The following is a 121,896-nucleotide window of genomic DNA, read 5'->3' as shown; positions in this document are numbered from 1 at the left end:
AGGGCCATATTCTGAGGCAACATTCTCCTCTGAGCGACATTTATACATAAGAAGGTTACTGAAGGTGTGTTTATGCAAAATATTTAAATAGGTGACATCTTGGAAATTACGTAAGGACGAACAACACCAACCTATAATCAATACCACATTTGATCAACAGAGGATTTAAATGAATGTACAGTGCATTTGGAAAGTATTCAGACCCCTTGACTATTTCCACAAAAATTCTCATCCATCTACACAGAATACCCCATAATGACAAAGTGAAAGCAGGTTTCATAGAAATATCTTATTTACATAAGTATTCAGACCCTTTGCTATGAGACGCAAAATTGAGCTCAGGTGCATCCTGTTTCCATTGATCATCATTGAGATGTTTCTACAACATGATTGGAGTCCACCTGTGGTAAATTATATTGATTGGACATGATTTGGAAAGGCACACACCTGTCTATATAAGGTCCAACAATTGACAGTGCATGTCAAAGCAAAAACCCAAGACATGAGGTTGAAGGAATTGTCCGTGGAGCCCAGAGACAGGATTGTGTCAAGGCACAGATCTGGGGAAGAGTACCAAAACATTTCTGCAGCATTGAAGATCCTCAAGAACACAGTGGCCTCCATCATTCTTAAATGGAAGAATTTTGGAACAATCAAGACTCTTCCTAGAGCTGACCGCCTGGCCAAACTGAGCAATCGGGGGAGAAGGGCCTTGGTCAGGGAGGTGACCAAGAACCCGTTGGTCTCTCTGACAGAGCTCCATAGTTCCTCTGTGGAGATGGAAGAACCTTCCAGAAAGACAACCATCTCTGCAGCACTCCACCAATCAGGCCTTTATGGTAGAGTGCCAAGCGCCACGTCTGGAGGAAACCTGGCACAATCAATTCGGTGAAGCATGGTGGTGGGAGCATCATGCTGTGGGGATGTTTTTCAGTAGCAAGGACTGTGAGACTATTCAGGATCGAGGGAAAGATGAACAGAGCAAAGTACAGAGAGATCCTTGATGAAAACCTGCTCCAGAGTACTCAGGACCTCAGACTCGGGCAAAGGTTCACCTTCCAACAGGACAATGACCCTAAGCACACAGCCAAAACATCGCAGGAGTGGCTTTGGGAGAAGTCTCTGAATGTCCTTAAGTTGCCCAGCCACTGCTCGGACAGAACCCGATCTAACTCTCTCTAGAGAGACCTGAAAATAGCTGTGCCGATACACTTTCCATTCAACCTGACAGAGCTTGAGAGGATCTGCAGAGAAGAATGGGAGAAACTCCCCAAATACAGGTGTGCCAAGCTTGTAGCGTCATACCGAAGAAGACTCGAGGCTGTAACAGTTGCCAAAGGTGCTTAAAAAGTACCTAGTAAAGGGTCTGAATACTTGTGAAATAGTTGGGGAAGTTCCTGAATGTCATGTTTCATAGGAATGAGTGTTGGTGGTAGGAAAGTCCCTAAACTTCACTGCTTTTCACAACCTTATCATTTTAACTGAAGCATTTTGATATCTATGCTGCCTCTCGACCTGTGGTCTCAGCATAGATATATTCATCATGGGTCCCACCCACTCCAAATAGCCCAATTAACCTCTGTGTAGTCTAGCACTATGATAACATTCATGCCATATCCTACAGAGAAAAATGTATAGACGAATAGACAGAAAATGGATCCACCATCCATATAGGTCAGCGGAATCTGCAAGAATGTTCTCTATTGTGATAAAAAAAATAATTAATGAGTGCCTTTGATATTTTAAGTAGAAATGTTAAAAGCTTGTTATATTCATTGAAGTGCCCTTTAATATATACCACATGGAGAATTCAATAAATCATTTTTTTGTATATGAACAAAGGCTTTTGACATGCCCTTCCATGCACCCTCGGTGACATACAGGAAGATTTGAATCCCTTTACCCCCAACTTTTCTCCCAAAAGTCCACCGTCATTGTAGATCCCTAGTTATGTTGTTGCTTTGAACAGTCATTTCTGAAGATGTTTATTTATTTCATGTGATTAGTGATTCATTTTAAGGTCAACCCTGTTATATTAACTGAACTCTCTTTTTAATATGGTGAAACTATTCGTTTTTAAATATTTTTTTAAAAAGAAACATTTGACATCTAACAGTCAAAATATAGTGTAAAAGAAGGTGAGCTGGTTCTACTCTTTTTTAAAACAATTTTCTGGTGTTTTGTGTTGGAAAATCCATTGAGTCCAGCATAACAACTGTTATCCATCAACTATGTTACAGGCTAGACATTTTTTTAAAGCTTGCATTCAATTGCCCATCCCTGTTGCACACAACAATCTTCCATTTGTTTCCCTTATCACAAGATTTATGGGTGATTTAAGATGAAATCGTCAACCCTTTTACTTTATTTGGCACATAAATATGCACTTTCTACAGTCATTTTTTAAATGTAACCTCATGAGATGGGACAACGTGTTTTTAAAATTAAGTTGAACATGTGCTCTTTATGACAGAATGTTGAAATAAATTGAATAACAAGACAGGCCTACATGATTTGACCTCGTTCTTTTTTGAGTTCCCAGTTGTCATTAAAGCACCATTAGAGACACGTTCATCGTGCTTTCAAGACAACTTGGAACTCAGGAAAAAACGAGGTCAAATAATGACGTCAGTGATCTTCAGGTCGGAGCGCTAGAAAAAAAGCCCCAGTTACTCGGAATACTCCGGAATACCAAATCTGAGCTCGTTTTTTTCAGAGTTCCTAGTTGTCTTGAACGCTTTGAATTCGGGAAGTCTGAGATTTCCGAATTTCCAGTTATTTTGAACGCGGCATCAGGCCAATGCGGTTTCTGCATTATGTGCATTTACATGACACTTCAACATTCTATGATAGCCATTTTAGCTCCCCATTAATATTACATGGGAATATACAAAAAAAGACTATAAAACGGAATGTATAGAATGAGCATTACGATGCATAAACATGATACTTCAACGTTCTATTGCAGCCATGTTGGTTTACCATTAACATTACATGGAGAATATTTAAACAATGCTATGCAATTGAATGTCTAGAATTAGAACAATATTCACAATTCTAAAAGTTTGCCTAACTATTTTAGGGTGCGTTCGTAAATTCACTCTGGCTATCTACTCCGATTTCAGAGTAATCTCGTCTGAGTGTGTCAGAGCGCAGAATAACTGATGAATTTACGAACGGACAATCTGACAACGCTCTGAATTTACGACCAGAGGGCACTCTGAGTGTACTCTGGCACTCCAGATTGAATTTACGAACGCACCCTTAATATATGGCTCTGGTTTTAGGCGGCATATTGTGACATCACAACCAATCCCCCACTCAGAATGCGTGCGAATGCTTAGTGGAAATAACCGACACACCGAACATGAGTGTTACTTTTTTTCTGGTGCCATTTAGCGAACACCAGAGACATACCTGTACGCCCCACACGGGGAGGGGTTTTGAATGTTTTGTGTGACTGTCAAGTCGACTCTAATTTGAAATCGAGAAAATAAGACGTCGGACTGAAGATCAAACCTATAGCTTACCGACTCCGGTCTGTTTTGCGGTCTAGTCCTATTATATATTTTTATTGAGAAGCAATCAGTCAAGGAATATTAAGTCTGTTCTGGTGTGGCGTGGTGCTGAGGATTTTATATCCACCTCGTCTTTTTAGAAGAATGGCGAGAGACGCTAAACATTGCCCTGTATCACCAATGAAAAACAGTTTGTTGGTGTCAGCAGGGATACTTCTGATAATTCAAGGTAAGAACCATGAACATTGACCCTATTTTCTGTAATCTCCAATCCTTTTATTACCTTTACGTTTTCTTAATGTGTTTCAATGGGTCACGTTCATTCAAATGTTCGGTATCGGCAACCGAACTGTGGCATAGATCCATTCACAGTCCCATATGAAACGCATGCACATTGTGTGGCTCATCAACACGGTCATACATGATTTCAGAGGTGGCGGTATTGGATTTCGCAAGACTTGTTATGGAAGTTGACTTATACAACATACCGTCTGGTTCCTCCCGAGTTTCGGTACGCCATGTTATGCATGCAAGGTGTGGCCTCCTGGGGTATTTATTACTCAGAGCGCGCAGACTGCAGCGCAGGTGTGATTGTTCCGAATCACCTTAATCCAGTCGTGGTCTGTTTCGACACCGTCTCGGTTGATTTTGTTTTGTTTTGTTTGTTGGTATCCGCAGATCAAGTTTCATTCAGCCAATAGTGATCTAGCTGATATTTTACAAGAACTGAAATGAAGTCAGACAAAGCAACAGGGTGTTGCTGTAGACTACAAGACATTGTCAGCAAAGACACTTGGTTATGAGCTTTTTGTGTGGTTTGACTGACTGGTCCGTTGTGACAAGGAAAAAAACGAGAATGGACTCTACCTACATGTGTATTTATCCTACTGTTTTTACCAACCAAATGTCAATCTATTGTAGCCTCAACTGTAAAATGAAGATGGCTAATGTAGCCTACATAGCATATGAACTAGTTATTTTAGCCTTATAAACAATTCAGTTGTCATGTCTCCAAGAACTTACCTGCATTCAGCACAATTTGAAGAATGCATTGACTGCAAGCCTCATCACTGCCAAAACCTGAGCATGGATATGAAAAATAAGGTTTCTCCTAAGGTTGGACTGGTGTTTGACCAGAGAGAGTATAGATGTGTTGAGCCTGTTAGTGTTTAGGGCTACTAGATTTGAGGAATTGATTGATTTTGATGGTTGATCGCACATGTTGCACAGTGTTCCATAGGCCTATGTAAATTGTGTTTACTGTACATTTACTGTAGCCTGATGCTTTTAATCATATTAAGAGTTTCTGGGTAGAGGTTTATAGTTCAGATTTTGAGCTGGTTGTCATGGATACTCCTGAGTGGCAGCATTAATTTGGGGCATTGAGATGGCCATCTTGTCTGGTGGCTTTGCTAGTATACTGTTTGATACATCTTGAATTCGGGCCTGGGGTGTGGGGGGAAAAAAAATCAGTTTTGTGTACTGCAATGTTTTAGTAAGCGTAAAGAAAATTCCAGTTTTCCAGGAATCCATCTTGCAATTTATATGTCCATACAAATCCTCATTGCAAACAGGTATTGTAAAGCCTGCAGTATAATTTAAGCAAAAATACTGTCTCCTTGCTTGGATACATTTCTGAATGTTTATGATTTCAGAGCTCAATCAACATTCGAAGCACCCTGAATAAACTGAACATAACAAACTTCTATCCCCCCCACTCCCCCATCCAATACCTCCACCCAGAGTAAAAAAATCCCAGCCCTTTCACAGTATGCCCATTCTCTCTTTCTAGCCTATTTTCAGACTTTGCTCCAGCTCCTGTCCTGGCCCTTTGTTGGAGCAGCTTTAGTCATTGGTCCGATATCCCCCCTTCCCCTCCCTCTCCAACCGGAGTTCTGGGCCCCATTGTTTATAGACGTGTGGTGTGTCAGAGGAGGGAGGGAGGGAGGGAGGGGGGGAGGGGGGGGACTCAAACAGAAAATGTTTAGGCAAAAGTTCCTGCATGTCCTCAACTCACCCAAACCATGCCTCTCGCTGAAGGAGAGGTATCAACTATAATTTCCTAATTTCCTCAGTCTTATATGTAGAGGTTTTCAGGCCTGGTCAAATAAAATGACCTACTCTCTGTTATAACAACAATTCCAAAAGAAAATGATACATTTTATTTTTATGACCGGTCAACCGTCTCAAGGATTACTGTGGAATAACCCAGATAATCTTACAGGCAAATGGAATAGAACGGCACCTTCACAAATGTATAAAGACATGCAGAGGAGTAATCCATGCAACTAGAAACATAAATGAATAGCGCAATGGTGGAGTAATGACATGGGTTCACCAGAAATAAACGCCCTCTCCTCCACCAAGTAACTTCTAAATCGTTTGCAACAAGTTGTTTAGGTCAACCCCTCCTGCTGATGCAACCGAGATGGCGGCAGATAACCTACAGTTTTTTTTCCATTTTCTTTTCCTTTTTTTCCTAGTCTTTCAAACCCCTCCACCCACCTGCAGTTTGAGATGAAACGGAGGCTAAAGAGATGGATTTCTGAGTGGGCTAGGAGAACTCTCGCCCTTCCATGTGCCCTCTGTCTAAATCAGAATGTCTGACTTGGCTCCCTGCGACTCCCCTGCGTTTAGCATGTCATTACCATTTGCATACTGCACACTAACATCTCTCTCCACCAGTGTCGGGGTGGAAATGTACTCACAGCACCTCTCAATGTAAAACAGACACAGAATATAATAGTTTTTTCCCCGCCGGTCCAGTGCAAGCTTTATTAATTACTTTTATATCCCTCAGTAATTCTAGGGTTGATTGAAAATTGTGCCTGACAGCTGCAGCACAATGCTTGCCCTCGCCACTTCAGTGTGCTCTCCTTCAAGCACTTCATCACGTCATGTAGTCTCTGCAGACCTGGCGACCGTTCTGTCTGGCTGTTAAAAGGCATGGCAAACACGTGGTCAATTGTCTTTATCGTAGATGTCGTAACCCGTCTCTGGTCTGGCTCAAACAGGAGCTGAGCACCGTCACTTTTTCCATCACTTTTGTATCCGTTCACTTTTTGTGGAGTCTATAGGCAAAATTAGAACCGGAAGACTAAACAGAAATGGATAGAGTTGTTTCCCGTAAAAAGATCTTATTACCACTTCATCTTCTGATTTTAATTTGTGCAGCTCCCTTAACCCTAGGCATCAAAGCAGAAATGGAATGAAATGATATGCATGGAAAAACAGAAAACATTGAGGCCAAGATGCATTTTCATGACTGTTGTCTTGGGTAGCAAACAAAAAGATAAACATTTAGCTTCCATTTTCCAGTGGGTTTGGCAAATGAAATGGACAGGCATGTCTAGGCCTGACAGTCTTAACCCCAGAGTCTATTTTCAGTGCAGAGGCTTTTGCAAATGTGATGATGAGACCCTAATACCTTGAGAAGTTTCTATTGGTCTTTTACTTTCAGGGGGAGTGACTTATAGGCACCCAGTTGTCACACTGGGTGAGTGATTGCTGCAGAGGTTGCTAATAAGATGCATTCTCTTTCAAGTATGCTCCGTTACATTTTTTTTTTGCATGCCATTTCCAGCAGGCCCAATCCGATGATCCTGGCGTATAAAATCCAGGCCTACACAAATGTTTAAACAGTTAAGAATGTTTGACTGGTGAGCGCGAGTGCAGAAGGGATGTGAGCACATGCTAAGGAGACTTACTTTTCGCAGCATCGCACATTCTTACACATTGACAGGGGGTTGTCGGAATCATCCAGCACACGGCACTGAACACCGTTGATGAGACACGGGGGCATGATCTGATCCAACTAGAATACAGAACGACTGGAATAACTCAAAACAGCCTCCCAGTAAGCGTGACCACGTCCCGGATTGTGTGGGAAAAGTCCCGCATTTCAGCCCATTTTTTCCGTGTCTCGCGATCAAACAATCATCTCCCATATTTTATCAACAAATTCAAAAACCGCAAAATGTAGAGAAAAAAAGTACAGTTGTCCCATATTTCAGTCAGACATTCCAACCTGTCTCTTGCAGTCACGTTGCACTTATGAGAAAGTGATGCTCCTCATCCAACCTGACAGAGCTTGAGAGGATCTGCAGAGAAGAATGTGAGAAACTCCTCAAATACGGGTGTACCAAGCTTGTAGTATCATACCCAAGAAGACTCGAGGCTGGAATCGCTGCCAAAGGTGCTTCAACAAAGTACCGAGTAAAGGGTCTGAATACATGTAAATGTGATTTTTCAGTTCTTTGTTTTTAAGACATTTGCTTAAATGACTAAAAAGCTGTTTTTGCTTTTGTCATTATGGGGTGTTCTGTGTAGATTGATGAGGGGGAAAAAAACTATTAAATCCATTTTAGAAGAAGGATGTAACGTAACAAAATGTGGAAAAAGTCATGGGGTCTGAATACTTTCTGAACGCACTGTATATATTGTATCATAAGGATGTTGTACTGGTGATTAACATTTCTCCAATCGTTGTTGAGATCTGATGTTGTGCGCAGCGCAAGATGACATTGGTTGATGAAATACCTATCACATTTCTCAAATCCTTTCAGGCTAAACTTTGAGAGGACAGTTAGGCCTCACTACTTACACAAAGCGTGCATCTGACAAAGAGCTACAAAAGTAAGTAAATAGCCGTATTCAGGGGAGGACCATCCTCCTCAGTGAACTTCATAAAAATGGTAAAACATTTTCAGAAGTTATCCTTCTTAGATATAACTATACTAAATATATTCACGTCACCAAGTAATTGATTAAAACACACTGTTTTGCAATGAAAGTCGTCTGTAGCCTCGACAGTACTCCCTGGGGTAGCATATGGTGTAGCTGGAGGACAGCCAGTTTCCGTCCTCCTCTGGGTACATTGACTTCAATACAAAACCTAGGAGGCTCATGGTTTTTACCCCCTTCCATACACTTACACAGTAATTAAGATGACTTCCAGGGGATGTTCTCCAACGGTTCAGAGCTAGCTATATTTTGTGGTATTTGATTAACTTAATTAGCTAGTGAATGCAGCTAGCTAGTTTAAACACCTGGCTCTAACAGAGAGGGGTGCTATGTTAGCTAGCTGGCTAAGGCTATCCAACACTGGAACTCTTCCATGTTTTGGTAAGCATTTGGTTTTATAAATGTATTGCCACCGGGGCCTGCCGGTGTAACTGCTTGCTGTACACTGTACTGCATGATTGTAACAGGTTTACTGACATGTTAGTTCCAGTAGCTATGCTGACTAGGAAGTTAGCTAATGGTGAAAACGATGTAGACTGTGCGTAGTGGTTATGGTATGAAGGTTTGGCTTGGAAAGGTTTTCTCACCTGGTCACAGACAGCTGTTGTGTTGTGCACTGAAGTCCACAATCAAAGGAAAAAGGTGAGAGGAGGACAGATGCGAGAAGGAATTATACAACGAGCAAAGTGATCATGCTGTTTGTATGTGGCTGCTATGAAAGTAAACTGCGTGTGCGGGTGATAGGGGTGTATTCATTCTGCTAATTCTGTTGAAAAAGTTTCTTACACGGAAACAAAACTGGGATAAAAATAACTGAATTTGTCCAATAGAAACTCATTTGGACTAATGATTACACCTTAGATCAGCTAGATGCAGGCAAGAGTGTGCAAGGTGGTATTGAATGTGTCCCTGTCTGTCACCTTGATTACTAAAAAATGTCTCTCAATCTCTGCACCTACATTGTACACTTTAATTCGTAGGCTAGGTTGTAGCAACCTGATGATGGGTATAGGGAATATTTTAGTATCATGTAGTAGCCTAAACCTATCTTATATTACATTGAACTGGGCGAATGTAATATGAATGACAGTCATCCAATATACTGTAATAGAAATAAGGACATGCTCATTACAAAAAATCCTCCTCCCTAATCTTAAACGGCACCAACCGCCACTGGCCGTATTAGACTGAAAGCTATAAGGTACTTTTTGTCAAACTTGTGAGGCTCTCCAGTCTCCATGCTCATTAGTTGTTCATTCAACATAAACGGTGCTACTTCACCCAACCCCGTTTTTAGAAGTCTCCCTTGCTAACCGTTTTACATTCACTGACGCCAACCAATGTTTCCTTGTCCACATATTCCCGGATGTTCATAAAACAGCCACGCCGCGTGGTCTCTCGTTTTCTGCATCGCCAAATTTAGGACGAGGAAAACAGATAGACTAGGTGCGGCTGGGGCGCTGTTAGCTAGTTTAGTGCAGCGCACTGCGGAGGTGTAGTAGTACTGCCAGAGCGCACCGGAGTGTGTAAGATCAGAGATGAATTAATGTCTTGGAAGATCACATAATGATTCATTAGTATTCTACAGAGACACATATAATAGCAGAGTATAATGTTACTGTTACACCAAAAACAACTGAAAATCTCAGAAATGAGGTGATTGTTAGCTGAATAGTCCAACAACAACAAATCGAATTAGGTCAAAAGTCAACAGCATGCTACTGTAGGCTACTAGGTAGAATGTGCTTTGATTTTAAACAAAATGCAGGAAGGCTATATAGTTTAACACCATCTGCTCTAATTTACTCATGAAACAGTAATTCAATTGCAAGAAGATCTAAATATACTGAAACAACATATGGGTGGGTTTGGGAGGGCATAGGCCCACCCACTTGGGAGCCAGGCTCAGCCAATCAGAATTTCCTCACAAAAGGGCGTTTATTACAGACAGAAGTACTCTTCAGTTTCATCAGCTGTCTGGATGTGGAGGTCCTGGGCTGACGTGGTCTGCGATTGTTAGGCCAGTTGAACGTACTGCCAAATTCTCTAAAACAACGTTATGGTAGAGAATTGAACATTAGATTCTCTGGCAGCAGCTCTGGTGGACTTTCCTGCAGTCAACATGCCAATTGCACACTCGACTTCAGACACCTGTGGCATTGTGTTGTGTGACAAAACTGCACATTTTTATTGTCCCCAGCACAAAGTGCACCTGTGTAATGATCATCTTGCTTAATCAGCTTCTTGATATGCCACACCTGTCTGGTGAATGACTTACCTTGGCAAAGGAGAAATGCTCACTAACAGGAATGTAAACAAATGTGTGAACATTTTTGAGAAATAAGCTTTTTGTGTTTATGGAACATTTCTGGGATCTTTTTAGTTCAGCTCATGAAACATGGGACCAACACTTTACATATTGCGTTTTTATATTTTTGTTCAGTGTACAGATGGCAACAAAAAAAATAAGAATGTAGGCTACACTGTCTTGAAAAAAAATCATCCTCTTGTCCCGCATTTAGTTTATTTATTATTTTTATGAGTTCACCTTACATGGATTTGGAATTGAGTCTCCGCCTGTAACACACCGCATTGAACTTGACAAGTTTGTGGGAATTGTCAACCTCTCGCTATTCCTGGAACTTTTTTCTAGTGTCTGGGTTTATTGCGCTGTGACACTGCTGCTCCCTGTTGAGTGTCAAAATGTTTCTGGTTTTCCCGGAATGAGCCATCCGGAGAGTGTCAGAGGGAGCTGGACGCCGCCTCCTCGGGAGTGTATCCACTGGAGCGTCTGGAGGAAGACACTGCTCTGAGGCTCATGACAGCACTGTAGGGGGAAAACGGTTAAGGCGTTTAGTGTGTACCATTTCTCTGACAGAGAGTCGATGGCAGCGACCTTCAACAGGTTGGTTGTTTTCACCCTTTGTTATGCAACACATACCCAGAATTCTGCACTGGCGGTGGGTTAACACCGACCACAGCAAGCCAAGGTGACTGCATGCTATGTAAGGCATGGCAGTGACGCCGTCTTTGGCACGCCTGCTTCCAGACAGTGCATTATGACTCCGTATCCGTGCCCCTCTCCCCCCCCCCCCGCCAGCTTGTTTGTTGGGTGAATTCCTCCGTTCAGGTTTGTGTCTGTCTGTGACTCATGGATGATGCAGGCTGGACACTGCCTAAGGGAAGACATGGCAGGCCTCCCACCTCCATCAGTCGCTATCGCTCAGTCGGTGTGTGTCACATGGGGTGATGCTCATTACACCCCCTCTGGTGAGGTCACCGCTGGAGGTCATCTGCCTTTCTGGCAGAATTTGAAGAATTTCCAGATAAGCTTCGCAGCGAGGTTCACAAGTTCATTGGAATTGCCATTTTCTGTTTGTTAGTCTTTTGTGTGTGTGTGTGTGTGTGCACTAGTTTCTGTGCACAGTGAATATATTGTTTGTCTGGAAAGCACCGTAGCAAGGGTTTTGAATCCAATACAGGTTATCCTTACCACTTCGCTCACGCATTCCATTGCCTTATTTGGGCAGTGGAGCGAGACAGCACAATTACCGTGGGCCGCGGGGTTGTTTTAACATAATCGCTCTCTCAGCCTCTCTCTCAGCCTCTCTCTCAGCCTCTCTCTCAGCCTCTCTCTCAGCCTCTCTCTCAGCCTCTCTCTCAGCCTCTCTCTCAGCCTCTCTCTCAGCCTCTCTCTCAGCCTCTCTCTCAGCCTCTCTCTCAGCCTCTCTCTCAGCCTCTCTCTCAGCCTCTCTCTCAGCCTCTCTCTCAGCCTCTCTCTCCTCGCCGCTGTCTTTCTCCACTCTCGCATTTATGCTCGTCATCCCTCCCTTCCTCTTTTGTCTCTCTCTATCTCAAGATCTCTCTTGTGCTCAATCTTTTCTCGTTCACGTCTCCCACTCCTCTGTTCAAAGTGCGATCAGATAAGCAGTGCCAAGCGAAAGGTAATGGGGGACGGCGTTAACTTGTGCCTTTTCAGGCACGCGACAGATTCCTTGGCCCTGCACAAAGGTGACGAATAAATGTTTCATTGAATATTTTCCCAGGAATCTACCCTCCCGGCAGGCATAATGTGCCTCTATAGCAGGACTAGGTATATATTGATTGGTTTATTGTTGATATTCAGCAAGCGCCACACAGTTCCCTGAGTGTTGTCTGCTCAGTGCTGAGAAATACTGTCTGAAATGACCATGTCATAGAAAATAATTTCGTCCTCTTTTCCTGTAAAAGGCTTACCAGTGTGATTACTTGTGAAAGCTAAATTGGCTTTCTGCCCTCGGTCTTTCTCCAACTCCCATTCTGTCTCTCTCTCCCTCGCACATTAAAGCCAGTCCTCTAAGATTAATCCCCGGCACCCTCACTAGCTCTCTCTGTCTCTCTTTTATCTGTTCTCTCTTTCATATGCTCCCCCTGAAATCCCTCCATCTCTCGCTGACTCGGCGGCAGAGAGGGTCAGGCATGGTCATGTTTATTTTAGTGCTTATCTGTAACGGTGACCCTCAGACCGAGCCACCATATATTACGGTCTCTCGTCGCTTCCCACCACCCCCCTCTCTCTCTCTCCTCCTCTCACCACATCCAATCTTTCTCCCTTTGTGCTGCTCTGCCTCTCCAGCCACCATTTCCTTATCCCGCCCTGCTCTCTCTCTCTCTCATCTCTTCAAGCCATTCCTCTGCACACCCTGCGTCTAGGCGACTACACACAGCAGAGCGGTTTAGTTTGCCTGTCTCCCTTCCCTTTCCCCCTCTGCTCAATTTAATGTACCGTCTTGTCACGATAAATGTGCCCTCATTTTGCCAAACGATGTACATAATATTGTACTATCAAAGATAAGACGCCTCTCCCCCCTCGTATCACGTTCTCCAATTTCCCAGTTCTCTGTTATAGGAGCAGACAAAGATAATCTATCATTCTGACTGAGTTGTTGAACCCAGATATCATAGCACAAAAAGGCTGGAAGAAGTGCTTATTTTAACTCTCTTCCCCTGAGGACTGTCCTACCCCCCCCGTCGCCCCCCCCCCCCCGTCGCCCCCCCGCCCCACCATCCCTGATGTTCCAGCTGTCTCTCTCTACACTGTCCTCGCTGTTCCCTCTCAATGCTCTGTTTGTGTGTGTGTGTGTTCAGGGAGAGGGGGTTTACTGAGAAAAGGCACCCCAGAACGTCCAAAAATGAGTACAGTTAATATTGTTTGTTCATTCGCTGTTCTTGCCAGTCTGTGTTTGCTAGTCTAATTTTAATTTCCTCTTACAATTTAGCATTTGTTTTTAAACATGGATTTTCAATAGCGCGGGTCTTCTCAGCGCTGTGCCGCGTAGCTGGGACGACGTGCCTCCCCATTCCTAATGAATGAAGATGAGCAGAATATCATTTCTTATGCCGGAAAACATATGCCAGCTCAAACATTATCTCTGCGCCATAAATCAGATTAAATGTAGCACAGACTAATTGCAGTGTCGCTTTTGACGATTGATTAACACGGTGTGTCAGAGCTTCTCAGAACCCCTACTGCCTGACTCCGACTGCAGACTTTTAGTATGAGCAGGACGATGGGTATTGTACAGCACAGGGTGTGTCTGCACTAAGAGGACAGTAAAAGATGACCCGGCGGATCGAGACAGACCTGTCCTGCAGGCATGACTTTCTTCCTGGTGCCCTTTTGCTGTCCAGCCTTTGGAAGGAGCCAGACAGATTCCCTCTGGGTTGGAGCTTAATTGCCACCTAAACTGAGTGTCATGCCCCTATGATGTACAGATGGCTTTCCAGCCCACGAAGTCCTGCGCCGTGCCTGCGGGCCGACTCTGTGACAGGTCATCCGCTGTCCTATTCATCATGTAGTCCTAGTCTATCTGGGAAAATGGAGCCCTGGCTTCTCCAGACAGAAATAGACTTTGAATGTTCTCCCTCCCACCATTCTCGCTGTGACAGAGTATTGAGAGCGAGAGGGAGGCCCTTTGAAGCCTGTGCGTCTAACCTGTACGAGACAAGCTTTCCATAAGTCATTTGGATCAGTGTTCACGGTAACACTGTTCTGGGATCTGTTCTCACTGCCCAAACTGGCCCCTGGGATTCATTGATAAAAAAAAAAACTGGCTCCAGATCAACCTTTTGAGTGGCTCTTTTTCATATTTTATCCTGCCAAACAGCACTCCAGAGAGGAGCTTCCTGTTTTTTTGCCTCTCATGAATGGGGTTGAATAGATACTTTGCTAGGATTTTGTTCCCATTAGACCATCGCTGTTTGTATGTTGCCCAGCCTGTTGATGTGGGCATTAGACCTTTTTCTTCCATTATGGTGTGAAGGACAAGCTTCGCTCCAAAGAGATTCTGTTTCAAATGATAGTCCTTGTGGCAAAGAACATCTGTGTTCTATATCTAGAATCTACTGTAGCGACAGCCACTCAATCTGGACCTGGTTTAGAGAAACCATGTTTTGTAAAGCGGTACCGCCAATCGGCGAGGGAGAGAGCATCCACGGTACTTCACTCTCTCTTTTCATGAGGATAAATAACAGTCCTCAACGTCTTAAGAGCAACGTAGCACTAGTTCATTATCTCCGAAGGCCAGCGTAACTGGGGAGAAGTACATGTTATTCACGTGGGAGGGAAAAAAACATTATATTTAAGCCGCCCTGTTGATACATAGAGATAACCATTACCGATGAGAGATAATGATACTGGTGCGCCGTCAAAGTCGAGGCAGACTACGCAATCCAAAGGGAATTCCCAGACATGCGCAGTCGTCCAACAATTGCGTTGTATTATTTCTTTGCGTCTTGTAAAAGCCCCTGGGCTTTGTGACCTCTTCCACCCAACTGCTAATTATCTAATTATATACCCAGGATAAGAATTGCTACCAGATTAGAAGGTCTTTCCCAGCGACAGACAATGGAGGACGAACAGACCAAGCCCCCCCCGTGCTAAATCAAGATAGCGTTTATGGCTTAAAGTGATACTTCGGGATTTTGGCAAAGGCCCTTCATCTACGTCCCCAGAGTTGGATGAACTTGTGGATACCATTTCTATGTCTCTCTGTCCAGTATATGAACGTAGTTTTGCGAGCCAATGCTAACTAGCGTTAGCGCAATGACTGGCAGTCTACAGGTATCTATTAGCATGTACTGGACACCGACATAACAAATGGTATCCATGAGTTCATCTGACTCTGGGGAAGTAGATAAAGGGCCTCGTTGCCAAAATCCCAAAGTATCCCTTTAATGGAGCTACTGCGCTGACAGGATTGAGCTGTGGGGTCGAATCAGACCCCCATCCATGTGTAGTAAAGAGGAGACGGTGAAACCATACCAGATGGAGGTTAACGGAGGTCAGATAGGATAAGGTCACGGTGGCGGGGCGCCAGTATCTCCCTCGGACAGAAGACAGTGGATGGACGATGACAGGAGAAACCTGAGGTGAATGTGATGCCCGAGGACTCTGAGGGGGTTTGTGCCTTGGAGTTGTCGATGAAGAAACCGGATGAGTGAAGCAGCAATGTAAAAGAGACGTATATCCTTTTTTTTATCTCCCAGCTTTGCTATTTTCCGTCTCGCTGCACATTCTGCCTGTGGAGAGCATTGGTGCGTGCTGCCGAGGACCTCCCCTGAACTAAAAACCACCCCGTGGGCCCCCAAGGGCCTTTTTCCTTCCCTGGTTTCCCCTTTATTTGGGCCTCGCGTTGCAGCCGAGCTGTGTTTATGATTGCTTGGTGGGCATGGGCGCTGCGCGTGCCAGTATTTTTGGGAGCTGGAAGCGGGGGGAGTGAGAGGGGGGAGCTGAATCTTCTCCCCGGTGATTTCCCCCAACCCCCCTAGGCGCCACCCTGTTGGCTACAACCCAACTTTATTCTTTCCTAATTTCAGACGCAATGCTTTTAGCCCCCCCCCCCCATCACGTCCCCTCGGCGTGTGCTTACACTCGTTTGCAGCCCAAGAGTTTGTCAGCGATTCATTAATTCATCATCATCACCACAAGGCCCGGCGCTCAGGGGCCGAGGGACTGCTTTACCCTCTCCCTGTTCTCACACTCTTGTCTCCTGCTCTCTTCCAGAGACAGGCTAAAAGTGCTGCAGGGAGAGAGGAAGAGGGGAGAGAGATGGGGAAGAGAGGGCTGTGACGCCAGCCGCCATTAGAGCTATTGTATTCCCCGATTTTTAAACACACATTTAAATAGACACTGCCTTGGGAGGGAGCAGAAGAAAAAAGGAGGGGGACGGTGCCTGCACGTCATGCCCACAGGAACCGGCATAGATTATTAATGCACTGTGGAAATGTGGCCCTTCTGTACCCCCGTCTCCATGTCGAAACGCTCCCCTTCCGCTTTCTCTCTCCCCCACTTCCCCTGTTCTTTCTCTCTATCTACCTCCCCTCTCAGGCCACCTCTCCACTTCCCTTGATTCAGTTCACCTCTTCAACCCAGCCCTCCATCGCTAATATTTCCATTTTTGTCTCCCTCTTTAGTGCTCCCTGGCAGAGACTGCCTGATTTATTTTCCTGTTTCAAACCATCCCCCTCTTTAGCAGACATGCTCTCAATCTCTCTCTCTTTTTCTCTGTCTGTCCACTGTCTTTCCTTGTCCAATCTCTGCAAATTGGTTAGACTGGTGCAGTACATTCAGGTTGAAGTGCCCTACTTTCCCACTCCGCCACCCCTCCCTATGTTTATTTATTCAGATATGAAGGGAAGGAGAGCAAATGAGAGTAAGGGAGGGAGGTAGGAAAGGTGGGGGTGTCAAGGGAGGGGAGCCAGGGAAACGCAATGAGCTCTCCCTCCGAGCAACCAACATGAAAGTGAGCATTTCTGGCATTCCGTTCTCCGTTAGTGTGGTCAGCCTCCAGATAGAAGGGGTTAAAGATGACCGATCTCCAATCTAAAGCCAACGGAATTCAACAGTTTCTCAATGAGTGAAGCTTCAGTGAGTAGAGCTCGGCGGAGGCGGTGTACGTTTTGCATTTGGTAGTAGTGAACGAGAGATCCCAATCGCCATCGGACTATGAATGGGACCAGTCACACTACCCAGGGCCACCGTCTCGGCGGTAGTATAGTATCGCTCAGTGGACACTTTCCTTCCTTCCAGAACAAATGTGGGCTAATGTGTCATCGTATCGCTGGGAATCTCCAGTGACACCTCTGCCATTGACCCCGACAGACACACTCGCACACAGACTGCCCCTCTCGATCTTTGTCACTCCCGTAGTCTGCCAGATAAGCTGTGCCGCGGCGCAGCCTCCCATCGGCTAAGGCAGCGGATGCTGGAGAGGGTCCAGGCCCTGGCACTGTTGGAATAAGCAATGTGACGGCTCCATTAGCCGTGATGGCTACAGGACTTCATTAGGCAGTACCTACACTCTGGGGACACTGTAGGGGGGGAACCGCACCGGATTGAACAGGACAGGCTGACGCTGACGAGCACCTAATTAGCGATCACACCGGGAGCCCGAGCGGAGGCTTTTGTTTCGCCACTGCAGGAAGAGGTGTCCATAACGGGCTGACCCGGAATCCGAACTAAGGCGCTGGTCATACTGTGTTGTAGGTTTGGATCAGATGATGCTCGGCTGACCTCGGGAAAACTGTGCTCTAGAGGAAACAGTTGCGCAATCTGCCGCCGCTCATCCACTGGGATAATGACCCAGGTGTTGATGAATAGGGAGATGGAGAAAGCGAGAGATCTGACAGGAAGAAATCAGAGGAGAGGAAATCGAGAAAGAAGAGGTGGAGGGAACCCGCGTGAAGAGCCAGAATGGGGTGAATGCTAACGGCAGGAAAGCGAGACACTGCCGCAGCAGACAAAAGAGAGTAGTTAGAGAAGGTAGAGATAATGGAGGAGATGATCTGTCACTGAGACTGAGTGCAGAAGGCAGAGAGGGGTGGGGTTGCCTCATTATAAGTAATGGAATCGAGAAACGAGGAAGGGGGCTGGGGGGGGGGGGGGGGTGCTAAGCTGACAGGGAAGGTGTCTACTGTTCTCCGTAATGAGCTGAAGTGATGAAGGTCTGTGCTTCGTGAGCGCACACCAGAGAGGGAAGAAACTGGGGTGATGATGATTAGGGAGGCCTGGCGTGGGAGATTCCCGCAGAAGCCTGTGGGGAGAGTCGGAGGCTGTCTCACATCGTCTGAACTCTGCGTCAGTCAATCTGCACAAATCTACTGATCTGACGCTGAACGGATGGACTCGAACACACCCGGTGAATCGACATCAGTAAATCCAAATGATGTGAGGATTCTTGCACAGCTCTCATTGGTTAGAATTGTATTGAACTGTTTCTGTGCATAGCTAGCCATCTATCTAGCTGACAGTGAAATGGATCGACTCGACACTGTGCATTTCTATCCGTGAGTCAGGTGATGCAAGGGCTCTGTCCAGCTGCCCTCACGAGACAAATTCAATTAGGGTAGAGCAAATGGACAGTGAGGAAATGCCCATTGTTGTTCTTGCCGAGGTGGGTAGACTGACTGCTCGTGCCGAGGTGGGTAGACTGACTGCTCGTGCCGAGGTGGGTAGACTGACTGCTCGTGCCGAGGTGGGTAGACTGACTGCTCGTGCCGAGGTGGGTAGACTGACTGCTCGTGCCGAGGTGGGTGGACTGACTGCTCGTGCCGAGGTGGGTAGACTGACTGCTCGTGCCGAGGTGGGTAGACCTCTGGAAGTGGGCTACTAAATAAACCTCCCCACCAGATAAAATCAGAACATAACAAAACCCCATTTTTTTGCATCATGGCCATTTCCTCTGGTGAAGACCTCACGCGGCGTGGAGCCATTTGCTCAACTCTCAGACCTTGGACAGGCTAGTATGTCAGAACACACAGAAAATAGGCCAGCCCGGTTTGCTGCTCAGTTTGTTTTAGCTCGCTTGTTTTTGTGCCCTAGTTGTCTTTTATGTATGTGAGAAATCAGTCCCACGGTCATAGTGGTGAACGTACTGCTACATAAAAATGGGTCAAGTGCCATTGACTCTGTAAGCTGATACCTACACAGGGCACATTTACCCAAAGAGGTGGGTGACTGTGGAGAGCACCTCTTCACTGGTATTTTTATATTAGGATGTTAAAATCAGACACAGTAAAGTCCATGGTAGATCACAGTGAAGGTGTACACTCACCAGACAGTTTATTAGGTACACCATCTAGTACTGGGTCGGGCCCACCTTTGCCTCCAGAATAGCCTGAGTTCTTCGGGGCGTGGATTCTAAAAGTCGAAAATGTTCCACTGGGATGTTGGACCATGCCGACACGATGGCATCACGCAGTTGCTGCAGATTGGACGGCGGTGCGCCACATCCACCTGCGTCTACCGTTGACACCAGGCAGGATGGGTCCATGGACTCATGCTGCTTACGCCAAATCCTGACTCTGCCATCAGAATGACTGAGCTGGAACCGGGATTCGTCGGACCAGCTGATGTTTTTCCACTCCTTAATGGTCCAGTGTTGGTGATGACGTGCCCACTGGAGCCGCTGCTTCTCGTTTTTAGCTGATATGAGTGGAACCCAGTGTGGTCGTCTGCTGCAGTAGCCCATCTGTGACAAGGATCGAGTTGTGCATTCTGGGATGCCGTTCTGCACACCACTGTGTTGCTGTACCGTTATTTGTCAGTTTGTGGCCTGTTAGCTTGCACGATTCTTGCCATTCTCCTTTGACCTCTCTCATCAACAAGCTGTTTTCGTCCACAGGACTGCCGCTGACTGTATGTTTTTTGTTAGTCGCACCATCTTCGGTAAACCCTAGACACTGTCGTGAGTGCAAAGCCCATGAGGGCAGCCGTTTCTGAGATACTGGATCCGTTGCGCCTGGCATCGATGATCATTCCATGCTCCGTCACTTAGGTCACTGGTTTTGCCCATTCTAACGGTCAATCGAACAGTAACTGAATGCCTTGATGCCTGTCTTCCTGCTTTATACAGAGCATTCGGAAAGTATTCAGACCCCTTGATTTTTTCCCCCACATTTTGTTACGTTACAGCCTTATTCCAAAATGGATTACATAAAACAAAATCTTCATCAATCTACACACAATAAACCATAAAGACAAACCAAAAACTATTTTTAGAAATGTTTGCAAATGTGTTTAAAATAAAAAAACAACTTATGTAAATAAGGTTTCAGACCCTTCGCTATGAGATTTGAAATTGAGCTCAGGTGAATCCTGTGAAGCAAGGTGTCAGCATCATGCTGGGGGGTTGTTTTTCAGTGGCAGGGACTGTGAGACTTGTCAGGATCGAGAGAAAGATGAACAGAGCAAAGTACAGAGAGATCCTTGATGAAAACCTGCTCCAGAGCGCTCAGGGGTGAAGGTTTTACCTTCCAACAGGACAACGACCCTAAGTACACAGCCAAGACAATGCAGGAGTGGCTTCGGGACAAGTCTCTGAATGTCCTTGAGTGGCCTAGCCGGAGTCGAACATCTCTGGAGAGACCTGAAAATAGCAGTGCAGTGACACTCTCCAGCCGACCTGACCGAGCTTGAGAGGATCTGCAGAGAAGAGTGGGAGAAACTCCCCAAGTAAAGGTGTGCCAAGCTTGTAGCGTCATAACCAAGGTAATCGCTGCCAAAGGTGCTTCAAGAAAGTACTGAGTAAAGGGTCTGAATACATGTAAATTAGATTTTTCAGTTCTTTCTTTTTAATACATTTGCAAAAATGTATAAAAACCTCTTTGCTTTTTCATTATGGGGTATTGTGTGTAGATTGAAGGGGGAAAAAACGATTTAATCCATTTTAGAACAAGGCTGTAACAAGAAAATGTGGGAAAAGTCAAGGGGTCTGAATACTTTCCGAATGCACTGTATAGCAAGCCACAGCCATATGTCTCACTGTCTGGAGGAGCGATCCATTTCCGTGAACTGGGGGGTGTACCTAATGAACTGTCATGTGAGTGTACCATGTCAATCAATCAGTCAATGTATTTGTAAAGGCCTTTTTACATCAGCAGATGTCACAAAGAGCTATACAGAAACGCAGCCCTAAAACCCCAAAACAGCAAGCAATGCAGGTGTAGAACCTTCTAGTTCTGTTTGTGCGAGCGCCTGTCACTTTTATGATCTCTTTGCTGGCCTTATCCGTGCTGTGACAGAGGCTTGTAAAGGTGTTAAAAGAAATTCAGATAGATGGATATTCTACAGACTTGGCGTGGTATTTTCTGTTTGTCTTTGAGGGGAGACTGATGTGGTGTAGAGAGAGGGGAAACATGAAAGCGAGTGACTGAGAGGAAGGACAGCCGGTGAATGACAGATGCAGTGGGTGGGAGTGTGTAGAGGAGGAGTGAAGAGTCTCTTGAAGACAGGCTTAGAAAGTGATAAGGTTTCCTGGGGAGAAGCCTGTTTTGAAATTTGAATGCTCTTGAAGAAGCGTACCTACCTGCCCTCTATTGAAACGTATGGTCTTGCACTTTCGGAGTCGTTCTTCGCCATCCGTACACTATAGTTTCACTGGTCGGCATATCGACACTTGACAACTGCCATACCTCAGATTCTGTACTCGCTCCTGATCATCTGTATGTAACATATGCCAGTGAACGTGTATTTTCTTGATTGCTGTCATGGATGGAATAACAGCTTTACAAGTATGTTAAATTACTATGCAATTATCTGTCCTTGTACAGGCCTACAGGACTATGGTCTGTTCCAACTCTACCCCCCAAACCCCCTTATCTCTCCCTATCCTTCCCCCTTTCCTGCCCCTCCCTATCCCCGGTCCACTCTTGGCAGTCTGTCTGCTCTGTGATGAGCGGGGCTGTCACCAGATGTGTCTGAGAAAGAACAGATGTTGCTCAGCTTCACAGCTGCTTCGTTTCGTCCACAGTGACTCCATCACATCTCCTTGACGACCAATAGCCCAGCATGCGTTCCTGGAAATCACGAGCTGGGTTGGGATCGAATTTCAGTCTGTTTACGACTTATTTACGGTTGGCTTGAGTGAGTCGTGAAAATATTGATATTGTTACCGAGAGAGCGGGAGAGAGGGGAGGGATTTGGACAGTTTCTCGTCCAGACTAATCTCAGCCAAGGACATTTTGATATGTTTTGATTGAAGGGCACTGGTACAATATTGTGTGTGTGTGTGTGTGATAGTTTTAGGATTACTAACCAGATGGAACTGCGAGGAAAGTTAAGACATTTGATGTGGCCAGAGAGTCTCCAGAAACCAAAACTGAATTTATAGAATCGGACAAGGTTGACGGCCCACCTCATTTCGGTGCAAAGTGTGAGCAGCTAGACTGTGACATTCAGGGACCTTGACCTTGTGACCTTGCCAATCATATCTTTCCTTTATTCAAGAAGAGGTGACTGGAACTTTATGACCGGCCTATCACATGTCAGTTTTATCAGGGTAGAGGTGAAAAGGGTGCTAGACTTAAAGAGTATCTTTTAGCCCTAGGACCTGCTGTTATTTAATTAGATTTCTCCTGTTATGTTTCCTCCTCACCCATCTGACAGATTGTGCCTGTGATCCTGGAAATCCAGGGATCAGAGCAGAGTCAGATATGTATGTAATCAACGGGAGAGAGCAGCCCGGCCCCAGCCTAGAAGCCAGAGATGAGAGATTTGGGTATTTTTTAATCGGTGTGAATCCCTCAATAGGGTGATTAAAAAAAAATGTTTTGAAGCGGCAAGACCCCTAATTTGAGGACTGAAGTCACAAAGCCGGCATGATTTCACCACCTGTGTGTTTGTGAGAACTCCTGACACACAGCCGAGATACCAGGTTGTCTCTAATGCAGCTCCAATCCTGAACCGCTGTGTTGCCCTTACGGCAACGTCCTTGACGGGGTTATAAATATCTAACGTCCACAAATCTATACCTTTGGCATGTTGATGAAAACACTGTGCACGCATGTTAGGTTTGCTGAGTTGACAGCAATGGTGTGCACAGGGCTTCCCGAGTGTCGCAGCGGTCTAAGGCACTGCATAGCAATGCTAGAGACGTCACTACAGACCCGGGTTCGATCCCGGGCTGTGTCGCAGCCGGCTGCGACTGGGAGACCCACGAGGCGGCGCACAATTGATCCAACTTCATCCGGGTTAGGGGAGGGTTTGGTTGGCTGGGGGTGTCCTTGTCAACTCGCGCTCCAGCAACTCCTTGTGGCGAGCCGGGCGCCTGCGCGCTGACTTCGGTCGCCAGCTGGACGGTGTTTCCTCCGACACATTGGTGCGGCTGGCATCCGGGTTAAGCGAGCAGTGTGTCAAGAAGCAGTGCAGCTTGGCGGGGTCGACGCATGGCTCTCGAACTTCGCCTCTCCCGTTGCAGCGATGGGAGAAGACTATAACTACCAATTTGGATATCACGAAATTGGGGTGAAAAAGGGGTTAAAAGTACAAAACGGAGATGGTGTGCACAGTGCGACCTCTGACTGCTGTCTGGAGTTGAAACGGAGGCTGTTTCAATTGAATAGTGTACTCACTGCATGTTGCATCACATTCAGAGGCCTTACTATCTTAATGCATTAGTCTCCTGGTATTCAGCTAGCTAACTGATGGCATCATCTGGGGCTGTTTACATTGCTCACATTTCGTTATCCATTTCAAGCTAATCAGGTGAAGTATCTTCCTTAGGGCTAGCCCAGTGCCTGGGGCGAATCACCTGCTATTTGAATCATCATTGTTTCCGAGCCGTCGGGTCCCATGCAATGCTCTCTCTAAGCTACGTGTGTGGGCGGGCAGTTGCCCGAGACTGTTCTATTGCGCGCGGCTCAGCCCATACACAGACCTGTGTGGTATAACCAATCAGAGCTGCAGTAGGCCTATATGCAAATAGATCATTACCATATGTGGATCTGTGCCGTTTACTTTGAACTGGACTGTGTTTACAGCTGTGGTCGTGAGTCCAGATCAAATAGAATTAGCTGCATGAAGCCACGTGTGCACATTTTGTTCATATCCTTTACTAGTTAGTGAGTTATTAGCCCAGTTATAGATCATTTGTAGTCAGCAATAGGGGACCTCTTTGAAAAGCAAGTCAGGTAAAGAGGTTGGTTTTTTTTGTCTAAAAGGGGCAGCGTTGTATTTTGAGACCGGCTTGAATAAGCCAAGTAGCCAATAGACATAGGGCAGCATAATGTGTCTGATTCTATGTAATAATGGTATGGGAATAATAATGGATTTTATTTTGTAAAGTGGTTTCTTGCATCAAACAACACAACAAAATGTTCAGTCACCTCCTTGTCTGAAGGACAAGTGGATCAACAGGTTCATGTCAAGCCCTGCATGTTTTCTTTATTCAGTCTCATGGAATGTAGGCCCACATTGAACACCACACATTGGCTGCTACTGTAGGTTGAATGATAGAACAGCTGTTTCCATGTTAAAATGATATGGGATGCATTTTCTCCATTGTTTTTGGTGGTAGGCCGCTCAGGTAGGCCTACTTGGCCACTGTTACAACTGTAGTTCTGTTGCACAGAATACAGAATTCTCACAATGTTGAAGTTTGCACTCAGCAGACCTGAAATTTGCTCAGTGCGGGGGGGGGGGGGGGGGGGGGTCGAGGAAACATTGGTCCCACGTGTTAAAAAAAATAAAAATAAAATCAATTCCGCAATATCTGAGCTGTACTCAACCTGCTTACTTAAAAGATAAAGCAACTGATGTTTGCTAACCTCTGCGGTGCGGTCGCTCACTCGGGCAAGAGAATACACCTAACCCCATGTCTCCCAGTGGAGTACTACGGTCTACAAAGCCTACCAGATAATAAAGAGCGTTGTACAAAATCCATAACCAGGCAATTGAGAGGGTGAGTAAGCAACAACCCGCACTCTGTTAATCAACCTTTTCTTTAAAACTGTAACAATGAAATAAACCCAGTCTGAGCAGGACCAATTATTCCTCCAAGGACCTTCGTCAATGTATTTGCCTGAACCTTTCCCAGGATCTTTTCATCTGTGCTCAGGAGAGTGATTGGTCTATAATGGAAACTTGGATTAAGCTGCCTCTTCTCATTCTAGTGGATAAGTCTCTTGCCCTTAATGTAATTCTGCGTTTCCCCTCCTGGGTGTTTTTTCTTACCGTGATGATTGACTATAAATGTAGACACTGCTGCCTGTGGCTCGGTGACAGTAGTGTGCTCTTTAGAAACTCACCCTGTTCAGTGTTAGAACCCAACCCTCCCCTACCAGGTGCTGTTCCTCGCGCTCGCAGAGCTAGTTTTATTATACGAGTAACCCTTAGATTCAGGAATAAATATCATGCATGACGTTAATCCCTAGCCAAATGGGTCTTTGCTTCGCCACATGACGGATCTACACTGAGTGTGCACAACATTAGGAACACCTGCTCTTTCCATGACAGAATGACCACTGTGATTCCAGCTGAAAGATATGATCCCTTATTGATGTCACCTGTTAAATCCACTTCAGTCAGTGTAGATGAAGGGGAGTAGACGGGTTAAAGAAGGATTTTTAAGCCTTGAGACAATTGAGACATGAATGGTGTATGTGTGCCATTCAGAGGGTGAATGGGCAAGACAAAATATTTAAGTGGCTTTGAATGGGGTATGGTAATAGGTGCCAGGTCACCGGTTTGAGTGTGTCAAGAACTGCAACGCTGCTGGGTTTTTCACAGTTTCCGGTGTGTATCAAGAATGGTCCACCACCCAGAGGACATCCAGTCAACTTGACACAACTGTGGGAAGCGTTGGAGTCAACATGGGTCAGCATCCCTGTGGAATGCTTTCGACACCTTGTAGAGTCCAAGACCAGATAAATTGAGGCTGTTCTGAGGGCAAAGGGGGGGTGCAACTCCATGTTAGGAAGGTGTTCCTAATGTGTCGTACACTCAGTGTATGTTACACGACAGCCCGTAGAGACAAACTGTCATAGTAAATAATGTACAGCCCAAGCGGGATTCTGGGAAGTGTCGTTTTTGGATGGATTGTGGAACTTTAAGCCCATAGTCTAGGATTTCTGGCAAAAGAACTGAAGTGGGCGCCCTGTAATTGTGGCGGTGTGGCTTTTCTTTATGGCTTTGACATGCGGTAATGGGGGAGGCTGGGTTTACCCCACTACGGAAAAGAGGCATTGTCCAAATTGTCCACAAAGGACTTCCTTCCAATTTCTCCAGCTCCTACATATCTTTTCCCTTTCATATTTGTTCCAAGGAAGGTGTGACGTCTATTCTTTCAACAGACCTCCTCTATCAAAGATATTTACATGGGCGGGGGAGGGGGGGGGGTCTGGCTTGTAGTTGGCTGCTCTTAATAGGGACGATTGTTGACGTGCGTCAAAACAGCTTGTCAAAGTCACTGGGTTGCAACGGTGTGCACCTGGACTCCATTCGTCTTAAGTGCTGTTCTCCCGTCAGCTGACGTTCACTCTGCGCTGCCTGTTCCATTGAGTCATTAACTTCCAGTGCTGTGTGCCGACAGACAAGCGACCGACTCTAATGGCTCTCAAATGAATATTGCGGCCCTCGTGACAGAAGCAGTGGAGTCCATGGCAACAAGGCATCGACTAGGCTTCGAAACAATGGGGGGGGGAAACGCAGCGTACTCCCCGATCCAACTCCACCACCCTTTTCCTCATCTCATTCCTCCCACATCCTCTTCCTCTCTACCCCTGGTCAGGTGCAGTATAGATGTTGCTTGTCAATAATTTAATAAGCGGGAGAACTCGCTCTTAACCAGGCGGATGAATTATTAACTAGTCGGAATGCTGCGGGGCTGTGTTCGGGCTTTTGTGAAGAGGAATTATTAAATAATTGTATATAGAAGTATGAAGACGAGCATGTACATACTGTGGCAGGCACAGCCTCATTCATGCATGTTTTAGAAGCATGCGTCTGTAGCCAAATGAATAGCTTCTTTTATTTTCTGTATGTATAGATGGGCTGTGTGGATAACTGTGTTTGGGGGTATGTTAGCAGGTTTGTGAGTGCTGAGGCACACATACATTTATCATAGAAGGGCTGGGCAGTAGAGCTGTAGCCGTGGGGCTGGAGAGCCCTTCCACAGATGTGATGCATGGCTACAGAACCACTCTGGGTCCTATGGGAGGAGGGTTCACTCGGAGTGAATCACATTGTATGTTATGCAGATCTTGCAATCGCCAGTCCTCTATACACACACACACACACACCAGTTCTTGTTCCTTTCGTTTTACACAGATACACAATACATTTTATCTCTCTCTCTCACACACTCTTTTTAATGTTCTCACATTCTCTTTTTATATACAGTGCATTTGGAAAGTATTCAGACCCCTTGACATTTTGTTACGTTACAGCCTTATTCTAAAATGTATTAAATTGTCCCCCCCCCTCATCAATCTGCACACAATACCCCATAATGACAAAGCAAAAACAGGTTTTTAGAAATTCTTGAAAATGTATGAACAAAACAGAAATCACATTTACGTAAGTATTCAGACCCTTTACTCAGTATTTTGTTGAAGAACCTTTGGCAGCGATTACAGCCCCGAGTCTTATTGGTTATGACGCTACAAGCTTGGCACACCTGTATTTGTCGAGTTTCTCCCATTCTTCTCTGCAGATCATCTCAAGCTCTGTCAGGTTGGATGGGGAGCGTCGCTGCACAGCTATTTTCATGTCTCTCCAGAGATGTTCGATCGGGTTTAAGTCCGGGCTTTGGATGGGCCACTCAAGGACATTCAGAGACATGTCCTGAAGCCATTCCTGCGTTGTCTTGGCTGTGTGCCTTGGGTTGTTGTCCTGTTGGAAGGTGGACCTTTGCACCAGGCTGAGGTCCTGAACGCTCTGGAGCAGGTTTTCATCAAGGATCTCTCTGTACTTTGCTTTGTTCATCTTTCCCTCGATCCTACCTACCAGTCCCTGCTGCTGAAAAACATCCCCATGATACTGCCACCACCATGGTTCGCTGTAGGGATGGCGCCAGGTTTCCTCCAGACGTGACTCTTGGCATTCAGGCCAAAGAGTTCAATCTTGGTTTCATCAGACCAGATAATCTTGTTTCTCATGGTCTGAGAGTCCTTTAGATGCCTTTTGGCAAACTCCAAGCGGGCTGTCATGTGCCTTTTTTTACTGAGGAGTGTCTCCTGTCTGGCCACTCTACCATAAAAGCCTGATTGGTGGAGTGCTGCAGAGGTGGTTGTCTTTCTGGAAGGTTCTCCCACCTCCCCAGAGGAACTCTGGAGCTTGGTCAGTGACCATCGGGTTCTTGATCACCTCCCTGACCAAGGCCCTTCTCCCCCGATTGCTCAGTTTGGCCCGGCTGCCAGCTCTAGGAAGAATCTCGGTGGTTCCAAACTTCTTCCATTTAAGAATGATGGAGGACACTGTTCTTGGGTACCTTCAATACTGCAGACAGTTTTTGGTATCCTTCCCCAGATCTGTGCCTCGACACAATACTGTTTCGGAGCTCTACGAACAATTCTTTCGACCTCATGGCTTGGTTTTTGCTCTGACATGCACTGTCAGCTGTGGGACCTTGTATAGACAGGTGTGTGCCTTTCCAAGTCATGTCCAATCAATTGGATTTACCACAGGTGGACTCCAAGTTTTAGAAACATCTCAAGGATGATCAATGGAGACAGGATGCACCTGAGCTGAATTTTGTGTCTCATGGCAAAAGGGTCTGAATAAATATCGAAATAAAATATATATATATATTTTTAATGTTGAATACGTTTGCAAAAATGTCTAAACCTGTTTTCACTTTGTCGTTATGGGGTATTGTTTGTAGAATGATGATCCATTATCCATTTTAGGATAAGGCTGTAACGTAAGAAAATGTGGAAAAAGTCAAGGGGTCTGAATACTTTCCCAATGCACCGTAGCGTGTGCGCACACACTCCACATATTACCATCCTCCCTGTACAAAGTCAGCACAGAGGGGTAGGAGAACAGCACAAAGAGAGAGGGAAAAAAGTGAGTCGGAGACTACAAGCTTAAGAGAGAGTGAATGACGTGATAGGACATTGGCTGTAAAGAGAGCCGACTTGAGACCATGGGAGTGAAAAGTGGAAAGGAAGTAGATGGAGAGGCGCACTGACACGGAGCAAAATGGTAGAGATGAGAAAGATAGGGACAAAAGGATTGGGGAGTACAGAGAAGATGGAAGGGAGCACTACTTTGACCTTGAGATGAAGAGCGGGGGGAGAGGGGGCGAGGAAAAGAGTGCAGTGGAGAGCGAAAGAGCTAGCCGGCAGTCGGTGACAGCCAGAGTTGAGAGGATCAGTCTGCTTAGTGTCTGTCAGATCGACAGAAGAGTGAGGGGAAACAGCTGGAGGCACTCTGAGTGTGTGTGTGTGTCCTTTTGTGAGGTATGTGTGTTTGTGTCCATCTGTGTGTCTCTCTCTGTGTGCCATTTTGTGAGGTGTGTGTGTGTGTGTGTGTGTCTTTCTCTGCATGATGTGTGTTTACTGAGTTTGCTCTGCCTGTATTACAGTTTGCCTTATGTGTGTGTTTGTATAAGTGAGGGGGATGGGGAGAGTGAGAAGGGAAGGACAGAGGGAGAGAGAGGTATGACCCTAGCTGCCAGAGCCTAATCCTCTAGTATGGCCATTTGGCTGTGATCAGTGTACCTGCAGAGCTAATGGATTCAGATGTGGGAGGGAGGAGGGGGACGAATGGGCCGGCACACCGGAGGTCTGCTTTAATATGGCAGCGATGTCATCACTGCGCCAACGCTCATAGCAGGGGTCACATAAAGAGTGGCGGGTGGGAAAAGTGCCTTTGCTTTCGACTCATTTCGCGTTGGACACATTCTGGGCTGAAGTACACAGCAGCACTCGATTCTCTTTCCTGCTTTCTCTTTCTTCATCTATTTTGGTGTAAAAGAAAGAACTGAGTCCCCACATACAATTCTTCCAGCTCCCTCTGTAGTTTCTCTGTTCCTGTGCTGTGTTCCTGTCCTCCACCCTCCTCTCGTTCTGCCTCTGCGGGCCTTGGCTCTCTCTCCTTCTGTTTCCCCCTCTTTCTGTGTGTGTGTGTGTGTCTGTCTCTCTCTACCCTCCCCATCTTCCTCTCTCCTTCTCTCTCGCTTTCTTTCCCTCCCTCGTTCTCTCTCTTAATTTTGGCTGCCTCACAACTCGGCCAGCACCTGTACCTGTTCTTCTGTCTCCAATCCAGCCTGAAATGAGACGGTGCTTGTGCCCCCTCCCCCTCCCCCTCCCCCTCCCCTCCCCCTCCTATCCCGTTACTTGCCACTTTTACATCATTCAGGCAGAAATATCGGTAATTACACCTTTGCGCTTGACTAGCCGCTGCAGTGGATAGCAGCCGTTTTTACGTGCTGCGGACCAATCCTGCTTTGTTGGGAAGGACCCGGAAGTAAGCATTTCACTGTTAGTCTACACCTGTTGTTTACGAAGCGTGTGACGAGTAAAATTGGATTTGATTTTGCTAGTTCGGGAGTGTTTATCAAGGGTGCTCCACGTACAGGACCGATCCCACTTTTTAAACGACCCAGACTCCAGGTCATAAAGCTTCCTGTAACATTTATCCCATATCGACCGCTTTTTCTCTTCCCACATTCACTGTGGCCAAAACTGCTGTTGATGAAGTTGGGGGGGGGAAATCTAAAACACTGTACGTACGAGGTCAGCGTTTTGGCCAACCAGGCAGCAGGGGAAAAGTATATGCATTGAAATCTGTAATTGCCCCAGTGTGGTTAACGCCACTGATTTTATGGCTGAGGTGTTAATTATGTTCTCTCCCGTTCACTGCTGCTAACAAGCCGGAAGATGCAAATGACGTTGGCTCTGCGTGTGAGCCCTGTGACAATAGGCTATTGCTCACTCCCGTTTGCTTAGTGATGCTAATGATCCCTAATGATTCCTGACTAATGCAGGAATGATGAAGGAATCTTTTTGATTAAGAATGTCTACATGAAAGGAGTTGCCTTGATGAGTGTCACAGGACTATTATAGAATAAAAAAATGTTTTCCCATGCTATTATGGTTAATGTGCAGTACTGCCCAGTAAGAAACGGGCATAATTATGTGGGTTTTCCTCTGCTGTTCTCCAACATATGTCAATGTCAGCCCGTATTGAGCTGATGCACAGCTCTCCTTTGTGATACTGTCGAGCTGATTTCTCGACGGTGCGCTCACTCGGATCTAATACCTGTTTGCTGTTGATGCTGGAAGTCATTGTTTTTCAAAGGAACTCCTCCTTCAGTGCTTGCCAGCTCAAAGCTCACACTGAAGTGCTTTGAACGAAAGACGTAAGAGATCTTAATCTGTCGCCTTTTATTCATGTCAATTTAGCCTACAGTAGGCACGGGTTCAAGGCTGTGCTCCTCGGATCTTTCATGCACTGCGGAGCATGGATAAAGGCATACTCGACGAGATGACGTCGCAACAAACCGCACCGCAGATATTGAGATGAGAGAGATACAAGACTTTGCTCTCACACAGTCACACGGTGTGTCCGCGCATGCGCACGGGGGCGCTTCACGCTGCTACGGGACCAAAACGGCGGAGAAGTTGCGCCTCGCGCTTCAACGCTCTTAGTTGTTGCGGAAATTGACCAGCTTTGTGTTTACTTCCTGCATGCAGCGTCACCTCAATGTACCTTTTTAAGTTTCACAATAGTCATATCTCGTTTATCTAAAACGCTGGCATACAAGGAAATCAGTTTACTGGAAATCATAGACAGCCATTAACAAGATGTGAGGGGTGACTCGGAGCCTTCCATTTCGATACTTGTAAATAATAGGCTCCGTCTGTAGTGATAAGTGGTTCTTTCTCTTTCAGCATTATGGCCCGTTTGGTAGTTATACCTGCGCCCGAGAGAGCTTTACCCACTGAATAATGTCCTGAAACTAGATGGTCTATTTTGATCCCAGTGATTTTAATATGTGGTTTTGGGGAGGAGGGGTTGTGAGAACGGCTGATTGCTGCTTTTGACAGCCCCGGCCCCATTGTCTCCCTGCGGGGGAGAATTCTGGTTCAATGGCAGAGCACTTCTCAATCACTACACTCAGCATTAGTATGAGTCGTAGGGATTATAGAGGGGGTTCTGTACGCATGAGCCACAGGCAGAAACTGAGAGGCTGATATGTGTTTCTCTCTCCATCCACAGCTGCTTCGTGTCAGCGGGTGAGGGTGGATCCAGAGGTGGAGGCGTACCCCACCGAGTCGGTCGACCTGCGCTGTCAGTTTGTCGATGAAGGAAACACCAAGCTCACACAGGTAGCCAGATAACACACGATGAGAGAGCCTGCTGTGCATGTCGGCCTTGACGCAGGGAACGATAAATATTGCCCTCTGATTTCTTTGAAAAGGAAGGACAGTACTGTAAAGATGTTCTCTAGAGTTTTAATGCAGCAACCGTTGTGGTTGAACGTTGCTGCATTGAAATTCTGCCAGTGTGGGTGTTCTTTATGCTATTTCATGAAATTGACTGAACATGTGCATAGACTGTATGTGCATAGACTGTATGTGCATAGACTGCCATCCTGCAACCCTCTAATTCCTTGTCATTCTTGGACGCAGGTGTCGTGGATATGGGAGCCCACGGAAGGCCAGAGGGACAACATTGCCGTCTTTCACCCCATATACGGCGAGAGTTTCCCCGACTCGCCCTTCAACGGGCGTGTCCGCTTCATCCAAGGCACCTTGACAAACCCCTCCATTACCATCACCAGCCTCAAGATGGCCGACGCCGGGCGTTACACCTGCGAGTACGCCACTTACCCCAGCGGCAATGAGCAAGGCACCACCAATCTGGTCATACTTGGTGAGCAGCTGGTGTTTTTGTTTTCTTTCAGTCTGCGCCCTAATTGCTCTCGGCGAAGAGAGGGCTCCGGTGCTATGACTAATAGTGTCCTCAAATGAATGCGGTGTCACGAAAAGCATCACTTCCAATGTGCCCACCTTGTTAAGCCTCCACATCGATCGCCTCCCTTTTCACCCTCGCCAGCTGAATCTCTGCTGCCTTTCTCTTGCACTGTTGTCTTTTCTTAGACTCTAGGAGGGACCACACTTCCTGTATATGCACAACAACAAACTCACTCATGCATTCACTTACCGTCTCTCTTTCAGCGAAACCCAAGAATTCTGCATCTCCCGTTATCGTCCAGGCCAGCACAAGCGGCAAACCAGTGGTCGTGGCCCAGTGTGAGGCGGCCGACGGCAAGCCAGCAGCCACCATCAAGTGGATGGGAGAAGTCGGTGGCACCGATAACACCACCTCCAAAAAAGGTCTGGACGGCACGGTGACGGTGAGGAGCGTGTACCTACTGGTGCCCACGCCCGAGGACAACGGCAAGGAGGTCACCTGCATGATCAGCCAGCGCACTCAGGACAAGCCGCAGACCTTCCCCATGAAGCTGTCCGTCGAGTGTAAGTGTTTCGAACCCAGACCACAAGATTGTTAACCCTCTGAACCGAAGCCTAGGCATTACTCAAATAACAAATGTTTGAATAACTGTCTTACTCAACAAAGTGGGAGGGAAAAAGCCCAGAATATTTGCATTAGGTCTCAGATCTCAGACAAGGTTGGGTTACTCATCGCACAAGCCTGGTTCACACCTCCGTTTCCGAAGCATTTTGGGACTTCCCTGTGTTTGTTTTTACCTGGCGTGAGTCATCGGTCCCTAGTCATATCTCTGCAATCCTCCGGCGGTAGTTTTCAGTTTCAGTGATGCTTTATAGGTCAACTCTCGCTGTGAAAACCTCTCCGTTGAAGCTTCTCCCGCTCCTGCACCCCAGTAGGCAATCAGTGTTCACTTGGTCGCTCCAATTCACAGTAACACCTCTCTCTACTCTCTCCTTCTCTCTACTCTCTCTGTTCCTTTCCCCCTTCTTTCTCAGATCCCCCGACTGTGTCCATAGTGGGCTATGATAACAACTGGTACATTGGCCGGACCGACGCTGTCCTGACCTGCCAGGCCACTGGCAACCCTGTCCCCACCAACGTCACTTGGACAGCGTGAGTTAATCTTCCCGTAGCTGGCCCCTGTTCTTTGGAGTACCCGCCCCCCCCAATTGCAGTCCCAGGCTTTTAGATTGGAGTATCCATGACTGTCCCAGACTTTAGGAGTATCCCTACCCGTTTTGGTCTTAATTTACCCTGAGATGGGAGAACGACTTTAGACAGCGTCTCCCCGATCTATCCCAGACAACAGAAGGAGTCAGTCATCCAAAAACAATCAATTAGCAATTCCAATCTGATCTGCTAGAGCACCAATATTGCCCGTCCTCTGGGTCCCAGCAGCTTGCCTTCATCTCTTAATGGGGGACACAAGTATCTCTGCATTGGTTATACGGGAAAGAAAAACATATTTAATTTGTTTTTCTCTTGTTGATTATCCACATGGTCTTAATTTCGTCTGGCGGTGATAGACAGGCGGCGGTTAGACTGTTACAGCCTGCTCCTCCAGTTGAGGTCTTGAATATGGAACCAGATAGGAACTCGTCACCAGGCTGTGCTTCTTCCAAGTCGTTTATCTCTGTCCTCCCTCCTTCTCTCACCCCTGCTCCCCCTCTCTCCCCCACCCCACACACACACACACACAGCATGTCCGGTCGGATGCCTGACACGGTACAGATCGCCGACAACAAGCTGATCGTGCGGAAGGTGGACGAGGCAGTGAACACCACTTTTGTCTGCGAGGTGAAGAACCGGCTGGGAGTGAGCAAGCACCAGGTCACCACGGCGGTCATCGGTGAGTCAAGCCCACTGAGCACGTGACAACCGCCTGCGTACTCTTACTTAGTCTTATGTACACACACTGATGCACACGTTCCAGCTCACGAGCGAACACAGGTGCAGACATTTTGTGGACACACACACACACACACACACACACACACACACAGGGATCAGAGCTATACAGTGGTCTTTTCCATCCTCTACACTGTCAGAGAGACCAACGTCCTCTCACAGCTAACTCTGTCGTCTGCTGGGCAGGTAAAAGGGGGTGAAGGTTTGGCTTTTAGGGGTTCTTGGAAGGGTTCTTCTATTCATGCGGGAAACCAGTTGGTGTGAGCCAGTTTGCCGGGTTTTCTTTTCTCCCCACTAACATCCTTAGTGTAGGTCTGGATTCCCCCCCCCCCCCCCCCCCCCCCTTCAAAATAAGAGTCCGCTCTTCCTCTGCATGCACTTTCAACAGATTTTTCCTGTATTCGGATATGCTGCGGTTTCTCCTCTCTTGCTTTCACACATTGATCCAATGAACACAAAACAGCCTTACATTGGCTAGCCTTGACTTGGGCGTCAGTTATGGTTTGCAAGATGTCCGTTATGCTTTGTTACGTTTGGATTCTGCCTGGTCAAAACGGGTGCTGCCTTTGGATCAGTGGAGCCAGTGCAGTTAGCACTTGTTCTCACCAAAGACAATGTGAAAGCTACATTTAGAATCCGGGGGAATCCTTTCAGAGATTTTGAATTGTCTCCCTTTGTTCTCAAAGGTGCTTTGTAGGCGCTGAAACATGTGGGAGGTGGGGAAGAAGTAAGCTCTGGCTAGCAGCGTTGCCTTGTGACCACTGTATTAGGGCTGGCTGGCACTCCCACCAGCATCACATCTTTGCAAGTACTTGAGAGAATCTGGTCCAACCTCCAGTTTCATCCCAAGCGATGGTGCCAGACATTTTTTTCTTCTTCTAAATGAAACCAATTGTAGTACAAACACAATCAGCTCCCTTAATTTTCACTCCTGAAACCATTTTAAAAGCCCTCTCTGTTCCCTTTAACTTCAGATGAAAACGCCAAGCTCTATTTGTCTGGGGTGTCTTTCGTAACACCCCTTTGATGTTGTGATTGTAACGAGGGTTGACGGAGGTGCCGAGCACAAAGTAGAAGATGAAGTTTGTCCTCTACGTTTTAAAGAGGAGTGCTCGGTCACGTGACCTACGCCCTCTGTGTAAAATACAGAACTGAGTCCTGCTGACAGGAGAGGAAAATGCGCCGCTCTCTCGCTCGACACTTGCTCAGCGGGCACGTGCCAGAGATGGCGTGTTAGTGTCGACAAGGTGCCAGCTGGATCTGTCCCCGTAGAGAGAGCGGCAGAGAGGGGAAAAATAATAACAGAAAATTCCATAGAACTCTTAGATGACTCCTGCTAGACTTTCAAAGGCCTGGCGGGGGTTCGCGACCCCTGGTCTCTAGTCCCCCCCCCCCCCCCCCCCCCCCCCCCCCCCTTTTGTGGGCTGTCCAGCTGGCTCTACATTTTCACTGTACACTGGAACACTTCTGAAGGGACCAGCGTGTACACACACACACACACACACACACACACACACACACACACACACACTACTTCCTCTACTGCCTCAGGCAAGCCATCCTCTGGACATACACACACTTTCCTCCACAGGGAAAGAATAATACACTAATCTAGCAGAGAGGAAATGCTGGCACTGAAATGGCTGCTGACATAAACCCGGTGCTAGTAACCTAATGTATTGTAGCCATAGTTCTGGTTTTGGGCTGGAATGGCTGCAGGTCACTGGAAGTTCCTATTTAATTGATTGTTACATCTTGATTAATCCATCTCCATTGAGCAGATAAAATCCATCTCCATTTATCAGATTATTGTTTCCCACCTTAGGCCATGTTAAGGGGGTGTAGTGAGAACTGCCAGATCGTGAGGTTTCATCTCTGTGAGGGAGATAAGGAGAGAGGCAGGCACCTGGCCATGGTGGTTTATCAGAGACTGTCCCGTGGTGCCCAGAGAGAGGCTAAGCCTGCCCAATGGAGAGCCTGTCGGGAAGATACAAATAAACAAGTTAGAGAATATCTACCATGGTGCTAGTCCAATGTGACCCAGTAACCTTGCCCGTGGCCCGAAGAGGCGTGTTACAAAGAACTAACCCCAAAGAACTAGCAAAATTGACAAACATTGGACATTAGCACCACCAGACAGGGTTAGCTTGCAGATCTTAAAAGGACAGTGTGAGATTTTGGTGATTTGAGGAAAAGCCCTTTTTCTACCTACCCAGAGTCAGATGAACTCATGGATGCCATTTTTATGTCTCTAATTAGCATTAGCGCAGTAACTAGAAGTCTACCAGAACATGCTCATTAAGTTCATATGACTCTGAGTAAGTAGAAAAATGGCTTACTTGCCAAAATGTCATACTATCCCTTTAAGCTCTGCATACTAACCCAGTCTGGTGGAGTGCTGATGTCCAAGGTTGGTCAATTAAACCCTGTATTTAGGGAGTTTCTCCCATTCTTCTCTGCAGATCTCCTCAAGCTCTGTCAGGTTGGATGGGGAGTGTCGCTACACAGCTATTTTCATGTCTTTCCAGAGATGTTCGATCGGGTTCAAGGCCACTCAAGGACATTCAGAGACTTGTCCCGAAACCACTTCCTGTATTGTCTTGGCTGTGTACTTAGGTTCATTGTCCTGTTGGGCCGTGAACCTTCACCCCAGTCTGAGGTCCTGAGCACTCTGGAGCAGGTTTTCATCAAGGATCTCTCTGTACTTCGCTCTGTTCATCTTTCCCTTGATCCTGACTAGTCTCCCAGTCCCTTCCACTGAAAAACATCCCCACAGCATGATGCTGTCACCACCATGCTTCACCGTAGGGATGGTGCCAGGTTTCCTCCAGATGTGACGCTTGGCATTCAGGCCAAGGAGTTCAATCTTGGTTTCATCAGACCAGAGAATCTTGTTTCTCATGGTCAGTGTCCTTTAGGTGCCTTTTGCAAACTCCAAGCGGGCTGTCATGTGCCTTTTTACTGAGGAGTAGCTTCCGTCTGGCCACTCTACCATAAAGGCCTGATTGGTAGAGTGCTGTAGAGGTGGTTGTCTTTCTGGAAGGTTCTCCCATCTCCACAGAGGAACTCTGAAAACTCTGTCAGAGACCATCGAGTTCTTGGTCACCTCCCTGGCCAAAGCTCTTCTCCCCCAATTGCTCAGTTTGGCCAGGCAGCCAGCTCTAGGAAGAGTCTAGGTGGTTCCAAACTTCTTCCATTTAAGAATGATGGAGGCCACTGTGTTCTTGGGGACCTTCAATGCTGCAGAAATGTTGTGGTACCCTTCCCCAGATCTGTGCCTCGACACAATCCTGTCTCGAAGCTCTACGGACAATTCCTTCGACCTCATGGCTTGGTTTTTGCTTTGACATGCACTCTCAACTGTGGGACCCTATAGACGTGTGTGCCTTTCCAAATCATGTCCAATCAATGGAATTTACCACAGGTGGACTCCAATTAAGTCGTAGAAACATCTCAAGGATGATCAATGGAAACAGGTCGCACCTGAGCTCAATTTCGAGTCTCATAGCGAAGGGTCTGACTACTTATGTAAAAAAGGTGTTTCTGTTTTTTATTTATTTATAAATTTGCCAACATTTCTAAAAGGCTGTTTGTCATTATGGGGTATTCTGTGTAGATTGATGATGAAAAAACATTTCATTTAATCCATTTTAGAATAAAACTGTAACGTATCAAAATATGGAAAAGGTCAAGGGGTCTGAATACTTTCTGAATGCACCGTATATCTCCTAAATATTTCTGATAGAAATGTGAGGTTCATTACTTACTAGTCAGGAAGACTTTGTTTGACTTTCATTCAAATGTCAGCAACCACCTTGTGCTTCCTTCACTGAACTTGGGACACATTTTCAATTTTACTCTGGTGGTCAGGTTCTCCACCAACACTACCTGCAGTAGCAGCCAGACTTTCTCAGGAGAGACCCCCCCCCAATTTCAAACCCGCTCTGCCTCAGCCGTTTGACGTCAAAGAGCGACAGAATGATATGCCTGATTTGTCATTCCACTGCCAGGCGTCTAACAGACCCAAGCAAAGGGCAATGATTGCCTTGCCTGTGAGCGGCTGCATTTCAATTTGAATGATAAAGTCTAAGCCCAAACGCTTTGCCGTTGCATTAACCGCTCACACCCTGCCATTTTGTGCCTGGCGCTTTGTCATTTCCCTCATTTTCTCAGGCTTGTAAATGCAACTGCCCTCTGGCCTGACCCAGCAGAAACAGGCTGCACTATCTGCATAGCCTCAGGCAGGAGCATACCTCTGTAATCCTCCAGGGTCATGAAGCACCTTTCAATTAGCCAGAGGGTTAGCTCTATGGCACATCAGATGACTATCTGTCTCAATAATCCCCCATCATTAATCAATGGGTAGTCAATGCAAGACGGTGTGCCCTAAATCCTTCAGGACTAGTACTGAGGATTGCTTTTCCCCCTCTACCCTAGCTTTTGGGCCTCCTCACTCTGTTCTGGAAGAAGGAAGCTGGAACCACACACTACTTTTTCTCTCTCTCTTTCCTGTTCTGTCCCTTCAGCTTCCCCTCATGAATGACTCATGGAAACACAGAATAATTCATTTTGACGCAGATTGCAGCATTGCTATTCACCGTGTGTCGGTTTGTTGATCTCTATCAACAGCCAAGGTCTGGATTCAATCATCGCAGCAGGATTTGTCTAACTTAAAATTGGTCTCGAAATACATGTGTCTGTGTATAATGCAGTCTTGGTACCGTAGTTGCAGAACTGATTGAGAGTCCGAGTCCTTTATCTAAGAATAGAAATTCATGTTATGAATTTATTGAGTCTTAAGACAAACGGGTGCTGACATGTGTAAATTGTGTGCCTCGTGTACTGTAGCATTGGCGTCTAAATAATGTGCCCGTAAGCTCAACCATCAGATGTGTTTAGACGGTAACCCAATAATATTTGTTGATGGACCCTCTCAAAGTTTCTATTATCCAGTATGCAGAGTATAGCCATTAACCTGCTGTTTATCCTTTGCAGCTATGAAATGCGGTGTGTTTACATCTAGCCACATACCGCCAGACACCAACACTGGAAATCAATACCCGATCCAGTTTCACCCATCTGCTTTCCAGGATGCATTTTTATTTTACGATCACGCCAGGCAGTCGTTTCTTTTCATTAACTCCTAGCTTACGTTGTTGTGGTGGCGTGTCAGACTGGGAGGGGCGCCCTCGGCGCTATGCTAGTCCACCCCCGCCTTGTTGTGTGCTGTCGAGGCCACTTAAGAGTGCTTGCCGACTGTGTGAATACGGTGTTCCAGCTGCGTAGAGACTGCAGCTGGGAAGAAGGCGTTGGTGAATGAGGAAGCAGATTGACTTAAGGGTGGGGATGTCACCGGGGTGAGGTGGGGGATGCCTCCTAGCGTTTCTCACCTCTGTAGGGGGACGAGCGAGCACCGCAATTAAATTCTGTGTGTGTGAGGGAGAGCTCTGCGCATTAGTTTAAGCACATCTGCCCGGCGTTCTCCAAAATAAATTGTTTAGAAACTTTCGCGTCTCCAGAGAGAGAGAGAGAGGGGGATTAAATGGGCTGTAGAGAACTGAGGAAAACTGAGGAGTAAAGAAAAACGTGTTTGTGATCGTTTTGGTCTGCTTCCAAAACGGAAAGAGAGGGAGGGAATTGGGGTGAATTGAAGAAACGCCCCGGTCGCTTCAGACTAGACTACTTGGAATTGAAATGATTGAGATTTGTCATGGAAACAGCTGGAGCTATTCAGGGGAGGGGGAGACTGGGGACGGAAGATTTGAGGTGAACGTGCATGCAGAGGTTGAGAAGGTGCTCTTACCCCCATTGATAAAGTTCACACTGTACAGCACTGGCAGCCCGACTCCGTACATTCCCTCTCGGCACGTTAAGTGCCTTGAGTGCGTCAACCTTTTAAATATTATTGGATATTTACAGTTCTATACATATGGGTACTTTACCTGTACTTTACCTACAGCAAGAACCTGAAATCGTACTCCTCATTATTTTCAACATCCATTCCAGATCCATTTTATTTTCCCTGCCTTTTTCCTGTTCTGAGAATCTCTTCCTGTTCGCTAAGTTGTGATTCGCTGAAACAGGGAAAGATGGTTCAGGTCGGCTGTTGTGCTCCTTCCCCCTAATCTCTATGAGTGACAGTAATATAGGCGGTGATATAAGCTCGCTGTGATCATTTTGACGTTTATTACCCCTTGCTGGTTGATTTAGTCCTGACTCCCAACTACCCCTATCCTGTTTCTCCCTGTACTGTGGCTTTGATGTTTTCACCTCCCTATGCCCAGATTTAGATATGGACATCAGGGCCTTGCATCTCCCTAGCCTTCTGTCTTGGCAGGACATTCCAAGCTGCCCTGTATGGGGTCTGGTTTTTGGAATGGATTAAACTGCAGGCGGGTTTCTGCCTCTTATAGCCTCGTGTGACTCTGAGTTTATTTCCTCCATTGGACTGGTTTACAGTGGGGGAGCGCTCATAGCCCGGGGTTAAACTAACTGACCCATTAGGTGGGGGTGGGCAGAGCAGAGCAGTATGTCGACGTGTTCCATTTTTCAATTCCATCATGCATGACCACAGTGTGCTAGTCATTACCACTTCTGTAGTCCCCTTTCACTTCCCTTTTCCTGTCTCTTTCCCTGTCTCTCGTCTCTGCGTTGTTGTGCCCGATGTACGCCTCGGTCAAAATCTCAGACCCGGGATTCGTCACATCGTGGGTCACAAAATGTGTTCCTCATTTTTGTTTCTCCACCGAAACAAGAGTGGACCGGCTCAAACTTGGCTCACACCAACCGTACTAGGACCGTAGAAATGGGCAACGGGGGGCTGCAAAAAAAAAACAAATGCAACTAAAGGGGAGGAATCAATCCCAGTTAAATCGCTACAACACTGATCGAGACACCACCACCTCACTGACCGCATCTCACCAGGAGAGCACCAGAACAACAACACTACTCGTATGGAAAGAGGCCCATTTAAAAACCGACCAACCTCCTCTTTCCTACCCCCCCCCCCATTTATTTTGTCTCTCCCTCTACCTTTTCCTCCTCTCCTCCCCCCTTTTCAGAGGCCATAGTGGACCCGTCCAACGCGGGCATGGTGGCGGGGGCTATCATCGGCAGCCTGCTGGCCCTGCTGCTGGTCAGCTCGCTGATTGCTGTCCTGGTGACCCGCAGTCGCCGGCAACGGCGCGGTTACCCCGGCAATGGAGAGCCTGGCGCCTACGGGAACAAAGCCCGCCTCTTCGGCGGAGCTGGCAACAAGAACGAAGGCACGGGGGCCAACATCAACGGGCCCATCTATACGTACCGCGAGAGCGACCCCGGAGCGCTGGCGGAGAATGTCAACGACTTCCACGGCCCGCCAGGCTCCACTCCCACCGCCCACGACATCCTGCTGAGCAGCGAGATGGACGAGGCGGAGCGCAGGAAATTTGACGCCCTCGGCGACAGCCTGGAGGAGGAAGAGGAGCGCTACGACAGCTTTAGCGTGGGCATGGTTCCAGCCTATCACATCCACCGGCACAACGAGGAGATGGGAGGGGTCAGCATGTACCTCGACGACGACATGGAGTCACAGCGGGATGGGTCGGTCATCTCCCGGACTGCCATCTACGTCTAGAGAGGGGCAGTCAACCAACAGGGTCCAGGAGGGAGAGCTGAGGACAGGGTGGAGAGTCCACCAACAACCACCTCTCTGGAACGATACCACCAACAACCACCCCTCGCATACTAAATAGACATGCTACGCCTATGGTAATTTTACCCCAAAAAATCACTACAGAAACAAAACAAGACGTTGAAACTGAACTGTAACTGAGGAACAAGCAGAATGATAACTTGAGTGCGCTGGTCAATGACTAGACATCTCGATAAGTCAGTCAGTCCACCAAAATAAATTGTAACAATGTAACTCATCTTCAATGCTGCTTACTGCTCCATTTCAGCTTAGCAAGTGAAACGTGAAGAATGACCATGTGACTGCATTAGTAGCCAACTAATCCACAGGACTGCAAACACTAAGACTTTATCTCGGTAAGGAAACGTACTGTTCAATGTCGCCTACATGGTAAAACTTTTAGACGCGCTCATAGATGGTCGCACTCGTTCCATAACCACGGCTACTGCTTGAAGACGTCCTCCAGCGGACCGCGGTGTGGAGGACAAGGAACAAAGCTGTAACTTGTTGTCTTAATGTGCATTATCACAGGCGTTCCATAGCACAGTGTTACGTAAATGGTCTTTGTATTGTCAAGATGTTTGGGCCTTCAGGCCTTGTTGAACCACAGTTGGTGTTAATGACTCAGGCAGTTTCCATCTTCCATTTCCTTCTCTCTTTCTTTTTTCTTCATTATTTTCTTTTACATATGGGAGGCCAGCGACGTGGTAGACCGAGCTGGGGTGTGCATGAGAGAAATGGTGCGACCAGATCGGTTTGTTTTTCCAACTGTCTGTTGGCTCTTCATGTTGGTGGAACGTCACTGCTAAGCGAAGGGCAGCGGGTCAGCTGGCACCATCCCAGGGTATTGGGCCCCGTGCCAGGCTGTACTAGCCTTCCACGCTGAGGGACCAACCAGCTCCTGTAATGATCAGCGCCACGTCTAGTCTGCCTAGCGATAGTACAAGACAGACCGACAGATCGACATGCACACCCAGCTCTAACTGAACCTCCTGCTCTGCCTGTCAGTTTGACCAATTAAAAAAAGGAAGCGGACTCCATTTCCCCGGCAAGTCAATAAATGCACCGTCTATTTAATAGTAAAGAAATGTTTCGCCGCTGATGCTCGAGGGACTGGAGGCGGAATATTTCCCTCTTTTTTTTTTTTTTTTACCAGAACAAGCTGTTCCTAGCCCACATGTTTAATTCAGGAGTAGAAGAAGCATAAAAGTGTTGCGCATTATCTCATGTAGAGGTATAGAGCGAGAGAGGCTGATTTCCGGCTGGTATTGAGCGCTTTTGCGATTTTTAATGCAGTTAAGCCCAAGCATTAATAAGACAAGCCGCACATACGGCTGAAATTGCGAAGTTTTGCTCCCGAACACAGTAGGAGTTATGAAGTGTTATGAGGTCGACCGTTTGCCTTGTTGTCGACCGTCAACGATCGATAATCTACTTCAAAATACAGTATTATCATTATTTTAGCAGTGCGAAATGTTTAGTTGAGTTGTTTTTTGCTGTATGTTAATGGAAAAATCTCTGCCGGGCCTTCTAAGTGGGCAGTAACACACAAAATACGCCTGTGACTGTGTGTGGGGATATGTCTGACCATGTGCGAGGCCCATTAGTTCTAAGCCTGGCCGGCATATGTGTTTTCGAGTTCTGAGTTGACCGAAATTGACTCGCTGCCAGACTTGGAACGAGGTTAAGGGGCTAACCCCACCCGCAGTATGTTCCACTGTCGGATTGGCGCCGTTCACTTTTTAAAGTAGCAGCCGAGTGTGTGTGCTGACTAGTGTGTGTGTATTGTGCAAGGGTGTGTGTAGCGTGATTGTACAGATTCGAGTTGTGTATATCCCACATGCTGATTCACCGTGCAATAGCCCAATGTTATGCAGGAGTTGTTTTGCATAATGTCATACATATGGATGGCTAAGCCTATCTCTGAGTCATTCATCTGTCATTTCATGCACAGTAACCTCACTGATGAAGGGGTTGGGGGACGGTGATAGGAAACTGCTTAGCACGGGGACCCGCATGGACATGAATATTACACTGGCGGAGCCGGAATGAAGCCGGACTGGCTCAAAGGGCCTTTGGAGTGGTCTCCTGTGCCACCCCGGCCAGATGGAAACTTGATTGGGTACTAGTGTCTGGGCCGTTGCTCTGTAAATATTGTGACCCACTCACTCTCCTTTGCTTTTTCTTATCACAGATAGAGGTCGACTGATTATGATTTTTCAACGGCGATACCGATTTATTGGAGGACCAGAAAATAGCCAATCCTGATTTAATCTGCAGTTTTTTTAAAATGTAATGTATTTTTTTATTTTTGTAAATAATTTTTATTATTATTTTTAAAATATATATATATATTTTAAAAAAAATAATAAAAAATATAATTTTTAAAATTATATATATATATATATATATATATATATATATATATATATATATTATAAATTATACATATATATTATTATATGTATAATATATATATATATATTATAAATTATACATATATATTATTATATGTATAATATATATATATATATATATATATATATTATAAATTATACATATATATTATTATATGTATATATATATATATAATACTGACAATTACAACAATACTGAATGAACAATGAACACTTATTTTTCCTTAGATTATATTGATGTATTATATTATTTAGTCTCAAATAAATAATGAAACATGTTCAATTTGGTTTAAATAATGCAAAACACAGTGATGGAGAAGAAAGTAGAAGTGCAATATGTTCCATGTAAAAAAGCTAACGTTTAAGTTCCTTGCTCGGAACATGAAAACATATGAAAGCTGGTGGTTCAATATTCCTTGTTAAGAAGTTTTAGGTTGTAGTTATTATAGAAATGATGATGCGTTGACTATTTCTCTCTATACCATTTGTATTTCGTATACCTTTGACAATTGGATGTTCCTATAGGCACTTTAGTATTGCCAGCCTAATCTCGGGAGTTGATAGGCTTGAAGTCATAAACAGCGCTGTGACTCAAGCATTGCTAAAAGCTGCTGGCAAATGCAGTAAAGTGCTGTTTGAATGAATGCTTACGAGCCTGCTGCCTACCGCCCCTCAGTCAGACTGCTCTATCAAATATTAAATCATAGACTCAATTATAATATAATAAACACAGAAAAACGAGCATTTGGTCATTAATATGGTCAGATCTGGAAACGATCTTTCGGAAAATAAAAATTTTCTTTCAGTGAAATACAGAACCGTTCTGTATTTTATTGAACGGGTGGCAACCCAAAGTCTAAATATTGCTGTTACTTTGCATAACCTTCAATGTTATGTCATAATTATGTAAAATTCTGGTAAATTAGTTCACAGTTCACAACGAGCCAGGCGTCCCAAACTGCTGCATATACCCTGACTCTGCTTGCACTGAACGCAAGAGAAGTGACACAATTTCCCTAGTTAATATTGCCTGCTAACATGAATTTATTTTAACTAAATATGCAGGTTTAAAAATATATACTTCTGTCTATTGATTTTAAGAAAGGCATTTATGTTTATGGTTAGGTACATTTTTCGCAAATGTGCTTTTGTTAAATCATCCCCCGTTTGGTGAAATATAAGTAGGCTGTGATACGATAATAAATTAACAGGCACCGCATTGATTATATGCAACGCAGGACAAGCTAGTTAACCTAGTAATATCATCAACCATGTGTAGTTATCTAGTGATTATGTGAAGATTGATTGTTTTTTTTATAAGAGAAGTTTAATGCTAGCTAGCAACTTACCTTGGCTCCTTGCAGCCACAAGGTCCTTTTGACGCTGCACTCGCATAACAGATGGTCAGCCTGCCACGCAGTCTCCTCGTGGATTGCAATGTAATCGGCCATAAAAGGACGCCGATTACCGATTTGTTATGAAAACTTGAAATCTGCCATGCCGATTAATCGGTCGACCTCTAATCACAGATTCCTATCACATTATCAGATCATCACCACTGTGTTCAAATGAACTGTTTTCCTTATGATGTTTTGTGCGAATGGGTATCCATTTCTTTTAGAAGTAAGAAAATAAGTGTTCTTATGTGAGGTGTTGGTTGTGTATATCTTGATGGAAGATATACATTTAATGAAGTGTGTTTATCTTCAATACTCCCTTAAGAGATGTTATTTATACGTGCAGTGTGGGTAATGGTAAGTATCACAGACTACTCTCATGGGAAATGGTTGGAAGATAACCAATGAGTACAAATGACCTTAATGTAATTACATGTGTGTCAAGGCATGTATCTTGTAGCCTGCTGTTATGTAGAGGTGTATATTATCTAGGGCCTTGATCTCCAATCTGCTCTGACCATCTTTTCCACACAAACGCTCTCTCGCTCCCTTCCACGGATAAACTTTCACGAGAGCATATAATCACACACCCATGCAGATCTGTTTCACCCATAGAATTCTCTCTCACACAAACTAGATTTCCCTGACCCGACACACACTTTGAGTTCGATGCGAGATTGTTCCTGGTTGGGCTCCTGTGACTCCATCACTCTCCATCTTGTTATTAAGATGAACAGAGAGGCCACGTCTTTCTCTACAGAGGCTTAAAACATTTGATTCTCCATTCCCCTGTTTTTAGAAGTAAACAAGCACCAATTTCACTCTGTGCGAAGTGGTGCTACAGCTTCTAAGGACCATGTCAGAATAAAAAGCGATGTCTCTAGCATGCAATTACCAGCCCTGTCTAAGGGCGGTGATGGCGGTGGTTTTAAAAAGCATAAATGGGTCACGGCATCCTACAATTCTTGTCCGACTCTAATCTCAAGACCGCCAAACAAAGCCTTAAATTCACAGTTTCGCCACATGCATTATTCCCCGTGTCCCTTGTGTACAAAGTATAAATAAATCCAGCATACTTGCAACATGCATTACTAATTGATGTGGTTACCTTAGTGCATCTTTTCTGCCCAGCTGCTGGTATAACAAGATATTCATATTTTCTGGTCAATTCTACAGTTTTGTTGTTGTTGTGTACAATATTGACAGGACGGTGACCTGGAGAATATGAATAATATTAAAATGCTCCTATATTCCAAGATGTTTGTGTCTCTCACTATAAGCTGCTAGAATAACAATGTCTTCTGTATCACCGTCTGACTGTGTGGGTGTTTTCATTTGGAACCTTTCGTTCCGGTTCGTCCTGTCAACATTATTTTTGTATTCTGGTGTTTATTAAAGTATGATGGATTTCTAAATATGATTTGAGTCTGTTATGTGTGACGTTCAGCCAGCGCAATGATCCGTCTGCGAATTTGATATGTAACATGTATATCGACAATGTTTTCGCTTCGGCCCTTGCGGTTGATTAGGTCGAGCTTATAATAAAACTGAAATTATTCTCATTATTACACAGAGAACGGTCTGTTCGGTTACATTTATCACATGCTTCGACAACAATCCCATCTAGACAAGTGTAGTTACCCAAAGTGCTAGAGAAACTATAGGGTTATTGATGTGAAACAATGAGATGTAATAAGCGGAGAGTAACTGTCATGCAAAGAATACTGACGACAACGAGCAGTATCTTAAAGTAGATGCATTCATGGTTCACTGAGTGTGTTGTTCACAACATGTGGGCTGGATGATGTATGTTGACTGCAGATCCCCCAAAAATGTATGTACTTAAATAAGGTGGCTAATTCAGCCAAACCTGTGGTACTACATTGCCCCGCCAAATTCTTGACTGCAGTCGAGACATTTATGGTCCTCCTGAGTCCACTTTAGGTCCTCGTCTGTTGCCTTGACTACACCTCTTTGCAGCACTCTGTCAATCCCTCTTCATTCAGGCCTTTTATCCTTGTTGACCTAATGCAGGTGATTGTGACACGAATGGCTTAGTTTTAGTTCAGGGAACGGTACTGAAAAGAATAACCTTTTTTTTAATAAAGATTTGTTTTTAGAGTCATATTTTACAAAAGTCTATCTACCTCAAGTCTGCTGGCATGTAAATCTTAGTAACGGCTTTGAAAGGTGGGATTGTGACAAGCAACAAACAATTACTGTACCTCAGACAATCTTTGGTTGTCACCAATTGTTTTTGGCGGGGCATACAGGCAGAATGTTAAATAATGCAGCAGGGCACATTAACGACGGAAGTAGACCCACATGTCATAGTAATGGGATGTCGTTTTTCTGCCTCAATGCGAAATCATGTCATTAGCTGACACTCCATTTTTTATTATTATTATTATTTTTTTGGTGCATATTATTCTATTAGTTCCCCTTTTGTCTTTTAACAGTGACTGTTGGACTTTTTTTCCTCACGAGACCTATGTGTGTGAGAATGTGAATTGTTATGGATTTTGTAGGCCGCCACATCTATGCATATAATTTTTCTTTATTTAAAACGTTTCTTTATCCCCACGTATGAATGGAAGACAGGCATGTCAAAATTCCATGACAAATTAGAAAATAATTTTTTAGAAATGAGAGCGATTTAATAAATAAAATTGAAACTGAAATGTAAAATAAACTGCCTAACACATTCTTCCGTAGTATTATTTGTGGAATGTCATTGTACTAGGTAGCCCATCAAATTGCACTGGAAGGCAGAATGCTTGAAATGATTTTCCTCGACTCGTCAATAAGTGTCTCGCCCACATGACCTAGTAGCTCGTTATTTACCTTGGGGCTTGTGATCTTAACCAGAGGGTGTCCGGGCAGGGCTAGCAGAAACGCCTGATAGCCTACTATGTTCGGGCCTGCCGCTTGCTTGCCCTGCCCACAGTATATTGACAAGGCCACTAATGGCTCTGGCTGTCCAGTATTAATAGACCGGCAGAACTGTGGACAGCCACAGGGGGTCTTCCATTGAGCCCTTTGTGGACCGCCCTGGGGCCTGACACCCCTCTCTCACCTTTCCCGCGCCACTCGGGCTGAATGGATTGACACAGATTGACAGATAAATGGCCTACAGCGTCTTTTCTCCAGGCCAGTCTCGGTGGGATGGACAGATAGTCAGCCAGGGAGCAAATCCTGTCCAGTTCATCACCTCCTGAATGTTCTCTCAGTTTCTCGTCAAACTCACATTTGTATCTGTGTGAACAGTTTTGCTGTCAGTTGTCACAGCACCTGCGAGTTCAAATCAAATGTTATTTGTCGCATGCTTTGTAAACAACCAGTGTGGACTAACAGTGCAATGCTTATTTATGAGTCCTTTTCCAACAATGCAGAGTTAAAGGTGGAAATGACATGTAAATAGTGAGGAATAAATACACAGTGAATAACGAATAGCAATAAGGAGTAAAAATAACGGGGTTATTTGCATATTTCCAAAGCAACGTCCAGTAAGTAGCAAGTAGGGTTAAGTGCCTTGCTCAGTCACCTAGTCAGCTTGGGGATTTGAACCAGAGACCTCTCGGTTACTCGCCCAACGCTCTTAACCACTAGGCTACCTACCGCCCTATACAGGGAGTACCAGTACCGAGTCCATGTGCAGCAGCTGCCAGGGAAAACCTACAGCAATGTGTGACACAATGTGTGAAGATCACACTCAATGTTATTTATTAGAACGCAGGTTTCTTAAGAAAAGCCTCGTGACTTAGTCAGCTGTGCCTTTTCACACTCGCGGGTGTGTCGTCGTACGTGTGAACCCGAGCACGAGGGAGAACTCGGCGAGCGCACCTCGCTACAGCAGCTTTTGATAAGGCTATGGTAGCAACAGGAGTCAACGTGTTTCCAGCTGATCTAGAATCAGCATCTACCTGCCACCCATAACGTGGTCACCAGTTGGTATGTTATGCGAGTTAAAGTAGCTAATCCTAACTGATCCCAGGACAGTGGGTAATGGATAGCGCCGGCTCGCTAACTGCAACGACAAGGTTCAGAATGTATAACCAGGAAGTGACACTGAGCCAAGGAGAGGAGGTTGAACGTGGGCACTTGGAGACCGGACATGTCATCTTCGGTTTGGCTCTCTGCACAGGTGACAAAAGCAGAGGGAGAGATACCAGACGGCTGCTCTCTCTTTCTCTTCTCTCTCTGGCTTGTGAAGATAACACTGACACCTCTTGAACACACCACTGCACCATCGCTTCTCTGGTCCCCATCGTTCCCTGTGAAATGATGGTCAGAGTCCACCAGTTCTCGAAGCCTTTTTATGTAGGCTGCGAAGTGATAGGCATGCTCAGTCCTGCCCCACTTCTCTAGAGGCCTTTAAATCCACTATCATTTTATATACTTTTCTCCCCCATCAAGAACATCTTTCATTTAAAATTTAAATGATATTTTTTAAAGGGTCAATCTGTGATTGCTGCATCCATTTTTTACTTATTAAATTAATGATATATACCCAGTGATTCTTGAAGAATATAACTTCTACATGCCTTGTGAGCTTAGTTCAACTGTCGTAACCCAAAATACACTACATGACCAAAAGTATGTGGAAACCTGCTCATTCCAAAATCATGGGCAATAATATGAAATTGGTCCCCCCTTTACTGTTATAAGAGCCTCCACTCTTCTGGGAAGGTTTTCCACTAGATGTTGGAACATTGCTGCAGGGACTTGCTTCCATTCAGCCACGAGCATTAGTGAGGTCGGGTGATTAGGTCTGGCTCACAGTCGGCGCTCCAATTCATCCCAAAGGTGTTCTATGGGGTTGTGGTCAGGGCTCTGTGCAGGCCAGTCAAGTTCTTCCACACCAATCTCGACAAACCATTTCTGTATGGACCTCGCTTTGTGCACAGGGGCGTTGAAATAGAAAAAGGCCTTCCCCAAACTGTTGCCACAAAGTTGGAAGCACAGAATCGTCTAGAATGTCTTTGTATGCTGTAGTGTTAAGATTTCCCTTCACAGGAACTAAGGGGTCTAGCCCGAACCATGAAAAACAGCCCCAGATCGTTATTCCTCCTTCACCAAACTACAGTTGGCACTATGCATTCGGGCAGGTAGCGTTCTCCTGGCATCCGCCAAACCCAGATTTGTCCGTCGGACTGCCAGATAACGCGTTTCCACTGCTCTAGAGTTGAATGGCGGCGAGCATTGGCGATGGTGATCTTAGGCTTGTGTGCGGCTGCTCGGCCATGGAAACCCATTTCGTGAAGCTCCCTATGAACAGTTCTTATGCTGATGTTGCTTCCAGAGACAGTTTGGAACTCTGTTGCAACCGAGGACAGACTATTTTTACACGCTTTATCTCTCGGCGGTTCTGTGAGCTTGTGTGGCCTATCATTTTGCGGCTGAGCCGTTGTTGCTCCTAGACGTTACCACTTCACAAGAACAGCACTTACAGTTGCCTGAGGACAGCTCTAGCAGGGCAAAAAGTGGGCGAACTGACTTGTTGGAAAGGTGGCGTCCTATGACGGTGCCGCGTTGAGTAAGGCCATTCCTCTGCCAAGGTTTGTCTATGGCGATTTGCATGGCTGTATGCTCGATTTTTTTATACACCTGCTGTGCCGCTGAAATGGCCCACTCCAATAATTTGAAGCTTTGTATATATAGTTAATTTGTAAACAAGTGGTTATATTTATCCAACCACATCCCTCAGCTGTTTACCAAAACAGTGGTGGGGTGCGTGCTTAGTTATTGTTTGACTTGCGGAGCTTCCCTTTAAATCCACAGCCATGATGCTTTCTCCCCCATCCAGAACACGATCTTTAGTGTACCGTTCAACGTATATTCTGTCCCCCAGTTAGCTTGAATTATTTATTCACCAAGATATTTTTGTTATCTACAGAGTTTAGTATGACACCCCAGAGGCACTGGTTACTGGCCCTGCGCTGTAGCCACTAGGCTACCTACCGCTTAGTAGCATAGCGCTCTATTCCCTCCACTTAAGTAAACAATAACCCTGTTTCCATGGCGTCCCGTAGATCCAGGCATGGTTAATTGGCGTTGTAAGAAGGGTCGGTAATGGAGAAGATTGGTGACTCGTTCTTAGGAGAGCTATTCAACAGGGCCTCTGGTTCTCCAGCATTCTACTGCTGCTTTATGAGTGTTGGGAAGGAGGAAGTGGGTTTTCTAGCGCCTAAGAATAGATCTGCGAAACGGAAATGATTTTAATGTGAAGTGGAGGGTGTGCGCGTGATTGTGTGTGTTATGTGCGTGGCTCCGGGCATTCTGCAGATCATTCAATGTTTAATCCAGCGCTTTCCCCCGCCAGCACGATTCCCAACAGGCAGCTCCCACTCTAGAGTTGCGCTACTTCCTCTAGATCCTAACCAAAGAGAAGAAAGAGAGGGGAAAATGACGCACTTCTGTACGTTCTGGGCTGATATCCCGGGGTTGTGTTTTCTTCTAATCATCATCTTTGCAGAGGGAATCAAAGATGAGATGAGTGTGTGTGTGTGGAGTGGGATGGGTGATTGATGTGTGTAGATGTGTTTGCGTAGATCTGTGTGTAGATGTGTTTGCGTAGATCTGTGTGTAGATGTGTTTGCATAGATCTGTGTGTAGATGTGTTTGTGTGTGTGGCTGGATGATTGGGTGTGTGTGGCTGGATCATTGCGTGTGTGTGTGGCTGGATGATTGCGTGTGTGTGTGGCTGGATGATTGCGTGTGTGTGTGGCTGGATGATTGCGTGTGTGTGTGGCTGGATGATTGCGTGTGTGTGTGTGGCTGGATGATTGCGTGTGTGTGTGGCTGGATGATTGCGTGTGTGTGTGTGGCTGGATGATTGCGTGTGTGTGTGTGGCTGGATGATTGCGTGTGTGTGTGTGGCTGGATGATTGCGTGTGTGTGTGTGGCTGGATGATTGCGTGTGTGTGTGTGTGGCTGGATGATTGCGTGCGTGTGGCTGGATGATTGCGTGCGTGTGGCTGGATGATTGGGTGCGTGTGGCTGGATGATTGGGTGCGTGTGGCTGGATGATTGGGTGCGTGTGGCTGGATGATTGGGTGCGTGTGGCTGGATGATTGGGTGCGTGTGGCTGGATGATTGGGTGCGTGTGGCTGGATGATTGGGTGCGTGTGGCTGGATGATTGGGTGCGTGTGGCTGGATGATTGGGTGCGTGTGGCTGGATGATTGGGTGCGTGTGGCTGGATGATTGGGTGCGTGTGGCTGGATGATTGGGTGCGTGTGGCTGGATGATTGGGTGCGTGTGGCTGGATGATTGGGTGCGTGTGGCTGGATGATTGGGTGCGTGTGGCTGGATGATTGGGTGCGTGTGGCTGGATGATTGGGTGCGTGTGGCTGGATGATTGGGTGCGTGTGGCTGGATGATTGGGTGCGTGTGGCTGGATGATTGGGTGCGTGTGGCTGGATGATTGGGTGCGTGTGGCTGGATGATTGCGTGCGTGTGGCTGGATGATTGCGTGCGTGTGGCTGGATGATTGCGTGCGCGTGCGTGTGGCTGGATGATTGCGTGTGTGCGTATAGTGTGTGTGTTTGTCTCATTGGATTTACTCTGTTGAACATAATGTTTCTACAGTATGTGGGAATGCCTGTTATCATTTTTTGTGGGAATACCTTTACATTTTTTTTTGTGTGTGTGAAAGCCTTTGCATTTGTTTGTTGAAAATCAATATCATCTTCTACAGAATTTGAGGATTAGTTTGAACAAAAGCAGCTTGGTTTGTTTATCCTATACCTTTCCATCTGAGAGAGAGCGAGAAGGAGAGTGGGAGAGAAGCCTTTTCATTTCTCAAATATTTACCCATCTATTCAGTGCATGATGAATAGCCACTCAACCCCTCAGTCCACTCTCCTCTTTCATATCGCTCTCATCTCATTTCTTTCCTCATCTTTTCACCTGTCTTTCATATCGCTCTTTTCATTCGCTCCCTTCATCATCACCTCTCTCCCGTCACCTTACTCTGTGTATCAGTCACAGACTCACACAACTCGTCTATGTGCAGCTCACCATATTGCCTCATGTCTTGTATTTCCCTCTCTCATTTTCTCCAACTATCCATCCGTCTACCTCCTTGAACACGCTCACTCACTTTCTCATTTTGAAGACCGGGGCATTGTCATGTCCGTCTATCCCCTCTCCATCTCTCTTCCAGCCGACAGATCATATCTCATTGTCAGGATCTTACTGAGAACATCTTCACCCGGGATATCAGTTTCATTTGTCTTTCATCCCCTCCGTCTTCGTCTCGCCGACCGGCTTAGCCCGGGCGAACGTGAGGGTGATATAATGGAGTCTCATATCCGCTTTCACATCACTCAATCCATCTCCACTATCTTTATTTGGTTAACACACACACACACACGTACAGTATACACACACATTCTCTCTTTCTCTTCCTCTTTCCATTTCCTTTTCTTTCTGTCTTTTCTAGCTCTCTGTCTCACGCACACATACACCCACACTGTCCCTCCCTCTCACACGGCAGGCTCACTAACAGAATCCAGTTTATCATTGCTACGGTTCTTGGGGGCTCTTCCCTCAGGACACATGGAGACATCTTGCCACTACCTTTCACCATCTTTACCGTCTTAATAAACCAGTCCATCCTATGACTCCCATCCCTCCATCTCTCTCTCTATTCTTCCCTCCCTGCTGTTGACCCAGCTGTCACTCCTTCATTCTATCACCCGTCTGGGACGCCGTCCATCCATCTATCCATTTGCATTAGCCTGACGAGTAGAGACGGCGGGCGAGCGTGGCTCACCTACTCGGCCTGATTACACTCGAAAGCCTGAGTGGGCGGTCCGGCCCCGCGGTCTCAAAGCACTGACTCCTGGGTAATGGGCACCCATGCGGAGCCGCGTGCCTAGGCGAATATCCATTTGAAGAATTGTTGGCCTTTCGTGTCTCGGTTTCATTGTCGATTCCTATTGGTGTATAATGGCTTTGTCTTGTTTTAGGTAAAGAGACGCCCATTTAATTTCTCTCTTACATCTTTCTCTCTGTCTCTCGGTCTTCCCTTCGCGCTCTCTCGCTCTCCCTCTCCCCCCCCCCCCCCCCCCCAAACAGATCTACATCTCATGACTGTCTGCACTGAGAGCAGACTGTCTCCTTCCTACCCTCTAACACAGTGACTAATAGGAAAGTCTAACCATGCCTCTATCCACAATTCATGACCTGTTGTCCCCATGACTGGGTGGCAGCACGGGTAAAAACACATTTTAATGTCATTTCTACCCTTTCCATTGTACCCGCCTCGTACCCTCGTTATTATGCCCTAAGGCCTATTAGCTACTACACTGGCGTCAGTGTTGTGATATATGCGGTGGCTTCTGTCTGTCTTGGGATGCCATCTGTACGGCCTGGCTCTCTGGCTGCCTGACTCCCCCTGGGTCGCCAGTCTCGACACTCGCCTGGCAGCGCAAGCGTCTCGCAGTTTGTCACCCATAAAGAGGAGGGAGGGAGAAAGACCTTCAGGGCAGAGGGAAATTAAACGGAGTGACGAGTGCAACGGGGATCTTTATCTCTCTGTTAATGCTATACAATAGCCTACACAATGCTTTATTTCAATTTGAGGCCCAATCTATTCAGTCTAATTCAATGTGATAGGAGTGTGATCGGGATCTGGTTAATGTTATACTCCATGCGCTGTCTATAGATACAATAGCCTTGTGGGGTACAATACTGTACACACAATGGCTTTAATTAAATTCATATGTGCACCAGGTTCCTGCAAGGCGGGTATGATAAGAGTGTCATTGAACAGGCCTATCTATACCCGTGCTAGGGAGACTGAACATCTACTCCCTGGCACTAATAGAAACCGGGGGGGGAGTACAGCCCATGTGTCGGTCGTGTCAAATCCATTGCATTGGAACACTGGAACATCCTCAAGTGATCCAGACCTACTAGAGTTAACAACATTGAGCGCACCACAGAAACAAATGGAGGCAATCAGGCCGATTCCGTTATGCACAGCATGCAGCTACCAAGAAGCGTGTGACTTGGCTCCCAGGCCCATCCACTGGCAATTACAAGTGTGGACAATGTGTTCATTGTGACAATACGACCAATAATAAAGAATACAAAAAATAAAGCTTAATTAACTGTTGCACCACAAATTATTCAAAAAATGTATTAAATAAAACATTTTCCTCATCAATCTACACACAGTGCCCCATAATGACAGAGCAAAAACAGGTTTTTGGAAATGTTTGCAAATGTATTAAAAATGATAAACATACCTTATTTACATAAGTATTCAGACCCTTATCTATAAGACTTGAAATTGACCTCCAGTCCATCCTGTCTCCATTGATCATCCTGGATGTTTCTACAACTTGATTGGAGTCCACCTGTGGTAAATTAAATTGATTGGACATGATTTGGAAAGGCACACACCTGTCTAATGTCCCACAGTGGACAGTGCATGTCAGAGCAAAGACCAAGCCATGAGGTCGAAGGAATTGTCCGTAGAACTCCGAGACAGGATTATGTCGAGGCACCGATATGGGGAAGGGTACCAAAAAATGTCTGCAGCATTGAAGGTCCCCAAAAACACAGTGGCCTCCATAATTCTTAAATGGAAGAAGTTTAGAACCACCAAGACTGTTCCTAGAGCTGGCCGCCCAGCCAAACTGAGAAATCGGGGGAGAAAGGCCTTGGTCAGCGAGGTGACCAAGAACCCGATGGTCACTCTGACCTAGCTCCAGAGTTCCTCTGTGGAGATGGGTGAGCTTTCCAGAAGGACAACCATCTCTGCAGCACTCCACCAATCAGGCCTTTTATGGTAGAGTGCCCAGACGGAAGCCACTCCTCAGTAAAAGGCACAAGTCAACCCTTGGAGTTTACCAAAAGGCACCTAAAGACTCTCAGACCATGAGAAACAGATTATCTGGTCTGATGAAACTAAGATTGAACTCTTTGGCCTGAATGCCAAGCGTCACGTCTAGAGGAAAACTGGCACCATCCTTACGGTGAAGCATGGTGGTGGCAGCATCATGCTGTGGAGATGTTTTTCAGCGGCAGGGACTTGGAGACTATTCAGGATTAAGGGAAAGATGAACGGAGCAAAGTACAGAGAGATCTTTGATGAAAATCTGCTCCAGAGCGTTCAGGGCCTCAGAATGGGCGAAGGTTTACCTTCCAACAGGACAATGTCTCTCAGCACACAGCCAAATACAATGCAAGAGTGGCTCCAGGACAAGTCTCTGACTGTCGTTGAGTGACCCAGCCAGAGCTGAACATCTCTGGAGAGACCTGAAAATAGCTGTGCGGTGACACTCGCCAGCCAACATGAGCGAGCTTGAGAGGATCTGCAGAGAAGAATGGGAGAAACTCCCCAAGTAAAAGTGTGCCAAGATTGTAGCATCATACCCAAGATGACTCAAGGCTGTAATCACTGCCAAAGGTGCTTCAACAAAGTACTGAGTAAAGAGTCTGAATTCTTACGTAAATGTGATATTTAAGTAGTTTTTTAAAATACATATTTGCAATTATTTTTAAAACCCCTATTTTTGTTTTTTCATTATATGGGGTATTGTGTGTGTGGATTGATAAAGGGGAAAAAAACTATTTAATCCATTTTAGAATAAGGCTGTAATGTAGAAAAAGGCAAGGGGTCTGAATACTTTCCAAATGCACTGTACATGCTCAAATGAATCTGAGCGGGCTGCTTGTATTGGCCAAACCAAACGAGCATCGAAACTTCACATCGCGGAACATAAGGCTGCTATTCAAAATAAAACATGGACTATGCTTTTGCGCCACTGTATCGACGCCAACCATGGCTCACCTTCCTCCCTGCTCTTTGCAGCCATAGAACACATCCACATTTCACCAAGAGGACATGACATCATACATTAACTAACACCGAGGCATTCTGACAACACATCTTACACATCGTGGATCCAACGGGGCTAAACGAGGATGTTGTTGCCTCCTATAATGTTGTTGCCCTGATTTTTTTGGGGTGTCTCTGGATTTACAGGCCTATGTATATTTTGACACGCGCTATTTCTCTTATTATTTGATGCTGTAATTTGCCATTTAACTTGAAAAAGGATTCTTTTTTACGTTGTTGTGTCTCAATGAGCCACTAGGCTATAAATAGGAGCAAAGTGCAAAGGTCAGGTCACTCTGAGGAATACGTCAGCTTGACGTCAACATCAGTCACCTGTTCGCATCCTGTACAATTTGATTTATTTTTGCATAATTTCATCCATCTCCAACTCCTTTTTACCTCGAATTATTCCTTTTGTAAGTTTTTCTTGGTAAAAGTAACACTTCCTGTAGCATAGAAAATAACTCCTCAAAAGTGACTATTGTTAAAAGAAAACTCTACGGGATCGGCGTCCCTATACCGGGGTGGTTGTTGCTAATGTGACTAGAATGACGTAAGTAACATCCAACTTTCCAGGACATAGACATGTCTTATATGTGCAGAAAGCTTAAATGATTGTTCATCTAACTGCACTGTTCTATTTACAGTAGCTATTACAGTGAAAAAATACCATTCTATTGTTTGAGGAGAGTGCACAACAACTAAACTTTTATCATGGCACTTGGTTTGATACATTCACTGCTGAAGGTAAATAATGTACTTACATTCAGTAATCTTGCTCTGATTTGTCATCTTGAGGGTCCCAGAGATAAAATGTAGTTTTGTTTGATAAAATACATTTTGATATTCAAATGTAGGAACTGGTTTCTAAAGTTTGAACCTCTGCTGTTTCTGGCCCCACACCCACCACACCTGGCCATCTAGATGTATGAAGGTTAGTGTCTTTTCTGTGGGGAAGCTAATTTTCCATCATGTATGACATTCCTGGGAGTAAACACGTTTTATTATCCATATCATTTTTGTGTGTTCTCTATAGTTCTCTAAATGTATCAATTGACCAATTTGGTACATTTGGGCAGGCTTGATCAAAAAATTGTGACGTATTGCAATGCTTCACTTGAAAATGTCCACATACGCTGCTGCTAACTAGTGGCCAAAATCTAAATTGTGGCTAAACTCCAATATTATATAGTTGCCTTTCTCTTGCATTTCAAGATTTTTGAAAACGCATGTTTTTTTTGTTTACCAAATCTAATGTGTTATTCTCCTACATTTTAATTTCAAATTTCCACAAACTTCTAAGTGTTTCCTTTCAAATGGTATCAATAATATCTATATCCTGGCTTCAGGTCCTGAGCTACAGGCAGTTAGATTTGGGTATGTCATTTTAGGTGAAAATGGAAAAAAAGCGTATGTTCCTTATTCACTGTGGATATTTTTTTAAGTACTGTAAAAAATAATTAAGATCAGGACTACTGTGCATGATAATCCTCTAGGACACGTGTCAAACTCATTTCATTGAGGTTCTACTGTCTGTGGGTTTTTGTTTTTTCCTTTCAATTTAGACCTAGACAACCAGGTGAAGAGTCTTGTACTTGAATTAATGTCGCTAATTAGTAAAAGGGAGGAGCGAAAACTCCGCAGAAACTCAGCCCTCTGTGGAATGAGTTTGACACATGCCCTATGTCTAAATACTAAAGAAATCAGGCCTTGTGTTGAAGTGACAAAATTAAACAGTATGTATGACTAACTGTATGACATGTTCATATTTATTCAAAGGACTGTAGTTAAATTGTTTTGGAAGCACCTTAACATTTAAATTTTCTCACATTGGGGGTCTGACTGACTGAATTCGGCATAGTCTGCAAGCCCATTTGAAGCAACACCTGTTACTCAATGGGCATGTCAGTGGGTTACCAATGGCTTACCACACATTTTCATAAGTCCCCACAAACTGCCATATGGGTCTCTGTATCCTACATCTCCTGGGTTTAAAGTGTAGTCCCCATTTTTTGTTTTAAAGGAATTACACTATTGACCTTTTTATGTGGCTGTGTTTCGTAGTGCGCTTTTCTGTCCGGATCATGTCTTGGGCCAAGAAGATTCCCCTTCATGTCCTTGGCGCCGTGCACATAACGACATGGAGATAATTACTGAGGTGCCCCATGGGATTGTCATCGCTGTGTGTTTGTTATGGGGGGGCAGTTTTGAAGCAGCGTCCACACTAATGCCTAGCGCTCTGTATATAGCTTGTGTGACCTTTTTAAACACCACCATTTCTGTGTATTTAACACGAGTCCTCTGTGCGTTGGGATATGTACGCACTTGAACTTGTGTCGTGTGCTCCGAGCGTCTTCAGTTTGTTTCGCCCACAAAGGCGTTTCCATGCGCTGTGTCTGAGCACGCCTCAGCGTGCGTCGGCTCTGCCGTGCTGATGGTCATTTGCGGTGTTGTGCGTTCAGTGTTTGCGGCGTGTCGTGCACATTGAAGCTCCTACGTGTATTAAACGGGGCGCCATGTGTGTTGGTTTGGACTCTCCGTGTGTGTGTGTTCAGGCACTTTCACCAAATTCAGCGTGCCGCATATGGTTACAGGCCCAGAATCCGTAAAGCCTGTTTCAGTGTTCTCTCTCTCTCTCTCCTGTTTCAGTGTTCTCTCTCTCTCACTCACAGACACACTCACAGACACGCTATAAATAATTCAACAACCTGCTGCTTGCCGTGAAATGGCAAAACGCCCAAGCGTGCTAATGCCTTGTGTTGATGTGCGGTACTGTGTTCACTGGGAGGGTTGAGGAGTCTGTCGGTTCCAGCTCGCTTTGTTCTGTCTACATGTACGTGTCTGTTGCTGCTTGTACTCTTAGCAACGTGTGCTTGCGCGCTGCTGTGCGAACGACAGCAGCACGCAGTGTGAATGGTAAAGGAAATGCACTTCATATTGTGTGTGTGTGTTACTTAAGCAATAAGGCCCGAGGGGGTGTGGTATATGGCCAATATACCACGGCTAAGGGCTGTTCTTCTGGGTACAGCCATTAGCCATGGTAATATTGGACATATACTACAAACCCAGAGGTGCCTTATTGCTATTTTAAACGGGTTACCGACATAATTAGAGCTGTAAAAATAAGTGTTTTGTCATACCTGTGGTATACGGTCTGATATACCACGGCTGTCAGCCAATCAGCATTCAGAGCTCGAACCACCCAGTTTAAAATAACAATTGAACAATGAGAATTCAAGATGGACTAGTTTTCTTTTTCGTGCCGGCTATGTGTGTGTGTGTACTGCATGTGAGCATTATGTGTGCTCTCTGTCTGCCTGCTGTGTGTGGAATAGGCAGTGCAGCCCCTTGCTGTGCGTGGTATCTACTGTACATTCTGTATCCAGGCCTGAATCTGTCCGTGTGTGCCCATTGTTCTGCATGCCTCTCACACACCTTGGCAATTTCAGCATATTCCATGTTAATATTCAGTGGGGGGAGAATGGCGGGAGAAGTGTGTGTCACGGGGTGGGAGGATGGGGGTGAAACCAGTCCCCAAGTGTGCCACGACAGTTCTCATATACACACACATTTACATGCTGTATGCACACACACAGATCCACACATATTCCACACATGCCAGATGGAAAGAGATGCATACATCTGAGGAGAGACCGAGAGAGGAGGGAGATGTCCGAAGCACCCTGGCAGCTGAGGAGGACAGATGGAGGGAGATAGAGGAGGGTTACAGAGTGCTTGGTGTGACCTGAGGGGCCGGTGTGGGCTTCAGCTCACGTTTCCCCAGTTGACGAGTTGTCACCCCACTCTCTCCTCGGCCTGACTCCCAACACATTTCTCTCCCCCTCCTGACTCCCCTACCTCCCCACCCCCCTCTGTGCTCCTGACTGAGTAGTCCTGCTCCCTCCTGTAGTCACTGTCTTGCTGTGGAAACGTGCTGCTTCTCTGGGGAGGCTTTCTACCCTCTGCCCAAGGGCTGTGGAGTGTGAGGGAGAAAAGGAATGTTCCATATCTGTTGAAGGGCTGTGGAGCTGCAGTGTTGTGCCCTACCTGTTGAATACGCCTTTTGGTCATTCAGGTTGTGTATGTATTCGCCTGTGTGGGTGTGTAAACTGTAGATATCGATTTGTCTTTGTGTGTGTTCCATCTACCCTTTGCACTGTTGAGCAGCGGTGCAGACACGGTGTGTGTGTGTGTGCTTGTGTGTGTGTAGCCGCATCGCTCTCTCACTCACTGTGTGTGTGTGTTCCATCTCGCCTCCGTCAAAAGGTTCCTGGCGTCTGATCCTCTCACCCCTCTCCTCCTGTCATTGGCTCCCCCTGAAAGGCTCCAGTCTCCTCCCCGGGCGTTAGTGCTAGCGCTAGCTTAGCTAGGCTGTCTGAGCACCGAGGCTACCGCTAACATGGCCTTGAATATAAATCACTGTTTGCTTGATGTTGGATGCCTTATCATTGCATTCCTTCTAAGTCCAGTTTTCACATGACTGCTTGACACTACCTCGCATTCCTCCAACAATTAAATGAACTGTTTTCTTTGGCACATTTTGCCACAAGGTAGAAAAAATTAATCGTTTTGATTATGTGGAGAGGACCATTGTATTCAAGATGGCCTTGTTTGTGTTCGTTGTAACAGCGTTAGCGCACATTGTATTACCATTCAGCTGGGATGAGAGAGATAGTCGGAGGATTCTTTCATGACTTGGCCCTGGTTATGAGACGGCGCAGAAATTGCATGCAGAGATTATTCTAGAAAGAATGTATTACTCGTGATGCAGTACTTAGGCCAGCTTTTATTTCACAAACTGTAAAAGAGGGCTATGAAAAGCCTTTGATCATTTGATGTGGGTTAAAACCCATTCAAACGTACCAGTTATGAACTATATATGCAATTCACGCGATGCAAATGCCATCTGTTGTATTCGATTTAAGTACCATGCACTTATATTTGAAACATTACGGTCATTTTCATATTTGAAATATTATGGGCATTTTTGGTAATAGCCCCACTTTTTTAGCACTGTCAGAATAGCAGCTACAGTAATGTATTACACACAACCAGCTGAACTAGTTGGTTCAAGGGTATTACACAGTATATTAGGAAATGTGAGCTTTGATGTGCCTGAGTCTTCTGATGTATGATATTCACTGGAAATATGCTTTTGATGCCACTCTATTGATTTTCTGTTGTCTTGATTTTTGGGGCTACGGCCCAGTGGCAGGCATTGCGTGCTTGTTACCAAGGTGCTACCTTGCTGTTAGTGAGCCCTGAGGCTGTGCATCTGAGTATATGTGCATTTGAGTATACGTGTGTGTGTGTGCTCGTGTCACCCCACGTTAGCACGCCACGTGCCTCCTTTACCCACAGGTAACCAGGTTTGACATGCTTCAGAATCCACGCTTTGGAATGGCAGGCTTGCTCTAACCTGCCAAGATGTCAGGGGGAAGAGTTTTGCAGCCCCCTTCTACATTTAAAAAAAAATTGCGTTGTGTGTTTTCCCATATGCAAAGACAGGAGAGGATTGTGATTTCTCAATTTTTAGCACACAGGGGTTGGCAGTTGAAACAGGTTGTACCCTAAGGGGGGTATTTCCAGTGACTTGTGTCTAAACACACAGGATGTCTTCCTTTTCCTCTTTCGAAACCCCGCTGCTGTTTTAGCAATGTCTTTGTCTGCAGGCTTGAACGCCCCGTCTTCCTACCTTGGTGGGACAGCAATCGCGTATGAAGCTATTCATTAGTCGCAGTGACACTGGGCAGCCCAGTTTATTATGCTAATGACCCTGTTGATTAAGCAGTGTGTGTAGCGGCCAGACCTGGGAAGAAAATAATTTGTGTTTTGTAGTTTATTTGAATATGCCAAGTTCAAATACTCTGTAGCCGATTATAGTTTTGATAGTTTCAACTAAAAGGCAACTATTTTCTTTGATATTCAAATACAGGTCTCAGAAAAACAATATATGAAGGTATTTGAATACCTATTTGAAAACAAAATTAATATTTATTTGATGGCTGACAAATATTTGATGAAGAACCAAAAACTACAACAGTTAGTTTAATTAGTCTAAATATATCAACAATAGCACTCGGTTTGGAGGGCTTTCAGATATGAATTTTAACATAGCCTATAGCAGTGGTCGCCAACCTTTTCTGAGGGAAGAGTCCAAAAGCAAGCCGAGATCTACCGCTCAGATATATATTTTTAATATGACTTTAAAAAAAAACATAAACCTACTGTATGCAACATTAACCGATTTAAAAACAGTTCTGTAGCAGTAAGCTATAGGCCCAATAAATGATCACTGCATATTGGCTCTGCTTGAAGTGCACTGCCAATGTTGTTCCACTCAGACCATTTGTAGGTATATGATCACACAGGTAATAGATCATTTGTCGTATTACTTGTGAGGCACAGCTGAGGGAGCATAATAATGAGCTTTTTATTTTATTTTTACTGATGGCCTGCAACTGATGGTCAGTCTGAAGGACGGGAGAGAGCAGCGGTGAGGCTGCCTCACCCGTCCCCTCTCCTCCCTCCATTCTGCTGAGAAAAGGGGACAGTCTTCCAGCTGATGGCGAAACTCAAGTCGCACTGCGTTATTTCTGCCTCATCAACCAATTCATGTTGTTACTCCTATGACCAGAGAAAGTGAAATATTCCTTGATATTAAAAAAAGACAAGTTGCTAATAATACCAACGTAAGCTTATCGGAACACATTGATATACTCGTTAATTGCAGCTGCAGTGCTGGTTGTAGCGTAAGTGGAAGTAGGGAGAACGTGCATTTTATGGCTTGTAAAAGTGTTGGAACAGTGTTGACAGTGCTGAATAACAACATAACCATGAATTTATAGAAAAACAGCAGCTCTTTGCTGTATTAATTGAGTCTCTCTCTAGTCATGGTTTTAAAAACGGTGAAATCTCAAAGTAGCAACTTTGCTGTGCGCTCTAGGCTTCTTTTTGTAGCCTATGGCTCGAGGAAACTGTGCCGACACGGTGGTCTGAGCTCTCTGATTGACCAGCGGTAGGCCTATAGGTGCACTTGATTTGCTCTCTGGGCCTGCCTGGTAGGCGCAGTTCTACCTTCAGACACATGAAATGGTTAAAAATGGGAACACTTTGCTTTCCTGGCACTAGGGCTGCTGAATCAAGTGCACCGCCAACGGCACTAAACCAACAACAACGAAAAACAGAAACGCAAGGCTTTATTGTTGTTTTTTTACAGAAATGTTCGATGATTGACTATGAATGCCGCAGTCGACCGGTTGGTGACAACTGGCTCATAGCCTGTAAGTAAATGCATTGAATCACCTCAACATTAGAGTAGACCACTTTTGCAGCTTCAAAATGACTAACTAATATATTTTCATAATGAGTGAGACATAAGGTAATACAGTAACATTTGATATCAAGCTCTAATAGGGTTGCCAACTTTCTCACTACCAAATAAGGGACAAAAGGTGTACAGTGCCACGGCGGTGTGGGTATGGTGTTGTGTGAATTAATATACAATGTATATCATATTCTTAGTCAATTGGAAAGGCAAAACATTTTTATATTCCATTTACTCTATAGCTTTACTAAAACTGTATCATTATGTCAACTTATCTGAATAATATTCAAAAGAAATGATCAAAGAAATCCCAATTTGGATCTTTACAGCAAAGAAAAAAACACATTTGAAATGGAAAAGAGGGGCACGAGTCACTCACCAAGTCTACTTGTTCCATGGATATTTTTTGCTGCTCTTGACTGATTCAAGCAGTCCTTTCTCCGTTTGCATAGCCAGAGAGAAGTACTTACATGACAAGTCACAGTTCACAGATATTTGAAGTTCATTTTTGATCAGCTCTGCCTCTGTGCTGCATCTGTTTCTTGAGTCTGACCATTTAATGGTCATCCGAGAGAAAAGCCTCTCCACAAAGGCATTTGAGCCTGGCACACTGAGGACAAATGAGACAATCCTGAACATGTTGATCAAGTTGGCTTTCCCTAGGTTTTGGAAAACTGCCACCCACTTCTCACTGGTGGATTTTGTGGTATCCTGTCTGGCTTTCTGTATTTCCTCCCGGCTAGCACAAAACTCTCCATAGAGTTGGTTCATAATGACTACTGTCTCTTAAAAATAAATAAAAGACTGTCATTTTGAGGGCAACCACCACCTGCTCCAGGTCAGTGAAGGAGAGCTCCTCATAGAGGCTGATCGGTTTCAGTTTCACCATTACATTTTCTGGTGAGAAATCAAACCACTTGTCAATGTATGTAATGACAGTGTCATAGAACTTCACAAAGTCCTGTTGCTGCTTGGACCTTTGTGCTGACAATTGTTTGTCCATCAGCTGCTTGGTCTGGTATCCAAAAAGGCTGTTCTGTTTCCGCTGAAGAATCTTCATTTTGAAGTGTTGGACTTCCCCGTAAACATCTGTGATGCAGAGCGTTGTGTCCTCCAGCTTTTTTACGAGTTGGTCAAAAACACACCCCGCGTTGTGGAAAAAGCACAGATAAATCTCAGCAGCTTCCGTTTTTTCTTCATACTCAAAAATACTCTTCAGTGCCACAGGACAAGTCTCCCCAAGGGACCTGAAGTACGAAGTAAGAGCTGGCTAGCTTTGCAGGAGACGATCGACAGCTGGATGAAGAGAGAGCCACCGTGTGCAAACATGTTGCAGAATTCAATGTCAACAAAGGCAAATAAAATGCAGGCAGTTCCTCTCTTCGGGAAGCACATACTGAGAAGTGGCTGTAGATCATTAAAACAATTGTCTCAATATCCACTGACCGCTGATCGCAGGCGTGCTTCCAGGCATTATGAGCTATGTGAGCTGGGCAATTAGCTTTCAGAATGCGATTGTTGGCACTGCTCAATAACTGGTAAACTGAGAGGTGTTTTACAAAGTTGACATTGGCATCATCTGCTGCATAGGGCTGTGATGTGTCCAATATCCAGTTCATGCTTTTCCAGACAGTTCATTGGAGCTTGATGTATGCCATTTACAGTTTCTTCATTGTCTTCATAAAAGTCAAGTAACTTGCGCTGCACTCCATCAGACAGAGAGAAATATCTCACGCACGCTGGAAACAACACGTTTCTAGTGCTGTTGTAGCCGAGTCCGTGTTTAAACGTAAGAGACGAGGCTTCACTTGCAGCCATTTTGTTGTTTTCCGCAGTAGACGTCACGAAGAATGCACCGATATTGCTAGCACCTTTAGCTAGCGTGGCCGCCTTGTGCATTTGTAACCGATGTGAAATGGCTAGCTAGTTAGCGGTGGTGCGCGCTAATAGCCTTTCAAACGGTGACGTCACTTGCTCTGAGACCTTGAAGTAGTGGTTCCCCTTGCTCTGCGAGGCCGCGGCCTTTGTGGAGCGATGGGTAACGATGCTTCGTGGGTGACTGTTGTTGATGTGTGCAGAGGGTCCCTGGTTCGCGCCCGGGTCGGGGCGAGGGGACGGACTAAAGTTATACTGTTACACATTTCTGTGGATGCATGCTGAGTTTGGTCATTCTCCCCTCCATGGCCTATTGAGAATTCCCGACGGCATAAAGTACAGAAAGTTTTCGTTGAGTCACCACTGACGGGCTTAGCCCACGTCTTTTTTTTGCTTCCCATTCTTTGTTATAGCTGCAGTCTTTTCTTTTTTTGCAGTTTTTTTCCATATTTCCTTGATATGCCAAACCGACCGAACAACAACAGAAATTCCTTTGCAGGAATTGGCACGTTTACGCTATACTGTGATTGGATGAATATACAGGACACGGGAGGTCCCGTATGGGACAAACCAATTTTAGCCCAATATAAGGGACATCCCGGCTAATACGGGACAGTTGGCAACCCTAAGCTCTAATGTGTAGTAACTTTGATTACTACAATAGTAACAGTGAATACATTTACATGCACACTAATAACTAGACATTAAACGGATTATGGCAGTAGACCGATGATGCAATAGTCATGCTAACACTTTACTCTGTGTATCTAAATTGGTGTAAGGTCAAAATCAAAGTAAGCATACTCCGATTAAAACACCTGGTTTTTCTGAGCAACCAAATTATTAGGACATGTAAAACAGTTTAAGCGACGTTCCAGCAATGTATTTGATCTGCGCATGTGCAAGCACCAGCCGAGCGAGCCTCCCTCTTTTTAGCGCGAGTGAAGTGAGTTCGGAACCACTGAATGTATGCGAAGTAGTTTTCACCTACAAACTTTGTCAGAACTCAGAATCAAATATGCTTCTCAAAAATAACATGGTCGCTGTGGTTGAACGTTTCTTTTGTTGGATTGGTGATTTTGTGCATTTATCAGAGTGCCATCAACTAGCCTGATTTGTCCATGTAAACAGGATTATTTGGGAAATCGTGCTTCTTGCAAAGCATGTAAACGTTTTAATCGAACTATATTAATCTGACTAGCCACTGGGGTTATTACGTCACTGGAATAAGGAACAGTCACTATTCCTCTTGTATACAGTACTTCAAAACGCTCTCAGCTCATTGATGTGCAAATAAAATGCAATTACCAAAGTATTTTGTAACACCAGGCTAATAAAATGTTGCTCCAAACGTAATTAAAGTTTTATTAGAGGCACAAGAACAATTGAATGTTAAGTGTTACTGCGAATTCTAACAGTAGCAAAATATGGTTAAGTATTAAACTAAATATCCAAAAACTGTCTTCTTGAATAAACTACAGACAAGGTAGGTGGGAAATCATGTTAGTTTGTATTTTGAGTAACTATCCCTTTTTAAAGATGGTTCAGTGTATGTTTGAAACAAGAACTCTTACCCTCAGATGGACAAAGAGTTTCACAAGTTGTTTTTGCTAAGCATCCAACTTGCTGTTTGCAAATGGATATTGAATTTCTCGGCAGTATTTTTACGTATCATTAAATGAATTGCAGTTTTCAACATTTTCAGTGGCATACAGTAGTGGAGCATCACAACTTATTTACTTATCGGTACAACATATCATTGATTTGACTGATTATGTACACCTGGGGCAATGGACATTCAGAAGAATGGCTATTTACAGAGTTTTCAGAGTCATATTTTATCTACACAATACATTTCTGTCAGATTGGAATAGTATAGGAGATTGTGTCCTGTCCATTCTATCTTCAACATGCAGGTCCAGATACAGCCCTGCCAAGACAGAAAATCCAATCGTTTCTGGAAAAGTTGTCACTTCCTGAGATCTGCATTCAAATAGTTTGACAAAAATATGAATTTTTGGGATCTGTATGTAAATAGTACTAGTCACCTTGAAAGTAGCTATTTGCCCCCCATAAAAAAAGTATTACTTTCCACAAAGCATAGTTAAAACTATAGCTGTCCCAGGCAAGTGCTTTGTGACAGATACAGAGTGCTTGAGTGCATAGCTGAGTGTGGCCATGATTTCATGTGGCCTAAAAGTGTTTGTTGACAGAGTCGTGTGTATGTATGTGTTTGCGGGATACTAGTGGTCTTGTGTGATATCGAGAGCAGCCACTAAGTATCTGTCAGGGCCCATAGACATCCATGCGTTCCTTCCACTAGTGTGACTATCTCCGACTAGAGTTCATCAAACGGCTTCCATTTTACCACACCAGTGTTTGTTTGCTTCAGTCGGGGGCTCGTTTTCCTTCACACCAGCCTAGTCACCACAGTAATTAGGCCCAATCATTAGTAACCATTAGCATCAAACACTGCTCATAAACCAAGCGTCAACCCTCTGATTAATAAGAGCTGTGACCTTTGACTCCAAGACTCAATTCGTAATCCCTCTGATTACGAAGAATGTACTACATACAATAGTAGGCATTTTACATGGCACAATACATCAACGGTTCAACGCTCCCCGGAGGTTTTGATGGAACATTCTTTGAATGTTGTGGACATTTGTGTCTGAATCGATTTAGTTCGCATCTCTCTGAACCGTGTGGCCAGCAGCTGTTAGTCAGCCTTTAGATGTGTTATAGAACACAGTCGTGTTGTTCCAAGCTAGTGATTAGAATCCTCGTCTTAAAGCGGTTTGATCGGGGCTAATGAGCCGCTACTGTTTACTCTCTGAGGCACTCAGTGTCTTTACCGAGTCTTTCTACTCCGCTGCTTAGTTTGCAGCCCAACATAATGCCTGCTGCGGAACCCACTTAAAGACGTTAATGCGTCTGGCTGCCGCCTGGGCTTGTGTACCTGTATATTATGTGTGTGTTTTGATTAGTATGTCTATATAGAGAGGTATGTGTGTTTTTGTCTTGATCGGCAGATGTTCTATCTGTCTGTGTTTTGTTCGAATGAGTAACAGCGTTGGGGTGCCTTTCTCTGGGGACGTGATTAACAGGGTTTTTGTTGAGTGCGCGTGCGTGTGTGTGTTGTACCTTACGGTGACATCTGCGCTCTGTCATTCATTAACACTGCTCCTGAACATCAGTGTTCAGTTATAAAAAAGCCTCCAGCAACCCGAGGTTAGACGATCTTATATAAAGACACAAGAGAAAATTGAGTTTTTGCTATTAGTTAAGGCCTCAGATATGGATTCCGATTCATTGGTATGCAGTCGTTGTCGTAGGTGGCTAATTACCACAAAAAGAAAAATGTAATCTGCAATTAAACCGATTTCAGAAGCACTTATTCCACACAAGAGAATAGGTGTGGCTTTCACAGAATGTATTGATGTAATGAAAGCGAAATGCTCTATCAAAACACTTGGATGGAATTAATTGGGTGAGTTCCTTCTATTCAGTAGTACCTTCCAAAACATAAGCCGTGGAGTATTAATTTTGATATTGTGAACCGCCATTCAGATTGCTGTATGCTTGCTGGTAATCAGCAATAGCCTAGTAGTTAACACAGCCTTTGTCGCAAACAATGTGGGGTACCATTTAATATAAAGGTCTATATTGTTTAGAATGCATTGGCATTTACAGTTCTATATACATTTGATACACAATATTCTATAATTCAATGATGACTCACTTCCTCTGTATATAAAACAGTCTGTGTTGTCATGGGAATGGCTTTGTTGTACAGGTACTGTACATTCCCTCAGTCGTATATAGATAGATATGTACAGATCATGACTGTTTCTCCTGTATATCCTACGACTGTTGGTCTTTTCCCAGCTGCGTGATAACAGCTTCTCACTGCTATCATAACAACAGAGTTGATGTTCACCCCTAGGTTCAACCCTTTCATTGAATCCAATTATAGGAAATTACAGGTAGAGAAGAATGCAGTTCATTCCAATGTGAAATTCAGAGGTTGGTGTTTTTCAGTCTCTTAGCGATTCATTTTTTAGATGGTTTCGCAGAAGTCATGAATATAGAATATTTTTCATTTTCCTTTTCTCTGTTTTTTCTTTCTCCTGTTCTTCCGCTCATCTTTCTCTCTCTCTCCTCCTCTACCTCTCTCTGTCCATTAAACACACTCCAGCCGTGGCCTCGCAGGGCCTGTCCTTTTAGTTCCGCCGGGGCTAGCCATCCCAGGGACCTTTACCGTCGTTAGCGTAGCAAAACCTCATGGCTCGCTACACTATTAGTCTGTTAGCCACTAACCGCTATCTCAGACCGATGCACTCAAGGGAGCTCATTTCTCTCTCTCCATAAAACCATGTCACCCTCTCTTTCTCTCTTTCTGGTCTTTCTCTCTCCCTTTCATTCCTACTCTCCCCTCCTAACCATAGCCCGGGAAACGCAAATTAGATGCTGAAAGACACAGAAATGGGGTTTAAGTGCACTCCAGACTTCTCCCTTGATCTGTCCGTTCTCTGAAAAACTCCATTGTGGAAAAACAAGAGGAGTTTTACAGGAGCGGAACGGAGAGGTGTGAGGTGATGGATGAGTGTGTAGGGGCGGGGGGGGGGGGGGAGAGTGGAGGATGATGAAACGTCTGGTTCTCGACAGGCATACCAGGCAGGCTAAGACAAATCAGCTGTTAGTCCTGCAGGGATTGTGTGTAAAGGGGGGTTTGTGTTTGTGTGTGTGTGTGTGTGTGTTCACAGTATGTGAGTGGAATTATAGTGAGTGGCGGTGTTTCTGTTGAGAGGTTACAAAGTTCAATGCTAGCATCTCCAGCTGCAACAAATCACTCACAGATAAACAAGCTGTGATGTTGTTTTGCGGGAAGAAAGAGGTGGCCATTTTTATTACCATTAGTGAAAGTACCTGCATACCTGGGGTGTCTAAACACGACGTAGAATCCACGGCATGCAGTCAAAACAATTCCTCAGAGACGGACTCTCTCTAAGAAGATAAAGTGAACGGAGAAAAGGCCTGACACACTGACAGTGTGTATCGGGGTTTAAGACTATTAAACCGTTTTAGCCCGGCATATGTTTCCTGTGCCGCTGCAACTGCCAATGTTTAGATCAGAAACTGGTATGGCACGTAGCAGCAGGAAGAGGAGGAGGGGACTTGGTGGAAATATGTGTTTCTGCTGTCCTTGTGCGTGGGTCTGACTGTGTTTCTGCCAGGTTTCTGTGTCCCTTTTGTGTCTGTTTGTATGCGAGAGGAAGGTCACTCAGTGGAGGGGAGGGGAGGGGGGGGGGGGGCCTTGGGCTGAGAGGAAGGGTAAGAGGCCTGTCTACCCAGGGCTAGAGGGCCAGCAGTGGCTGGATGAGAGTGTGTGGGCTGTGATTCGCTGTGGCACTGGATGGCAGGAAGCATACTGCTGCCTGCGGAGGAGGGAGGGATGGAGGGAGTAGAGGAGATCAGTGTCACAGTGAGGGGCGCGCACACACACACACACAGAGAGAGAGAAGGACAGACAGAAGGATATAGCGACACAATCTGACACACAAACATGCAGTGTCACTGACTGACCTCAGCTTAATCTCCAGACAGTTAAAATGCACAGGGGCCAACAGGGGAGGGATCGCAGTAAATTAGCTTTGGCTCTGCTTGATGCTACTAGGCACAAGCAGCAGTGGCCACTAAGACATGCTAGTGTAAGTGCCTGTTGGTCTGGAGACACCCAGCTCAGTGGAGCGTAAACCTTCTGCTTCATGCCCTTCTGAGCTACACTCTCACACACACACACAACACACACACACACACACACACTGCTCTCTTAACCTGACAAACCCTCCGTGGACCCGCAAACACCCAGGCCTCATTACCTATGCGGAAGGTTACCATGTAAAAGGTGGCAGCCGCGGCCCCCGAAGCCCAGCCCTGGTCCACTTGACCCAGATAAGTGACAGTCGCTGGGTACGTGATCTGTCTTAAGGCAAAGATCAGGGGACGTGGGCCACGCTGGAGCCGAAAATGAAGTGGCTGTTGCTGTCTCGCGCCTATTTGACCTAGTTTGATCCCTGGGAATGGAATGGTTGGAGGCGTTTGCAATGGCGATAAACTCATTTCAGTTTTATTTTTGTGCGAAACATTTTTTTTCTGGTCCAGTCATGCTATTTTAGGAAGCGAACTCGGAGAGTGTTTTTAATCCACTAAGTGGCAGAACGATGGAGGGAAACCAAAACGCATGGGGAGAGTTGACCGGCACGGAAAAAAGAGAGGATCTCTGGCAATTGATAGGATTTAAAAGTGTAGCTATTAAGACTAAGAGGGACATAACACGCTGAGACACTCAAAGCGCACAGATGCACACGTACACATGCAGGGAAGGGCGGGTGTGTTTCTGAGTGTTACCACGAGGCGTCGTGATCCAATGACTATTGGTGCTGCAGGTCTCCGTGTGTGTGTTTGCGTGTGCCTTGCGTTGTATTGCTCGCTGGTTTAGCGATGGGGAAAGATAAGATGTCGGCTCATTGGACGCTAAAGAGTCCAGGAGAGCAACACTCCCGCGAGCCTGTTCTCCAATCACAGATGGCCCCGCAAAGTAAGTGTGTGTGTGTGTGTGTGTGTGTGTAAGAAGGTGTGAGGGCTTGGGTTGGTGGAGCAGGCGGGAAGCCGAGAACACGCTAGGTCACTAAGGTGGTCGAGGAGAGAGAAAGAGGGAGGGATGGAGGGGTAAAGAAAACACGTGGAGGTGGGAGGGGAGGCTGATGTCAAGCGTAATCCAGTTTTGGCCTCTAAGCACAAGGCAGTATTTGACTTCATGTTACGTTGAAGTCTTCTCTCTTTCCCTCTCCATTCTGTATCTTTTCTTTCACTCCTTCGCTCCCCCTCTAGCTCCAGCACTTACTGTACAAGACCTATTTTGAAAAAGGAGAGGAAGAAATCTTTTTTCTTAGTGGTTCGTTTTTGAACTATAAGGTAATTAGGTAGAATTTGAAAAATGTTCAGCCCAAAAGGGGGGGGGGGGGGGGGGGGTGGTGGTGGTGTGTGTGTGTGTGTGTGTGTACTTCTGTGTCTGACCAAGTGTGTGACTAAAAGAGAACATTTCAGAGCTTGTTTGCCAGTGAAGGGAAAGTGAGCAATGGAGTGTGAGAGAGAGAGATGGAGACAGACAGAGCGAGAGAGAGAGATGGAGACAGACAGAGCGAGAGATAGAGATGTCCCAGTTGGGAGTTTTGCGGAGGAGTGTAGCAGCAGAATGACAATGACAATGAGAGCCAGACTGACTGTGAGGGGTTGTTTCGCTAGTTGTTCCTCCCTGTGACTTAAACCGTATCCCAGAGAGACGCTGGACCTTTTACAGTCTGCCTCTATTGGCCCCACTTCAGAGCCTTCGCACCCATGTCGCTCTCCTCCGCCCTCCCTCCTAGCACCATCCTTCCCTCCCATCTCTCTCTCTCTCTCCATCCTCACACATCTTATGTATATACAGTGCTTTCAAAAAGTATTCAGACCCCTTGACTTTTTCCACATTTTGTTACGTTACAGCCTTATTCTGAAATGGATTACATTTAATTTCTTCCTCATCAATCTACACACACTACCCCATGATGACAAAGCAAAAACAATTTTTTAGAATTCTTTGAAAATGTGTCAAAAACTATCACATTTACATAAGTATTCAGACCCTTTACTCAGTACTTTATTGAAGCATCTTTGGTAGCGATTACAACCTTGGGTCTTCTTGGGCATGACGCTACAAGCTTGGCACACCTGTATTTGGGAAGTTTCTCCCATTCTTCTCTGCAGATCCTCTCAAACTCTGTCAGGTTGGATGGGGAACGTCGCTGCACAGCTATTTTCAGGTCTCTCCAGAGATTTTTGACCGGGTTCAAGTCCGGGCTCTGGCTGGGCCACTCAAGGACATTTAGAGACTTGTCCCGAAGCCACTCCTGCGTTGTTTTGGCTCTATGCTTAGGGTCATTGTCCTGTTGTAATGTGATCCTTTGCCCCAGTCTCTGGAGCTCTGTCAGAGTGACCATCGGGTTGTTGGTCACCTCCCTGACCATGGCCCTTCTCCCCCGATTGCTCAGTTTGCCCGGGCGGCCACTGTGTGGACCTTCAATGCTGCAGGCATTTTTTTTGTACCCTTCCCCAGATCTGTGCCTCGACACAATCCTGTCTTGAAGCTCTACAGACAATTCCTTCGACTTCATGGCTTGGTTTTTGCTCTGACATGCACTGTCAACTCTGGGACCTTATATAGACAGGTGTGTGCCTTTCCAAATCATGTCCAATCAATTGAATTTACCACATGTGACTTCAATCAAGTTGTAGAAACATCTCAAGGATGATCAACGGAAACAGGATTCACCAGAGCTCAATATCAAGTCTCATAGCAAAGGGTCTGAATACTTATGTAAATAAGGTATTTCTGTTTTTTTATATTTAATACATTTGCAAATATTTATAAAAAATCTGTTTTCGCTTTGTCATTATGGGGTATTGTGTGTAGATTGAGAAATACATTTTGAATCCATTTTAGAATAAGGCTGTAACGTAAAAAAAATGTGGGTTCGGGATAGTCTCATTCTTTCAATCTGGGCTGACAGGATGGTTTTACACACTGAATGGTATTGGTAAGTGACTCAACTGGGAGAGATATGGTGTAGAATATGTTAGGATGACTGGGTAGGAGTGGGGGAGGGGGGGGGGGGTCTTAGTGTGTGTTTGAGTGTGCTAAGGGGTTTGTCTATTCACATCACATCTGTTATGTGAGCTAATCAGTCTCCGATGACATCCTCTCCACTCCACCACGCCCCATTCTTGTATCCACCCTGACAAAATCTGATCTCAATCCTTTTTCTCCCCCCCTCTTCTTACCTCACCCTGTCTTGGCCCTCGTTCTCTGCCAAACCCGTGGGTATCGGGTGGGTGGGCACCCCCTATCGTTACCTTCCTTTTCTCAGCCAATACAATCGTCTGTTTCTTTACCTCCTTCCCTCCCGTCCTTCAAACAGGGTTATATTCATCAGGCACCAAACATAAGAAAACAGACTGAAACAGGGTTATATTCATCAGGCACCAAACATAAGAAAACAGACTGAAACAGGGTTATATTCATCAGGCACCAAACATAAGAAAACAGACTGAAACAGGGATGGGTGTATCTGGACTTGAACAATAACAGCTTGTTTTTCTTTTTCCATCAATAATTGTTTTAAGACCAGTTAATTTCCTCCATGTTAGGCTGCTTGTTTTTGATGCAGTAACTAACATGACTCATTATTTATTGGAAATACAGTTTATTATTATCGGAGAACATTAATGGTAAACGCTGCTAATGTAAACGCTGATATCCAGCAGATCAGCAGCTAGCGTACCCACAGAGGGATGCCAATAGGTTGGAGGGGCGGGGGGGCTTCTGTCTGTATAGATTTCTGTGTTTGCGTGTGTGTCCGCGGATCCAGCTTTGAGAGCGAGAGCGAGAGAGCAATTCAGGACAGAGCCCTGGCCACCGCCCCATATCTCCCTCCTTCCCTTATACATTTCGTGTTTACGCGATAGCAAATGATTGACGCTGACCGGTCTCTTTTCGGGTGTGAATGTGTGTCTCTGAACGTGTCCCCAGCGTAGACGCAGCAGACTCCCCTACACCTACACAGCTAACAGATGCGCGGACGTCTGCACCGCTCCCAGTGGAATCACCCGTAGTCGGAATCTCTGATATGGGCGCAAGCCGGAGTGAGAATCCACAAAGTAATTTATGCACTCACTCACTCACTCTCGGCAGCGAGATGTTAGTTTGGCAACAGCACACCACCATGTGGCTGAAAAGAGGAAGTCGACCGTCACTATCTTCCAATGTGATATTGAGGATAATAATGGTCTAGTGGCCATCTGTGGAAACTGCAAGCTGGTTAAAACCAACATAATGAGAGGCTTTTACATTTCATTTAGACGCCTCACTCAGCCTCAATGCCCTCTGGAAATCACAAACAGAGGCATAATTGAGCAAGGAGTCGGAGGTCAACTCAGAACATCGGCGGGTGATAAGATGTGTGGCAGGCATTAAATGCCTAGCAAAGCTCATTTCCTGGCGTGCGTTCAATGGTGAGAAACGTTCTGAATGTTGCAGAGAGAGAGAGAGAGAGAATGAGCAGTCATGTCTGTTCTGTGTGACACATTTCTATCGGAATGTTCTGTAACATCCTCCTGAGCAGGCCCCTGTTCTACAGTTCAGCTGTTTTCATTTAACACTTCTGATTGGATTCTGATTCCAACAGCTCGTGTTCCCCCAGCCCTTATCACAAGGAGTAATGCCACATATATTTGAATTGGACGAAATCCTAAGTCCCCCGCGTCTTCTTCTCTTTCAGAGCAGCGAAAGAAAACAGCTGGGCCGTCGACGGCTGGCATCATCGGAGGCATCATTGGTGTGGTCCTCTTGCTGGTGATCGTGGGCGCTGTCATCATGGTGGTCCGTAAACGCAAGCAGAACGCAGAGAACGGAGAGTGAGTGTCCCGCTCTCAGAAAATTGTCCTCTTAGGACCCTTAGCGATTTCTCAAAGTAATTTTTTTATTCAATATGTACGACTTAGCAAATCCCTATCTTTCCTCCAATCAATGAAGTTTTACTCACTCCAAATCTGTTAGGTGTGGACAGAGTGAGTTGCACTAACCTCTCCCCCTGCCCTCTTTTCTCTCATCCAATCAGTGGTCCTCCCAAGCACAAGCCCCCTCCGCCTGTGAAGACCGGCAGCTCCACAGAGATGGTGAGTGGTCCACGTTCCCTGTCACTCAGGGCTCGTTATTATTGAAGGTCATAAACCACATGGAGTGCAGTTCGTAATGGGGCTTATGGCTATTGATTGGAGATGAGTGGCCCAGTTATCTGACTTTACCCACAGCTGAACAAGCATGTCACAGACCCAGTGACGAAGGAGTTGACGGAGACCCAGCCTTTAAGTAAGGTCTACTACGAGACCAGCGGAGAGCCTGTCACGGTAAGAGGACATCCTCCAATCTCCATTCTCTGGGTCGTGATCATTAGGTCACACCAGAAAACAAAAAAATGAATGTTTCCTATCGTACTTAAGTCCAGCTAGTTACTCCATGTTTCAGTCTGTTGTCTGCCATTGGGTGCCTTATGAACAGAACCCGGACTGTCTCCATTTTCACACAGTGCTGTTTACAGACGTTGATTTACTACCTGTACTACGTTTACCCTTCATGAGGTACAGCTGGCTGCTTTCTAGACTCTGGATTCGCCTCTATCATCAGATTACTCACCCTTTTGTACTATATTATAACATTCTGCCTGCATGGTCCCTCAACATCTTGACTATTTTGTAAGCAAAAAAGTTATTTTAACCTATTGTGAAACTATTGAACGGTGCGTGGTCAAGGAGTGGATTTTGTCTACCATACCACAGTTGATGTCATTTTCTCGAGAGTTGTTGTTGTTGCTGGTTCAACCGGGATCTGTTGCTGTTACAGGATCTGGATGCCTGCGACGATGACGATGATAACACCCTTGGCGGTGGAGCTGCTAATGGTGGCAGCCCTGCTGTCCTGGAGGACTCGATACAGTATGCCGATATCGACGACACGCTAAATGACGGAGCCCTGCCGCCGTACTCCGGCGCGGACGGTCACCACGTCGACGAGCCGCCATCGACCACTGTGGCCCGCGGAGAAAGCTTTGTGTCGGCAGCCATGTATGTTTAGCAGATGACGTTTTAGCCTCCGTGACGACGACAACAACAACAGCAACAACGTGCCTGTAGACCCAGGAAGGTTCTGGACCTATCGGCACAACTCCAGCCTCCCGATGTGGTCAGATCCTAAATGCAGTGTTTACTACTCTTGTGGTTCCGGAAAGGTCACCAAAGGTCACCGGAAACACAATTCAAAATATCACCAGAATTATCACTCGAAACTGTTTGTTTAAATGTTGCAGTGTTATACTTAAGCAATAAGGACCAAAGATGGTGTAGTATATGACCAATATACCACGGCTAAGGGCTGTTCTTCTGGGTACAGCCCTTAGCCGTGGTATATTGGCCATATACTACAAACCCCCGAGGTGCCTTAATGCTATTATAAACTGGTTACCAACGTAATTAGAACTGTGGTATACGGTCTAATATACCACAGCTTTCAGCCAATCAGCATTCAGGGCTCGAACCACCCGGTTTATAATGTACAGTAAGCATCCTCAGACCAAAATGCCGTTTTATGGCAGTATGAACAGAATGAGGTTGTCACTGCTTTATAACATTGCACCATGACACAGTTTAAGAATCTGACTCATGTTTTGGGTTCAATCTAAATCGCAAGAGCTGGCAATACTGCGTTGTTAGGGTAACGAAGTGTGACATGTGCAAACACAATTATCAATGAGCGTGCAATTCCCTCCCCCACAGGAAAGATTAACATTTAAGTTAAGTTAAAATTATAAGGATTGTATTTTCAGTGTCAAAATACCCAGCATATATTATATATTGGAAAATACTGCCATTAGTACCAATTTATGTAGATTAAGTGGCTATTATACGCTGTAATATATGCTGTTTATTTTACACGCAGTGAAATATGTATTGAAATCTTTTCTATTTTAGTTTTATTCTAAAGCCTTTTATGTACCTAACCACAAATGTGCAAAACATCATTGATGAACAATTATGTGAGACCGTGTCAAGTTGGTCAAAGATGTCAAAGTGAACCAAATTATCAAAGAACACTGTAAATAATATTGCTGATTAATATATTGTCGGTGAAATGTGTGCACATAAAATAAAAAAAGAGTGTAGGTGTTTTCAGAACCTCTATGTATAGGGGTGTCAGTTTCCATGTGAAATTGGAAAAAAAAAAAGTATACATTTTACGGGTATTGAGGTTGTCAGTCACAATGCTTATGTTTTTAATCTAAAAATGCTGTGGATTTTAGTCCTTTATAACTCTGCATGGCATGATCGGTGGCTTGTTTCAATCAGTTGGCTCACTTTTTCCCAAGGCTACTTACAGACACCAGGGCTTATACTTTTTGAATGTTGTCGACGTCTTTGCGTTCCTCCGTTGTATCGTCTACTTCAAGCACAAACACATGGATATAGAGCAGCGGGTGGTTTAGGCCGTACAGAAAGGCGCACGGCACAACTTGAAATATCTTTTTGCCGATCCATAAGTCAGTCAGCATATGGCTACGTTCTTTCCACAGGCTGCTTACTGCAGGGTGCAATAAACAAAGAGTTGCATGTAACTCTTGCTGAGTAATGGGAACAAATCATTGGTTCTGGCTGTTCCAAAGAGCTCGAGTCGCACAATTCCATGAGGGCATTGTTCTGTGTCACCTCAACAGACAGCGAGTATAGCCTTGCTTGTCTCTAAGTACATTAGCTTGTTGAATAAAAAAAACGTCGCAAAGAAAAAGACGAACATGAACAAAAAGCACATGTAGATATGTAAGTAAATAAATAGATACTATGACACTAATGATTGCTAGACAGATGTAGACAAATAGATATGGTATATAGACTGCTAGGTAGACGGGCATACAGAGAAATAGAACACAGTAGTAACTGCCTACCCCACTGTTCTCTATTCCATCACAGTCAGTGGTCCACTGCACTACTGTCGTTTTTCTTTGATGTGACAATCACTTTGAAAACAACTTTCATTGGCTTTTGGTGGCACTTCGGTCTCTATGGTGTTTCTTTTAAAGATAATGTCTGCATGCTGCATGGAACTATGGGTAGCTCAACTTCTTCTCTGTGCAAAAAGACTCATGCTGTCATTTTGAAAACGTATGGCTGTGGGCGGCGGGCTCGCATAAAGTGGTGCAGTGTCAGACAATCACATCTGAATTTTATAGCCCTTACACAGGTCAGAGTTCAAAGGGAAATGAATTGTGCATTTATTTTAATTTGCTTTAATAAACTGTGATTCCATTTTCTTTACATTTTTTATTTATTGCTTCATATTGCCGTCGGATATATATTGTACTGTTTTGTGTATTGCCTATAAAAAGAGCCTCAAAATTGAAGATGTGTTGATATATTGAGCTTAGAAAACGACAATCATTGGGCCCCTTGGGTTTGTTATTATCAAAGACCAATGAGTCAGCATTCTGTTTAGTTCTGTTGTTTTATAGTCAAGGCATCTGATAACGTTTTCTCGCTGCAGCATGAGTTGCAGTGTGTGTTTGCCAAGCGCTTTGCCTCCGTCCCGATAGGTTTAATGCCAAAAATACAAACTGTGAATGTTAGCGATAACGCTAATCTGAATCCGGTCTTCTTCCTTCCCCGCTTGTTTAATTATCTCACATTCATTGTCGCTTTTTTTTCATCACAAAGCCAGATGTGCCTTCGTTACTTTATTTTTAGCTTGTTCACTTACACATTTGTTTCTGTTTTAGAAAATACATTTGAGATTAAAAAAAGATGGGGTAACCTCTGATTGTGGAAAGCCAAACACTTGAGATCATTGTGATTTTTTTTAAAGCATGTTCTTAATTTCCCTTTTTTCCCCCTTTTTTGTAAAAATGTCATTAGCTTTTTTGAAAACATATGTTTTAAGGATCATTGTCTTGTCGAATAAAATGTAAACCAAAGGCCCTGAATGTCTCGCTGTATTCTGTTAAACTTCTATTGAGTGTCAACGACCTCCAGGCCTTGAGTCCTTTAAGGCTCCTAAATGACCAACCAACATGTGTCACTGACAGCATCACATCCTGTGGCACTATAATGTCCAGTGGTAGCTGACACTGATTGCCCTTCGTTGCCCCTGGACAAGTATGTGTCTGTTACCATTCTATAGCCAGCACCCAAGTGATATAGCCTGGCCTGAGAACTGTCACCGTGCATTTGTTAACCTCTGTCTTTGATTAGTGTTATAGGTCTATAGCCCGCTGGGGGGGGGGGGGGGGGGGGGGGGGGGGGGGGGCTATAGACCAATAACACTAATTAAATCACAGAACATGTTTTAAGATCATTTTCAGCTAGTACAACATCCAACATTTCAGCCCCAGAGCACATTTCAAAGCGGCAGGTACTTTCACACTAACAAAAAAAAATAATATCATAAAACATGGCAAATTACAGGTATGCCTGAGATTTGTGTGTGAACATATCCTCTGGAGGCTCAAGCACAGACAAATCCAGGAGTGTTGTTTTAGCCGCCAAAAAAATGTTAGGCACCACTAGACGTGCTGCTTGTGAAAATTGTTGTCATTTTTTGAGCGACTGATCCAGGCATGCGGACACGTGTTGAAGCGCATCTTAAACAGATTAGGGAGCGTTAAAGGTGCAGTCTGGGATTATTATGTTCTTCAGCAAAACGGCTGCCCGTCACTTGTTTTGATATACAGGTGAGGGACGAGGCTGGGGTCATGTAACCCCCTCCACTGAATCCTCAAATTCGTAGATGGTACTCTTGCTGCAAGGACTGACAGTCCATGACATCCACATGATAATTGTAAATGTACTTTAAAGTTATACATTGTTTACAAAGACACTGTTTATAATGGAATAAAACAACCTTACATTTTGGGACTGGATAGAAGACAGTTGTGCTAAACTCATGATGCATTTCTAAATGATATTCCACAGGAATCAATGGATATATAATTAATTTAAATGATGAATAATGGCTGTAAATATCACAGATTGCAGTTTTAAATGAGACGGGAACCAAAATGATGCTAATGCTACATCACTACCCCTTGTGTTGACGATGAAGGAAGTGTCGGATATTAAAGCACGCCCAATTATGGTTCGAGTGCTTAGTGATGGAGATTAAATATATTCACCCAAGTACCACCAGTGGATGTATCAGTAAGTAGGCCTCGGAGTCAAACAACACTTCCTTCTCTGATCCATAGATCAACAGTTTGACAACAAGGCTAGAGTTGCCGACACAGACCAAATTCATAACAGCAGATCATAACATGCTTTTTTGGGGGGGCTTTAAGAAAATCACCAGGAATAGCTTTTGCCTGCAGCTATTTCAGATCATAGTTGTGCCTGCTCTTCCTATTACCTCGATATCCACCTTCCATTAAACTACACACACTATAGATAAAGTAATTAAATGATTTAGTAATTAGGGATCAAAACACTGTCTGATATGTGTGTCTGGTATGTTGAACTGATATATGGTGGTAAAATGTTATTAATTTGATATTCTCTGTTAGCATGTCATTTCAGTGAAATTCCTCTTTGTGACACCAAATAAAGTCTTTGGTAGCATATTTGGGCATGACATTTAAAGCATGCTAATCTGGATACATTGATTGATCGGTTTTTGGTCTGAAAATGCTAATATTAGCCATTGGTGGCAGTGGCTAAATCACAGTGTGGATTGTCTTTCCTTCTCCATAGCTCTCAAGGTAAGGACACAAATATACACATATGTACTTTTGCTGCACTATCGCTTTAGTAAAACAAACTTCTTGAAATTATATATATATATTCTTTACAAACACGACCTAATGGTTAGAATCTAAAAATGATCATGTTTACATCTCGTCATATAATTACTTCGCCATCCAGTAATTCCAGATCAAGGGAGAAACGTTTTACCCATACCGGCCACCAGAGGGAGCAGTGAGTTGCGGAGATCAACCATGATGTTGTGTGCATGTAAACAGGCGGGGTGTTGGCTGGTAAGATGATGATGCTCTTCATACCTCATTCTGATCATGTAAATGTCTGTAAGGAAACACCCGACGGTCATACACATGACAAAGGCCATGTGCTGTTTTCAACTACGTCCTCAATGCAGCACACTCAATTAACTAGAGCACGATCAGTACACCTAGTAGGTATTCCTGTTATGATAGGGTTGTGTACATGTTTAGAGTGGAATGAAGAAGTTCTTATTTCAAAACTATTATAAACTCATTCTGGTGATTTGCAGAATGAGAGGTCCAGGGTTCAAATCCTAGACTAGCCCCCAAATAGTGGTTTCTTGTAGGAAAACAAATGGCTACATTGTGTTATTATTGTGGTATTGTACACTGTGTTCTGTGGGGAGTAGAGCTGAGACTGGCCCACCATCTCACGGGATTAACTACTGCCATTAAATCCGTTGCCTTGAGGTTTTCAATTTGCTTTTTCAATTGGAATAAGGGGCTTCACTCTCCAGCTGCTTTTTCTTTCTCTTCTCTACCCTTCTCTACCCTACTCTTCTCTACCCTTCTCTTCTCTACCCTTCTCTACCCTTCTCTTCTCTACCCTACTCTTCTCTACCCTTCTCTTCTCTACCCTTCTCTACCCTACTCTTCTCTACCCTTCTCTTCTCTACCCTTCTCTACCCTTCTCTTCTCTACCCTTCTCTACCCTACTCTTCTCTACCCTTCTTCTCTACCCTTCTCTACCCTTCTCTTCTCTACCCTTCTCTACCCTACTCTTCTCTACCCTTCTCTTCTCTACCCTTCTCTACCCTTCTCTTCTCTACCCTTCTCTACCCTACTCTTCTCTACCCTTCTCTTCTCTACCCTTCTCTAGCCTTCTCTTCTCTACCCTACTCTTCTCTACCCTTCTCTTCTCTACCCTTCTCTTCTCTACCCTTCTCTACCCTACTTTTCTCTACCCTTCTCTTCTCTACCCTTCTCTACCCTTCGCTTCTCTACCCTTCTCTACCCTACTCTTCTCTACCCTCTTCTCTACCCTTCTCTTCTCTTCTCTACCCTTCTCTTCTCTTCTCTTCTCTACCCTTCTCTACCCTACTCTTCTCTACCCTTCTCTTCTCTACCCTTCTCTACCCTACTCTTCTCTACCCTACTCTCTAGAAATAGCATTTGACCTTGTGGGGACTAACCTAGGTGGTCAAAAAAACACCAGGAAATTGCCAAAAACAGAACCCGCTCCCCTGCTTTTAATCTATCATTTGACTATTAGATGTTTAATGTTTCTTTTGAAAAAAATATTCAAAAGGAATAGTTTTGCCATATTAAAACGAGAGTTAAGTGATGGAGAAACTTGAAGAAATGTTGGGATCTAGTGGGTTAAAATGTCAAGATGCCATTATTCATATAAAAATCTGATTGATTGAATTCTTCATGTAGTCTATTTTAAAAGGTACTCCATTTATAACATGGTTTTAAAATAAAATATTGGTGCATAATGTCTACTTAAAATATTAAAGGGACGCAAAAGGCACTTATTTCGTGGAAAGACCCAGATGTACTAATTATGAGCAAATTAACACAACTGATTCTAGATCAGTGCTAACTATCTGCTAAGCCCCTTGTCTCTCATCTGAGTCAGCCATCTTAACTGCCTACAACAATTCCAGAATTCTCTCTCGCTCTCTTAATTGAACCATGTGTCACCTCTCCCTCTCTCGCCCACCATTTCCTCTTTCCATGAATTCCCTGGCTCCCAATGTGGCACGGAAAAACAGTGATCTCCATGGAAACAGCCCAGCAACAGGCTGGGCCCTAACGCCCAATCGGAACGCTCGGTGGCTCTACCTCTCCTCCAATGGGAGCGGTGGGCCTGATGTCAGCCGTGAATGTGAATGCTCAGAGGCGTGATCGTTCACTTCCTCGTTGGTACATCTAGCCGACTGTTCCTCGCCTCAACATCGCTTGGAACGTATCGAATGGCACTTGTCTGCTAAAGTGCTGCTCTTAATTGAATAAAGTCCTCTTCTGTGGTGACGATACCACAGTAGCAGAGAGAGGGGGGTTTGAGGAGAGACGCTAGATAGTTTTCCGAAGTCATGCCCACAAACCCACTTGCGACCTATATGCAACCACTTCCCCAAACGATTCTCCCTGCTCCTCCCTCATCTACATATCAGCTCTGCTGCTCATTTACGATGTGCTGTCATTCAGAATGATGTGCCGAAAGGTCATCCGGTACACACAGTTCCCCATTTTCCTCTGCTTCCATTTCATTCCATTTTCCAGCCTTGAGTAACACGAAAAGTTGTATCTAGCATTTAGCCTACAGTAAAAACATACAATCGTTGACAGACACCTCTTTGTCACCCTATGGCAAATGGATGTGAGGAGACTCTCTTGTTAGTAGCTGTGTGTGTGTTTGAATGTGTGTGGGTTTCTGATGTGATGCCTGCTGCCAGCAACTATGCCAATCTTTGTATTCCACCAGTGTGTTACTACTCCTGAATTCAGTGCTAGTAAACCCATTTCATGTGACATGCAAGACAGGATGTGGTTGCCAGGCAACCTCATCCCTCGCCCCATCCCCTACAAAATAGATGTGTATTTATAGAAGCGATGGCAAAGGAGAGGGAATTACGTGTTGATGCTAAAATTAAACTTTTCCTGTTTTCTGAGTCACTCAGTTTGTTTCATTCACAGATGGACAGAGGAGAGTGAAACAGGAGAGGGGCAGAGGAGAGTGAAACAGGAGAGGGGCAGAGGAGAGTGAAACAGGAGAGGGGCAGAGGAGAGTGAAACAGGAGAGGGGCAGAGGAGAGTGAAACAGGAGAGGGGCAGAGGAGAGTGAAACAGGAGAGGGGCAGAGGAGAGTGAAACAGGAGAGGGGCAGAGGAGAGTGAAACAGGAGAGGGGCAGAGGAGAGTGAAACAGGAGAGGGGCAGAGGAGAGTGAAACAGGAGAGGGGCAGAGGAGAGTGAAACAGGAGAGGGGCAGAGGAGAGTGAAACAGGAGAATGGGAGAGGAGAGTGTAACAGGAAGGGGGGGTGAGGAGAGTAAAACAGGAGAGGGGGAGAGGAGAGTGAAACGGCAGGGGGGTGAGGAGAGTGAAACGGAAGGGGGGGTGAGGAGAGTGAAATGGGAGAGGGGGTGAGGAGAGTGAAACGGGAGAGGAGGAGAGGAGAGTGAAACGGGAGATTGGTAGAGGAGAGTGAAACGGAAGATTGGTAGAGGAGAGTGAAACGGGAGACTGGTAGAGTGAAACGGGAGAGGGGCAGAGGAGAGTGAAACGGGAGAGGGGGTGAGGACAGTGAAACGGGAGAGGGGGTGAGGAGAGTGAAACGGGAGATTGGTAGAGGAGAGTGAAACGGGAGAGGGGGAGAGGAGAGTGAAACGGGGGAGAGAAGAGAGTAAAGCAGGGGGGGGAGAGGAGAGTGAAACGGGAGAGGGGAGAGAGGAGAGTAACGCAGGAGGGGGGAGAGGAGAGTGAAACGGGAGGGGGAGAGAGGAGAGTAAAGCAGGAGAGGGGGCGAGAGGAGAGTGAAACGGGAGAGGGGGAGAGAGGAGAGTAAAGCAGGAGAGATGGAGAGAGAAGAGTAAAGCAGGAGATTGGTAGAGGAGAGGAATTGAAAGAGGGATCAGGACAGAAATCTGATCATAACAATGAACTTCTGAACATAACATTACCGCAGATTTCACAAAGCAGCAGTACAGCACTAACTCCATTATTCTAAATTATTCTAAAAAAGCATGGCAGAGGAGTTTTCCCACTAAAAGTCCTGTCATATACCATGATTTGTGCCAGGTCTACTGCTTACTGAACTCTAATATGTATTCTGTGAGGGGGAACCATTTTAGGTACAATGTTTTTTTTCTATCCAATTAGGTATTTTCTGGGCAATATTTCTTTCCATTTAGAGGACCCCTGTAGGCTCTAGAGCACCCCCAAAGGCAAAAGTTCAGTATTGCCTCTTTTAAGGCGGTTTCCTAAAGGATGGGTGGTGGACGGTTATGTCTGGATCATGGCAGGAGATTGTTTGTCTAGAGATATTGGCTTTGTTGGTTCGGTGGGTGGCAGGAAAATTCCAGAACCTTTTGATTAGTCAGAACACAAAGTATTTTGGGTACGTGTGACAAATATCACCGCAATGTAAATAGACAGGGTCATCATCGTGGATGGAATGACAAACTCGCAACAGAGGAAGTCAAACCCTGTTTGTGGATGTACTTGGTAGAAAAAGGAGAAACATTACAGGGATGGCACATAAATGAGAGACATATATGCTCAAGAAAGACACTCAAGTCTGAAAGACAGCAGACTCATATGGTAGACACAGTACAGTCTCTCATAAACGAGTCACACCCCATAGTAGGGAGACCTACTTCACACAGGAGACAGACAGACAGACACGCTATCAATACCCTGATATGGCCCGTACACAAGACAAATGTCCAGGTATTGTTTTCCCAAGTACAGCTAGTGTTCTTCCCCATTAGCTCAGGGAGCCATGGCTCATCTCAAGATTTCGCCCAACAACACGCCGCTGCTCGCTCCAATGGAGCGTCATATTGACGGATGGGTGTGTCTTCACGCGGAAGGTCGTCCCTTGTCGTCACGAAACGCATCCCTGAGCGCGTAAAATCATGAATAGGAGAGACAGGAGAGTGTGATTTTGATGTCCTTGTGAAAATACCAAGTTGTTTTTTTGTTGCACAAAACCTGAAGAGTACCATGGTATTTTTTTTAATACTTTCTGATGTACCTTTTTTTTATCATGTGATGTTAAATCGAGGTTCTAGAACATTATTTGACTTATTGAATTATTTGTTATTTCTGTGTCTTACCTCTTTCAGATACCCAGCCCGTGTGGGTTTATAAGACACTAGATATTCAAAACGTATATACGATTTTCAGTATAGTACAGTATAGCTCTACCTCTATTATGCAGTGAGTCGTCCACTATCTCCTGCTGTCTCTATCACTGCCATTATGCAACTCGGTCATGGAGTCAGACGAGGCTTTACAAAGAGCGGAAGAGAGGTGGGGAGGAGAGGAGGGGGAATGGAGAGAGGGGATGGAGAGAGTAAAGCCCTTTGAATTGAATTGAGAGAGGCATGGACAAACCATAGCCGTTAGCTATCAAATTTCCCAGCTGCATCCCATGTGTCCTTCAAATCAAATGCATTTATATAGCCCTTCTTACATCAGCTGATATCTCAAAGTGCTGTACAGAAACCCAGCCTAAAACCCCAAACAGCAAGCAATGCAGGTGTAGAAGCACGGTGGCTAGGAAAAACTCCCTAGAAAGGCCAGAACCTAGGAAGAAACCTAGAGAGGAACCAGGCTATCAATCAAGTTTATTTTATATAGCCCTTCGTACATCAGCTAATATCTCGAAGTGCTGTACAGAAACCCAGCCTAAAACCCCAAACAGCAAGCAATGCAGGTGTAGAAGCACGGTGGCTAGGAAAAACTCCCTAGAAAGGCCAAAACCTAGGAAGAAACCTAGAGAGGAACCAGGCTATGAGGGGTGGCCAATCCTCTTCTGGCTGTGCTGGGTGGAGATTATAACAGAACATGGCCAAGATGTTCAAAATGTTCATAAATGACAAGCATGGTCAAATAATAATCAGGAATAAATGTCAGTTGGCTTTTCATAGCCGATAATTAAGAGTTGAAAACAGCAGGTCTGGGACAGGTAGGGGTTCCATAACCGTAGGCAGAACAGTTGAAACTGGAACAGCAGCAAGGCCAGGTGGACTGGGGACAGCAAGGAGTCATCATGCCCGGTAGTCCTGACGTATGGTCCTAGGGCTCAGGTCCTCTGAGAGAGAGAAAGAAAGAGAGAAGGAGAGAATTAGAGAGAGCATACTTAAATTCACACAGGACACTGGATAAGACAGGAGAAGTACTCCAGATATAACCAACTGGCCCTAGCCCCCCGACACAAACTACTGCAGCATAAATACTGTAGGCTGAGACAGGAGGGGTCAGGAGACACTGTGGCCCCATCCGATGATACCCCCGGACAGGGCCAAACAGGAAGGATATAACCCCACCCACTTTGCCAAAGCACAGCCCCCGCACCACTAGAGGGATATCTTTAACCACCAACTTACAATCCTGAGACAAGTCCGAGTATAGCCCACAAAGATCTCCACCACAGCACAAACCAAGGGGGGGGCGCCAACCCAGACAGGAAGATCACGTCAGTAACTCAACCCACTCAAGTGACGCATCCCTCCTAGGGACGGCATGAAAGAGCACCAGTAAGTCAGTGACTCAGCCCCTGTAATAGGGTTAGAGGGAGAGAATCCCAGTGGAGGGGAACCGGCCAGGCAGAGACAGCAAGGGCGGTTCGTTGCTCCAGAGCCTTTCCGTTCACCTTCACACTCCTGGGCCAGACTACACTCAATCATATGACCCACTGAAGAGATAAGTCTTCAGTAAAGACTTAAAGGTTGAGACCGATTCTGCGTCTCTCACATGGGTAGGCAGACCATTCCATAAAAATGGAGATCTACAGGAGAAAGCCCTGCCTCCAGCTGTTGGCTTAGAAATTCTAGGGACAATTGGGAGGCCTGTGTCTTGTGACCGTAGCGTACGTGTAGGTATGTACGGCAGGACCAACTCGGAAAGATAGGTAGGAGCAAGCCCATGTAACGCTTTAAAGGCTATGAGGGGTGGCCAGTCCTCTTCTGGCTCTGCCGGGTGGAGATTATAACAGAATATGGCCAAGATGTTCAAATGTTCAGAGATGACCAACAGGGTCAAAAAATAACAATCACAGTGGTTGTCGAGGGTGCAACAGGTCAGCACCTCAGGAGTAAATGTCAGTTGGCTTTTTGTAGCCGATCACATTCAGAGTATCTCTACCGCTCCTGCTGTTTCTAGAGAGTTGAAAACAGCAGATCTGGTTTGAGAGAGCATACTTAAATTCACACAGGATAACAGACTGACAGTGCTTTATCCGGTTAGCCGGAAAGTAGAGCATTGCAGTAGTCTAACCTAGAAGTGACAAAAGCATGGATAAATTTTTCTGCATCATTTTTGGTCAGAAGGTTTCTGATTTTTGCAATATTACGTAGATGGAAAAAAGCTGTCCTTGAAACAGTCTTGATATGTTTGTCAAAAGAGAGATCAGGGTCCAGAGTAACGCCGAGTTCCTTCACAGTTTTATTTTAGACGACTGTACAACCATCAAGATTAATTGTCAGATTCAACAGAAGATCTCTTTGTTTCTTGGGACCTAGAACAAGCATCTCTGTTTTGTCCGAGTTTAAAAGTAGAACATTTGCAGCCATCCACTTCCTTAAGTCTGAAACACAGGCTTCCAGCGAGGGCAATTTTGGGGCTTCACCATGTTTCATTTAAATGTACAGCATAGCAGTGAAAGTTAACATTATGTTTCCGAATGACATCACCAAGAGGTAAAATATATAGTGAAAACAATAGTGGTCCCAAAACGGAACCTTGAGGAACATCGAAATTTACAGTTGATTTGTCAGAGGACAAACCATCCACAGAGACAAACTGATATCTTTCCGACAGATAAGATCTAAACCAGGCCAGAACTTGTCCATGTAGACGAATTTTGGTTTCTAATCTCCCCAAAAGAATCTGGTGATCGATGGTATCAAAAGCTGGGCTTTTATTTAAGAGAGGCTTTATTACTGCCACTTTTAGTGAGTTTGGTACACATCCGATGGATAGAGAGACGTTTATTATGTTCAACATGGGAGGGCCAAGCACAGGAAGCAGCTCTTTCAGTAGTTTAGTTGGAATAGGGTCCAGTATGCAGCTTGAAGGTTTAGAGGCCATGATTATTTTCATCATTGTGTCAAGAGATATAGTACTAAAACACTTGAGTGTCTCCCTTGATCCTAGGTCCTGGCAGAGTTCTGCAGACTCAGGACAACTGAGCTTTGGAGGAATACGCAGATTGAAAGAGGAGTCCGTAATTTGCTTTCAAATGATCATGATCTTTTCCTCAAAGAAGTTCATGAATTTATCACTGCTGAAGTGAAAGCCATCCTCTCTTGGTGAATGCTGCTTTTAGTTAGCTTTGCGACAGTATCAAAAATAAATGTTGGATTGTTCCTCAATTAAGTTGGAAAAATAGGATGATCGAGCAGCAGTGAGGGCTCTTCGATACTGCACGGTACTGTCTTTCCAAGCTAGTCGGAAGACTTCCAGTTTGATGTGGCGCCATTTTCGTTCCAATTTTCTGGAAGCTTGCTTCAGAGCTCGGGTATTTTCTGAATACCAGTTTACTAGTTTCTTATGACAAATGTTTTTTGTTTTTAGGGGTGCGACTGCATCTACGGTATTGTGCAAGGTTAAATTGAGTTCCTCAGTTAGGTGGTTAACTGATTTTTGTTCTCTGACGTCCTTGGGTAGGCGGAGGGAGTCTGGAAGGGCATCTAGAAATCTTTGGGTTGTCCGAGAATTTAAAGCACGACTTTTGATGATCCTTGGTTGGGGTCTGAGCAGATTATTTGTTGCGATTGCAAACGTAATAAAATGGTGGTCCGATAGTCCAGGATTATGAGGAAAAACATTAAGATCCACAACATTTATTCCACGGGACAAAACTAGGTCCAGAGTATGGCTGTGGCAGTGAGTAGGATCCGGAGACATGTTGGACAAAACCCACTGAGTCGATGATGGCTCCGAAAGCCTTTTGGAGTGGGTCTGTGGACTTTTCCATGTGAATATTAAAACCTGTTGAGGATAGAGGGTGCTATTTTCACTTTGGGGAAAAATCGTGCCCAATTTAAACGGCCTCGTACTCTATTCTTGCTCGTACAATATGCATATTATTATTACTATTGGATAGAAAACACTCTCAAGTTTCTAAAACCGTTTGAATTATATCTGTGAGTAAAACAGAACTAATTTTGCAGCAAACTTCCTGTCAGAAAGTTAAAAATCTGAAATCGAGGCTCTGTTCCAGGGCCTGCCTTCAAATGTGTTTGATTCCTATTAGTATACATGCACTTCATACGCCTTCCACTAGATGTCAATAGGCTGTGAGAGGTGAAATGGGTTTTCTAGGTATCTCTATGGTCAAAAGATAGAGCTTGGAATGACATGACCCCAGAATTCCTTTGTTCAGGAAGCGCATAAAGGTCACCAGTATTGGCTTCTGAAAAGCATTCGTTATAGACGTCTTATATCTCCGGCTTTGATTTTTTTTGATAAATGTGAAAATATCATTGTAAAGTATGTTTTTTCAATATAGTTTTATTAGATTATTGCATTTTTTTCGGGAGTTTAGGCGTGTTGCGTTCTTTGCGTTTGGTGACGAAGGAGAGCTTAGCGCCTCTTGGCTAGTTTTGCTTGCTCATTCGAGAGGGAGAAATGCCATTCTTAAACCAAACAACGATTGTTCTGGACAAAGGACCACTTGTACAACATTCTGATGGAAGATCATCAAAAGTAGGACCCATTTATGATGTTGTTTCATATATCTGTCAAACATGTTTACTTTTAGTTTGCGCCCAGATTTTGGGCGCTCTCTCGCAATAACGTAAGCTGCATGTGGTAATGAAGTTCTTTTTAGAATTCTACCACGGTGATTGCATTAAGAACTAAGCTATCTTTAATTTGCTTGTATTTTTTAGTAAAGTTTTTGAATAGTTATTTGGTCAGAATAGGTGAGTGTCAGAAAAATATCCGGACATTCTGGGAAAAAGATGCTAAGTTTTCAGAATGTATAACCACGGATTTCAGCTCTAAATATGCACATTTTTGAACAAACCATATATGTATTGTGTAATATGATGTTATAGGACTGTCATCTGATGAAGTTTATGAAGGTTAGTGAAAAAATTAATATCTTTTGCTGGTTTATTCGCTATCACTAACGTGCCTTATGCTATCGCTAACGTGCCTTGAATGAATGAATGCGGTTGTGTGGTAGGCTATTGTAGTAAGCTAATATAATGCTATATTGTGTTTTCGCTGTAAAACACTTAAAAAATCGGAAATATTGTCTGGATTCATAAGATGTTTGTCTTTAATTTGCTGTACACCATGTATTTTTCAGAAATGTTTTATGATGAGTATTTAGGTATTTCACGTTGGTCTCTATAATTACTCTGGCTACTTCGGTGCTATTTTTGATGGTAGCTGTGATTGTAGCTGCAATGTAAAACTGATTTATACCTCAAATATGCACATTTTTCGAACAAAACATAGATTTATTGAATAACATGTTATAAGACTGTCATCTGATGAAGTTGTTTCTTGGTTAGTTTGGTTGGTTCTTGGTTAGTTTTGTTGGTTTTGTGCAAGCCACCTGTGCTGTGAAAAATGTCTGTGCTTTTTTGTATTTGGTGGTGAGCTAACATAAATATACGTGGTGTTTTCGCTGTAAAACATTTAAAAAATTGAACATGTTGGCTGGATTCACAAGATGTTTATCTTTCATTTGCTGTATTGGACTTGTTAATGTGTGAAAGTTAAATATTTCTCCAAAAGATTTTTTGAATTTCGCGCTCTGCCTTTTCAGTGGAATGTGCGCTAGCGGAACCCCTGTCCTAGACAGGTTTTAAAGTCACCAAAAATGTGAATATTATCTGCCATGACTACAAGGTCCGATAGGAATTCAGGGAACTCAGTGAGGAATGCTGTATATGGCCCAGGAGGCCTGTAAACAGTAGCTATAAAAAGTGATTGGGTAGGCTGCATAGATTTCATGACTAGAAGCTCAAAAGACGAAAACGTCGTTTTTTTTGTTGTAAATTAAAATTTGCTATCGTAAATGTTAGCAACACCTCCGCCTTTGCGGGATGCACGGGGGATATGGTCACAAGTGTAACCAGGAGGTGAGGCCTCATTTAACACAGTAAATTCATCAGGCTTAAGCCATGTTTCAGTCAGGCCAATCACACCAAGATTATGATCAGGATCTAACATTAAGTAGCCCAATTTTGAGATGTGAAGTATCACCATCTCTTTCAATAATGGCAGGAATGGAGGAGGTCTTTCTCCTAATGAGATTGCTAAGGTGAACACCGCCATGTTTAGTTTTGCCCAACCTAGGTCGAGGCACAGACACGATCTCAATGGGGATAGCTGAGCTGACTACACTGACTGTGCTAGTGGCAGACTCCACTAAGCTGGCAGGCTGGCTAACAGCCTGCTGCCTGGCCTGCACCCTATCTCATTGTGGAGCTAGGGGAGTTAGAGCCCTGTCTATGTTCGTAGATAAGATGAGAGCACCCCTCCAGCTAGGATTCCTATCTACATTTCTCTCTCTCTCCTCTCTCTCTCTCTTTCTTACTCCATCATTCATCACTGGCTCCCTAGTCTCTCTCATTCCTTTCTCCTCTCCATCAAGGTAGTTGGCAAGGAGGACCCTCATCACAGGAGACCCTCTGCGATTGACTGACGCTGGAGACTGGGCCTTAAAGAGACAGTGATGCTCTTTTATTGGGTGGCGGCCATTTTTAGAGCAACTTAAACAATGGACTGGCAGACTGTGGAATTGTGTTGGGTTTTTCTTTATAAAGGATTGATATAAAAGCGTACATTTGAAAATGTTCATAAACATGAGGTTAGAAAGCATCCTAGAGCTAATATGAATGTAGTGATATTCTGATTGGCGCTCTAATTTACACACACAGAGCAGACAAGGTCAGACAGACTTCCTACTCTTGGGAGCTTTGATTCCTATACAATTGAGAGCTATTGATATATTATATTCATAATAGCATGTACTAATAGCTACTGTGCCCTTTAGCATTGCCTGGCTACCCAGACTCCTTGCTCCGGCCGAACTCTATGCCACGCCCACGGACATTAGTTTCTTCTCCGTAAGGAGTCTGGATCTGAGTATCTCCCCAACACTTCACCGAATGCTGACACATTCGAGCCCGTCTGATTGGTCCAGAAACCGATGGGTTGAGCCAGAGCAGGAACACACGTGGGGAGCGGCGGTTTGAAAATGTGTCATTGGCTTTGATACTCTGATTTGTTAGAGACGATCCAATCGTTGACAACTTTGTTTTGTACAACGCCCCTCGTGGCAGTCTCTAGTTTTAACCAGAGATCATAGAAACACACCGTTTTCACGTATGTAAACACTGGTATGGTGCCGGAGATAATGAACATGAGGTTGAAAAGTGTCAGAGTTGCCCTTGGTTTTTTTGCCATTATGATTACATTGTGCTACCAGTAGGAGTCGTAACACCAATGAGACATTTTAGAGTCAGAATTGAATGCTGGAATGTCAGAACATTATACCAGATAGGTAATCTGTCACAACTAGCCAGAGAGATGTCAAGATACAACCTGAGCATTGTTGGAGTCTGGGAAAGCAGAAGGAACACTTTTGGGGAAATCACAACCACCACGGCTGAAACCTTTCGTTACGCTCGAAACCCAAATGAAGAAGACCCACACACACATGGAGTTGGACTCATTGAGTGAGTGCTAATACCTGCAAGAATCATTAAAGCCAGATTTACATCTAAAGGGTGGAACTTTACAATCCTATAGTGCTCTGCTCCAACCAACTCAGGTGACTTCAAAGAGAAAGGTGCCTTCTATCAACAGCTACAGGCAGTTATTCAAAAAGTACCCAAAAAGAGACATCCAAATTGCACTGGGGGACATGAATGGCAAGATCAGAAAGGACAGCGACAACTGGAGAGGCACAATGGGGAGAGAGGGTCTAGGACAGACGAACGAGAATGGTCTTCTGTTTGCCAGCTCATTGAGAGCACAGAAGTCTGCAATCGGAGTATGTCTCTTCCCACACAAACCCAACAGGAGCCAAAGCCACCCCATCGGAGACAAACAGGGAAACCTTCTTACCAAAGAATCCCAACAACTGGAGTACTGGAGAATACACCTCGAGGAAATCCTAAACAGGCCTCCACCTGACTCCACCCCAGACATGGCGGAAGCAACAGAAGACCTTGACATCAACTGTAGTAGGATATCCGAGGAGGAGATAAAACGAGCCACCAAAAAGCTGAAGCTATGCAGGGTACCAGGAAACAGCCAGGAAAGTCCAAACAGAACGGAAGAAAGGTTTGGTTGTTACAATCCCCAAGGAAGGCAACCTAAGTGAGTGCAAGAACTTGAGAGGAATCATGCTCCTTTCAATCCCCGGCAAAATCTTCTGTAGGATCATCTTGGATAGGATGCAGGACGCGCTCGACAAGAGACACTGAAAGGAACAAGCTGGTGTTAGGAAGGACTAGTTGTGTACAGACTACATTGCAACACTCAGGATAATTGTCAAACAAGTGCATTAAATGGCAGACACCATTAGACATCAACTTTGTAAACTTTGAAAAAGCTTTCGATAATCTAGAGATATAAATAGTCTGGAAACTGCTATGGCACTATGGCGTCCCTCAAAAATATGTGAATCTGATCAGGAGTATGTATGAAGGGTTCACTGGCCAGGTCATCTCCAACAGAAAACTTTCAGAACGAGCAAAACTGGAGTACGCCAAAGCTGGTTACTATCCCCTTTTTCTAATGTCCATCGACTAGAGCATGAAGGGAACCATAGCACACCAAATAACAGGGATTCAGTGGAGGCCATTCACTCAACTGGAACACCTGGATTTCAACTGGAACACCTGACAAAAACAGATTGACTACAGGAAAGCAGCATACAACTTGGCCTCAAAATAATTGTGGGGAAGACCAAGATACTCACAATAAACACAAGTCTCCTGAAGAACTCACCCTACAGTGCATTCGAAAAGTATTCAGACCCCTTGACTTTTTCCACATTTTATTACGTTACAGCCTTATTCTAAAATGGATTAAATAAAACAATTTCCTCATCAATCTACACACAATAAACCATAACTACAAAGAGAAAACATGTTTTTAGATTTTTTTGGGGCAAATTTATAAAAATAACTAAATAAATGCCTTATTTACATAAGTATTCAGACCCTTTGCTATGAGACTTGAAATTGAGCTCCGGGGGATCCTGTTTCCATTGATCATCCTTGAGATGTTTCTACAACATGATTGGACTCCACCTGTGGTAAATACAATTGATTGGACATGATTTGGAAAGGCACACACCTGTCTATATAAGGTCCCAGAGTTGACAGTGCATGTCAGAACAAAAACCAAGCCATGAGGTCGAAGGAATTGTCTTTAGAGCTCCGAGACAGTATTATGTTGAGGCACAGATCTGGGGAAGGATACCAAAAAATGTCTGCGGCATTGAAGGTCCCCAAGAACACAGTGGCCTCAATAATTCTTAAATATAAGAAGTTTGGAACCACCCAGCCAAACTGAGCAATCAGGGGAGAAGGGCCTTGGTCAGGGAGGTGACCAAGAACCCGATGGTCACTCTGACAGAGCTCCATAGTTCCTCTGTGGAGATGGGAGAACCTTCCAGAAGGACAACCATCTCTGCAGCACTCCACAAATCAGGCCTTTATGGTAGAGTGGCCAGACCGAAACCACTCCTCAGTAAAAGGCACATGACAGCCCACTTGGAGTTTGCTAAAAGGTACCTAAAGGACTCTCAGACCATGAGACACGAGATTCTCTGTTCTGATGAAACCAAGATTGAACTCTTTGGCCTGAACGCCAAGCTTCATGTCTGGAGGAAACCTGGCACCATCACTACGGTGAAGCATGGTGGTGGCAACATCATACTGTGGGAATGCTTTTCAGCGGCAGGGACTGGAAGACCAGTCGAGATGATGAAAACCTGCTCAGGACCTCAGACTGGGGCGAAGGTTCACCTTCCAACAAGACAACAACCCTAAGCACACAGCCAAGGCAACGCAGGAGTGGCTTCGGGACAAGTCTCTGAATGTTCTTGAGTGGCCCAGCCAGAGCCCGGGCTTGAACCCAATCGAACATCTCTGGAGAGTCCTGAAAATAGCTGTGCAGCAACGCTCCCCATCCAACCTGACAGAGCTTGAGAGGATCTGCAGAGAATAATGGGAGAAACTCCCCAAATACAGGTATGCCAAGCTTGTAGCGTAATACCAAAGAAGACTCAAGGCTGTAATCGCTGCCAACGGTGCTTCAACAAAGTACTGAGTAAAGCGTCTTCTTCAGTTCTTTATTTTTAATACATTTGCAAAAATGTATAAAACATGTTTTTGGTTTTGTCATTATGGAGTATTGTGTGTAGATTGACGAGGGGAAAAAACTATTAAATACATTTTAGAATAATGCTGTAACATAACAAAATGTGGAAAAGTCAAGGGGTCTGAATACTTTATGAATGCATTGTAGATGGGGGAAACTGTTGAAAATGTGTCTGACTTAGCCTATCTTGGAAGCAACATCAGCACTGACAAGGATGTAGAGCTGCAGTACACATCATCAACGCTCGACATGCCTTCAGGACACTCCGCCCCATGTGGGTCTCATCACAGATCTCCATAAACACCAAGAACCACATCTGCAACACAAACATACAATCTGTTCTTCTCTATGGCTGTAAAACATGGAAAACCACACAATCCCTTATCAATAAACTAGTCTTTATTGAAAACTCCCCGCAATACATTCTGAGGATATGGTGGCCAAACAAAATATACAACCACGACCTGTAGAAAAAAAATTCAACAGGAGGCCATCAGCAATGTAATCAGGAGAAGGAAATGGACTGGACATACACATCAAACATAACAAGACTACAACCCATACGGAAAAAGAAAGCAGGGAAGGCCAAAAACCAACTGGAGATGCTCCACTCTTCACGAACTGAGTAAAGTAGGGATCTCCTGGCTAGAGGCAAAAAGCCCTTGCTCAGAAAAGAGTGAGGATGAGGGTCATGGTGGATGCCCTATGCTCCCAACGGTGCCAAGAGGTTTAAGTCAAGTAAGTCAGTCGATCCAATCCATCAGCTGGCGTGGAGCCAACCCGGCATTGCACTCAGTCCCAGAGACCTGATTGGCTCGTGCCATGGGTTGTGGGGTGCGGATCACGTGGTGCACACACACATACACACACACGCGTTCATGGGAATTATTGAACTAATACAGAAACTCTTCCCAAAAGTGATTCACAGTACTTCTCATGCTCCGCCAAAACCAGTGTGTCATGGCTAGACGGCTGGCTGGCTGGGTGGGTGCGGGCGAGCGAGCGAGAGCAAGTCATCCTGAAGAAAGTGGAAGAGCGAGGGTGGAGAGGAGAGTAGAGAGTGATGGGGAGAGCGAGTAGCAATGAGAGATTGAGAGTTTAGGGAGGGTGATGTAGAGAGAGAGATATGGAGAAGGAGAGCGTAGCGAGAGAGAGATTATTGGTGAAAGAGGGGAAGAGAAAGAGCGAATGGAATCGCACCATATTGTGGTCACCACGACTGGCAGCTCAATCCATTATGTATGAGATCTCCCTATTGGTAGTGATGGGCCACTCCAGTATGGATTGCGTGACCTCTTTAAAGGCACAGTGAAACACTATCCGTTCCCTCCCCCCACACACAAAGCTACAAACAAAGTACTACTACAGGAGTTGGGCTAAATGTGGAAGACACATTTGAATGCATTCAGTTGTGCAACTGACTAAATATCCCCTTTCCTTTCCCTAAAAGCAATATAATATACTTAATATGTAGTACATATACTGCTTACTATATTAGCCTCCAGGGCCAGGTTTCTGCTTCTCCTATGACAAAGTAAGGAAAGAATGCAGTGTTGTTAAATGCGGAAGTCTGGCACCCTAGTGGCTGAATTAGATGACATCATTGCGATAGAACAGAAAAACAGCTGGGAGGCAGATTAAGCACACAATAACAGAGAGGGGGGTGGAGAGAGAGAGAGAGAGAGAGATAGCTGTAGCAGCAGCAGTAGTACTATAAATGTTAGTAGTAGTAGTAGTAGTAGTAGTAATGGTGTTGATCTTAACAGTAGTAGTATGGCGCTGGTAGTGTTGAAGTGCTCAGCAATAGTAGTAGCAGTAGTTGCTGTGCTAAGCTGTGGCACTCGTCTCCAAAACCTAGCATCATTCGACTGCACTGTCGGTCTCATGTGATATCACAGCAATTACACAATCGCTGTTAGTGATCTTGTGAGAAACACACTGCACAGGTCTGGAGGTGCTCTCATCTGATAAAGGGTGGATAGACTGGCCTGGTCAGTGCATATCTATCTATCTTCCTCGTCCTCTCGTCCTCTGTCTGATCCTCCCATACTCATCAGCCACCCTGAAGAGTACCATAAGGAGCGCTTGTTCTCACATCTCAAGGAGCTTATGCAACAGCACAGCATGTGTCTGTGTGTGTGTGTGTGTGTGTGTGTGTGTGTGTGTGTGTGTGTGTGTGTGTGTGTGTGTGTGTGTGTGTGTGTGTGTGTGTGTGTGTGTGTGTGTGTGTGTGTGTGTGTGTGTGTGTGTGTGTGTGTGTGTGTGTGTGTTCTCCCCTGCCTTCCCTGGAGGATATGTCAGTGCCCTGTGGACGAACAATAATGATATTCAGAGGATGCATGACATCTCCCTTAATCCTAACCCTTAACCTTACCCTAACCTAAACCCCAAACCCTAATTGTAACCCTAACTCTAATTATAACCCTAACCCCTAAGCCTAAAATAGCCTTTTCCTTGTGGGGACCGGCGAGATATCCTCCTGATCCCCACAAGTAGAGTAAAACCAAACACACACACCTGATCCTCAGTCAGACTCCTGCCATTAACTGCAAAAATAAATGCATTTCCTGTTTCCCAAATCCCTCGCTAAGCTTTCTCCTGGCCCCTTACACTAAGTCTAAATTTGTCCTGCTAGGTGACCTAAACTGGGACATGCTTAAACCACCTGACCAAGTCCTAAAGCAATGGGACTCCATAAATCTTTCAATTTTTTTTAACCAATCCCACAAGGTATGACTCTAAACACCCAGAAAAGGCCACTCTCCTTGATGTTATCCTCACAAATAATCCCGATAGGTGTCAGTCTAGCGTTTTCTGTAATGACTTTAGTGATCATTGTTTTACAGCCTGTGTTCGTAATGTCTGCTCAGTGAAACGACCTGTCCTGGTGTGTCATAGACGCTTGCTAAAAAACTTGAATGTGCAAGCCTTCGTTCATGACCTGGCATCTATAAATTGGTAGAGATCCCCTCTGTCGAAGATGCTTGGACCTTCTTTTCCTATATTTTCAGTGGTATTGTTAACAAACACGCCCCCATATAGAAAAAACAGGTTCAACCCCTGGTTCGACCTTGATCTGGCAGAGTTACTCCACCTCAAGAATTCCATTTGGCAAAAGGCTCGGCACACGCATACTCAGGCTGACTGGCTCACGCTGAGAAATAAGTCCACTCAGGCTATCCGGAAGGCTAAAGTTAGTTACTTTAAGGAGCAGTTCTCTCTCTATGGGTCTAACCCCAAAAAGTTCTGGAAAACAGCTAAAGACCTGGAGAATAAACCCTCCTCCTCACAGCTGCCCATGTCCCTTCATGTTGATGATGTGGTTGTTACTGACAAGAAGCACATGGCTGAGCTCTTTAATCACCACTTAATTAAGTCAGGATCCCTATTTGACTCAGCAATGCCTCATTGCCCGTCCGACGTTTCCTCATCTCCCACCCCTTCTAATGCGACTAGCCCCGATGCTCCGCCCTCTTTTTCCCCTGCCCCACTACAAAGTTTCTCCCTGCGGGCGGTCACTGAGTCTGAGGTGCTAAAGGAGCTCCTTAAACTTGACCCCCAAAAAACATCTGGGTCAGATGGTTTAGATCCTGTCTTCTTTAAGGTTGCTGCCCCTATCATCACCAAGCCTGTCTCTGACCTTTTTAACCTGTCTCTCCTTTCTGGTGAGATTCCCATTACTTGGAAAGCAGCCACGGCAAGTCCTTTATTTAAAGGGGGAGATCAAGCTAATCCTAACTGTTATAGGCCTATTTCTGTTTTGCCCTGTTTATCCAAAAACTTGTCAATAATCAACTCTTTCTGGTATGCAGTGTGGTTTACGCTCAGGTTATGGATGTGTCACTGCAACCTTTAAGGTCCTACATTATGTCACCATTGCCCTTGATTCTAAGCAATGTTGTGCTGCTATTTTTATTGACTTGGCCAAAGCTTTTGATATGGTAGACCATTCCATTCTTGTGGGCCGGCTAAGGAGCATTCGTGTCTCTGAGGGGTCTTTGGCCTGGTTTGATAACTACATCTCTCAAAGAGTGCAGTGTATAAAGTCAGAACATCTGCTGTCTCAGCCACTGTCTGTCTCCAAGGGAGTACCCCAAGGCTCGATCCTAGGCCCCACGCTCTTCTCACTTTACATCAACAACATAGCTCAGGCAGCAGGAAGCTCTCTCATCCATTTATATGCAGATTATACATGCCCCTCTCCCCACCGGTGTGATTACTACCACTGAGGGTTTAGAGATTGAGGTAGTCACCTCATACAAGTACTTGGGAGTATGGCTACACGGTACACTGTCCTTCTCTCAGCACATATCAAAGATGCAGGCTAAGGTTAAATCTAGACTTGGTTTCCTCTATCGTAAACGCTCCTCTTTCACCCCAGCTGCCAAACTAACCCTGATTCAGATGACCATCCTACCCATGCTAGATTACAGAGATGTAATCTCGAGCGGCTAGATGTTCTTTACCATTCGGCCCTCAGATTTGCCACCAATGCTCCTTATAGGACACTTCACTGCACTCTATACTCCTCTGTAAACTGGTCATCTCTGTATACCCGTCACAAGACCCACTGGTTGATGCTTAATTATAAAACCCTCTTAGGCCTATCTCCCACTCTATCTGAGATACCTACAGCAGCCCTCATCCTCCACATACAACACCCGTTCTACCAGTCACATTTTGTTAAAGGTCCCCAAAGCACACACATCCCTGGGTAGCTCCTCTTTTCAGGTCGCTGCAGCTAGTGACTGGAGCAAGCTGCAAAAACACTCAAACTGGACAGTTTCATCTCCATCTCTTCATTCAAAGACTCAATCATGGACACTCTTACTGACAGTTGTGGATGCTTTGCGTGATGTATTGTTGTCTCGACCTTCTTGCTTTTGTGCTGTGGTCTGTGCCCAGTAATGTTTGAACCATGTTTTGTGTTGCTACCGTGTTGTGTTGCTACCATGCTGTGTTGTCATGTGTTGCTGCCTTAGGTCTCTCTATATGTAGTGCTGTGGTGTCTCTCTTGTCGTGATGTGTGTGTTGTCCTATATTTTTATTTTTAATGCCAGTCCCTGTCCCCGCAGGATGCCTTTTGGTAGGCCGTTATTGTAAATAAGAATTTGTTCTTAACTGACTTGCCTAGTTAAATAAAGGTTAAATACAAAATAAAGTCCCTTCTCCATTCACAGCCTCCCTTCTCTATTCACAGCCTCCCTTCCGTTCCTTTTTGTGTAATGACAACATAAATCTGTCTGTCTCTCGCTTCCTCCCTTTGTTTTATTCTGGGGGTCGGTAAAACAAACATGCACACAAGCACAACCACACACACACACACACACACACACACACACACACACACACACACACACACACACACACACACACACACACACACACACACACACACACACACCACTGTGGTGATCTCATCTGAGATCATGTCAACCTGGATTACAGTGTTTATATTAAAGCCCCCCAGAGCAACATACATTAATAATAACACACAGCTATGTCGTCATAGAGTCACATGTAGCGACACACTCACATACATTGTCTTTGACACAACATAGAAATTCCCGTTAACAAGTCACATAAACGTGTGCGCCACAGGAGGTTGGTGGCACCTTAATTGGGGAGGATGGGCTCGTGGTAATGTCTGGAGTGGAATTAGTGGAATGATATCAAATACATGAAACACATGGTTTGATACCATTCCATTTGCTCCATTACAGCCATTATTATAAACCGTCCTCCCCTCAGCAGCCTCCACTGGTGTGCACATACTTTGCTTACTCAAAACATTTCCATTGGTGTGCTTACCGTACTATACTATACTGTACTGTAATGTACTATACTACTATTGTTTGACTGTAATATATACACTGAACAAAAATATAAATGCAACATGTAAAGTGTTGGTCCCATGTTTCTTCAGCTGAAATAAAAGATCCCAGAACTGTTCCATAAGCACAAAAAGCTTATTTATCTCAAATTTTGTGCACAAATTTGTTTACATCTCTGTTAGTGAGCATTTCTCCTTTGCCAAGATAATCCATCCACCTGACAGGTGTGGCATATTAAGAAGCTGATTAAACAGCATGATCATTACACAGGTGCACCTTGTTCTGGGGACCATAAAAGGCCACTCTAAAATGTATAGTTTTGTCACACAACACAATGCCACGGATGTCTCATGTTGAGGGAGCCTGCAATTGGCATGCTGACTGCATGAATGTCCACCAGAGCTGTTGCCAGATAATTGAATGTTCATTTTCTCTACCATAAGCCGCCTCCAACATAGTTTTAGAGAATTTGGCAGTACGTCCAACTGGCCTCACAACCGTAGACCATGTGTAACCATGCCAGTTTAGGACCTCCACATCCGGATTTTTTACCTTAGGGATTGGCTGAGACCAGCCACCTGGACAGCTGATGAAACTGTGGGTTTGCACAACCAAAGAATTTCTGCACAAACTGTCAGAAACCGTCTCAGGGAAGCTCATCTGTATGCTTGATGTCCTCACCAGGGTCTTGACCTGACTGCATTTCGGCGTCGTAACCGACTTCAGTGGGCAAATGCTCACCTTCGATGGCCACTGGCAAGTTGAAGTGTGCTCTTCATGGATGAATCGCGTTTTCAACTGTACCGGGCAGATGGCAGACAGCGTGTATAGCGTCATGTGAGCGAGCGGTTTGCTGATGTCAACATTGTGAACAGAGTGACCCATGGTGATTGTGGAGTTATGGTATGGGCAGGGATAAGCTATGGACAACAAACACAATTGCATTTTATCGAATGCAATTTGAATGGACAGAGATACCGTGACAAAATCTTGAGGTCCATTGTCGTGCCTATCATCTGCTGCCATCACCTCATATTTCAGCATGATAATGCACGGCCCCATGTTGCAAGGATCTGTACACAATTCCTCGAAGCTGAAAATGTCCCAATTATTCCATGGCCTGTATAATCACCAGACATGTCACCCATTGAGTATGTTCTGGATTGACGTGTACGACAGCACGCAACTTCACACAGCCATTGAAAAGGAGTGGGACAACATTCCACAGGCCAAAATCAACAGCCTGATCAACTCTATGCCAAGGAGATGTGTCGCTCTGCATGATGCAAATGGTCACACCAGATACTGACTGGTTTTCTGATCCACGCCTCTACCATTTTTTATAAGGTATCTGTGACCAACAGATGCATATCTTTATTCCCAGTCATGTGAAATCCATAGATTAGGGCCTAATATATTTATTTGAATTGACTGATTTCCTAATATGAACTGTAACTCAGTAAAACCTTAGAAATGATTGCATGTTGCCTTAAAAATGTTGTTCAGTGTACATTCTTGTGGTATATTGTGCACCGTATGGTTGTCTACCATCCTGTATATGAATGGTAAGGATTGGGGCTAGGATTAGGGCTGAGGGTTATGGTTGAACCAGGATGTAGACATGAAACTAGGGTTAGGGTTGTGCTTGGAGCTAGGGTTAGGGTTGAACCAGGATGTGGACATGAAACTAGGGTTAGGGTTGTGCTTGGAGCTAGGGTTAGGGTTGAAGCAGGATGTAGACATGAAACTAGGGTTAGGGTTGAACCAGGATGTAGACATGAAACTAGGGTTAGGGCTGAACCGGGATGTGGACATGAAACTAGGGTTAGGGCTGAGGGTTAGGGACATGAAGCTAGGGTTAGGTTGGGGTTAGGGTTGTGGTTGAGTCTAGGGTTAGGGTTGTGCTTGGAGCTAGGGTTAGGGTTGTGCTTGGAGCTAGGGTTAGGGTTGAACCAGGATGTAGACATGAAACTAGGGTTAGGGTTGTGCTTGGAGCTAGGGTTAGGGTTGAACCAGGATGTAGACATGAAACTAGGGTTAGGGTTGTGCTTGGAGCTAGGGTTAGGGTTGAACCAGGATGTGGACATGAAACTAGGGTTAGGGCTGAGGGTTAGGGACATGAAGCTAGGGTTAGGTTAGGGTTAGGGTTGTGGTTGAGTCTAGGGTTAGGGTTGTGCTTGGAGCTAGGGTTAGGGTTGTGCTTGGAGCTAGGGTTAGGGTTGAACCAGGATGTGGACATGAAGCTAGGGTTATGGTTGAACCAGGATGTAGACATGAAACTAGGGTTATGGTTGAACCAGGATGTGGACATGAAACTAGGGTTAGGGTTGAGGGTTAGGGACATGAAGCTAGGGTTAGGTTAGGGTTAGGGTTGTGGTTGAGTCTAGGGTTAGGGTTGAACCGGGATGTGGACATGAAGCTAGGGTTAGGGTTGTGCTTGGAGCTAGGGTTAGGGTTGAACCAGGATGTGGACATGAAACTAGGGTTAGGGTTGTGCTTGGAGCTAGGGTTATGGTTAAACCAGGATGTGGACATGAAGCTTCATGTAGATCCTTTAAGATAGGGATCATGACTGAGCATGTTTGAGTTCTATTAATATCTCCCTGTCTTCCTATGGGGACTGATTATAAAACATCATCTTGTGGATGGAGGGTTAATTGCCTTTGTTCCATAAAGACCACACCTAAAAAATAAAGAAAACAGTGCAGAAGAGGATAGGAGATAATTACTCTATCAATTAATCTCTCTTTCTCTCTTTTGCTCACTCACTCTGTTTGTCTAATTCTCTCCCTCCCACACCTCTTCTGAACCTCCCCGTATCCCTCTCTTTCTACTGTCTAATTTTTATAATTTCGTTTCATTTAGTCCGCAGCCTGATTACGAGGCAAGGTTACCTGACAGTCGGTGCCATAGCGACCAGGTTATGTTTTCTTGTTCAGTGTACATTCTTGTGGTATATACAGTGCATGGTATTGTTGTCTACCATCCTGTATATGAATGGTAAGGGTTGAGGGTTAGGGTTGAACCGGGATGTTGATAGGAAACTAGGTTTAGAATTAGGTTTGTGGTTGAGGCTTTGTGGTTGAGGCTTGGGTTACTGTTGAACCCGGCTGTGGTCATGAAGCTAGGGCTAGTTTAGGGTTGTGGTTTAGACTAGGATTAGAGTTGAACCAGGATGTGGACATGAAGCTAGGGTTGGGGTTGTGGTTGAGACTAGGATTAGGGTTGAACCAGGATGTGGAAATTAAACTAGGGTTAGGGTTGTGGTTGAGACTAGGATTAGGGTTGAACAAGGAAGTGGACATGAACTAGGATTAGGGTTGTGGTTGAGACTAGGATTAGGGTTGAACAAGGAAGTGGACATGAACTAGGATTAGGGTTGTGGTTGAGACTAGGATTAGGGTTGAACCAGGATGTGGACATGACGCTATGGTTGGGGTTAGGTTAGGGTTGTTTTTGAGACTAGGATTAGGGTTGAACCAGGATGTGGACAAAACGCTCGGGTTGGGTTTGGGTTAGGGTTGTGGTTGAGATTTGGATTAGGGTTGAACCAGGATGTGGACATGAAATTAGGTATTACGTTCCCCAGTTTCTGTGTTGTGGGTTTGCATGTGTGTCTATTTCAGGAAATGGCTTCCTGGAATCCTAAAGCAGCTGATTGGGCAGCCCCATCACTGGTTGGAGCTCTGACCCTCCCGCTCGTCAGGGGATACAGCTGTTTCTTCAATTCCCAACTCTTTCTCCAGCTTGATAAAAGCCAGTGTTCCTTCGTCAGAGAGGAGAGCTTCTTTTTATGTCCTGTGTTGGTTGTGGCGGTCAGTGAAAGTCTTTTTGGATATTATTTTGTAGTCGCTCCTTCAGAGGTATGTGTATGACAATAGGACTTAGTGTTTGTGGTTATTGACATTTCACACTTAAAGTATTGGTAAATTATTCTGTGTTTCATTTGTTCCCAGGGGGACGCTTGGGAGTGTTTAGGCAAGAGGCCTGCGGGCATACATAACCCGTAGTATTTAATTTGTCAATGTACACTAAGTCAGACCTGGGCGGACCACCCCCTGTATTTTGGTTAGCGCGCCAGGTGGTGCTAAAGGTTAGGTTAAAAGTGGGATGGCAGGTAAGGTAGGAGAGGGGATTCCTTAACTTTTACTTTCTTTGCTTTGGTTCCGTCCAGCCCCTTTTCCCCCCATTACCGTGTGTTAGGAATAATAAATTCCCCGTAAACTGTATTTTTCTCTGCCTCTGTTGTCCTTTTTTCCCTCCACGGGGAGTCGAGATGTAGCGGGGTGTTGCGTTCCCTCCTCCAAGAGGCATAGGTAACACTAGGGTTGGGGTTAGGGTTGTGGTTGAGACAAGGATTAGGGTTGAACCAGGAGATGGACATGAACCTTTCTGTAGTAGATAGGGATCATGACTGAGCATGTTTTCCACCAGATGAGTTCTATTAATATCTCCCTGTCTTCCTATGGGGACTGATTATAAAACATCATCTTGTGGATGGAGGGTTAATTGCCTTTGTTCCATAAAGACCACACCTAAAAAAATAAAGAAAACAGTGCAGCGGAGGATAGGAGATAATTACTTGATCAATTAATCTCTCTTTCACTCTTTTGCTCACTCACTCTGTTTGTCTAATTCTCTCCCTCCCACACCTCTTCTGAACCTCCCTTTATCCCCCTCTTTCTACTGTCTAATTTCCCCCATTACGTTTCATTTAGTCTGATTAGGTGGCAAGGTTACCTGACAGCCGTTGCCATAGCGACCTGGTTAAATTCTCTCTCTCCTCTCATACTTTCACTATAGGCCAAGTCAAAGAAAGAGATGGAGACGACGAGGAACAATCCAATATGACTCATGGAACCTCTAGCACGGTATTTCCCCAGTGGAAATTACGCACATGCTAAAAGCATGGTTTCTACCAGAAACATGGAAATGTCAATAAATGAAAGAGACGAGGGGGTTTGTGTGTTGGGAGGATGGCAGTTATAGAAGTCCTCCATCGCTGTGTGTGTACTATCTTTTAATACAGTACTTATTGCTCTGTAGTTACCGTAGTGTCTTTGACGGGACAGGAGAATGCAGGGCCAATTAATCGGAGGTGGTTGAGCCTCTCACACTGTGTAACAATGAAAGGACGTCTCATTCCAGGCCTACAGCCCAAGGATTTCACCCTGATCTTAAGAATTGGCAGACGACCAGCAAATCCTATCAAAATCAATCCAAAAGCTTAGCCAACAGTGTATGCCCATTATAAGACATGAATTCATGTTAGTTCTCCACAAGTGTCTTTCTTATATTTTCACCATGTAACCAATAACTGCCCAGTCTGATCTATACCTTCCTCTCTGCTATAAAGTAGAGTGAAGTTGTGCACCATGCGATCATTTTACCTTAGTTATTTCCTTCTACGTGGTTTGTCTGACCATGTTAATTTGCATCAGCCACGCTAACATTCTCCCTCTCTATCTCTCTGTCTCTCCATCGGCTCTCTCTGTAAGTTTGTGTGTTTGTGCGTGTGGGAGTATGCGAGAGATAGAGACAGACAGAGACAGAGCGATATGGAGAGAGGCTCAGTGGAAATTCATGTACAGTGGCAAGAAAAAGTATGTGAACCCCTTGGAAATTCCTGGATTTCTGCATTTAATTGGTGATCAAATTTGATCTGATCTTCATCTAGGCCACAACAATAGGCAAACACAGTCTGCTTAAACTAATAACACACAAACAATTATACATTTTCATGTCTTTATTGAACATACCGTGTAAACATTCACAGTGCAGGGTGGGAAAAGTGAACCCTTGGATTTAATAACAGGTTGACCCTCCTTTGGCAGCAATAAGCTCTTTACAAAACTGTTTCAGTTCAGTAATATTATTGGGATGTCTGGTGTGAACTGCTCTCTTGAGGTCACGCCACAATATCTCAATCGAGTTGAGGTCAGGACTCTGACTGGGCCACTCCAGAAGGCATATTTTCTTCTGTTGAAGCCATTCTTACATTCTCCTGCAAAATGTCTTGATAAACTTGGGAATTCATTTTTCCGTCGATGATAGCAAGCTGTCCAGGCCCTGAGGCAGCAAAGCAGCCCCAAACCATGATGCTCCCTCCACCATACATTACAGTTGGGATGAAGTTATGATTTTGGTGTGCCTTTTTTTCTCCACACATAGTGTTCTGTGTTCCTTCCAAACAGCTCAACTGTATTTTCATTTGTCCACAGAATATTTTGCCAGTAGCGCTGTGGAACATCCAGGTGCACTTTTGCAAACTTCAGACGTTCAGCAATGTTTTTTTTGGACAGCAGTGGCATCTTCAGTGGTGCCCTCCCATGAACACCATTCTTGTTTAGTGTTTTTACGTATCGTAGACTCGTTAACAGAGATGTTAGCATGTTCCAGAGATTTTTGTAAGTCTTTCTGACACTCTAGGATTCTACTGACACTCTAGGATTCTACTGACACTCTAGGATTCTACTGACACTCTAGGATTCTACTGACACTCTAGGATTCTACTGACACTCTAGGATTCTACTGACACTCTAGGATTCTACTGACACTCTAGGATTCTACTGACACTCTAGGATTCTACTGACACTCTAGGATTCTACTGACACTCTAGGATTCTTCTGAACCTCATTGAGGATTCTGCTCTGTGCTCTTGCAGTCATCTTTGCAGGACAACCACTCATAGGGAGAGTAGTAACAGTGCTGAACTTTCTCCATCTATAGACAATTTGTCTTACCAGGGACTGAACATCAAGGCTTTTAGAGATCATTTTTAACCCTTTAACCCTTTACAGCTTCATGCAAGTCAACAATTCAACAAACAAGTCAACAATTCAAATCTTAGGTCTGAGATCTCTTTTGTTGGAGGCATGGTTCACATCAGGCAATGCTTCTTGTGAATAGCAAACTCAAATTTTGTGAGTGTTTTTTATAGAGCAGGCAGCTTTAACCAACATCTCCAATCTCGTCTCATTGATTGGACTCCAGGTTACCTGACTCCTGACTCAAATTAGCTTTTGGAGATGTCATTAGTCTAGGGGTTCACATACTTTTTTCCAACCTACACTGTGAATGTTTAAATTATGTATTCAATATAGACAAGAAAATACAATAATTTGTGTGTTATTAGTTTAGATGAAGATCAGATCAAATTTGATGACCAATTTATGCAGAAATCCAGGTAATTCCAAAGGGTTTACATACTTTTTCTTGCCACTGTATAGTGTGTGTGTGTGTGTGTGTGTGTGTGTGTGTGTGTGTGTGTGTGTGTGTGTGTGTGTGTGTGTGTGTGTGTGTGTGTGTGTGTGTGTGTGTGTGTGTGTGTGTGTGTGTCCCTCTCACCTCCTATAGATCTGATTTCACTCAGGTTGTATCCAGAGCAGACTGTCTGAGTCTTCACTTTCCTGACCCTCTCTCTCTCTCTCTCTGATGTCCCTGTCCTTGATTCTCTCTACTTCTCTCACTCTCTCTTATGTCCCGTTCCTTGACTCTCTCTTTCTCTCTCACTCTATCTGATGTCCCTGTCCTTGACTCTATCTACCTCTCTCACTCTATCTGATGTCCCTGTCCTGGACTCTCTCTACCTCTCTCACTCTCTCTTATGTCCCGGTCCTTGACTCTCTCTACCTCTCTCACTATCTCATTAATATCTCATTAATTCTTTATCTCTCTCCAATTTGCACACTTCCATACTGTAAAGGATTTATTTTATTTTATCGCTGTTAGTGAGCATTTCTCCTTTGCCAAGATAATCCATCCACCTGACAGGTGTGGCATATCAAGAAGCTGATTAAACAGCATGATAATTTCACAGGTGCACCTTGTGCTGAGGACAATAAAAGGCCACTCTAAATGTGCACACGTCTTAAGTTGAGGGAGCGTGCAATTGGCATGCTGACTGCAGGAAGGTCCACCACAGCTTTTGCCAGAGAATTTAATCTTAAATTCTCTACCATAAACTGCCTCCAACATAATTTTATAGAATTTGCCAGTATGTCCAACCGGCCTCACAACCGCAGACCACTTGTAACCACGCCAGCACAGGACCTCCACATCCTGCTTCTTCACCTGCATAATGTCTGAGACCAGCCTCCTGGACAGCTGATGAAACTGTGGGTTTCAAAACATAGAATCTTTGCACAAACTGTCAGAACCCGTCTCAGGGAAGCTCATCTGTGTGCTCGTTGTCTTCACCTGACTGCAGTTCAGCGTCGTAACCGACTTCAGTGGGCAATTTGTCTCTTTCGATGGCCATTGGCACGCTGGAGAACTGTGCTCTTTACAGATGAATCTCACTTTCTACTTTACCCGGTCAGATGGCAGACACCGTGTATGGCATTGTGTGGGCGAGCGGTTTGCTGATGTCAATGTTGTGAACAGAGTGCCCCATGGTGGCGGTGGTGTTATGGTATGGGCAGGCATAAGCTACGGACAACGAACACAACTGAATTTTATCGATGGCAATTTGAATGCACAGAAATACCGTGATGAGATCCTGAGGTCCATTGTCGTGGCATCTGCCACCATCACCTCATGTTTCAACATGATAATCCACAGCCCCATGTTGCAAGGATATGTACACAATTCCAGGAAGCTGAAAATGTCCCAGTTCTTCCATGGCCTGCATACTCACCAGACATGTCACCCATTGAGCATGTTTGGGATGCTCTGGATCAACGTTTACGACAGCGTGTTCCAGTTCCCTCCAACATCCAGCAACTTCGCACAGCCATTGAAGAGGAGGGACAACATTCCACAGGCCAAAATCAACAGCCTGATCAACTCTATGCAAAGGAGATGTGTCGCTCTGCATGAGGCAAATCATGGTCACACCAGATACTGACTGGTTTTCTGATCCACACCCCTATTTAAAAAAAGAAGGTATTTACGTCCAACATCTGTATTCCCAGTCATGTGAAATCCATAGATTAGGGCCTAATGAATTCATTTCAATTGACTGATATCCTCATATGAACTGTAACTCTAAAGTCTGAAATTGTTGCATGTTGCGTTTATATTTGTGTTCAATGTGTTAATCAGACAGCAATTCTCCATGAACTCAACAAAAGAGAATGACCTCGCCAGCTGCTACAGAATCACAGTATTCATATGTCATTGTGTCCTCAGTCCTTGTACCGCTGACGTCAGTCATTACCAAACGATATGAGAACAATCCATAACATTCAGAAACAAAGTCTAGTGACCTTCAACACCTGACACAAATGTGTGTCACAAATAGAACACTTTAAATCGAGTGTGTTACGTAAACGGAAAACATATACAAATGCTAAGCATTGTGTTAGTTACACTTAACTGAATATGATCTTTATTCATCTTATATGTTCCCCATTACTGTGACCTTACTACCACCACACCCCCGACCATGAGTCTTTGACCGCAGTAAAATCCCACGTGACTGTTGAGTCATGGTCATCTCCTTTTCTGCACTCTGGACATGTTTGGTAGTACCCACCTACAGTACCATCATGTCCTAATGGCCTGGTACTTTGGGCTCTATTGTCCCTCTAACCACTCTGACATCAATGCAAATGAATCAAAAATCACATCAAACACTTATCAAAACAGTAGGCCAATCATACTATTAATTTGAAGAAAGAAGTTCAACAGCAGGTTTAAACAGTGCTGGACGTTGTTTAGAAGACTAACAGAAACGAAATGGACAGCCTTTCTATGGTGATGATTCATTCACTCATATGTATGTTAGAGAGCTTATCATTGTGCCCTTATGCAATACATAGCCTACCGCATATTATGCATGGAAGCAAAACATAAAACAGAACTGATTTAAGATGTCTTTGCTACATTATTGGTCCAGCCTATACCCCCGAAATGAAACACATTTGAATAATGGCCTTTGAGTGTGGACTGTATGATTATACATACTGGATATGCCAGTTACCTTCTGCGACGCTCCAAAATGTCTTTCCACGAGTCTCGTTGAGAACGTACAGCCTTAGGCTATGCTGATGGTTCATTGTTTGTGCAGGGCAGCTTACATTTAGCCTACAATTAGTGAATTTGTATTTGATTTTGAATAGCCTGGTAATAGGGAATTGTTTACATTTTCATAATTAATTGAGTGACATTACCTTCAGCTACACAGAATAGCTCACCACCGTGCGTTTCCATCTCCTCTCTCCTTTATTCCTCTCTCCTTTATTCCAAACATGTTACCACGAACAGATTTCACCTGCAGGAACAAGGTTTGAGAGTCCATGGCACACAGAGTTCAGGTGGAATATCACCTGTCGGGCAGCGAGAGCATGGTCCTCAAAGAGTGGTTGATGCGTGCAGTGAAATAAGTGTTATTATATTTGTTTCTGACCACATGCTCTGCTATAAAACCTGAAGTAGCCTATCGGACCCGGCGGGAAAGCGCATGGACTCCATCTCTATTTGAGTGCATATAGATGACATGTATTTTCCCCCCTGTCCATGTGATAATGGACCATTCTAAATCTAAACAAATTTGACATATTAGTAGACAAGATTACATTGAGAATAGTCTGATGGGTGAAAATGTGATCACTTTTTTACTAATACATTTTTACTAATACTGTATAACTTTATTCTAAAGCGGTATCCGTACTCGTTAGATGCCGTGATCACAATATAGTGGCTGTATCCAGGAAAGCCAAGGTTCCAAAAGCTAGGCTTGAAATAGTGTATAAGAGATCATACAAAACTATTTTGCTGTGGCTCTTATGTGGATGCTAAAACCATTTGTTGGTCTGATGTGATTAATGAGGAGCATCGCGACACGGCACTTGAGGATTCGATGAAACTGCATCCTCCAATTGATAAACATGCACCTGTTATGAAACTCACTGTTAGAACTGTTAAGGCTCTATGGATTGTTGAGGAATTGAACAACTGTATGGTTGAAAGAGATGGGGCAAAAGGAGTGGCTAATAAGTCTGGCTGTACATCTGATGTACTGCAAATTAAGAAATTATGTGACTAAACAAAAATGGACAGAAACACAAATTCAACTCCATTTTTTTATCGAATCAGATGGCTTTTCTGTCACAAAACCATTTGATGTTTCCAATTATTTGAATGATGTCAGTTTAGTGTGAACCCCTTTAACTCCACCCAACACAGGATTCAATGTTCTCCAGCACACAACCCCAGCACAGAAGACCAGGACAGGTAAGTATGCTTAAGGTACATTTTATTTGAAATTCATGGGTTAACATGGATCAGGCCCCGTTTCCCCACAGCAGACTGTATCGACACAGTAGAGCCTCCCCTCAGGTAGGTTACCCTCCCCCTTACTACCTCAGGTAAGTATCAGGCATGCGGAAGTGACACACCGCATTATTCTGATATGGCACTGCAACAATATAATTATACTAAGGGAAGGCACTGCAAACAATATGGTGAAAAGGACTACAATCTAACCCTGGTGCTGAACAGAATATGTGTGCTACTATGCCAACCCCTCTAAAGGACTCTCCTGCTATAGGACAAAACAGTGAGGGGAAAAGACAGACAAGATCATTTACATTTAAGTCATTTAGCAGACGCTCTTATCCAGAGCGACTTACAATTTGGAAAGTTCATACATATTCATCCTGGTCCCCCCGTGGGAATTGAACCCACAACCCTGGCATTGCAAGCGCCATGCTCTACCAACTGAGCCACACGGGACCACTAGAAAATAGAAAATAAAATGAACATCTCTGTATGGCGATATCCAGATCCGCACAGCTGTCTGTCCTGGAACGCACCCGGTCTGAGACTTTGCTTGGCGAAGTCACCTATGGCCCCGCCTCCACTTTCAGTGGTGTGGCAAAATGGCCCAGAGAGAGAAAGAGTAGTGTCAGGGGAACCCAGGAAGAATGACGTCCCTTATTTGGCAGAGCTAAAGCTCCTGGAAACTTGGATAAGGGACCGATCCCCACAGAGAGACATTCTCCACTCAACTTCCAGCCCCAAACAACACAAAACACTGTGTTTTTAAAGGAAATGACAGCCAATCTCCAGCTACCTGTCTGATTAGCTAACATACTGCAGGTGTGTCTGATCACACCAGCCCCGCCACCCACTTATCCGCTTATCTACCAATCTACCAAGTCTTGTGACAATTACTTCATTGGCAAATTGGGCAAACTTTGCCAGGAAATGCCAACAACGAACAGTGAGCTATTGTATTCATGCATAAAAAAACGAATAATGAAAGAAAAGCATTGTAAGTTAGAATTCTGTAACATTAGTGTATTGTTATCGAACTTCCTGGCACTCAACATGTACTGCACTGACACAGAAGACTGATGATTGGTTGAAAGAAATTGATATTAAGAAGATTGTGTGAGCAGTATTGTTAGATTTTAGGGTAGTCTTTGATATTATTGACTATAACCTGTTGTTGAAAAAAATGTATTTGTTATGGCTTTTCAATCTCTGCCATGTTGTGGATTCAGAGCTATCGATAGAACACAGACGGTTTTCTTTAATGGAAGCTTCTCTAAAGTTAAATATGTAAAGTGTGGTGTTCCGCAGGGCAGCTCTCTTGGCCCTCTACTCTTTACTATTTTTACCAATGACCTGCCACTAGCATTAAACAGAGCCTGTGTGTCCATGTATGCTAATGATTCACCCTATACACATCAGCAACAACAGCTAGTGAAATTTACATTTACATTTAAGTCATTTAGCAGACGCTCTTATCCAGAGCGACTTACAAATTGGTGCATTCACCTTATGACATCCAGTGGGACAGCCACTTTACAAAATCCCTGCAACCTTACACAAAGAGTTGCAGTCAGTTTTAGAATGGGTGGCCAGTGATAAACTGGTACAGAACATCTCTAAAACTAAGAGTAGTGTATATGGTACAAACCATTCCCTAAGTTCTAGACCTCAGCTGAATCTGGTAATGAATGGTGTGGCTGTTGAACAAGTTGAGGAGACTAAATGACTTGCTGTTACCTTAGATTGGAAACTGTCATGGTCAAAACATATTGCTTCAATGGTTGTAAATAAAAATGGGGAGGTCTGTCAGTGATAAAGAGATGATCTGCTTTTTTGACACCACACTCCACAAAGAAAGTACTGCAGGTTCTAGTTTGATCTTATCTTGATTATTGTCCAGTCATATGGTCAAGTGCCGCAAAGAAGGACCTAGTTAAGCTGCAGCTGACACAGAATAGAGTGGCATGTTTATCTCTTCATCGTGGTAAGAGGGCTAATATTAACAATATGCCTGCCAAAGTCTCTTGGCTAAGAGTTGAAGAAAGACTGCATTGCTTCTTGTTTTTATAATGTTAGGTTCAAATTCTCAGAGTAAAAAACACAACGGACACTATGAAAGCTTAAACAAGTTTATTCTTCCCAGAGGATCAATACAGCTGCATCAGATAAAGACATTTTCACACAAACACTGATATTTAACCCTTTCTCCTAGGCTGAGTCTCCTCCTACACATCTGTACAAACATTGTTCTTTAGGACACTAAGTGATACGGGCCATAAACCTTTATTTCTCCCTTAACGTGACGTGGCCTGACCTGACCTTCATCACTAATCCATGGCTCTCTCCCCTTATCAATGCCTGCCACATGTGATCGCTTCCCTGCACTCAATATTTCAATAGGATACCTGATATCATGTAAACGTTATACATGAACCTCTCTCCCTCAGTGACATGAATAAGTATATTTCATATTCTCAGAACCCAACAATAAGAAACATTAATGTGTTCGAAATTCCAAATTGTTTGCATAGTCATCATACACACAGCACTGACACACACACTTACCCCACCAGACATGCCACCAGGGGACTTTTCACAGTCCCCAGGTCCAGAACAAATTCAAGTAAAGTACAGTATTATACAGAGACATGAGTGCATGGAACTCCCTTCCATCTTATATAACGCAAGTGAACAGCAAACCTTGTTTCAAAAAACAAATAAAGCAACACCTCACAGCACAACGCCTCTCCCCCACATGACCTAGTTTTTGTGTGTATGTACTGACATGTATGTGTAACTGATAGATGCACACACACACTACATGTTAATGTTTTTAAATGTATGTAAATTGTAAAGTCTTTTGTCTGTAATGTATTTTTCATTACGTGTTGGACCCCAGTAAGACTAGCTATCGCCATGGGTGTCAGCTAATGGAGATCCTAATAAAATAATATAAAAATCACACACACACACACACACACACGCACACACACACACACACACACACACACACACACACACACACACACACACACACACACACACACACACACACACACACACACAAATAATCATAAAACACAAATCCCTTTTTTCTTTCCAGTGTCAAGGCACTCCAGGTATTCACCCATTTGGATACAAAAATAATCTTGTAAATCTAGAGCCTTATGCTTTCAAATGTGTTACAATGATATCAGATTAATGAGTGTGTGTTCTCTCTGGACTGTTCTCATTGCATTTACATGCATGCCACCACAGCTAACTTTGGTGTGGAGAGATAAGAGATGCATGGAGACCACAGCTAACTTTGGTGTGGAGAGATAAGAGATGCATGGAGACCACAGCTAACTTTGGTGTGGAGAGATAAGAGACGCATGGAGACCACAGCAGACTTTGGTGTGGAGAGATAAGAGACACATGGAGACCACAGCTGACTTTGGTGTGGAGAGATAAGAGATGCATGGAGACCACAGCAGACTTTGGTGTGGAGAGATAAGAGACACATGGAGACCACAGCTGACTTTGGTGTGGAGAGATAAGAGATGCATGGAGACCACAGCAGACTTTGGTGTGGAGAGATAAGAGACGCATTGTAGACCACAGCTAACTTTGGTGTGGAGAGATAAGAGACGCATGGAGACCACAGCTGACTTTGATGTGGAGAGATAAGAGATGCATGGAGACCACAGCTAACTTTGGTGTGGAGAGATAAGAGACGCATGGAGACCACAGCTGACTTTGATGTGGAGAGATAAGAGACGCATGGAGACCACAGCAGACTTTGGTGTGGAGAGATAAGAGACGCATGGAGACCACGGCTAACTTTGGTGTGGAGAGATAAGAGATGCATGGAGACCACAGCTAACTTTGGTGTGGAGAGATAAGAGACGCATGGAGACCACAGTTGACTTTGGTGTGGAGAGATAAGAGACGCATGGAGACCACAGCTAACTTTGATGTGGAGAGATAAGAGACGCATGGAGACCACAGCTAACTTTGATGTGGAGAGATAAGAGATGCATGGAGACCACAGCTAACTTTGATGTGGAGAGATAAGAGACGCATGGAGACCACAGCTAACTTTGGTGTGGAGAGATAAGAGACGCATGGAGACCACAGCAGACAGTGGGGGCTTAGACGGAAGTAATTGAGAGGAACACTACAGTGTTGTAACAGATTGATCAGTGGGGAGGTACAGTGACAGTCTAATTTGTTCTCGAAATATGGAGGACAGACTTGAGCATAGCATTTGTATTTATAGCAGCAGGAGAGACTCAGAACGTCATTGATGTGTTGTGAAGACCTTCATCTCTCAAGAGATAGGAATTTCATGTGTGAGGTAGGCGAACTGTCAAGCAAACTACTAAGTATGAAAGTATAAAAGTTTTCATAGTTGTTAGACAGTTGATCTGTCAAGCCTTCTCTCACTTCAATTATTGGCAAATGTTTGACCACCCTGAAGCAAAATTGGACTGGTGATCTGTCAATTGTCTTTTTGTAATGCGACCTATTGTGGCGCAGAATGGTCTGTGGTTGGATTATAGTTGCGAGTGCGACTGATTACATAGCGCACTTGCAATAGGTCTGTCCTGCTTTGCGTGTCTATGGGAGTGCCAGTGCATCTCACACACCCACTGGCATTTCTTTCACACGCGGAGTGGTGTGGAGAGTGGAAAGGGCGGCAGCTGGGCATAACAGCGGAGGGAGACAGAATCCGAATATCGCTAACCAAGACGCTCGGCTCTTCAATTTGACCTGGTATCATTTTCACGTGATACTGAGCAGCCTTTACTGCTAGGATGCCTGTAATTGTATATTACACCTAAAACGGCCCCTTTAATTCGCTTTTGTTTTTTTGTGGGGGATGCAACTTTGCATAGGTATTCAATGAAACATTGCCTTCTCACGTATTCCTATGCCGTTCCTCTTTTAAATGAGATCTGATAATTTATTATTAGAACAAAAGCCAATTGTGTCAGGGAGAAGAGCGTTTGTTCCTCAAATTGGTCGAGTTACAGTTTCCTCTTCTGTTTTTATACTATAGCCTACTATCAGCTATTCTGCTTGAATCCAGCCTAAAACAGTTTAATCTGCTGAGGATACTCGACTGACTGAGCGGAGAGATGGGGGTAAGGACTATTTCCATTCTAATTGGTGTGCGTAAGAATGAGTCCATGAATGGATAGTCTAACCTATGAGGCATGTGTAACGCACGTGAAAAAGAATAAATATCATATTAGAATGGCATAGTCCACTATAGTATTTCGATTTCTTGTGAAACTATGGCAAATTGGTGTGATTTTACTTGCATGACTGCTAAACGTGTGTAGTGTAGCTATTTATGTATATCTTGATTCAATGCAATTGCACGAATTACAGTCCAATACCTTTAATTACTGTCTATTCTTTCGTTACCTTATATTTTCTTGCCATGTCTGTGTTAAATAGCAACATTACTGACATTGTTATAATCTGCTATCTGCCCTATTTTCCGAATTGCCACCGAACCGATCCGCGACACACTTCCACTCTTCTCCTCTCCAGACGCCAGTCGGTGCGTCATAATGGAGTTACCGGGAGAGGGGAATCTGTTGTTTCATTCCCGCTCCAAAATGGACATTAATAACGCTAAACATCTGTAGGCTAACGATGGATGGATGGACCTCGTGCCGAATTGAAA

General features: G+C 44.7%; 1 protein-coding gene across 3 annotated transcripts; it reads left to right on the top strand.

Moving 5' to 3' along the window:
* The first annotated feature begins 3,227 nt into the window (after positions 1-3,227).
* LOC129819728 (poliovirus receptor-like) lies at positions 3,228-81,001 on the top strand. Of its 3 annotated transcripts, XR_008754113.1 has the most exons (11): positions 3,238-3,747; positions 32,245-32,354; positions 32,658-32,901; positions 33,207-33,506; positions 33,978-34,095; positions 34,683-34,831; positions 77,814-77,949; positions 78,153-78,210; positions 78,346-78,441; positions 78,935-79,428; positions 79,488-81,001. XR_008754113.1 is itself a non-coding variant. In XM_055876267.1 (10 exons), the coding sequence occupies exons 1-10, from the start codon at positions 3,663-3,665 to the stop codon at positions 79,163-79,165; spliced, it is 1,527 nt and encodes a 508-aa protein (XP_055732242.1). In that variant the 5' UTR covers positions 3,238-3,662; the 3' UTR covers positions 79,166-81,001. The 3 variants fall into 3 exon arrangements, 2 of the variants coding, with proteins under 2 accessions (XP_055732241.1, XP_055732242.1); XM_055876267.1 differs by having other exon boundaries at positions 78,935-81,001; XM_055876266.1 differs by lacking the exons at positions 77,814-77,949; positions 78,153-78,210; positions 78,346-78,441; positions 78,935-79,428; positions 79,488-81,001 and adding an exon at positions 41,952-43,707 and having other exon boundaries at positions 3,228-3,747.
* The last annotated feature ends 40,895 nt before the right edge of the window (positions 81,002-121,896 follow it).

Source organism: Salvelinus fontinalis, chromosome 22 (assembly GCF_029448725.1).
Source record: "Salvelinus fontinalis isolate EN_2023a chromosome 22, ASM2944872v1, whole genome shotgun sequence".
NCBI lineage: Eukaryota > Metazoa > Chordata > Actinopteri > Salmoniformes > Salmonidae > Salvelinus > Salvelinus fontinalis.
This window is presented reverse-complemented; position numbering and strand designations above follow the sequence as displayed.

Bases quoted from the DNA above. Each gene is read 5' to 3' on its own strand.
- LOC129819728 (XM_055876266.1), top strand. From the start codon at position 3,663: ATGGCGAGAGACGCTAAACATTGCCCTGTATCACCAATGAAAAACAGT. The intron at 32,355-32,657 runs GTAGCCAGATAA...TCTTGGACGCAG, and splicing joins GAAACACCAAGCTCACACAG to GTGTCGTGGATATGGGAGCC. The intron at 34,832-41,951 runs GTGAGTCAAGCC...CCCCCTTTTCAG, and splicing joins GGTCACCACGGCGGTCATCG to AGGCCATAGTGGACCCGTCC.